This window comes from Myripristis murdjan, chromosome 10 (genome assembly GCF_902150065.1).
Source record: "Myripristis murdjan chromosome 10, fMyrMur1.1, whole genome shotgun sequence".
Classification (NCBI taxonomy): Eukaryota; Metazoa; Chordata; class Actinopteri; order Holocentriformes; family Holocentridae; genus Myripristis; species Myripristis murdjan.
The window spans coordinates 18,593,185-18,737,363 of record NC_043989.1 but is presented as its reverse complement, the minus strand read 5'-3'; the positions used below and the strand labels follow the sequence as shown (position 1 = coordinate 18,737,363).

At 40.6% G+C, this 144,179-nt stretch overlaps 1 protein-coding gene across 2 annotated transcripts; it reads left to right on the top strand.

The window, feature by feature from the left end:
• Positions 1 to 64,558: 64,558 nt before the first annotated feature.
• On the top strand, positions 64,559 to 143,876 carry gria3b (glutamate receptor, ionotropic, AMPA 3b). 2 transcript variants are annotated; one of them, XM_030061684.1, is made up of 16 exons: positions 64,559 to 64,771; positions 65,285 to 65,443; positions 86,606 to 86,845; positions 107,310 to 107,497; positions 118,562 to 118,615; positions 119,639 to 119,800; positions 120,662 to 120,829; positions 121,199 to 121,303; positions 123,750 to 123,857; positions 125,713 to 125,919; positions 128,360 to 128,733; positions 129,322 to 129,520; positions 136,644 to 136,891; positions 140,972 to 141,086; positions 142,555 to 142,802; positions 143,566 to 143,876. In XM_030061684.1, exons 1-15 carry the CDS (start codon positions 64,693 to 64,695, stop codon positions 142,798 to 142,800), a joined length of 2,652 nt encoding a protein of 883 aa, XP_029917544.1. In that variant the 5' UTR covers positions 64,559 to 64,692; the 3' UTR covers positions 142,801 to 142,802; positions 143,566 to 143,876. The 2 variants fall into 2 exon arrangements, with proteins under 2 accessions (XP_029917544.1, XP_029917543.1); XM_030061683.1 differs by lacking the exon at positions 140,972 to 141,086 and adding an exon at positions 137,678 to 137,792.
• The last annotated feature ends 303 nt before the right edge of the window (positions 143,877 to 144,179 follow it).

Genomic DNA, 144,179 nt, shown 5'->3' with positions numbered 1-144,179 from the left:
CATTTATAAAGAAATGCATAGCAATAGATCTTTAGTGAGGGGTGCCCTGGTGTTTTAGTGGACTAATGTACTTGAACACTGGTGAGTAGGCTGTCGAACTACTCTTAAATCTCAGGACAGATTACCTAACTGGATGTGAGTGAGTCAAGGACACTTTCATCAGCATTCAGATCCCCCATCATCAAGGTACGACATGTTGATGAGTTTGACCCGGGGCTGATAGATGGCAATGATTTCCTTCATTTTTCAAGGAAAGCAGTCTCTACTCCCCAGAGTCAGGGAAGAGAGTTTCTGCATAGTTTTTCCATTATTAATACATCTGAGAGGAAAGTTCTGTTTTCAAGCTTGTATGTCGAGGTGAAGTTCGCCAAATTATACCCACTTGAAATTCAGTGAATAAATTATGTCTCCATCAATATCCTCACTATTGAGAGCATTCTAGTTTTTGTTGTTGTTGTTGTTTTTGTCTAAAACAAGTCTAAAGAGAGGGAGGGGGAGGCAACAGAACAGATACTAGCTTGGTTGGATATTTAATGAGTGGGACAGACTCATTTCTGTAGACAGGAAATACAGTTATTAGATGGAAATGGTCTTGTTCCATTGTAAAGTCAAAAGAAGAAACAACCTTTAACTGGACATTAATGAAGTGGTTATGGCTTGAATTCTGTCATGTCGTGATTCCTGTGTAATGCTTTCATAAATTTCATTGGACAGCCATCTTCCTCAATCACGACCTATTAGGAGTTTACAACAGCAGACTCGGTACAGGCCGGGATAGCTGACAGGAATAAAAACTATATTATCTTGTATTTAAATGTATCTAATAACTTATTGATGTACTCAGGCCCATATTAATGGGCTGATAAATCTGTCTAGATAAAACACTGGTTTGACAAGACTATTAATATCTGTGGAGATAATGCTAATGATGTCAAGGAGACTACATTTTGCAACACTGCTCATGTGTTTTGAAGCGATTAGACATTAATTTGATGCGATATGAGCAGCTCTCAATACATCATCCATTTTATTATCATTATTTATTAGCTCTTAGAGTGGCCTTGTAAACTCTAAGCCCTGAGTCGGAGCCCCGGCCATCTGGCCCGTGTGTCTTGCCTGTCGGCTCAGCAGAAACTCAGGACTAACTGGGAGCAATCAGAGGGCACAGAGCCATAGGCCGCCGCTGTGGCTTAGACCATGGATGTGATTTTAGCTGGACAGATGTACACCCTAGCAGGCAGCAGCTGGTGATGATGAAAATTGTTCTTTGAATTGGTAGAGGTGTGCTAATTACCCATCCTGTGCTTCTGTTGCTTGCACCAGTCATGATATGTCACTATGCATGATGTCTGTGAGTTTCTCATGGCTATCAACATGATTTTGTTCTAACACCGACACTGCCGAGAGAAGAGAAGTGTTACACAGCATGTCCGCAAAGGAAGCATGCGCACTTATTGAGGAAGCACTGATTTGAAATGTCATAGTGAAGCCATTGTGGCTTTAACGTGGGACAGCCTGAGCAACATCTTGAGCATGTCGTATAGCATAGCACTGCAATCAGCTGATACAGCCGCACTACACTGCAGTTATCTTAGGATAAAATACTACTGATCTCAAACAGTTGCTCATTCATCCAAATACAAAGTAAAAAAAAAAAAAAAAAAAAAAAAAAAAAAAAAGTATATATATCTATATATATATATATATATCTATATATCTATCTATATATATATATATATATATATATATATTATTGTTGAAGTTAACTGAGAACATTTGCTTATAAAATGCTAGAAATTTACAGGATGCACAGTGATGATCCGTACTTTTGAAATATTGGAGAATGGATGTCAGGTTTTACCCATTTGTTGCCCAAAATGGATTTATGGTGTCTTGGATTCAAACTCTTGACATCAGAACAGTGATTATAATCAGCTTTCTGTAACTCTGCCAAGATGTTCTGCAGATTCCTGTAGAGAGGTCACTTGCATTGAAAAATATAATATCAGTGCAATAGCAGAGGTCAGTGCTATCCAACTAAAGTAGGAATCCTTAGACAGACAGTGATTCTCTTTCTGTGGGATAAAGATGCTGTCTCAGTGCTTTGCTTTGGCTGATGATAGCTTGTATGTAATTTTTCCCTGTGAGCTTATGATGACAGACATTGACATCATGTGAACCCACCTTCCTGGCTCTGCATCCTTTCATGGTGCAATCAGATTATGTTTAAGAAACAAAATCCATGACTTGAGTGGCTGACTTGCAACATCTCATTGTAAAGTCAGAGAATTATAATTAATTATTAATTATTATTAATAGCGTCTATCTGTGATGAACCAAAATAAATGCAAACTTCCAATTTGGTTTAGTAAAAGTGCTTTTTTTTTGGCATATCTTTGCTTTGCTTACTAGAAAATAACATAGCTAGGGGTCCAGAATGACAGTCTTTATGACTAATGACAAATTGTACTCATCAGCTCTGTAACATCAGAAGTAAATATTTCAAAAATTACTCAAGTAGAAGCAACAATACATGCCTTTAGAGATGAGATCCTGCCAAAAAATGCAGCATAATTGTTTAAAAACAGGGACAAGGGATTTACATTTTGTGTCAGGTGCTGTTTCTTTGTTTTGAGGTGTATTTTTTTTTTTTTTCACATCGGTAAACTAACTAAATATAATGCACACAGAGAGGAACAATAGAGCTTAATGGGAGAAAGAAGTGTTTTCTCCCTCTTCTATGCTGGATTTTTTGTATTTTAGCTGTACTGAGAATATCATTTACTGATGTAAATGTATTCACTTTTGATGTTTTACATAACAAAATTGAATCCTTACGCAACAAAACAGCACTAGAAATGCAATTTAAATGCGGTATTTTTCCTTTTTAGCTGTCATTTACTCATCATTTACCTTTGATGTCTGAAACATCAGAATCTTGTTCCTGTAATGAAAACACAGAGCTGGAGGTTAGCTTCATTGATGAAAAATGATTGCATTTTGTCCCTCTGCTGCAGTCGCTGAAGCATCAGCTCCTGTACACGCTGTGGTTGAGTATACATACAATCTGTACTCAATCAATCACCCCCTGGAGCCCCAACCAACAGTGCTCAGGTGGTGCTGAGCATCTCTGGGCAGACAGCCAGAGCACTCTAGACACAACACGGACAGAAAGTTTCCAACAAAGCCATCCTGCCCGGCAGCTGCCATACGCTTGTACAAAATCCCAATGTAATGCAGCCAAAACTCATTAGATTTCCTCTCTTCCAAAACAAGACACGATCTTTGAGCAAAAATATACACCAACGTGATGTTTTATCTTCCTGATGTGTGATGCGCAACAAAATCGTAGCCTAGAATTTTGTTGTGATTTGATTTATTGATAAAAAAATACTGACTTACTGACTTATAACAGGTTTCTGTTCATGTACAATCTTTCTTATGTAAATGGGGCTCATGCAAGGGTATCTCACCATTATAGAACTACAAGTCTGCCCGGCACTCTGAATCATCATCATGGTAATAAAGCAATTAAAATGTAAAATAGTGGAATTTAATCACAGATGTGTGAGGAAATGTAGACTGCAACGTCAGAAGTAATACATCTCTAGATTAAGTACATGACAACCCTCAGGTCATGACTCAAAATCAGACACTCTCACATTCCTTTCGCTCCATCTCTCTATTCCTCTTTTATCTGTCTGTCTTTTCAATAATGTGTTGAAGAGTCGTGAATTGATGAAGATCTCCAAGCCTGGCGGCTTGAGCAGCACTCATAAATTATTCTTCCTTACTGCTGGTCAATATAGTTAATCCAGCATGAAATTATATTTTGTTCAAGATGAAAAAAAAGAGAGCTTGTCATCATTTTGGAATGTTTCAGAATGTGAGGTTTTATAGATGTGAGGATTTATAGATAAATACTTGCTCACAGCAGGGCTGCATTTACTTTATTTCATAGCTGTCACAAGACATTATACACTCCTCCATCACAGAGGCGGGTATGTAAACGCTAATGGATCAGACCTATCTAAGATTTTGAGCACTACACCATCTGAAACATCCACCTATTCACTGAATGCATGATTTTTTTTTCCTTCTTTTTTTCCAGGGAATCATACCAGGTTGCATGTCGAGCAAGTACGCAGACAAGTATCAGTACCCAACAGCAAAGCTCCAGCGAAACTACAAGCACAAACAAGTACAAAAAAGAAAAAAAGAATCAAGCGTGTATCTTCGTTTGCACTCAAGTTGCAACCTGCAAGCTTAATTGTCCTCAATTAGGAAATGTGATGGTGCAAACAGGCAAGCTTGATAAGATCAATTCATTGGATCTTATATAACCAGCTGATGGGTGTTTCTGTGTCCTTTTCTAGTCTGAGATGAGCCCTGAGGATATGAGCAGAGCTGGTGCCCGAAAACACTCCAGGTGATTAAAGCTGGGCCATTATCCTTTTTACCCAGTATGTTGCATAACACTGTTGATTTTAGCATAGATGTAGCCTCTGCAAGAATATTCACTTTTGGTTGAATAGGAATTATCACCTGGATCTAAGTGAAACTGACTTCATTTCTATCTGCTCAGGGAACTCAAAGACAATTTCTTACCAAGGTTTTACAATCTGTATGAGTCATCAGATACAAGATGCAACAAACAACCCAGAGAAGCTACATCTAGCCCCTTGTGCCATTCTTTTGTATTATCATTCTGTTCAGCACATCAGACACACAAAACAAACTGTCCAGCAACAGGAAAACAAGAAAGGTTTTTTAGTGTTTGTTGTAACCCCGTGCCTTTTAATAACTGGGAACCAAACTCTGCACATCCATTCCAAAGTCCTGTAGCAATCCGGCTGGTGACACAGCACAATAGTGAGGTGCCAAGTGATAAATTGCTGAGCTTTTCTGGATGCTATAGTATTATCATCCCTCCAGTGCATCAGGTAAAGCTTGTATAGGCCAGAATTAGGGGGATATACAGAGTTGAAGTGGATGTTAATAAACAGGTTCACCTGAACACAGTCACCAATCCTGTTTAACATGTAGTGATTAGACGAGCTTAGCTGGTTAAGCCTAATCCCCGGTGTTGTAATCCTTACAGTATTTCAACATATCAAATATTTAATTTCCAGCATAGGGGAAGCTTTTATGGCAAAGCATGAGATGTGCATTGGAAATTGTATTTAACAGAAGGAATTCACAGTGTAACCTGTTATTGTCTGCACAATAGGCATGTGTTTAGCAGATTCTGCATGTTCTGTAGCAATTTTTTGTGTATGGAGTCGCTCTTCTGCCTTTACAATGTATGAATATGAGTCTTGAAAAGATAAGAAAACCAAAATACTAAAAGAAAATCCCATCAATTTCTCTGTACAAACTTAACCCTCCTGTTATGTTCAAATTTTACTAACATCCCTTATGTTTGGGGTCAATTTGACCCCAGCAGTTTAAACCTCAACAAAATTATTATAATTAAAATTGTTAACAAAGTTTATGTGTCAGGTACTTTATGTTTCTTTGTTGACTACCTAAATAGTGCTTTAAATAAAACATAACTCCCCCTCACCCCCACTTATACATCCAGTATTCCTGTTGCGCGACTATGGAAAAATATGCAAATCACCATAAAATCTCACTGATTGACCTAAAATTGGAAAGAAATATATTTTTGGTGTTTTAATGGCTATATATTATTTCTAAGAACAGATTTTTGCTATTTATAACATTTGGAAAGAAAATCAATTTCTATTATCAAGGATAGTAACATGTCTTATGTTCGGGGTCAATTTGACCCCAGGAAAAAGAAACACAACTTCTGAGTGAGTAACCCAATGTAGACCTGCAAATGGGTCACATCCAAGTCTTTCCAGCTGTCCCCATACACAAACCTCCCCTCTAAGGTTGTCATCACAAGTATATCCCCACCTGATGGTGTTACAAAGGGCTCAAATGCTGATTTTATGTCTTGGACATGGCTGACAGTGTATCTGCTGGGGCCTGGAACCATTTTGATGACATTAGCAGTCTACCCTGTTGTTCATGTGGGGAGAGGGACCATGATACCTCTCCATTTTTGGAAGGTAACGTGTCTGCTGGTGGTTGAGAGACAAGAGGAGGGTCAGAACTGAGGGTTTCATTCTCATCAGAGGATGCCTCATAACCAGGGTCCTCCTCAACATGATCCTCTGTCTCAGACACATTCTGCTCTGTGTCACTTTCACTGTCAAAGAGCTGTGACAAAACCTCACTGGCAGAAAACCTTTGCTTCGCGTTCATATTCAACTGAGAGAGAGCAACATGTGATAGTACACAGCGCAACAAGAGAAATGATTTAGAAGGCTGCTGTGCAAGCTTCTATATGTTTGCTCCCCCCCCATGTGGTGGGAACTATCAGTGTCCTCGTGGGAACCATATTTCCCCACCCTCACAGCGCGGGAAATATCGAAGTTCTGGTAGGTATTATGTTTTCCCCTCCCCAATATCTCCCCCCATATCCACCCATGTCAGTGGTTCCCGTACTACTTCAGGTATGGTTATGTTAGGTTAGGGCCCTAAAGCAGAGGGAAGTTTTTTGAAAATTATCAAATTGCATGTTACAGTGACCTCATTTTCATCCAAAACAACCAAAAAAAAAATGTGTAAAACAGTGTTTTATACAGCTAAAACAGCCTGGGGTCAAATTGACCCCAAACACCACCGATGCGTACAAAATGCGTACAGGACACTGAAAACATATCATCATGTGAATTTCATGTTTACCCGGTAGTATCCACTAAATTAGGAAAAGTCATAAAATATGAAGCAAAAAAAATGATGTTAAGTATGTATTTAGAGACGTTAAAAACTGGATGGGGTCAAATTGACCCCAAACATAATAGGAGGGTTAATTCACTCAACTTCATCAATGCCGTATCTCCCATTAAGGACAAATGTAGAAACAAATGCTGCGACATCAATAAGTAATTACAGTTTTCTAGGCCTACACTAGCACAAGTCCCTCAAGAACAATGGACACAAAGAAACATTTAAGTTAATGGCTGTGAATAATATTCGAGAAAGGCCTTTGAACATTTGTCAAAACACAGAAAGCCTGATGGAGCACATGACCATATGGAAGCCTATTGCATTCACTTGAGGAAAAAAAAATCTTGCCTGTTTTTTTTTTTTTTTTCTGAATTAATGAGACCATTATCTCAGAATTCTGAGATAATTATCGCATTCAGTCAAAAAACAGCAGACTTTTCCCCCATGAAAACCTCTCTCATAATTCTGTTATAATAATCTCATTATCTCATTTATTCAGAAAAAACAAAGCAGATTTTATGAAAACATGTCTAAGAATTCTGAGATATGATATCACTAATTCAGATAAACAGCTTTTTTTTTTTACGTGACTGCATTATACTTCTGTTCTTTATGGTTTGAACTGGTTAAATTAGTGGTTTAGAATGTCATTATACACAAAAAAACTGATTTAGCTGTACTGTAGAGCAACAATTACATCAGAACTGGTGGTGAGTGTTTCACTTGGTGATGCCACCATGAGCATTGGTGTTTGGAAAAACTAACTTTCTATACTGACAGGCTGGGCATAACTCTGCGTGAACACAAATAACATTTAGGATTTTCACTAGTGGCAGTTTTGGGGTGATGGCAGCATTTCATAGGTTGCTTCAATAATGAATTTAATCCTCAGTGTTTCCATATTCCACTTTTTTTTTTTCTCCAAACAGACATCTTTCTGTGTACACTTTCCCAGTTCACCCATTGTTGCTGCTTAGCCTGAGAAGCTGTTTTGGCACATTCTACTGTTTCCTCCATTGTGTTTGCACCACTGCCAGTTTCCTCCTTTCTAAGGTTGTTTCTTTGTTCCATTCTGGTTTACTTATGCCAAAACCAAGACCTTCATGACCCAGTTGCACGTGCCTACAATATCCCAGGGTCTTAGTGCCAAATGCGCTTGCTGAGTTGTTTTGTATGGGTTAACTGAGTTGCTAAAATAGGTGCTTCTCTTAGTGTTGTGTCCTTAGTGTTGATTCCATTATTGTGAACTCTGGCCTCACTTCACAGGAAAATATTTTATTCAAGTGCATACAATGCAGAGAGCAAAAACAAAGCATTTATGCAGTTGGACGTCCATTTATAAAAGCCATGGTATCACCTTTTGTTGGGGGAGCTCAGAGTGATCCAAACAAATTAAATGACAAGGGCATAGCTCTGATTAATCTGACTCGAATCTATGAAGTAGTTCAAATGCGCATGCCAGCATACATGTCAGAAGATATTAGCAATCTTTTTTGTCATAGTGGATTAGTTCAACTCACGTCCCATGCTATCAAGGGAGCCTATCTCTCATTGTCTTTGATTGTGGAATCAGAGCTTTGAAGATGGATATCAGTAATGGACCAGCAGACAAGCTTTTTACTCCACATTCTTGAACCCTTATCAGAGGAAGAGAAGTGTCATAATAAATCTGAAATTTATTTCAAAGAAATTACATCCCTGAGTCTTACCTGTTAACAAATTATGTCTTGCTAAGTTAGGATTAGTATTCCCACAGTGTACCCAAGCATGGTTTAAATTTATGCCGCATTTAATGGGATGAATAAAAAATTCGAACTGAGTAGTGTGTCTAGAGACCGAAGGTTGCACAGAGTCAGCAACAGGGAAATAGCTGATGGAGATGTTGTGATAGATCCGAGTTCACTGAAGTAAACTCTCAGGGACTGTGCTATTCAGGTAATGTCAGAAAACAGAGAGTTCAGACAGCATCACTGTCGCATCAAATACTTCTCGACTCTACAAAGAATGGGACACCGTCATTCAGTTGGAGGTAGTGTTGCTCTAAAGTTGTTATAGGCTGAGGGGCATGGTGCTGGAGGACTCTTACATTGGTATTACCCAGTGCCTACCAAGGGCATTTCAGCCTGGCCATCCACACACACCTGGTCAGAAGATGCCCCTTCCAACCTACTGGGGCCATTCACCAACCCATCCTAGGTTGATCCATTTCCAGTGAAATGACTGTTAAGGCCCACCCTTTGGCTTCTGAATGCTTTGGCACAGACTGGACAGACAACATGCATCCCCGAAAAAAAAAAAAAAAAAAAAAAGAGATCCATACTAGAGTCTAATTATGCCTACTAGAGCCTTGATATGTGACCTTGCCCAGTTGGCCAAGACCGGACTGACCAGTGCCCAGATGGGGTAAGTCTAGTTATGGACAGTCTTACCCTGTAATGCCAGGAGGGTGTGCCAGAGTGATCCATCAAGAAGTGATGATCTGGTAAGTCTCCCTGAACGTAAACAAGTCATGCTATAAATTTTGATGTCCATCAGAGACAGGAAAACTATGACGAAGGCCAGCCAAGAGAAGAGGGGAAGAGCTGAGAGAAAGAGGAGTGCCAGTGTGACAAGGAGGTAGTAGGAGAGTAACTTTCAGCTGGTCACTGACCCCCACTATACAGAGCTGTCAATCACAAAAACTCACAACAAAGCTGACTGGAGTCTTTGAGCATTATTTGAATGAAAACTGTTGTGGTACCTGGTACCCAAACCAGACTTCATAGAAAAGATTAGTGATGAATTCCAAAAACCAAGTAATATTTCAGTGTTTAATGCCCATTTCATGCCCACTGATGAACAGTAATTGTCTTGGAGAAGTCTTCATCAACACATTGGCAGGTCTTCCATGGAGATGATAGCACCTACAACACCAAGTTTTTTTTTTTTTTTTTTTCCCAAAAGTGAATTTGCATCTCCTCCTTCCATGCTTTGGATTATTGTATTGCCCTAGTCTCTCACCACCTGCCCATTTCCATAACATAGTCTTTCAGTGCTACACTGAAGCCTGTTGATTTACAAAAGATATGATGCAATTTCCTGCATTGTGCTCCAACACATTGCGAAGGAACAGGAAGAAAACCTGTCTGGCCAGTTTTGCAGCTTCCTGAGCTGTGCCAAAATCTTCAACATCACTTTTCACACACCACACACCACACACACACACACACACACACACACACACCAAAAAGTACCAATCCTGAGTGTCAAATGATGCTCACACTATTGTCACTTCAGTTAATAATGTATCAACATGTTGCACATCACATCATATATTGTAAAATTTCTAACATATAACTTGCAGATCAAATCTGTTTGAGCTTATGCAATGAAGGACAAACCTGCTCATGCAAGAGTAATTGATTCAATTTTATTCATTTTATGTAAGTGGGCATTTCCTGCTAATTCACACTAAGTGATATCACCTTAACTTGGCTCATTTTTTGCAAGAGGAGGCTGATACCACTGGGCGGCATACAAGGGCTTGCAGCAGCACACTCCCCTGCCACCAATCCTCCACCCCCCCTCCATGGCTTAATACTCACTTACAGGAACACTGCGGCTCTTAGTGCCCAACCAGTCAGGCCGGGGTGGGGGTGCACTGCAGCACAGAAGGCTTGCCTCCGCAACAGTGGAAGCAAGCCTGACTCAGATTTCCCTATATTATCTTTGAGGAAAGTGAGACTTTCTTTTTCAGCCTTTGCTTTGACATTGTATATGACACTCTATAGCGGTGATGAAACATTAATTGAGGAAAAATTTGTGAATCCCTCTGGTGAATGTTATCTCTATTTTATAATAACACATTTCACATTGTGGCGGATAGACTATTTGTGGTTAAATCCATCTTGATAAACTCCCCCAGCCTTCCCAACACTGAAATCATCCACAGCTCTACATTTTGCTCTATGCTTGCCACTCTGTATCCCTGTGTGACTGTGCATGTCAGTGCAGGTACGTGCGTCTGGGTTTGCCCATGTCTGTGTGTCTCTGTTATCAAAACAACAATCATATTACCTCTCCTTCGAGACATAAAGTTACCCATGCAGTTTGCTGCTAAAAGAGGTCTTCCAGCTTGGAGGTTAATCTGGGATTTGTGCCTGCTGTATGAATCAGCATTAAGCTCCTGACATTGACATAATAGTGAGGGTGCGTTTACAGACACAGTTTAACAGAGTAATGGAGATCTCATTGCTGATGTCCATGGAGCCTGTCTGGAGGAGGCCCGATTGCTGCAGCACTCCGTCTGCTGTCCTCATCTGTGCGGCTATCAGGCAATGCAGCAGAGCTGACCCCCACATCTGATATCAGCCTGAGACTTACTCCTCTGTCCCCCTGACCCCTCGCCATGTGCTCAATAAGAGGAGAGGAGAGGAGACGAGAGGAGACGAGACGAGACGAGAGTAACTAATTTGTCCTGAAAAGTTAAAATGGAAATGCACAAGCCATTTTAAGTTACCCAATTTCCAATTTCCCCTCGGGGATCAATAAAGTACTTCTGATTCAGAAGTTTTGATGCTCATGTTAAGGTTTTTTTTTTTTTTTTTTTTTTTTTTTTCTCAGAGCAATACTTGTTCTTAGATTGAACAGCCAAGACATTTTGAGTAGATGTACTGTACTTTTTCAGCAAAACGTTGATGGAATATGGGAAATAGCCCAGAAAAGTATTTGGGGAGCAGAAGAAGACAAAGAAGAAAAAGTAAACAAGTAAAAAAAAAATAATAATGCAACCTTGCCTTCTGATAAATATTGATATTAGATTCCACAAAAGTCAGAAAACATCTTTAAGTATTGATGCACTACATCTTTACTACTCATGAAATGCTTTAGTGTCTACATGTGGCAAAATGCAAATCAAATTTATTTAAAGTGATGCACAGAATAAGAGTGCAAAGATTACAAAAAAAAAAAAAAAAAAAAAAAAAAAAAAAAAAAACACTGTATATTTAGCTCCTTCTGATTGGGAAAACTCAAATTTCAAAGCAGAGTTTTTTTTTTTTTTCTTCCAATATGATGCTGCTATGTGGAAGGTGCTGCCATTTCCATTTCCATTTTCATTTCTAGTGTCAATTCAGTCACAACTACAAAGAACATGAAGTTGTGGACAATTACACTGTTGATGACAAGACGAACCAAATCAAAAGGCTGGGTAATGGTGTTTCATTCTCATTTCCTATGAATAGCTTCAAAATAAACGTGACAATCATTCTCACACGAGTACAGCCCTGCATCACTTTTTGCTGAATTCTCTTTTAAAATTTACCATTGAGGTTAAACTGGACCTCTCTCTTTGTGTTGTTACTTTTCATGACGATTGCAACTGGCCGTGAAAGGAAGGTGGAACAATGTTTGGTTTCATTTTTTTAAAGCGTGTGACAGGCTTAAGTCAGACTCCAGAGGTGCAGCCGGTTACACAACACAGATCAAATCAAAGATATTTCCCAGAAAACCTGTTGAAAGTGCAAATATTGATGCACTGTTTCACAAATTTGTTGTCCTTACCTGGAATCTAAACACATTATTGCTGGCTATTGCTGAAAATTTGGCATCATCATGATCACTGAGGGAATACCTGCCATGGGCAATGTGATATTGTATTTATTATTATTATAATATATGTACCTGTACATAATTCACTCTCAGATAAACTATGCTTATTATCTATTAATAATAATATATAGTGATATAATTTGATATAATTCAGTCCACATTATCTCTCTGATGTCTACTGTATCAATTATAATTTTGTATGTGGTCTCCACTCATCCTTGACATACATCAAGAGATGAACAGTGAGAGCCCATCATGTGTGTAAATGCTTAAATGTATTTAAAAAAAAAAAAAAAAAAAAGTCAAAGTCATTAAAAAATAAATAAATTTTTTTTTTTTTTTTTCAAGCACAAACATTTTGCAGGCCAATAGACATTTGCTATGAAGTTTGTGAGATCTGATAGCTAGAGCCCCTAGCTTTAATTAGCTCACAACACTGGGCATGAACATTACACCAATTATCTTTCTGCAGGCATCCACAGGGAGGAAACGTTACCCATGGCAGATTCTCTATAGGGGCTGCTCTGGCAGCTGCATGTCTAATTACACCTATGGGGAGAATCTCTTGGATACCAGAATGGTCCGATTTATACTCATACTGGGCAATTAACAGCCCGTATATGCCCATGGCAATGATGTCTGAGCATTTAGCCCCGCTATCTATCCAAAAGTGCATATGTCATGGTTAGAAATGTACTCTCCAGAGAGTTACACCTACAGGAAAATTTCCCTGGCCCAGTGTGTCCGAGCACATGAGGCTTAACCTTCTCTCGGCCCTTCACTCCACATGTAGTGCTTAATTGCATGAATATTTCAACAGCTACTCTAAATCCTAGCACATGTTGTATCAGCAAGATCCCAAGTTTTCAGATACTTTGTTTAATAATTGATCTTAAACACTATTTTTTATATTCCTCTCCAATTCATGAGGAGCTCTGATATTACAATGCATTGCTGTGCTCTTTACTGAGCTAACATTTCACCAAAATTACATCAATAAAGTCAATCTCTTTCCTTCTCCTTCACTATTTCAAATATGAAAACAACAACAACAACAACAACAACAACACACACACACACACACTTTGGAGTATTGAATAGGTAACTCATAAATATTCTCTTTCAAAGGTCAGTAGAAGATCTATCTGTTCGACTTCTTCTCCGAACCACATATTTGGCCAGAACAACATGGAAAATGAGAAACTCAGTATTACATCTTTTCATACACAGCATGTAAAGCTGCAGATTGCAGTGTGAGCTGCAGATGAGATGTCTACACCCGTTTTCAATATTTTCCCATTTAAAGTAATCAGAGATTAAATTTTCAAAAGGTCAGCTGGCATAACACAGCCCAAGGCAAACTTGAGGCCTACCGTTTCAGGAGGGGCTATGTTCAATAATGTATGACTCCATGCTGTTTCATTACAAAAAAATCCCACTTCAGCAATGTCTTTGATGAGTATCCCATTATTCAGATAACCATTTTATGCAAATAAAATGTCAGTGTTTTGACTGTTTTTTGGCTAGAATTCAGGATTAAATGATTCAGTGACCATTTTTTCAGCTGGCTGGCTTTGAGACCGACTGCACCCCACAGTCAGCCCACTCATAGTAAAATGGGATGGCACTCTAAAGCTATTTCAGAATTACTAATGATTATTCAGTGGTTTGTCATGCATTTGCATGCAAGGAGATTCAAACAGACAGTAACTGATGATGAAGCATCTAGACAATATACTGTATGTTTTTATTAGACTGGGTGGATTATTATATTCCTGCAACTCCTGCAAGGCATCATGACCTGGTGAAGATGACGTCTTTGTTATGGACTGTTTTCATTAAACAGTGTATAAAGAAAATGTTTAATCGTTGTGGGCTATGAAATGTGCCTCTGAGGCTGCTGATATGTTTACAGTTTCTTCAAGGAAAAAAAAAAAATCTAAGTGTACTTTACTTTAGTTCCAATAGTATGTCAATTTACCCTTATGGATAAGCCTCATATTTATTTATCCATTCAGCTGCCATGCTTGGATGAATGGAAAGAAAAGCCGCTGGGAACTCAGAATACAAATGAGACTGAAAATACTTCGACACATGCCGTGTCAGAAATGATAAGTTATAATATTTTCTCTGCCAGTTTCCTAGCGCCCTCCTAAACCTTAGATTACTGACAGGCCACTCCATATTTCCAGATTTTGAGTGAAAGCAAGGTTACTGTCCTCACCCATAGCAGATGACCACAGGTGACATCCTTTTGATAGAGGAGGTCATGGTCTCAACACTTTCCCCCTGCCACTTGGCAGTTTGCCTTCTTCTGACGAGGTCTGCACAGGCACAGCTTTCACACTCCTGTCTGGTGCGCATGATGGCTGACACCGAGGGTAGTGCCCTCTTACTTGTTTGTTTTTGAAGCAGTTGCCTGAGTTGAACATTGTAAACTCACACTGAATAAAAACAAAAGTGAATTGAGGTACAGTAAATGTTTGCAGCCAATACCAACTAAAAGACTGGGCGTTACTACAGATGGCTATTTGTGACATATTGTCGTGTGAAGTGGAACAGAGCACTGATACAAAAAAATAAAATAAAAAAAAAATAGTTTAAAGAAAAAAAAACACAACAACAACAACAACAACAACAACAACAAACTAAAGGATGCACACCACTGGCAAATTTGAGTGGACCTCAAGTTGTTTGTAGTAACTTTTTTCACTGGTTAAGAAGAATTCAAAATGCAAACTCTATAATACCTGACCTGATTGCCTCATGGTCAATTAGGGCTTAGGGAGCAACAGATGAGATCAATGTTGTTCCTCCAGAGACCTTAATAGAGAATTAAGAAACATAAGGAAATGTCTAATATCTCCCACCATTAAAAACTTCTGGGTTTGTGTGGGTGTCTGTGTGTAAATAAAAGAGGGCAATAATAAGCTCCCTAGCCCTGATAATTGCAGTCAATTTAGCTATGAGTAGATGTGAGGGTGAATGGAGCTGGTGTTATCTACATGGGAACAGCCTGTGATAGTAACGCAGAGTCCCAGGGTCCTAGGAGACTAATAACACAGTAGGATTACTGAGCGTTCACTCTGCTTGCACCAAGGACATTTGCCAATAACAACTTTATCTGCCTCCTCCATGCGCCTTGGGTTCTGGCATTTGTAACCGCTGGAAATTAAGAATCGCTTTGTTTCGTCTCCAAGCTGGGGATTGCTGACTGTGGTTGTAATCAAGAAAAAAAAAAAAAAAGACAGATTCTTTTGAGAATGTTTTTGATAAAACCTTGAGCAATTTCATTATGTCACTGCCATTTTGCCATGCCCCTATCAGTTGATTAATCAGGGGGTCGCGTTACATGGACATAGCCATTTGAGCCTTCAAATGATTTTGTGTATTTTCACCACAAGTGATTGCAATCCTCATTGTGCACAGGGATGTGTTGTAATTTTAATACATAATAACTACATAACGGGTGACAAAGGCTTAAAGATTTTGATTTTCACAGATATGACAAAGCCATTTAACCTCCATCATTTTTGTGCTCATGTCTCAAAATTACTTCACATCTCTCCAAAATCTTATAATCTATATGCTAATGTGCAGCCATTTCAGCAAGCATAAACATATCGCCCATCTCTCAGGAAAGCATTAATTATCTCTATCAGGCCATTTTAACTTCTCCATCTGTGTAACTGTAAATAAATAAATAAATGATCTCTCATAATTTAAATCTAACTGTAAGTGTTTTCTTACTAGTTTCACATCATTGTTTGAACTGTGGAACAGACAGGGGATCTATCATGAAACAAGGTAGAGAAACCGGCTCATATTTCTTGTAAAACACATAAACATGACAATTCTTGCCTCTTATCACAGAGTTCGAGTGTCTCCCTCTTTTTTCTGCAAGTGATCTGGATGTACGTTGCATATTGATGCCCCAGAAACCAATCACATTCTCTCCCTCTCTCTCTCTCTCTGTCACTCCCTCTCCCTTATACCTAAGGTGAAAATGCAGATGTTCTCCCTATAATATGTGCGATTGCGCCACACTGCATGTTCAGAAAAATGTTGCCGTCCTCCTTTGAAATGAGCCAGATGCTGCTGACATTGTTGTGCCGTGGGGAACACCTGACATTAACACAGCGTTCTTCAGGGCTGTGTTTAATATGTATAGGAGCCCTTTTCTCTTTTCGCGGATAGACCCTTCATCGGCATGAAGAGATGAATTCAAAGAGTGACCCCATCCAGCAGCTCGCATGCACACCGCTGAGGTGATATTAACTGAGGCACGAACCAAAACACTGTTAAATGCTGGCAGTAAATTTAAAATTTGTTTAAACACACTCATTTCTCACATGCCAGTTGGTGCTTGTAGAGTGCAAACCTTGCACTCAGTCTTATGCACAGGCTAAACTAACTTTTCAATCTAATTGCTTCCTAGGGCTCATCCACTCTAGCTTAGGGATATCAAAGGGGATCTCAGTGGATGGGTCTAAAAAATTCCCCCCAACTACAGTTTCCATAGAAACCATAGGAAATGCCAGTTACTTCAGTTGCTTCATCTTTTCCAAAAAAAAGAAAAAAAAAAAAAAAAAAAAGGCTGAACTTGCCATCAAAAAAGGGAAACATTTATTCTATTATATGATTACACATGCCAACCCTTTCATCGAAGAATACAGAAAATGACCCCACAGCAGTGACACATACACACACAAAAAGATGACAGACAAACTTGGTGCTTATAGGTGCTGTCACTTGGTGTTCAACACTGAATTCCAGCAAATTAAATGTGCAAAGATGTGCTCTTGCACTTAGGATGCCACAACTGAATGTGTGTGAGGGGAAGCAGTAATCCATTATTTCTAGATTGCCTTTGATATCGGTGTAGATGTGCTGGTTAGAAGTGAGAGAAGAATTCAATTAAATGACAATACTGCACAGTTTTCCCAAAAGGCAGTATGCTAATTTCCGGTTAAGTCTGTTTGACATACACAACGGCCATAAATGATTGGAAGGTTACGCTATGTAGATGTGAGCTTAGTCTATGTTTTGAGCTTGCTTGTCGCTGACAGAATAAGTTCCTTTCAATTATAGTGACATAAACTGTCTCGAAGATGATAACAGGCTCAGCATATGCCTCTGAATAAAGTGCTGGGGGTTCATTCAGTAAGTAAGTATGAGCCACTCTCTGTCTCACTCAGGCAGCACAATATGAATTTGGAGCTTTGTGTTATGCTGGATCTGAAACTGGTGGCAAAGATTTCATAGTGGGGACATTTATTGCACTGTGGTCCATTTCAGCAGCATACTAATTCCAGTGCAAAAAAAAAAAAAAAAAAAAAAAAAAAATGGCAACAGTGTAGTGCACATTCCTATGCAGTATTAGAGCACCTGCTGATTCTCAAGCCAAGACTGGAACTAAACATGTCACCTCATGTCTTGGGTTGGTACAGTCTAATGGTCCAGAGTCTCCTCTTCACCACAGCCTGCCAGCCCACTTAGTCACCAGCAATTAAAAAGAGAGAGCATGTTGATTTAGAGTACCGAAAGACAGCAATAGCATAGGGGGAGGAAAAAAAAAATACATGCATGAATGAGGGGAGCTACCGTGAGACAAAGTGAGAAGCCCAGTACAGCTATATTACATGAAATACATAAATAAAAGTGTATGAAGGAGAAATGGTGAAATGGTGTAAGCTGAAGAAACAAGGAGATGTGACATCCTGACTCGGCCAGTCCTGGAGCTGATGGGAGCCTGAATACTGGAGCTCGGTGGCTATTTCAGTGCTTGTTCCCATCGGGGATGGGTCTTAGCAGCATGCCACAGGACATTATTTCATGCATCACTGAGCTGCCTTGAAACTAATGCAGCCAGTTCTTGATTTTTTTTGGCTTCTGCAGAGCTGAGTTTTTATAGAATATTTTGATACTTTGTCTCTCAAACCATGAATCCCTGATGTGCCTTATCCCAATATGAGCCTGTAGGCAAATTGGAAATACAAACTTAACATACAAATGTGTTCGTTTCTTCATTGAACGGTGCTCCTTGTCACTGACATAATATCAAAACAGGCATACCAGATAAAAGCATAGCATTGTACTGCAATTACAGACTGTGAAGAATACAAAGCAAACACAGGTGTGCATTTGCATTTTACATGCCCTTTCTTCAAACTGTGGACACGATTATAATTCCTCAAGACAATGGACCTCTCAGAACAATGGCCTCAGTGCAGTTTTGCTTCAGATAAAACTGCGCTGAGATCTGTAATTTGTGCTTGTAATTACACGCTGTCTTGTCCAGTCCCCTTTGCTCTGTATAAGATTCCTTAAAAACTGACGTTAATCATTCACCTCTGCCAGACACACTACAGTGGCATGTCTGTATTCTTATTGTACAGGATAAGGAACAGTCTTGCAAATTGCACATATACAGGAATTTGTCCTGTGAGTTCTTGTCATGATTCTGCTGTCATGTTTATCTTCATAGTACTCATTTGTTACAACCTGATCCATAAAGACTTGTTGTTGTTGTTGTTGTTTAATGACTTCCTTATTTATTTATTTTTGTCCACCACAATATTATTGCAGCTGCCAATATTAAATAAATCAATCAATAAATAAAAATGCTGTATTTTATTGTGGTGGTGCATCTTTTCAAATAACAAATACAGCCTCTCATGCACAAAAATCAGATGTTCTGGTGAACTTGTAACCAATGCAACATGAAATATCTTTTCCTTACAAAGCACTTGCGAGCACTGCTGCTCCAAGAAAAATAATGCATGACTTAAAGCTGCAAGCAGAAGAATCTGAAGGCTGATGACACTGGCGACCCCTGGAGTCTCTCGGTGGCACTGTTTTGTATGTCTGACACAGGCACAGAGAAACTAATGAATAGAGTGAACTGAATAGTGGAACAGGAAAAAAAAAAAAAAAAAAAACATAAGTAAAAGAGGCCACCTATTTTCCCTGTGGTGTAAGTTGTGTTCATTAGGAGCAGTGCAGTAAAGTCAGTTTATTCTACTTAGCATCATCTGGGTTAATTATGTGTTTATTCTGATTATTTCAGAAGTGCAGTTACGTACAAGAGAAACAATTGATACTGCCCTACAAATGCAATTACAAATACAAAATCCCATACTCTCCATTGCATTATTTATGATTCGCAGACAACAGCACTGGTATATTTTTATTTATAAAGTGATACTGGGTGAATTTCCAGCTTACCTCTGTACCTCTGTTACCTTACCCTCACTGTCTCAGCTCTGCTACCTGGGGAAAACTGTATTTTCCTACTCTGCATCTTGGTCATGGAATAATTTGCAAAAATATCCAAATTTAGAAACATTTACATCTACTGGTGATGGAGGCATGCAGTTGTTTCTTATGAGAGGCCATTGTTGGCATTGTTGTCTGTTTTATTGAGAACTTTTGTACATCATGTGGTATTATAATTTGTTGTGATTTTGTATGGCTGCTTCCTTGGCCATGTCGCTCAAAAAAAAAAAAAAAAAAAGAATGAAAAGAGAAAAAAAGAAAAGTACAGCCCAAGCAGGCACTGTGAGACTGCCAAACATTCAGACTTGTCTGTGTATTTGTTCAGCTACAAACGAGTGAATTCAGTCCTCTTTTTTGTTTTGTTCTGAGCTTTGTGCTGCTTTGGCCTGTGACTCAGTCCTGCATCAGTGGGAAATCACACCTGAACACAAAGGGTCTCATTTGTAAAACTCAGTGCAAATTCTACACCAAAAAGCTTAGGTAGGAACTTTGTATGGCAAGAAAAAAAAAGGTGAATAAAACAAAGTTTCGCTTTATGAATCCCACCGGATATGTAATCTTGCATACTGGGGGGCCTCATGTCCCACCCTGTTAATTCACAACAACTAGCTATAAATGGTTAATGAAAAGCCCACCATGTATAGTGACGTGCATGTAAATGTGCTTGATGTGATTCATTCTCTTTGTGTGAGAAAATGACAAAGTAGGAGCAACAGACTGAAACAGACAAATTTCACAGTGTGAAACTCAAATGCTTTTTGGTGAAACGAGAGGTAGTCTGTTGTTTAGGGGCTTATTTCAGGTGTGACCATAAACAACTGTTGAATGGCAGCATGTTGTAGCAGGTCCAGATACACTGTGTGACAAAATAGAAATGAATAAAATAAGATCAAATCAAAAATGAAATGAAATACAAAGACTGATGTAATGATTAATGCCAAGATGTGCATTGACAGTACATGAACAGAGTATCAGTGGCTCTGTGAAGGCCAGAGGGACATCAGATCTCTCCCCTTGACAGACGTTTTGCCTTAAGCACAAGAAAACCTACAGTAATTAGTAATATTGTGCCAGAAAAACTGGGTGACACACATCATAAATATACATTTTGTGTTTGGAATGTAGCCATTTCCTACTGATTTGACTAAACACACACACACACACACACACACACACACACACACACACACACAGCTTTTTAAAAACTCTCTTTGTAGGCCAGCAGATAATGGGTGAATCTGGTGGCACTGAGGAGGATATGCACAGGGTGCATGGGGTATATCATCATTTTATAACCTTGTAACATTCCAGCCCTTTGAATTTATAACAATCAGGACACGCAACTATGAGCCCAAACTTCAGTGAAACCAGGGAGATGTTTTTTGGGTTATTTAGATGGCATTTAGAATAATGATAATGATTGAAGCCCGCATGTTCACGTGGGATATTACTATAAAAAATACATATAATTTATTGTGCAGCAGAGAGAGTTGACTGAAAGCGTCATTAGATCACATTATGCCATCGTTTTGCTACAGTATAGGAGTTGCCGATTTTCAGTGTGCCTAAAATCTGCAAGCACACAAGGGGCAAAGTCTCCTTACATTCTTTCACCAAGTTTGGTTTCCATAAACTCCAATTTTTGTCCGGAGAGTGATATACTATACACCTTTCAGCATCTGATTTGCACATACCCAGTTTTTTTTTTTTTTTTTTTTTTTTTTTTTTTATAAATGAGGCCCATAGAATAAACAGAATTAAGGAGAATTAAGCAGTTCAGCATAGCAAGGGGCTTGTTTTTCCAGACATTATGCTTGTGATCAAAATTAATTTGAGAAATTGGAAAATATTCTGCACATGGGGGCTTTAAGCATTTGTTTCTGTTTCCCAGAGTTCCATATGGTGAAGTGGCTATACAGATAAGCCTATATAGATAAATCTATTGCTATTACCAAGGGTAGCTTTGCTCCAGGGTAACTAATATTACTGGCCTCTGCCTGCATTTCAAAGCCTTGATACACACGCCCACACATTTTACATACAGAGAAAAGCCTCACCATAAAACAGAAAATGTTGGGAACTACTGTACACAAGCTCTATTGTGATGCAACTATTGCCCTGACTGTAGAAGATAGTGTTTCCTTCAAATGTTAATCAGTGGGCTAACGTAATTAGCCACTGGTCCAGTGTAACTCCCCGTGTCGTATGAAGAGCAGGACTTTTAGCGGAGAGTGATTGCACTTGAAAGTCTGGGAGATTACCACACATAAGCATAGCCTCAGACAAAATTTCCCGGTTGGAAAAGTTGATATTTGCTATGCAATTGGCTCGAAGGTTTTGAAGTTTCTACACAGAAACTTGTGGTTGTTGGACAAAACATCTTCAGAGGGGTTTATCTGGAACTCCCCTCATATAGGATTATTTGAATTTATAGTGGACATTTACAGCCATGCCATGTGCACAACCAGTGCACCGGGAGAGAGAAGCTGGGTAGTTTTCAGTCTTGATGGTCTCACTTGTAATGCCATAGAAGAGATTTAAGATTGACCGCATCTGGCAGATTTGACACTGGAATACAATAACGCTTTCCATGTCTACCTCTGGCCTTTCACCGCAGGGATGTGTCAAACCGTTGAGATTTCAGTATTTCCCACAAGGCCTCATTTGTTGAATTAATTGTCAAAATTCAAGCCTGCATCTCCACATGATAAAGAGGATTAGATTGTCAAACAGCATGAGGCATTCCATTGGCTTTGTCTCTGCTGTATTGATTTTTGAATTTTGTTTTGAGGCACCACACCAAACTGTCTCTCACTGTGAAAACCAAATCGTCTCCAAGTCCTCTGAGATACATTTACCAACTTTTGAGTGCCTCAGATATGATTTTCTTCTCACAAGACCTACATTTCTGTCAGAGGGAATCAAAGGTGAGTTGAGAGTGGTTGCATTCATATTTATTAACTCACATTTACTTTGGCTGACCAAAGAAAATGCTGTTTTCATGTGAGAAAAAGATCTGAGGACACATCACAGGTGATCTGTGTCAGTATGGCTCGTGGATTTGTGATGTGATCCATGAGCTGCAGTCACAATTAGCTCACTGTAAGTGGCACAGACTCTCGTGAGCTGGGTCCAGATGAGAACATTTTCCATAAATATTGATAAAGGACAGGAATTTATACAGGCTGACAGACCTTAAAGGCAGGACAGGCCAGACAAGGGAGGTGGACAGATATGCAGGCAAATACACAAGAAGCATCACATAATTGACTCCCTAACCCCTCCACTACCACCCAACACACACACACACACACACACACACACACACACACACACACACAGATGGCTTGCGTGCGCGCGCACCCACACACACACACACACACACACACGTCTACACGCATTTCATCTTGCACTGTCCACCGAGATAAAAAGCACTTCAATTAGTGTAAGAAATATTGATTGCTATGCTTTTGTTCATGTGCTCATTGTAACACTACACACGTAGAGCACTGAGCAGATACAGAGCGATGGGCTGGGGATCTGCTGTGGCATCTAAATTTCCTCATAAGAATTTGTTATTGATACACAGCATGCATCTCATTACTTTTTACCAGCTTCATTAAGTACATGTAATCAAGGGAATTTACCAAAGTCACAATTGTTGTCTTATTAGTCCAAAATTGCTTTGGAGATTGATTTCATATGCCCCAATCTGTTGGAGCAATCAATATGAAATAATATGAGTGAACTATGATCTATAGTTATGAAAGCATTCGGTGTTCTTTGCAGCTGACATTTTGCTCTGTATGCTGTTTTCGTGACTATTTTAGCAATACAATTATTAATGTGACGGCAGCGTTTACACATGTCAGCATAAATCATTGACATTTACACACGCTCAGCTATAAATAGTGTTGCGGGAGAGGGTTTGTTCCTTTATCCCTTGACAGCCTTTCCATCGCTGTCACTGGCTACTCTGGGTTTCATACAATAGTAAATGGGCTTGCAGACAAGAAAAGTGCTTTTCTCTCACTATTCCTAAGCGAGGCTGGTTAACTGTGGTCGAGCTGTGTTACACACTGTATTATTTTACCAACCAGAGGTGAGAAAAAAAAATCCAAGTTGCACGTATTTTTTTTTCCATAAATGTCAAAATAACCTAAGATTTTCTATCGGATGAAAGTATTTAAAAAAACATGGATTTTGTTTTTTGAAATATTGAGAATAGATTGTTCAAAAAAAGTGATTTTGAAATGTCTAAAAAAAAAAAAAAAAAACACATAAATCCACCCATAATGCTATGTAAAGAGAAATGTCAGAGGAATGGTATAAACTTGGACGTCATTTACATTTTGAAATTTATTTTTGCCCTATTATACAGTATGTCTCTGTTTCTATGGGATACACAGCTTTGAATTGGTGCAATGATTATAAATTCTGTCAATTCAACTGCATTGATCTACTAAAAGAAATAATTAGAACAAAGCTGCTGTGAGTTTGGGTTGAATTGATATGAAATGCTTTAAACTGAACTGACTTGAACTTTGGACCAAAGGCACTGAATTGAATCACTGACTCTTGGTACACAACCCTCTGTCCAACTGAATAATTCTAAAAAAATAAAAAAAAAAAAAAAAAAAATGCATATGGTTCTTAAACTGAACCACCAACTAGTGAATTGTGAATCGAAACTGAACTGCTCTTAAGCCAAAAATTCACACCTCTGTCATGTGATACAATAACTGACTAAATGCTTCCAAATAACTAGAATTTGAACGGGCATATCTCTCGTCTCCTTTCAGGTGCTGAAAGGAAAAACGATCTGCACATTGAAAATTATCCTCCCAATAATTTATTCAAGCAACGTTTCGGTCATAGACCTTCATCATTTCAGATGAAGTCAAGAAAATGGGCACATGTCCCGCTGTGAGACAAGTTAATAATAGGTAATGGAATAAATTAACTTAAAGGTGAAATTTTTACATCGAACTGGCATATCTTGATAGTTGCATAGCGTTGGCGGAGGACTGTGTTCCACTGAGTGCCATCTACTTTTCAAGCTTTGATACTGTGATTTAAATTGCTGTAGGCCTGAGCAGCCTATGATGTGTGCTGGGAATGGTTTTGTAGTAGAGAGTAGCTGGTATCCCTTCATCACAGAACATCCTGTAGTATCTGTCTGCCATCTGAATGGTGTATGACTGAACATTTTCCCCAGGTCAAAGCAGAAAAGCAGATGTACAGCAGTCCTCGGCTGTTGAAGCCTCAGCGGCCAATTAAATGCTTCTGATTGCTGCTGCTTTTCTTATCAAAAACATGAGGAAATTCTACAAAAATAGCATCCTTAAAATGAGTGTTGATTTTCACCATCAGTATAAGTAACTGAAAGAGAATTTCAAATACATGTACTTGCAATTCTTTTTCATCCGTGAAGCCAACATTTGATTTGACTGGTTTCAGCCTAAGGAATGGGTGTTGTAATCATGCATCTATCCCAAATATATGGACTAGTATGGGTCAACCAACCTATTAGTAGTTTCAGGAGGCTGCTACATTTGTTAGCTTTAGACACTTTCATTAACTTTAGCCACCAAAAACACTGAGTTAAGGTTAGGGATAGGTCATGGTTAAGGTTAGGAAAGGTAACATAACGTTGAATATCACTAGCAAACAACATTTTCACTTAACATATCACTCAAACTCAGGTCTCCCATCATAAAGTCCATGTGACTGACTCATCCACCAACCCAACCACCTTGTGTGACTGCCTTCAGTCTTTTTACTACATCACAGTACCTGGGTCTGGCTTCCTGTTTGACTGATTAAGACCAAGTGCTGACAGGAATAGATGATAACAGCCTTCTCACCCACTGCCCGTGGGGTTATTAAAACCAATAACGCCTATTCAGTGGTGTGATAATAGTCAAATCGACTAGAAGCCAAACCATAACGATTACTTGTTGACATTGGTGGATCAAAATGCAGGTCTAAAGAAGGCTTTATTGAGGATGGGTAAAGGAGAATGGAAGTGTGGAGATGGCTAGGCGAGACAGAGGGAGGATGTAAGGTGGCTGTAGCCGGGCTTGGCGTGGCATGGAGGACAGGTGAGAGAGAGGAATTGCTGATGATGAAGTGGTGGAAGGCGGGCGGGCAAGGTGGGCAAGGTGATCCTGAGACACAGGGAGAAGCGGTGAAGACACTGGGGAACAGAAGAGGATCCGCACCACGGTGGCAAGATCATTAGGCTTCCGCTGCAGTTCAAACAATGATCTGGCGAAGGCTGAAGGTGAAGACTGGGTTCTTTTAGTGGAGGCTTGATGGGTTGATGGATGGCAGGTGCACTGATGGCAAGGAGGAGCAGGTGTGTTGGTGAAGCAAGAAGCCTGAAGAGAGAGAGGGAGAGAGACAGACACGCCCACACCACAGACACACACACACACACACACACACACACACACACACACACAGACAGGGGAGCACAAGGGAGGCAGAGAACACAGGGAAAATACAAGAGAAACATTGGCCGTGACCATGACACATAACACCTGCCCACTGCCTCCTACACATTTTGCTCAAATTCATAGACCATAGAAAATTCTGTTGAGTAGCATCCACATGAGGGAAAAAAAGAAAATCAACTCTCTCGCTGTCTTTTTTCATCGCTTTTCCTCTGTGCTCTCCAACTAACTGTAATAATGATCTCCCCTTTTCATCCATCATCCAAAACATAATTGTCCCTTCCATTCTCGCTCTGCTCTACCCGTCTCTCTCTGATGGTACTTCCTTCCCACTTCAGTGGCCTTCCTGAATCAAGCCAAGTCAAAGCCTGGGGATCTCTGGATATCCAAACAGATTAGAGGGTAAGGAGGCCTCAGAGCTCCCAGACTTTTTCACTCTCCCTGGGGTGATAAATGTCAGCCTTGGTTTTAGCCTGTGACAATGATATACATTACAAAGGAGCATTCCATCAGGCTTGTCCATGTACTGACATTCATTTATTACGGTGACCGTATTTGAGATATTTATCACAAATGCTATTGGTTTTTAAAACAAATTACACCTAACATTGGCTTACATCCCAAAAAAAAAAAAAAAAAAAAAAAAGTAAGCAAGCCCTATCATTTTCTCTTGACTGTAATTACGGATCTACTGGTGAGGATGGATGTTGTAACAGTGGCTGCAGTGACAGGCTACGCTGTGGAGCTGCATGTTGTAATGGTTTACTATTGCTCAGTGTCTGCATGGATGAGGGAGGCTGCCATTTGTACTGCAGGCTGCTCCATGCTGGTCCCACCAGTAATGGGCCAATCAGTGGGAACATTGGGCTTGCAGGACTCCAGAGCACAAAAACAAGGGATTATAAGCATTACTGATCTCCATCCAAGACTCTGTGACAAGTGATAGGATGTACGTTTCCACTCTGCAAGTATGCAGCAGTCACTTGAGCACGCAGAATAGCGCACCAAGGATAATCTCAGTGATGTTATTTATTTAAGATGCATAATCTGTAGCCATGACGAGACAGAAGATTTAGGTTTGTGGTAGCAATACTGTGTTGGGGCTTTAATACCTTTGAGCAACAGTACTGTCTTCTGCAGAGTGCCAAACAGAGCTGAAATCTAAAAGGATGTGTCCACGTGCGCCTTTCCCATTAGCTGAGAGGAGAAGGAAAGGTTTTAGGGCGAGAGATGTTTGAAACTCTTCACATCCAAGAACAGATTCCAATTATAGATCAGTGTAGTGCCCGTCTCAATCTACTTTCCCTCAGATCATAGTCTGGAGTGCGTGCATTTTCTCCCTCAGCAAAACAAACACAAAAACACATTCAGATTCTAAACTGCTCTCAGTGAGGATAGCAGCAGCCAGACAGATCAAGAGAGAAGGACTATTTGAAATCATGTCAGTGTGTTCTAGTTGCGAGAGAGTTTTACCCAGAGCTCCCCGGCAGAGGACGGACAGGCCCGCTGCGGAAATGCAGAGCTTCAAAGTGAATAACTGTGTGAACCTACCATCTGTCTACTCATATGTATGAATTCTGCGCTTAAAAAAATACTACTTATTTTATTTAAAGCGCAGGATGTTGTAGTCTTTGATATCAAAAAGCATATTGTCTATAATCCTTTTAAATCATGACCAAATATAGAATTTTGGAATGCAGTTATCAGGAAAAATCTACTATACCACTTTTTAATTTGATATTGATTTACTTTATTTATTTATTTATTTGACTCAGCTCCTTAGTAATATCTCTTCTTTGCAAAATCTGCAGGCCATTTCTTTTGTTTGGCTTTATTATATTGCTTCAGTGTGGGTCATTTTATTTTCAAAAATTGTGTATTCTCATGCAATCTCTTTGGAGGAATGAACACTTTTTTTTTTTTAACTATCACCTCTCCTTTTTTTTTTTTTTTTTCAAACCACCTTGAACACCTCAAACATAGTCTGATTTCTAATTGCTTACCAATAATTTAAAGGAATACCAAATGTTTTTGAGACACTGGCCTGTCAGTCAGCTTGCCTGTTAAGTCACAAAAACACAGACCCCAAAATCATCCATGTGGCCCGGTAGCTTGCTTGCTTCGGTGCACCGTGCTAACACAATAGCATTACACTGTGTTGACTGATCGCTGTGCACTTGCATAAGTGCGGGGATAAGAATATGTAGCAGCCTGCAGCTTTAAAGCTAAATTGTAAGAAAATTGAAATGATATGCTGCTTAGTCTTGCAGTTTTGTGTGGGAGGCTGGGAAAGTGTTCATGAAATATGCTACCAAAACAACATAGTGTTTCAGAGCACCTCTGCTGAATGCCCCTCTTCCCACGAGACTTGGACTGTGACTTGTTTCCACAGTAAGTGAACTTGGTGGGCAACGGGAGACTGTCCAGCTAAAAATCACAGCGTGCTGGATAAATATGTGCTTGCTCATCTAAAATAAGTACAAACACAAACAGTGGCTACATCAGCTTTATTAAATTAAACACATTAACAAAATCCAATCACATTTTGTTACTAAAAGGTCAGTCCTCTCACATAATGTTATTGAGGTAGCATAGAGGGTGGGGAATGCACCAGTGTTGGGAACTGCAGCTCCTTGACTGCTTTAAATAATATTTCTGATTTGCAAATGTTGCATCTGCTTGGTCATTGCCTTTATTGCTAAAGTGCATCCAGATGCTGCTGCATTTTCGAGTTTGGCTCATTTTCCTTTTTTTTTTTTTTCCTTCAAACACCTCTGAGTCTGACTGCGCAATCCTTACCAGTTTCTGGTAATACCTGCCCCTACTCTGCCTCTGATTGGCTAGTACTCACTGGCACGTGTCGCCTCAGTTGGTTTAGGCTGGTTAAGTTGATGACTGGGTTCGTCCTGGAATCCAGGTGGGCCTGGTGACTGTTGTCAGTTGCTTCACGTAAAGGGGAATTCATTAGGACAGGCACTGAAATTTGGGGACAGAAATAAAAAGAACGGCTCTCATCTACGATTCATTCCCCCATCATAACAAAAAGCTGTTCGAAAGAATCGGTCGCAAACATATAATCACTAGAATGCACCAGATACACACAGATGATTCTGGTGTCTACAGTAGATTCTCATCGCTTGTTGGATAAAATGATAAATGGTTTGGCCTTCCCTCAAACTTGGTGTACTACTTTAATAGACCACCCTCCAACTTGGAGCAAATGTGACTCGGCTAAACAGATTAGCTTACTGCTCAAGTCATGGTCCATAAAACAGGAAGTGCTCACACAGTCTGCAGTGTCCCTTTGATAAACAATGTGTGCAGATATTGTTCCTGCACAGGGCAATGACTCAGACGCTGCTTACCCAGCAACTCAGTGTCAGTTATCAAAGTGATTACCTGGAAAGAACAAAGGGGCTATTTCTCACCGAGGAAGTCCTAATAAGGGCTTATGCTGCCCATTCATAATGATGAGGATTTTTGTCAGTGGAATATATCTGACGCAGCGTCAAACAATATTATCAAGAAATGGAGTACTTTATTTCATGAGTCACAGAAAGAGGATCAAGATCAACTGCAAAGATTTGTCTGTTTGTATTAATAGGCATTTCACTGTGCATCTCCCCTGTGTTGTCAGCAGCCTTGGGCTACTGCACTACCTTTACAATGACTAATCATTATTTTTTTATTGGCAAAAGCATCAAGGCTACACATGCATATTGGCAACTCAAGGCTACAAATGGGCAATGTGAAGATTATATGATGCATACATGGATGAAAGCGCAGACAGCCGAAATATATCTTCATAGTCAGTCACAAATAAAGCAAAAAAATTGCTTCACACAACACAAAACTTTTCTTGCTGCAGAGTGAAACTTCTCTTTTGTCTGTGATTGATTCAAGAGATGTATCTCCGTTAGATTATGAGGGAAAGCCGACACAAAGACACATTTTCACTTTAATTTCCAGCCCTTATATTGACTTTGTATCTTCAGAGGCAGCAGCAGTGCAATATACTGCAAGACTTACAAGTGACCTTACTGCTACAACACTCCTATCTGCTAAATCTGCCAATAGGGCAGATGGCGTTAAATTTTTGCATTAGTGAACAAACCTGAAAATAGGGAATAGGAGTTGACAGTGATCAATACCCCAGCAATTCATCATTCAAATTTGGCATAAGGGCATATTATATTTCATTGAGACCTTTCTCTAGCTTTTTGTGTTTCTGCTGCAAATGTGTTTTCAATGTCAGCTATCCCTTTATGAAAACTAGTTTAAAGGTCATGGCTGACAACTATGAGAGAACATGCTGTGTAGGCTTGTGGGTCCTTGACTTGATGACTCACGCTCATTCAGTAGGAGGAGCACAACAAGGAGCTATCAAGGTCTTGGGCACTGGACACAAAGCAGCTCCTTTCACATCAGTCAGATGTACTGACACATTTTAAAGCGCTGAAAGTGATCATATAAATGGAACGATCCATCATTCACTTTTGCAAAGTTGTGTTGTTATTGTCTGAGTCGGAGACCTCACGGTGCATCTCACCACTGATATTGTACTTACAGTAGGAGACAATGATGTGTGTCAGTTGAAATGCATTGTTTGCTGCCCCTGCCCCTCATCTCTAATTATAAAATGCCAAACTTCATTCTATCTGGTTCGCTTTCTAGGTAGGTCGACAGCCAGGCTGTTCATGCTTCATAGCCCTTTCTCCTCACAAGCTATTTCCCCTGTAGCCTAACCTAATATTGACTGGAATGGGAAATTCAAAGCTGCTGTAAACATTCAAACGTCTGACAAGCCCACTTCCAATTTCACAGCTATAGACCTAGAGTTATTATGGCAAAACAAAACACAGCCTTGGTGTGCATGAAATAGAAAAAGACAACACTGTTTTCCTTTCTATGCAGTGTCTTCCAATCTTGTTTAGGGTGAGGGGAGATTTTAAGGGTGAACGCTGAATCAAAATATCAATTTGAATAGGGTTTTGTCAATAACACATTGGTTTTTAGGTTAATGCATTGCCTATGCAGGGGCATTGGAGAAAATGATGGTAATAATTGGCATTTTAAGGGCCAATGTTTACCTTTAAGGCTTATCTCAGGTAAGGTTAACCCCATGCCTCACTCCAACTTGAGTGATTCTGCCCCTTCTGTACTTGCAAGCCTTCCAGGGGTCAGAAAACCATGTCAATGTGTCTCTCAGTTTAATTCTATTAAGCACAGGTTCAAGCTCCGAATTAAAATGCAAATTACTTTGGTAATAAAGGCAAGAGAGAGTACAGGCAGAGAGATAAGGTACATCCTTCCCTTTTATTGCAGCCGCTTATGAAGTACAAACCTCTTTTAATGTAAAACTTAATTTAATTCTGAAGAACAAAGTGTCTCAAAACACATTGTTTCACAACAGGTCCTATCTGACGTCTGTCATGTTTGAAACAAAAAAGAGAGATAGCTTCAAAGCATGTATTGTGCCTTCTTTCATTTTCTGGCTCGAGATAGTTGAGGAATTATGCAGAGAGTTTCTGTGCAGTGTAATGTTGTTGTTTTTTTATGATCATGTCTCCAGTCTCCAGCTTAATTCAAATTAACATAAAACGTGTGTTTTGTTGTCATATCTATAAGAAATAAAAAATAAATAAATAAAGTAAAAATGGTCATATATTACTCAATCCATGTAGTGTGTGCAGTGTTATGTTTTTTATGATTATATTCCCAGATGAATTTAAATAAAATCAAGTGTGTTTTGTTTCATATCTATAAAAAATAAAAATGATCATACATTACTCAATCAATAAAATAAAAAGATAAACAAACAAACAAACAAACAGGTCTCATGTCTTTGACCTGTTACTGCCTGCGGTAAACCTGTGGCAAATGAATTAGGCTCAGCTCTCCTCTGAACATATAACACACATTTGCCTCCTGGGCGGGCATTGCAGCTCCCTGGCATGACAGCAAACAATCACAATCATGAGTGTTTGCTGTCATGCCAGGAGGCTGCAACGCCAGTTGATTGTTTGATTGGTTTTGGATTGCTACAGCACTCCCATCCTGGAAACTCTTCTATAAAAATATTAATTAAGCATCTCTGTGCAGACCACAATAATTGTTCCATCTGAGTATCTGTAGCTCAGAGTATGTTCACATTTTGTTCTTTATTTATATGGAAATATAATCCAGGTTATTATAACAAAGACAACACTACTACTATGAGTAATAATCACCATAAAAATAAGTGGCGGGACCCAAACACATTATCATTCTGCACTTCAAATACTGTACCTGCATATATTCTGTTTTTGTGGCTGTACTTTACACTCAACTGTCAAAATGTAAACAGTCTTCCTTCACTAGCTTTGCTTCCTTGGTGCCCTGCAGCTTTTTCAGTGAGTGCATTGTGCCTTTTGGGCACATGTTACCTAGTATATGAGGTGAATGTCAGCATCAAGGAGATAACAGCTTGACGTCTCGCTGGTCTGTTATCACCGCGCGACGCTCCAGAGCTGCACAGCTGCAGGAGCACGAGTCTTATCAATCCCAGAGTTAAGGTGGGAGAGGAGCAGAAGGATGAGACTCAGAGTCCGACGAGGATGAGCCCTTCAGGCTCCCCCCAGTGACACCCTCTGACTCTCCTCACACAGATAGCACGATTAACATTCTGAAGGGCTGACCTTTTCATTCCTATCAAAAAAGGAGAAAGCGTCATAATCTGGGCTCTTTAGTCAGTCCAAGGACGATTAGTTTGGCACCCGACGACACAGCAGGTGATGCAGAATCTTTCATAACTCAGCACATAAGAATTAGGGCTTTAAATAGAAGCGTACTGTACATCAGTAACACAGGTCACTTCCAGTCTCTGAGCTGACAAATTAACAAAGTACTGAGACAAAGTCGTATTCACAAAGTCAAGAGAAACACATCCACAGAAACAGAAATCTGTGTATATGATTGCCAATAAGCAGAGAGACCTACACAAACAAGCAGCGCTGGACAATATATTGATAGTATATCACTATGGTGATATCACACTAGACATTATCTGAGATTTTGGATCTCATGCTGCAGCATAAGTGTTGTCTTTTCCTGGTTTCAAAGGCTGCATTACAGAGAAGGAATGGATAGTAAATTCTGGATTTGCTATCTCCACCAGGCAGCAGCCTGGAGGGGATCATGCATCTGGTTGTGTATTTGTCCATGTGTGCCTGTATCTGTCCATGTGTGTATCTGTCTGCAGCTAATCTCAGATACTACAACTAATCTCGGACACTACAACCTGAATTTTTTGTGCGCAGTTGTGACTGTGATCAAGGACCTTGCGTCACTGTTTGTTCAAAACCACTGGAAACTTGACTGATACCGGAATTGAGTGTTAACTGTGTTAGCTGTTTTTTCCTGAGCAGCAGAGAGAGAGGGAAAGGTGGAAAAAAGGTTTTTTCTTGACCTTTGCACATCAAGATAAAGCAACATGCCTGATATGTGCGCTCAACTGAGTCACCTCTATGTTACTGATGATGTTTTTGAAAAATCTCCTTTTTTGTAAATATCCTATAAAATCAGTCATCCAAACAATGCTGTCACAATATCACTATCAAGCTATTCCATCAAGGAAATCATGATATTTGAAATTGTTTCACTCAGCTGAACACACATGCATGCACACACACACACACACACACACACACACACACACACACACACACACACACCTACACACACCTACACACACACACACACACACACACACACACACACATACACACACACACACCTACACATGCATCCATGCTGGGCTTGTTTTGGTAATCTCAAAGATAGAGTCATACATTTGGTTGTCTCTAAGACCAAAAACACAAGGCAAAAAAAAAAAAAAAAAAAAAAAGCACACACACACAAAACACAACAACATCAACAACAACAACAACAAAAAAAACAGTAAAACTGCACAGACGAAAATGAGGCATTTCAAATGAATTCATTTTGTTTTATAAATGAACATCTGGCCAGATGCCTCCAGGCTACTCTCCATCTTACAGTGCTGGGCATATCATTCTCGTGGATACATGACTGCAGCTGAGGGGTAAACAACACATGATTGCTTAGACCAAAGTGTTTTACTCTATATGCCAAAGCCATTGTGTGTTTGGGATTGTTGCATGTCACGGGCCATGTGGGATGAGAGTGATTTGCTGGGAACCAGGGCATGCAGCTATTTCTGGATTTATGGGCAATGCAATACCACTTTTTCTTTGGTTAACTCGATGCATTGGTCTTCAGCGAGCGCCATTTATAACTTTCAGCGTTCTTGCGATCTCCTTTAGATTACTCAAAGATTGCTGTGTGTTTTAGTGTTCAGAGGCATTGGTTTTATCAATGGGCTAAATTATCTCCGAGTTTCTCCTGAATGAAATCAATCTCTCTGCTGCAGCGTTAGCAGCACAACTACATGACCTTCTATTCTGACACTAGTATTCAGCACGAGAAAGCAAGGGAGAGGGCTTGTTCACAGGGTTCTGGTATTACATAAGTGCCTGCACAGACGTTGAGGGCGAGCCAAAAATTAATCGGCGCGATTAATTACAAGAGCCATATGGTCAGCAGCGTCTCAGTGCCATTTCCAGTTAGACTCCTTGGGAGGTGCTGGGAGGCCTGCTGACATTTGCACAGTCTCCCAATCCAGCATTTGTGTTCCGCTACAGTCTCTCGCACTCTCACTCTCACGCTTATACAAGTGGATGTGGACACATGCACGCACACACACACAGACTTGTGCACAAATATACTTTCATGATCAAACATAATCATAATCATAATCATAATCATATTGTGCTTATGATCAACATAAGCACAATCAAGCATTTCCACACACACACACATACACACACACGCACATGTACATATATAAATATAATAGCGGTCAGAGGGCATTCTTATCTGTATCATTCTAACTATTACATTCCTCTATTTTTCATATTGAGTAAATATTTTCCCCCAGCACTAATTTATCATGCTATTCCAGCCATAAAAGTCTATGAAGTTGAAGCAATATTTAAAAAAAAAAAATCTTCAGAGCACCCGAGACAAAGAATGAGAGAGCAGACTTTTAAAAAGGGCACTGTCCTTGTCTCTCCTCCATCTAGCGAGAATATTGGATTGAGTATATATGGGAAAAATGGAAATTTAATTTAATAACAGCAGGGAAGATTCAAAGCATATTTAATCTGAATGACAGGTGATCCTACACTGTTGAGAACGACAAAGGAGCGGAGGACAGAGCCAGCACCTCCTTAGAAATGAGATGGATATTTTTCCACATGCCAAGGGCTATATTTCATCATGACACTGGTTATATAGTGAGTATATATGCATAAGTTGAATTAATCATTTAATATGTTCCCATAGGGCTTTTCTGTACTGCTCTAAGATTATCTTTCTGTTTATAAATATTTTGCTTGGCCAAAGGGAAAACATGTAGGGAAAACAGAGCAATCATATGCTGCATGCTGTGGTAGAGGTTGCATCAGAATGCATCTGCAGGAATGTTCCTGCATATTATGTTGTACTGTTGCATAATTGCATAAAGGCTGTCTGTGGTGATTAAAGAAGAAAAGTCACACCATTTAAACATATAAATTGAGAGGGAAAAAAGATTAGCATACTTGTGTCCAGAAGACTCAAATCCTTGTCCAGAATAAAATGGATACCAGCTCTGATCAAAATAAAAAGTGATATACTGATGGTATAATTCAAAACATGCCTGTCTGTATTTATTGAGCCACTGAGCAGTTTTTATGTTCAGTGTGTGTAAATTTATTTATTTACTTATTTACCTGCCTGCTCATTTTTCATAACTGTCCCTGTTTTTGGTCTCAAAATAGCATACATGTATTTTTTCTCTGACTGAGAGTGATATCCTTCGATAAAATTTTGCATTTGTCTTTTTTTTCCATTTTTGTTTCATACCCCCAGCTACTACAGCAAGCAGAGCCTCTTTATAATTCTATTTTCTTTTTGACATAATAAATGAAAAACATATCAGTGTGCCTCATCGCATTGCCCCCATCAGACTGGGTGCTCTGCCAAAAAATTCACAATCAGAATCACAATCAGAAATATTTCATTGATCCTTGAGGGGAAATTGGGCACACTCAGTTGGCTTAAATTCAAGCTATAGCCTCCAATGAATCTAAATAAATAAATATATATTTAAAAAAAAAAAAAAAAAAAAAAAAAAAAGCCGTGGTAATGGGGGCATTCCAAATAACTTATTAAAAAAAAGAAAAAGAAGAAAGTCTCCAATGTGCCATGTTTTTTGTTGTAGATAAGGCCTCAACAGAGCACATAAACTTTCATCATCACAGACAGACTGATTTTTTTTTCAGTCTGTGTCCTTGTCGGGCAAGAATTGAGCAGTCTTGTAGTTTGACATAAGCTTTAGCCCGATGTCAAAGGGCCATTGCTTAAAAAAAGTAGTATGTATAATTGAGGTCTTGTCCTTTGTCTTTGATTAAGTTTTGCCATTCCCATTTTTTTATGAATTCACTGAAAATGCATCTGTTTGTGTCTGAGCAGCCGATTGAAGGGGTTAATGAAGTGTCCATGTCTTGCCTCTGTGTTGCTTATAATCAGTACAAGACAGTTTTGTAAAGAATTTGGTGATGTGACTTGACACATTAATTAAATAATGTAGTAACACACAATTAATGCTCAATTTTGGCCCATTTTCTAGGGAGACCCAACCTACTGTGTTCCCATGTTACAGCGAGGCTATGCAGGAGCAGAAACATCTGAGCTAAATGAGTTCTCAGAGGAACAAATTGCTTAATACCAAATCAGTTAACAAATGTCACACATCAAATGTCAATTTTGAAAAAATCCTTCTCGGCAAACGACCCCGTGCGCCAACTCTGACTGCAGCACTGCTGTAATTACAGTAATGCACTCCACTTTCAGAGTTACTGCCATTCCGTCTATTTTCCATCTTACCTCAGCTATGGAAATAGTCAAACTAGATGATGACTTGTCAGACCAGATCCGAATATGCTTGATTTTCCGTGCAGTGATTGACAACAGCTCCTAATGCTCTAGGATATTCTGTCCTCCCACCATTCCAGTAAGATAGGATTGAATGACTGCTTTTCTCTCTCTTCAACAGCATTTTACTTATTAATCACATTGAGAGTATGAACCGTGAAATGAAAGCCATCCCCCCAAACTGCTCCGGCCTTGACTAAATAAATGGTCCTCCAAGGGAAATAACTTTTTCATGGGATTGGTTTGGTGGCAATATTCCGAGCCTATGCAAAATACCCCAAATATCCTGTAAATCAAATGCCAACATGAACCTTGAGTAGAATTAAACAAGCTGCTTCATTTCTGCCACTTCCAAATAACTTTTTTTTGTTGCTGTTGTTACCAAAGACTATTGTCAAAATAAACAAAATAATAACCAAAACAAGCAACAGCTCTCAGTTATATGAACATATTCCTTGGCAAGGAAAGACTTAGCTGTATTGCAATATTTAAGATTGATCTTTGTCCTCTAAGAACCAGAAGACAAAATGCAGGCATTTAGTTTGAAGCAAAATTTAGTCTAATCACCATTTTGTTAAATTCAGAGAAGCACTCAGCAGCCTACATGCTCTACATTTTGGCTAAAACCATCTGCATTTGGCAAAATTCAAGATTAACTTAAGTTCTAGCTGTTTGATTTGCATTTGGAAAACCTTGCAGATTAACAGGAATATATGATACTTTGATGTTTTTAATACAGCATCCTAATATCATTTTTAATAGTATTTCGCATACTTAAGATTTATGTTGTGTTGCAGTCAGACAGAAGCTGGCTTAAATTCAGAAGATTTATGAAAGTCTCAAATCGATATTTGTTTAATTAGAGTAAGAGTTTACTGTAACTTCCTTGCAGGGGCGTTTAATTCAGATTTTGCTTTCTGTTCAGGTGTTGAAGCTACAAGGGATGCTCTGGCACTCTCAGTCTCTTGAAAGACAATACATATGATAGCAGTCACTGCACTGGTACTGTAAAAGATACAAGATACATGCAGAGTGGGGCTTTATACCATGTGTTCCCACAGCAGTTTTGGCCCGCTGCCTGCAGAGTCAACAGACCAAAGCTCCATTTGAAGCCAGACTCTACACTAATAAATACATCTCTCTCTTGCTAACTGTCTTTGCAGCTACATTTTCATAATAGTGTAAATAGAGCCTGGTGCTTGGCATCACTTTAGTCATACTGTATGAAGATGAGTCAGTTGCATTTTTTTGATTAATTTAAATGAGCTCAATGAACTGTGAAAAATGTTAATTTTCTTCATGAGGGCCTTTTGTGTTCCACGTCCCCATGGGAATGGCAAGAATACATTTCAAAAGTTGGGCCAGCTCAAACTTGGTTCAACTTGAGGAGTGATGTCACTCTCGGGGCGTGATAACTACCGTCTTTATTTTAGATGAGCTTTGCTTCACTGATCATAGCTTACATGGTGTGTGGGTCCAACACAAAGACGTCTAACTACTGTGGCACAGCAGCTGGGGTTGATGTATACAGGCTTTGCTCACAGAGAAATGGTAAAGCACGGGAACTTATTTTTATCTTGTGAGCTGATCTGGTGGTGTGTGTGTGTGTGTGCCAGCAGAAAATACCATAATATACATACACACAGGGTTAGCACTGAACTTTTTCAATTTAAAAACAGAGGTGACCAGTCAGAGGACCTGTTTTTCACTGCCCAATTTAGCTTTGCTGACATTTGAAACCCCCGCCTAATTAAGTGCAATGACAGTGTGTTAGTTCAACTACTAAAGCACAGACACAAGTGGCTGTAAGATAAAAGAAGGTGACCTGATATGTTTGTTGCTTTTGCACTAATACACTTTTTTTCAGCATATACTGGCATTTCTTACAGTCAGTCGCCACGGAGAGTACATCAAACTTATTACAAAATACCCATCGTTCCTGAGCAATGCACTGTATTTGCACAGCACCAAGGCACAAGATTTTGAGTTAAATTAATTAACCAACTCAACTTTAAAGCAATTGACCCACAGTATATTATTAGAAATTTCTATTAATTCATCCACCCACCCGTATATGCTGCAGCGTCCGTAATTTTACCGAGGATCAAAGACTTGATTTCTGACACAGTAATATAAAGCACCAAATGTGCTGTCTGTTATCATTGTACATTCTAATGCTCAAAGGGTTTAAGCAGTCATTATAAACTATGGATGTTCATTATCAACTCTGATGTGTATAATTATCATTATATAATCCATCAAAGAAAATGCAACTCTGCAAAGACCTTTCATCATTTAGTTCAAAGAAACCATGACAACCCCATTTGATACAGTACGTCTTCCACAATATCAGATGGCTCCCACTGAAAGAGACTAAAGCTATGAAAAAGTCACTTGAGTGATAACAACGCTGACACTCACTTAAGGATCTGTTCTCGTCACAGTTTCTTGTCAAAACTACTGTTGTTTTACATTAAAAATAACACAGTACCCAGCACTGCACTCTAGTAAAAACTGTTTTACAAATACAGCGATGCTTCAGGGTGACAGTATAATTATATGAAAATAGCTAGTCCCAAACTGTGCAATTATACCAAATAGTCTTCTGAAACTTAAACGGCACTTTACTTGAGTTTTGCATCATACCAAAACAGCAGGAAATAATTCCAAGTCATTCATTCTTTGAGGACAATTTCCTTTTAATGGAAAAAGAGACAAATGACCTCAACTGTCTATGAGAATATTACTAGAGATTTATTTATACCTGCAGGTTAATTTGAATCCAACTGTCTTGATGAATGTATTTTCAGAAAGCAATACAGGAAATTACTCTAAAGCTCTGAGGTTTACTCTCTCTCTCAGAGGCTTGTTGCAGAAGATGAGAGTGGACTCATGCAGGGCGGTCTGGGACAAGGCAAGGCATTGATGAAGGAAACAGCAGGGGCCACACACTCTGCGTCCCATCTCCATGGTGCAACATATTAAACTCTCATTTACTGACAAAAGACATTCAGCCCTGCTGTTAGTCGCACTCGTGGTACAACAAGTGGTGGCAGAATGAGAGATGGCTACTTTTGTCTTTATTACTATTCCTCGTATCTGGCACTGCTGTCATCCCTTACTTTGATGCATTTGTTCTCCTACAATCCTAAAATATCAAATGATGGCAGTGCAGGGTATAAAATTTTACCTGGAACAGGTGCAATAACAAGTAACACAATGCAGGGCTCTGCTGAATACTCTGATTATTTTCTTAGCATTTTTATCAGCTACAGCACACAGTGCATGAGGAAATTTGAATTTGCGCCACACATTTTGGTCTCTACACTGACAGAGCCGCTGTTTTCCACTTCAGAACAAGAATTAAGAGACAGAATCCTTTTAAAGGCACAGTCTAAATTGGTTTAAAGTCTAAAGTGGTTTAAAAGCTGCGGACAAGGATAAAAAATGACTGTCTGTTTAATGGGTGGATTTTGACATTGAAACACCCTAATCTGCTGTTAGTAGGACTGCAAATTGAAGTGTTTGGCAGCTTTGTGACAGGAGGCACCATCTTTTTATGCTGTTACCTCCACAGCTGATCAAAATGCCATCTGTTATTTTCCTTAATGTTTTTTTCTCAGTGTGCAATATTCTCAAACTACAGAGTTTTCTTCACAGACGTTGTTTGTATGGATTTGTTTATTATGAGAATTATCCAAGCATATTCAAAACTTGATGTTGCAGTAAACATTGTTAGGCCTAAATATTTACTTAATTGCGAAAGGGTATGTATAAATGCTGTGTCAAAAGCAGTTATGCAATAATGAGTTTTACTGCAATATCCCACAGCCTTTATAAACCATGTAAACTGCTAATTGTTATGCAATGGAAATGAAACAACCTAATAATACTACTACTAATAACTAATTTGTTGGATCGATCTGAGCAACTGTAGACCATGCAAATATTTGACATTTTGGTATGAATGTAACATGGTCCAATACTTGGTCTTCTTGACCACCCTCTGCAGTTCATCTGAAAACTTCTCAGTGGGACTAGGGTCTGTGTAGCCGTAAAGCAGGGAAAAGAGGCAACCTGGGACACTGATAATAAAGAGTATGAACATCAAGATTGCCAAAATTATCACAACAATAACTAGAAAATACAAATAGTTTTTGGAAGAAAATACTAGTGAGCTTATCAGTATTAAAATACATATCACTTGGAAAACAAAACAGTGACAATATGTTTTTTCATCAGCAATTTGAAATTGTGGTGGTAGAAATTACACTGGCAGACTGCCAAAGTTAAAAAAAAAAAAAAAAAAAAAAAAAAAAAAAAGTTAATGGCAAACCCTGCAAGGATATGCCCTGAAGCTAATCTTTCTTCTTTACTCTCAGCAAATACCATGTCCTCTTTTCCTGGGACACTGAGGGAGAGGGGAGGCGTCAAAAGACGTCAGGAGTAGGTGGGGTCTTTACTGGCCACTGTGTTGGCCCCTGTAACCACTGAGCGGTGATGGAGACTCCAAACAAGCCGTGTAGGGACAGTGGACAGGCTGCACCAGTGGACAGAGTTGTGACATGCCCTTGAAGAAATAATGCATCATTTGATCTGAAGATTTAAATATTTATGTTGGACAAGTTGGTCTGTTGTTTTCATGTGTGGCTGGCTATTTGTACTTAAGCCTGTCCAAATCTTTGTAAGCACTCAGAAGTCACTGCAGCTGTGCAGAGGACAGCAAACTTTTGTCTGGCCCTTGGTGAGGTTGTTTAGCTGTCCCCCCACACAGGATGCTACTGTACATCAATCATGTCAACTGAAAAATAAGTTCTGCCTGTCAACAGCAGTGACAGAAACACGTCTAATAGCCCCAGGCTGTTGGCTGCCATTGCCGACTGTGATGCCTGCTGGAAAATAGCGTTGAAATATTCCTCAATCTTTATGTCTGTGGTCCACAGTGGAATGGATCTCCTAGTTCCTGACCAAACAGCAAACCAAAAGAAAAATGGGCAGCCTGTGCACTGTTGAGTGGGAAATACACTGACAAAAAGTGTCAAACTTCATTTCTACCCTGGTGAATTCAGTGAAACTGCAACATTGATCCTGAGGGCCTCCAATCAGAATTCTTCCGCACACTCGTAACTGTCTTCTAAAACAATGAGGACGAAGACAGATGTCGTCGGTGCCACCTCTCTGTAGGCCTCCATGGTAGCCAAGTGTCGAGGCAGGACACGAGATAGAAGCTGCAGGATGACCATGTCTGCAGTTGATATTATGATGGTAGGGAAATATAAACAAGATGATGTGCACTGAGAGAACAAAATGTTGCCGGGGCAGAGGCAGACAACACAATGTTGTCGTTAGCGTTACCTGTGGACAGCATGTAGTCAAAATTGAATAAAAATATAATAAGTATCTTTTCTGGCAGGGGAGGACCAGCGGGGCAGCTGGGGCTGTGGCAGAAGGGCTGGACATGGGAGGTCAGTGGTCACCTTCTGTGGTGGTCTCATCATATTCTAGTTACTGCAACTTGAGTCATGTACTTGGCACCAAGTCACTTGAAGAAGCACTCATGGGATCAGCGAGAACAATGAGACTGGGGCATGTTGGGACATATTTAGCCAGCAGTTTCAGATGAAGCCCTGCTCTGCAGTGCTGTTGTCTCAGGCATGAAGAAAGGTGAATGCAGAGTACAGGGAAGCTCACCCTATATAGGGCAAGGATGTATAGGGTGAGTAGACTGATTCTGATTGGCTGATTATGTGAATGCAAACTGCAGTGTGCTGCGGCTAAATGAGCTGTTAAACAGCAGCATTAAAAGGCAAAGCCTGTGTGAACATGGTACATATTTGAGTCTAGATGATGCTCAGTTTGAACATACAGTTACTACAACACATTATTGGTGACCAAATCACAAAAGTACATAACATGGATCACATTCACTAAAGAGACATGGTATAGACCAACCTGCTGGTCTATATGCTAAGAAATGGCATGAAAAAAATGAACGGAGCTGCAGCTTCCTGTATAAACATATGGGAGGTGGTGCAATATAAACAACTGTGTAGTGCCTGCATGTTCCTGTGAGGAAACAGCCGGCATCCCAACAACGGAATAGGCATCTTTCTGTATGAAACTTGTTAACATTAGCTTACAACACACACAGGAGCAAAGCTTTGTGAAGTGCTTTAATTTGGAACAGGTATGGTGATGAGGTCGTGCTTGACAACAGTCTTGACAATGGTTTTCCATGCAGAAATAAATGATGAACAATGCCTTAATTGACCAATAAAAACCTAGCAGTCAACATAGCCTTGTAATAAATTAAAAATAACAATTGGACACATGTTAGTGTGGAAATGACAAGCATGTGACCTAAATGAGCCAATTTGTTATCATAAATCAATAATAATAAATCAAAATAGATTGTTAATTGTCATTATTACCACCCCATATTTTGCAGTTTGAAAGGCAGAGTCCCATGAAGGCATAGTGAGAAAAAAGTGCAAAAATGCCAGCCTTTACTTTGGTCTAATAGAGGCACTTAAGGTCTGTTTGCACTGGCCTGCACTGGTGTAGTGGAGGGAACTGCAACACACACTTTTTCATGCCACATGCAAACTACTGAGTCTATCAGCCTAAAATGTGTACAGTTATGACTGTATGATGAAGAACCTGTGGTGATAGCCATAGTTTTCTGACTTTAACGTCTACTTAATTATTGTTATTTTTACTTCATAAAATAAAACAATAAAAATCAAAAGTTTGTTTTTGTCTGAAAAAAAAAAAAAAATCATACCATTGTTTTGCTTTAACCATAACAAGCAATTAAATGTTAAAAAGTGTTTACATCCAAACAACATCAACACATTTAATGCAAACCAACATTTCATTAGTGCCCCAAACACTTCCATATGTGGAAAGTAACTCTGCAAATTCTTACTTGTTTGGTTATTGGAGGAGGACTTTTCTTGAGTCTCTGTGTCAAGGAATTGGTGCTCCACTTAAAACTTTACAGTTTTACTTAAGTCATTATCGAAAGGAGTGAATTATCTGGACTTGCAGATTACTGTTGCACTGCATGCTAATTTAAATGAGGGACCACAAAAGAAAAGGAGGCCAGTAAACCACATAGGGTACTCTGATCATTTAGTAGTTCATTTTATCTCCTCATACAGATTCAAGCTGAAAACCACAAATTCCTATCATTACTACAGCAGTGATGTGAAACAGTGGTACTGTAAGAATGCCTTGACTCTACTCAGTGGAGTGTTTTCTAAAACACGACCAGAAACTTCAACAGAGGCACATTTGTTTCTGCAAGATAAACAAGCACAATAGTTAAGTTCAACAATGCCAAGTGCTGGTTTACTGCTGACGCCTTGCCAGCCAACTATTTTTGGCTAATCGGGAAGCTGTAAAGAGTGCTAATGAAAAAAAGGCAGAATACCAGATGAAGGACAAAGCTGCCAGTGACAAGACAATATTAAGAGATACTTCGGAGCTAATGACAATGCAAAAGTTTGCCCTTATGTCCTCAGAACATCACAAATTACGAAAACATATCACCCAAATGATCTGTATTAAAATTCATTGCAAACAACACATGCCCACCTCTTCAATGACCTCATTACACTGTTTAAGGAACATAAACTACTGTAATGGAAGAGTAGTGCTAATAGCAACTGGAACTGTCTTTACTGCAAATAATTGTAATTTCAACAATTTCTTGACACAAAGCTCAGTGTAATCTGTATTCCAGGCTGTAATGGGTGCACCACATTGTCTTATCTTTAGTCATTCACTTTGTTCGTAACAGCTTTGGGTGACAAACCTAAACAGAGCATAACACTGAGAGGAGTATTGCAGAAAGACGGATCAGTGCCCAGGGAATGGATGCTGTATTCCTCAGACATGCTCATGTCATGAGACACTAGAGCAAGACAAAGACCCACTCGACAGCATTTCAATAGTGTTTTAGATGCAAACTCTTCGCAAAGCCACTCCTGTGTTCCTCTCTCTCTGTCTCTCCACCCCTCTAGAACTATACATTATGGCAGTACAGAGGCAAGCCTTGGCCTGTGTCCACACTAAGGCAAATATGAAAACACATCTGTTTTGTTTGTTTGTTTTTTTCTCTCCATTTTGGTGTTCTGTTCCACATTCAGCTGGCATTTACCATCTTCACAAAAACACTCACTGAGACTAAATTTGATAATAATAATCATAATCTTAATAATCATTGTGTGTCATCAGCAAAAAGAGAAGGTGATCATCATAATCATCATAGTTACATATGTAAGCATGGATTTTCCTAACAAGCTGGCAATATGCTTATCAAATATGCATAATTTCACCATCACAGTTGCTGCTGTCTGTTCAGTTTCGACACCCTCATACAATGCCATATGGTTCAATGGCCTGATAGATAGATAGATAGATAGATAGATAGATAGATAGATAGATAGATAGATAGATAGATAGATATGTACATTTTGTTTTTAATCATTGCCAATACATTTATCCCCCTTGCAAAACTCTCGCAAAGATGTCCCTCTATTAGGCAGGCAGTGCAGCCGCTTTGACTGACAGGAAACCCAACATCAAAATTTGAACTTTCAGGACCTCTGACTCTTGCTGAGTGACGCTGACAAGATGGAACTGGTCTGAAAACCAAAGGCAACATTTCTGAATTGGGCCCATTTTGGATTAACTCTAAATGAAATCTGAGAAACACCTAATCCAGAAAAGCCAGTCAAAGCCAACAATGGGTGCCGCTGCTAACACCCATTACATAGAAGTACATTAAAAATACATAGTAGGTGATATAATTTAAACGTCTTTCTGAGTCCATTTGAACCTTAGGACCCGAGACCTGATCCAGGACTGTATGAGTTCGCATCCACATTTATACTTTCAGTTGGGTGCGGGTCAGGTCCCAGTCTGTTTCCATAGGTCTCAAGTCTGTTTAACTCAATGTGTATGATCAGACAGTGCTGATCAAGATGGAAGTGCTGCATGTGTGTTTGTGGATTGTAATTTGCAATACTGCAGAGCAGAGGTCAGATTCATCTCAGAGGGCACAGATGAGAGCAAATTAGCAATGCTAATGTTAGGAGCTGTGGCAACAATGGAGCAATCGCTGTTATAGTTATGACAAAGAGTCAGAGTTACCTTTATCATGCTAGCTGCATCAAAACTGCAAAGCTGATTCTAAATGAGTTGTGTTTGTCACCGTGACAGTGAATGGACTTTAAAGATGAAGTAAGGAGTGGATCAGCCATGCTGTCTCCATCAGCAAGACAGGAATAACAGAAAACCTGCTGGATGTATTTACTGACTTTCTTGGCAAGGAGGTTGGATTATGTGTCACAGCCAGACACAGGGGAGAGGCTGCTAACTTTACATTAGGTAAGACACAAAGTTTTGCTTTGACAACTTAATGTTCACTTGTTCATAGCAATCAGCTGTGAAAATGGGGGGGCAATCGGGTCTGTGTTTCCTGGCCGTGTTCGGTCCGACATTGCTTGGTCTTGCGTAGCACACATTTTTGGGTTCAGGCAGAAATTTGTAGATCTTTGAAGACCTCTAATAGGATCAATTAACCACTTGTCTACCATTAGTTAGCTCATCCAATCAGACCAATGAACTATATGGCATATGGCATGATATACTTGCGAGATCAGCAGGCTGGGCCAGGCAGTGCTGTGAATTCCTTATCATGTTGTGGTTTTGACTATGAATGTGTACTTTTCTGCCATTGTCAATTATCAGGAATGGAAGGGGAGCAACTTGAGTTTGACAACAAAAATCGTAGAGGAGACAAGGGATCAAAACAAGAACACGTCGGGTCTACACACGCTGTTATTGGTTTTTATTATTATGTCTCAAAAAGTGTCCACAAAGCACACTTTAGTTTCAAAATTGTTATGACATTACATAGTGTAGGACAGGGGGTACATTTAGGCAAGTAAAATTCCTTTAGTTATTGTTAGAAGCAACAATAACAGCCGGGGTTATGTTTCAGCCTCAAAGAAGAAAAGTAGAAAATTTCTTGGCATGAGTTGGGAATTGAACCAAAGCTGAAAGCAAATATACACTCATATACACTCATCTAGCAGCCCAACTTCTACAGATTCACTTTCCACTCGACTGTTTCAATATCAAACTACTCTATGTTTGTATCTGCCTCCTTCCCATAAGCCTTTCATGGTGGGGAAACCTACAGTATTTCTCTCACTCACAAATCACATCTTTGGAATTGAAGACATCATTCATTTCACAAAAAAAGAAAGAAATACAATAATGCAAATTCTTCATAAGCCACACTTTAAGACCAATGCCCCTGTTGTGTGCATATTATAGTATTTTGATGGATATATATATACATATACAGTCATGAGAAAAAAGAAAGCACACCTTCTCTCAGATTTATAGTTTTATGTATCAGGACATAATAAAAAATCATCTGGTCCTTACCAGGCCCTAAAATTAGGTAAATCTAATGTCTGGTGTAAAACAACACACAGTAGATTCCACAGAGACATTTATTTAGCAAAAATGAAGAAGCAATGTCTTAAAAACTAAGTACACTCTTACTGCTTCCATTGGGATTAAGAAGGTAAAGAGCAGCCAGGTGTTGCTGATAAAATGCACTTGATGAATTGATCATCAGCAAGTGTGACCACACAGATAAAAGCAGAAGTTCTGGCAGTTTGCTGGTCCTGGGCATTCAGGTGTGTGTTAACATAATGCCAAGGAGGAAAGACATCAGCAGTGATCATAGAGAGGCAATTGTTGCTGCCCATCAATCTGGCAAGGGTTATAAAGCCATTTCCAAACAATTTGAAGTCCTTCATTCTACAATGAGAAAGAGTATTCACAAGACTGGAAACATTCAAGATAGTTGCCAATCTTCCCAGGAGTGGACGTCCCAGCAAATACACCCCAAGTTCAAACCTTGCAATGTTCAGAGGAAATTGCTAAAAAACCCAAGAGCTGCATCAGGGACTCTACCAGCCTCAGTTAGCAAGTTAAATGTTAAAGTTCATGACAGGATAATAAGAAAAGGACTGAACAACTGTGACTTGGGAAGGGTTGCCAGGAGAAAGCCTCTTCTCTCTAAAAAGAATATAGCTGCCATGGTTCTGATGTTTTGGACTTTTGTTTCTCTGTGTTTTCCTTGTGTTTTGGTTTGGTTTCCATTGCCCTGTTGTGTCACTCTCATTAGTGGTTTCACCTGTGTCTGGTTACTCAGTCTTGTTTGCCCCTCCCTGAATCTGTGTGATTTTCCTTGGCTGTCCTGAGGCCTGTACCAAAAAAAAAAAGGATTTCGGCTTAGCGAGGTAACTTCAGGGTTAAACCTGGGTTTTCTGTACCACGAAGGTGGTTTACTTTTTATTGGTGTATGTTGCCATGGTAACATACTATGAACACCTAACCAGCTCCGGAGCAGGTTAAGTTCAGGATAAGAGCTCAGCAGGTATAAAAGCCCCACCTACTGACCAATCAATTCTCTTGGAAAATGGCCCACCCATTTGATGAGACAGTGTGAAGAAGTAAAGCCTTGTACACGTTGGAGACTATACAGCCCACAACATGTACATATACATATGCTACATATAGAAGATATAGTAAGCATACTGACCACTTTGAAGTATGTTTTTATACTTATTTTTTATTTGCTCCACTTGGGTTGCATCTGAAAGAAGAAGGCTGAAATCACATGCCATAACAACAAATTTCATAAACACATAAATTTATGGAACACACAAATGTTACTATAGTCAGATCTACTTGTGCCGTCATGGTGGGGAAGTAATACTATGATCCCACTAATTTACGCATTGACACAGTCGGCGATTTTTTTTTTTTTTTTGTCAGCGATTTTTTGCCAGCATTCCTTGCGGCTTCAACTGTGTTGCTTTTTGCCTGGATGATGGATTTATATTCCTCGTATTTATATTCCCCGTATTTATTTAATATTATTGCCTGCTCCTCCGTTGTAAAGTATGTCTGTCTTCCATGTCTGCGATTGGTGCAGCAAACACCACCCTTTTTATGTGAGCGCGCACAGATCTAGATTGGAAAACCCTGGGTTCAGTTAGCGAGCTGATAACCGGCTTCGTGGTACCAAAAATCAGGATGGAGGATGTCTGGTTAAATGAAGCCAGATAACTAAGAGAAACCCCAGGTATGTTAATCCAACTTAATGGTACAGGCCTCTGATCCCTCCCAGTGTTCTCCAGTCCAGCCCCTTCTCCAGGTGTGTCTTGTTGTCTTATTAGGTCCTGGTGTATTTAAGTCCTCATTTCAGTTCAGTTCAGTTTGGCCGATCATTGTCTTTACTGCCACGTGTGCCTCTAGTGTTCCCTAGTGCTCCTCGAGTTCTTTGTGTTATTTAGTAATTTCTCCACTACAACCTGCCACTGTATTTGAGTCCTACCAACCTCCTCCACGCATGTGACAATAGCAGCTCGGCTTCTGTTTACATTTGAACAAACCACAAGCCTTGTGAAACAATGTCCTTTGGACAGACAAGACCAGAGTTGAGATGTTTGGCCATAATCCACAGCGCCACACTGGGTAAAAACCAAACACAGCATATCAACACAAACACCTCATACAAGTGTTCTAGAGTCAAATGTGAGGCCAGCTGTCCGACAGCTAAAGCTTGGCTGCAAATGGGTAATGCAACAGGATAATGATCCCAAGCACACAGCAAATCTACAACTAAAGGGCTGAAAAAGAAAACAGTCAGGTGTGGCAATGGCCAAGTCAACCTGATTGACATGCTGTGGCAGGACCTTAACAGAGATGTGTATAAACAAATGCCCTCAAACATCAATGAACTGATGCAATTTTGTAAAGAATAGGCCAAAATTCCTCCACCACGATGTGAGAGACTGATGAAATCATACAGAAAATAATTACTTGAAGTTATTGCTGCTAAAGCTGGCTCTACAAGCTGTTGAATCACTGGGTGTACTTAGTTTTTCCACACATGCGGCTCCTGCATTTTGGCTTTTTGTTACATTAATAATGACAGTGGAATTGGTGTGTTGTTTTACACCTGAGGTTAGATTTACCTCATTTTAGGACCTGGTATGGACCAGATTTTTTGTCCTGATAGGTAAAACCATACATCTGAGAGAAGATGTGCTTTGCTTTTCTTATGACTGTGTATATACCGATTGGTTTGACCACTTTAGAAATTTTGCATTTCCAGGCCTCATTTCTCACTTGTTGGAAATGAGCCAATGTACTTATCATTTATAGATGAACAGGGAGCATATTTCAATGCAGAAGCACTGGTGCCTTGTGTCATGTGTGTTCGTTTATTTCCGTGGACTAGCAAATTCGTTGCAGCAGGCCAATGTAGAAAAAAAAAATCACCTTACAGTACATTGGTGTTTTGACTGTGCCTTTGGAGCTCAATGAAAATCCCATTACCAATTATCTCAGCTGCCTGACAAGTTACCACAGGAGAAGGAGGGGAAGGCCTTTACTTTAATGCAGGTTCATTTTTTCAGACAAAGCATTCTTCAGCAACATCCAGAGGTGGGGGGGCTGGCCATTTATTCCCAAGAGAGCAAATTAAATTGCTTATTTGCTTTGTGGAAGCAAGAGCCACCTAAACAACAGCAACATTGGAAGAACAAACGGCTCCTTTCAAACATATTTGTGATTATTGCCAACTGTGTGTCATATGTTGATATGGGGTGTAGGGATAGTGACAGTGGCAGTGATGGCAATTATGGCAGGTACTCAACATTTTGATGTCACTTCTCAAACAGTGACAATATTAAAAGAGAACATATGATCTTGCATATATATTGCAAATTAAGCAAAGGGCTGCAAGACTCAGCTGTCATCATTAGGCTCTGTGACTTGGCCATTCTGGTTTAGAGGGGCAAATAAAAATGCACTCCATTGTCCTCTCATCTTTTGCTTTAGGAAATCTCATTATATCAGTTTAAAATTTCAGTGCAAACTAATTATCTCCCCAATTAAAAGCTGTGTGACCTCAGATGTGTGTGACTGTCTCACAGGGGATCCAGTGTTTTGGCTGAGAGGACCTGAACACCACATTGCATATTTATGATGGTGTTAGCTTAGTGGCCATTGTTGGGTGTGTCAAGACAGTTATGTTGTGTATATTAAGCAGTGGTATATCTCTATCTGTAACAAAACAAAATATAATTCTCTAATTACAGAGAATCATCCCCCCTTCAAACTTCTCTTCACATTTGTTTACTTAGGTGAGGTTAAAGGTGAGATTATCGTTTTATGTATTTTATGACTGTCAGAAGTGTTTAATATCTCTGACAATGCTGACTGGAAATAGTCGGTTCTACTCTGAGACCATATCAGATTTCATCTACAGAGATATATTTACTCTGTCAAAAGTTGTGCATCTGCAGCAAGAAACCAGCATGGTCAGGACTAAAGCAAGAAGAAAGAAAGTACATATTTGTCATATTTATTTGCCCCACTCTCTCAAATGAACAAAAGAGCTAATTTGGCTTTTCTTTATCAAATACCTGCTAAGGTGCCCTTGAGTTTCTGGGGCCTGTAAGATAACCCTAAAACAGCTAGGGGACCTGAACAGTCATTTTAAATAGCAATGTAAATACAACTTTGTGCAAAAAAACAAACAAACGTGAACATTTCACTTAATAGTAAAACATAATGTAAGTGATAAGTGCTGTATTTTTAGCTAGTCACTTATTTTTGTAGTACCAAGGGTTATACCAAAATTAAAATTTGACAAAATGTTTTTGAAAACAGATATTTGAAAATGAAAAGATAAAAATAGAAATGTAAAAGATTAAATGAGAATTGAAACAGAATCCTTAAAAGGAAACACGAAACACATAAATAGAAAATGGTGCAGTGTGTCATTCATCCCCTTGGAAACAACTTTTCAACGTTGGGGTATAATTGCTGCTTTTCAATTTTGCTGCAATATTTATCTGTAACCAAACAGTTTTTGTGTGTGTGTGTGTGTGTGTGTGTGTGTGTGTGTGTGTGTGTGTTTAATTAATGAAAACTTCTGAGCAGTGCAGGGAAAAAAATTGAATGCATTGTAAGTTTGGCACTTGGTGTGATTAAGTGATCCACCACATTTCTTGCATCTAAACCTAAGGCAGACCTTTAGCCTTAGTTCCAACTCCCCTGTTACGCACAACTGAAGGTGAATGGTGTTTTAATTAAAACCATGTTTGCCTTAAGCTTGAGACAGTTTGAATGTGTCTATATTTGCTATATTTATGATTTGGGCCAGTGAACCTGGCCCCTGTTGCCATAATGTCAACTCTCTGATTTGCATTATAATCGGATATTCTCATTCTCATACAAAAAGAGCCAAAGATGCAGACGTGCTGGCATGTTGGCATGACTCGTGAATTAGCATAGCTGACACCCCAAAAATACCATAACTGGCAGACATCAAGACAGAAATTTCATTCACAAAAATGGCATCCAAGAGAGGCAAATACTAAAACTAAAATACTAAACCAGAGACAATATTGTATAGTTTGGATCCATATTGTTTAAGAGGGACAAGCTATGGACACAGCCTTCAAGCAGGCCTAATGTTACCTCTTCACATTTGACAGAGTGGACATATTTAGATCATTCAAACTGAGTGGCACTGATGCACAGTAATGAGGCTGAAAGCCAGCGTCATTGCTCAGGACACACAGAATAATCTTATTTCAAGTGAAATGCATCAGTCCAGTATACATTTATTTTATGCAGTCATATTGCATGTTGCATAACACTGCCTGAAAGGCACCTTTTTTAGGCAGGCACCCATATTTTTCAGTCCAGCTGTGACTCAGTGACATCATGTTTCTTGTAGCTGGACACATGCACAGAAACCCAGAAACCTATCTACTGATTAGCTGTTCATCACCACATGATCATTGTCACATTGGTGATATTAATTATCGTAATACTTAAATAGTAATGATACTACTACTACTACTACTATTACTACTACTACTGATGATGAACAAAAATATGAATGTTTCCACTGAGTACTGCTAACATTCACTGATGTCTTAAAGGATAACTCTATTGTGTTTTTGTTTTGTTTTTGTTTTTGTTTTTTCAACTTGGACCCTGTTTTTGACCTTTTGGGGTCCAAATGACTGGTTTGGACATTTTTTTGAATTGGTTCAGCATTGAGCTAGATTGCTACAGTTGGCAGCCAGGAAACAGGCTGCAACTCTCGTGTTTCCACTGTTGTCCCCCTCACTCAACTCACCTCACTCAAGGTTTTAGAGTGAGACTACTCATTGAGACTCCTGTTAAGTCTCTTTCATTTCCTTTCCATGATGTTGTCACACTTATAATAACAACCTGCATCTGGTCAGTAGCAAAAACAAGCACTTTTAGTGGGGTGAACTTGCCCCACGTAATTACATTGCAGCCCATTTTGTGCCTGCCAATTGAAGCGATCCAGCTCAATACTGGACCAGTTCCAAAAATGTTTGACCCCATCACACATTTGGATCTCAGGAGGTGGAAAAACAGGGGAGGAAAACAGCTGAAAAATACTGGATTTCCCCTTTAAAGCAGCGCACAACCTCCCCATTGTCTGACAGCATCAGAAGGTTATGGTGAGCAGAAAGTGTCTGCCTTCAGTTTCAGGACGTTCTCTTCAGGCAGGCGCCCACTCTGAAGCTGCAGCGGCAGCCTCCATGGTACTCAGGGCCACTGCATGGGCAGATTATATAATGTCTTTATACAGTAAGGCAGATTAAGTCTCTCTCAGCGATGGTGTGTGTTTATTCCTTGACATAGATACAGCACGATAACTAGTAGCTAGTGTCCATAAGCCACCATTTTAAACAAATTGTGTTGTGCACAAGATACTTACTGCCTACATGTATTATTTGTGAGCAGCAGTTCAATGTTTAAACATGCAAATGATGTCTTATACAAATATGTAAATTGAGTCATTTAGTGATGTTTGATTTTGTAATGAAATGTAAATTAGAATAACATGTATTTATTTAATTCTGTATGGGCTTGGGTCAGGGCCACTTGTGAAGGCATCAAATTCTGTTCCTCTCTATATTCACTGAGGTGTTTTGCATGTAGTCCACAGATAGTTGTTTTCTGCATCACTGCCACAACCCACCCCACCCTTCTCTCTGAACACATAGGCACACACACGCAAACACAGACTCTCATAACCTCCACCCCTGTGCTCTAAATAGTCAACCACTGGCAGTCTGCAAGGTGACAAATGAATACTGTCACTCGGCTAAACGCCTACTTGTGCTTTTATTACAGTTATATGGTCCGGTGTAGAGGTGGCGATGTGATGGATTCCTCAGCTGAGTTTACTGTTTACTCTTTCTGAAATCCATTTTTTAAGTAAAGCGATGAAAGCCAACAGTTAACCTTACATATTGCTTTTTATTGTTTCTTCTCGTTTTTCTAAAAGAATACAAAACCCTCTATAAACACAGAGGTGTCATTGTCATGGAAAAAAGAGGATGGTTCACAAGTGCTTTTTTTTCTTTTTTGACATTGGAAAACATGCTCAAAATACCACGCTGAGATTCTGCTGCCTTACAAGAAATCCTCCAAATACTCAGACAAACAAGAAAATCAGAAGTTACAACTCTGCCCCTTACCACACAATAAGCACTTATGTTAAAAAAACAAACGAGTCAGATCATGTATCCGTGTCACAATAATCTACAAGAAGAGAATACCGAGCTGAATAGAAAACTGGTTGAATAACAGCAGTCTAAACATGTATCCCTGTGCCCTTCACACCACCTCAGCTTTCTATGTCTATCTGAGGGCCATTAAGTGAGTCGCTGAGAGGAGTGTCACTCTACATTAGTCCACTGGTCTCCTTCATCCATTCCATCCTGTCTGATAGGATGCAGTCTTATCACATAACCCCCTGTGTCAAATCAGAAATCACATAGGCCTATATTGCACTAAACATTATCACTCATGTGTTGATCTTAATCATGTTAATGCATTCGGTTACGCAAAGGCTAGAACACCATGTCTCCGTGAAAATATCAAGATGATGTGTGAGACACGCAGATCCTGATAACCCACCGTGTCTGCAGAGCCAAAGTGCTTTTGTCCAGACAAAAGCCTGATGCAAGTGCTGGGAATCAAGATGAACACAGATAGCCCAGGTACAAAAAGCTCTTGGTCACTTTGTGATTGACCAGGAAAAATGCGGCAATAAATATACGTGACAATATGCGGTAATACATATATCAACCTGCATTTAGGGATCAAATCTCAAAAATAGCCTGTTTAGTGGGATTTGTGTGTGTGTGTGTGTGTGTGTGTGTGTGGTTGGGAGATGTGGGAATAGGGTAGAATACAGTGGGGATTTCTCCACTTTCATTTTGCCCAGCTAGTTTATTTTCTGAGCTTTTAGGTGAAGACACCCTTTGAACCTCACACATCATCACATTGTGGGGGTGTTTTATCAGTGATGCGAAAATTATATAAGATCTTACATTTCCAGCTGATGTGTTGTTTTTTTTTTTTTTTTTTTTTTTTTTTTTTCTGTAGCTGTAGGAGCCATACATCTAACAGCCAAGCACCTCTCTTTGGTGTCCATATTCAGCACTTATAATTATCACCATTGTAATTATCAAACCACAGCCTTGACAAATTCAACCCATGAAGGCTTCTTGAGAAATAATTGTACACAGCGAAGCTGACCTTTAGAAAAAAACACTTTGTTTGCTGTGAATTTCTGACATGCAAACAGTTAAACAGACTGACAGTAGCCATGGCTGAACAGGCAGAATGTAATGAAAATACAGACATGTTTAGCAGAAGCTGCACAGTGACCATAATTGCAGTATTTTCTCACTGTGTCTTCAGTCCAAATTGCCACCGCTGCCTCTCCCCAAGTGCCTAGAAATGATGATATAATATTTGTAAGATACATCTCCACAGTGATTAGCTGATTTTGTTCTCTGTGAGAGGAAAATATTAAATTAGCTTGCCCTTTCTAGAGAGCTTAACCTTTCAAAATGTCAGGTGAAGAGGTTTTAGTATAAGTGTGCCACATTCTCTGAAAATTCCTCTGTTTTAGGGAGTCATGATGACCTATAGCAGTGCTGCAAAGTAGAAGGTCTGACAGTGATGAATCCCATGGCCCAGAGCTATTTGTTATCGTTCAGATTTGCTCCTGGAAATCCCCTTTAAAGTGGAGCACAACTCCCACAGAGCTGGAATGACCTGACTTCGGACCTAGAACTGGGAAAGTACATGTAACCATTAGCTCTTCATACTTTATTTTCAGACCTCACCAAATCCCTTATGCTGGGTTTGTGCTTAATTACTGTGTCTTATTTGTGTGTAGTGTTGAACAAAATCCTGGAGTTACTAGATGGGGAATCGCTTAACTGTTCCCCTTGGTGACAGGGTCAGTTGTTTGGTTTGAGGCTGATCAGTCCAAACCCAGCTATGGATTTCCTCTGCCATTGTTGTCGCCTCTCAGGCTGTCTTCCACAATCATCAGCACTCGCGTCAATGAAATGAGCTGCTTTATTGCTGGTGTTGCAGCAGCTCCAGCACTGGTCAAAATAAATGGAAATGAATGGGGGTTCTTTTGCAAGGACATACATATAGAGTAAATGTGCTGGAGCAATAAAAGCTTCTGTCAGAGAGAATGGGATCAAAGCGGTGACACATGTAGAGCACTTTACCTTCGGAAGACAAAGTGAAAATGTCTGAAAATTTAATGACTCTAAGAGGAAGACGGTGTTCAGTAAGTGCGATGGTAGAAATTTCAAAGTATTAAAAGAAATGTCACATTCATGGGCTGTTTTTTAGTGTAAAATAAAAGTTGTGCTAAGAAAATTCATTGATTTGCATGGCCTGTATTGATATTATAATTGTTTTATTTTAATAACTTCCAATACCATAGCACAGTACAGCAAACAAATGAACTTCATAAAAGCACAAGCTACAGCACGGGGGCATGCATGCTTGCCGTATGACAGCTCTGTTATTACAAGACAAACAGAAGGCAGTAATCTTAATCTTAATGAACACTTGACTTGAATAAAGCACTTGTGGAATAAACCCTCCAGCTGTCAGGTGTATATGGTCCAGACATAGAGCATCTGCATTTCCAGTTCCAGCAACAGTAAATAATTCACTCCCGTGCATCAGCAGCATGAGTAAATATGTAATTCACACAATATATGCACAGAGGCAAGCCTCATGCCATTCACACTGAAAATAAAAACCACTGCATTAAACATACTGCAACATACTGCTAGTGTATTAATGTGTGTATACATAATGCACACAGCATAAACAGTTAATAATACATTACAAATGATTATTTCCTTCTCAAACCAAAACAATAAGCATGAAAATCATGTTTTATCTTGTGTTTCATTGATTTTTTTTTTTTGTGCACTCTTTTTTGTTAAACCACTTTGTCACCAACTTGTTTATGATGCACTTTCTAATTACATGTATTTCATCTAAATACAAATGAAGATGGTATCTTAAAACTTAATTCTCATCTGTCATTTTAATGATGATATTTCTTCTGCACTGAAGCTTGAGAGCATGAAAGGATTGAAATGCTCAACAGTACCATTACCATCACTTGTCACCCACAGCTGTAAATAAGATCTCTCTAAATCCAGAGGATGAGTCATTACGCTACCAAATAACAATAACAGAATTAAAATTGTACACATGATGGACATTTAATTAAAACTCTTTATCTTAAACATTAAACATTTAAGCTTTTAAACCTGCCAATTTTGAGTTTTGTGCATATGTTCTCGGTATCCAGTGGAGTCATTTTCGGTCATTGCTGTCTTCTCTCTCTTTTTTCTTTTACATAATTGCATTTCCACATTCTTGCATGAGCCACCATTGATGTACCCTTCTTTGCCAGATCAGTCCAGCTCAGAGAGTCACACAAGCGTCCAGAGCTGATTTCTGAAAGCCCGGTATCCCGCAGGTGGTGTTTACAGGCCCATGGTGGCCTTGCAGATGTCCTAATGTAATAACAATAGCTGTCTACTGAACTGAGCAAATGCTGAAACCTCTCTGCAATCCACTACCACCCACCGCTGCCAGTGACAGCACTCTACATGGGAATATGCAAATATACAATCAAAATGGAGAGAATTTATATTACACTTCACATTCCAAGATGATGTTTCTATGGTGATTTATATTTGTTTCATTTTCCCGCTCTCATTCAGACAAGTTGCCTGATCTTGGCCTCGTCAAGGAGTTGTCAGTAACTGTACGTGAAAAATGTGGAAGTTAGTGTGGAAATGCGTGGAAATGTGCAAGTCTGATTTTGTTCGGTCAGGGAAAACAGTTCGGAAAAGCATCATTATTTCCTTGCACTTGCACTGCTAAACTATTATGTTGAGAACATTGCATTAGCTTGATTATAGTTTTATCAGTCAAATGAATGCACAGAAATAGCTGACATAACATAATGGTGCAAATCCAATTTTGTATTGATTGGCAGTGCAAGATTCACCAAGCCCGTTTTATAACTTGCTGCCCTATTACGGCATATTGCCATGTTATTTGCATTGGACAGAGGGGACATTTGCTGGTAGTAATTAGTTAAGCTCCTCTGACTTTGGAAATTTAATTGCAGGTACAGTAAAGCTCCCGAACAATGGGATAACTGAAGCATTACAGTGTGTGAGGGACTAACAAACAGCAGGAGCCTCCCTCTTGACTAACAACAATGGGGCACACAGAAACAGAGACAGACACATAGACACTGACACGCACGTGCACACTCACATGCACAAAATGCACATAGGCTGCTGACCTCTTGATTGTTTGAGCCATTAATGCTGTGCAGTATTCATACTTGAGGGTATTGAATGTTTCATTATAGCTGTGTAGATGTGGGGTACATTATTTAGAAGTATGGCACAGACTATCCGCAGAATGTTTATCATTTATCATGTACTGCCGGCTTAGTGCGCTGCTCATGTGAAATGCTTGACCTTGAATGTTACTTTCTGCCGCTGCTGAAAATCATGTATAGGCTATGCACGGTGGAAAGTAAATCACAGGGGAGTTAGGTTAATCGTTATTTTTTGTCTTTGTGTCAATATGCCCAGGGAACTCGACATATCTCACAATTAGCCAAGCTACTTTCAGCTCTTGCGTTATGTTTTTTTTTTTTTTTTTTTTTTTTTATAAATACATGTGAACATCATCATTTAGTGCAATTTGCGAACATGTATATTTAGAGTGTTATTCATCTTCTGTGGTGTTCTGCCTACACAAGTTGCATTATATAACTGCTTTGTTAAATCGTCTTACACTGAAAAATTTACTCATGGAGAATATCTATCCTACAGTATAATATGTAAGATTGATATCTCTCTTTACATTTGCCGGTTTGTCATGAGACCCATAATGGCTCCAGCATTGATCATGAGAACTGTGCTAATAACATGACACAATGGACACTGGTAATTATTTAAAAGGATCACTGACTATTAATGGTATTTTGCCTCACCTCTCCCATTATCCATAGAAACCTGTTTGTTTTCCCCTCAATTAGACACGCGGGCAGTGAACAACACCCATCTCCTATTACTGTGATAGAGCAACAGAGGCCATGGGGGAAGGGAAAATAACAGGCTGCTCTTGTTGTTAGCACTGCTGCTGCTGCTGCTTGCTGGGGGATTGTTTTGAGCATTTTCCTTGGCTGCATTTCATTTCCTCATTCTCTCTCCCATAGCTTACTCCCCTCTTAAACTCTTGTCACTCCCTTTTGGTGGTCTAAAATGATTGGGTCAGTGGAAGCAGGAGTGCCACCTGACTCAGAGTCGTGATGTGCTCTCTCCTGTCCTTGTTGCTGTGCAGAAGACGTGGAACAGAGGAAAAGAAGGCTGGTATATGTTCCTAATGAAGGGATCTGAAAATAAGACAATAATGGAGTGGGGATAGCCTTGACTGTGTTGCTATAGCTCTAAAAGCAAAGCAATTATTGTTGTTTGTAGCACTGATGGCGGCCTTCAGTTGTTTACAATCATCAGAAACAGGTCAATAACCACATGCAGCATTGGGTCTGACTTTAGGTGTTTTCTGTAGACAACTGGAACTCCTGATAGTTCCTCACTAATGGCTTAACGCCTCTCCTGGTCACTTTGATGACTACATATAACTGTCTTACCACCCTAAAGCATGCACTAATAGCCTGATTAATTTCCTTTGCAAGTTTCTGTATATCCTTGCAACTTCCTGTGCATCTGGGCATATGTGTGTGAGTGTGTTAGAAAGTTCATATGTTCACACGTGCATAACCTGAGATCCTTTGTGAGCTACCTTGTGAACATGTGAAGCCTGTGTATGTGTTTTCGTACATGTGTACAGTGCACATTTGTGTGTAAACTGGAGGTGCCCCTCTGTGCGCAGGCGACCTACTCCATGTAGCTCAAACCTCATGTGGTGAAGATGTCTTACTGCCATGCCGTGCTGACTGCTGTGGTCACATGGTTCTGACTGTGCAAAGCCTCGAGGAAGAGAGCGAAGTGTGTCAGCCTGTGCAGCTGATAACACCGCCTCTGTCACACTCAGGCCAAAGAGTGTTTGCTCGGGAGCCAAAGCGCATGATGGGGTTGTGACGTGGCACACAGCGGTATTCAAGTAGTGAAATTGGGATAGATGCTTTTTCTCATCGCTTGAATCCTGTCACATCATTTATCTTATCCATTTTCATTTCCCTGTGAGCTCACACAGATCCACCCTGAACATCACATCTTTTCATTCAGCTTGTCCAGCCACTTGATCTGAATTCAATTTTATCCAGTTGCAGAGTTATGTCTGCTTTATAGACCATCTTTGGTTTACAAAGAGGATGTTCATGTGTGTACAGAACATTTGCTTCAGATAGATTTGTTGTTTCTTTAAATCGGTGTGACACTCTAACCTCAATGGAAACTGCATCTCTATCTCCTTAGGCTGTTGCCTTTCCTCAGTCTCTTCCATGGAAGGAGGCACTCTGACAGAATAAAGAAGAGCTCCTTGAGAGCGGTGTCTCTTATCACCCTCCAACATCTGGCCAGGACTGATGGGCTCTTGAAATAGCTCTCCAAATATCATTGAGTTTGAGCTATATAATGCTTGTTTAACTGAAAGAGGAGCAGGGACTGAGAAATGAGTCGATGAGTCGTCATATGTGAGCAAAGGAAATGAAGGGGACAATAATTGATGAGACCAGTCCTCATCATCTCCTGTGATTATTGAAAAATAAAATATTGACTTTCCAAGATACCAGTAAGTAAAGAGATTTCTGACATGAAAAGTAATTTGCTTTCAATTTGCACATAATTTACGGAATTGTTTAGCAGATAATGATTCTTGCTAAATTTAATTGAAGTCATCATTGTTGATTTACATCTTACAGCCTGGATGTATTGCAACCCATTAGATTAAAGCTCTGAGGTAATCTGCACCAGATTTAAGAATTTATCCAAACACCTGGCTCTGTATCAGACAAGCCACTGAATCCAACTGCTGTGCTCAGGCACATAGTTTGTTTGAATATTTGTAGATTGAACCCTTTTTTTGTGTGGGTTTGCGCTCACAATAGATCTGACATGAGCAAGTTGGACCAAGTCACTGCCACTTGGTCACATATTTTCCATTAATATTTACATTCAAATATAGGATCTGTGTTAATAACTACTGCAGTTTCTAACCTTTTCACTCATGCATCCTCAAAGAAGACAAGATGAAGATCTCACCCTGTTGTGTTAGAAAGAGAAAGCAGGGGAGCAAATGAATAATTCTGGCTGGTATGGCTTGCACTGCTCAGAGCCACAGTCATCACTACAAGATAAAAGGCAGCATCTTTTCATCTATTTTTCTGTCTTTTCATTTAGGCTGCCACAGTAACACTCCTGTGAGTGTTTTCAAAGCAAAATTGCATACTAAGAATTATCTATTGTATCTGTTTTCTTATAGATCATATCTGTGATTTATTACACTCATAACAAAATTGAATTCCTGCAGAGGTTGAGTTTAGAAGATAGCACAGCATGTCTGAAATTTCCTAATTGGAAATAATGCAGCAAGTTCATCACCATTTAGTATCAATGATAACAAGGCCTTATCTCAACTACTTGGGCTCCCCTTGTAGCTGATAATGATTTTTCTTTATGGGTTCTGTTTGAAATGCTGCATGATTAGCTCACACTGAGAAACAGCATGCACTGTAAATGACTAATTAAATTGCCCCCTCTATAGTTCAAGGGATCCTTTCAATGACTGAAATTATTTTATACAGTGTTTTAGAAAATCCCCTTCACCAATGCAGGTGGGCTCCTATTCCTTCTTTCTTCTGTAACAACTATCTCACATCTCACAGTCATGCACACAGTATGGGACCAGTGTTTGTGAAACCAGCAGACCAGAGAGGCCATAAGGTCATGGTTTGACATTGGTCATTAAGACTTCAGTCATTAAGGTCTCACAACCCTCGTCCTGCCTCAGCCTGTGACTCTGACAACCAGGCTGTGGAGACCAGCGGATCAATGTGATGTCATTCCAGATTCATCCCCAGAGACCAAGTGAATTGTGGGTATTGGCATCAACTCTGACCCATCTGGAAAGGAAATCTCCTCTCCTGATGACTAGGTCATACCACATCATGATTTGATTGACACAATTGATTAACACAGCTCCAAGATATCACACTGGACACACACAGTCCCAATAACGATCATTTTTGCACTGTAGAAATGTAAATGTATAAATTATCAGGCCCATGTTTGTAAAACTTCTCATAACAGGTGACTGGTCAGATGACATGGTTGTCTCTTTGATTTTTGATCAACCAAGCAGACCGATTGTGATATGAGGTTAGAAGGTGTGTGTTCAAGTTCCATCAGGATAAACTTGACCTGCTCTCACTCTGAGGAAGGGGCTCACATGTCCCTCAGTTCAGTCGTTCTCTTAGATTCTCCTGATTGTGCCATCTATTTAAAAACCATGAGACCTGATGATGCTGAAATTTACTGTGAACAAACCTACAACTTAAAGCAACACAGAGATGATAGAGTAATGAAATGTTAAGTAGTCTGACAAAAAGATAGGCACTGTGCCTATTATTATAGATAATATGGTCAGTCCAATTGTTTGTACTGGTATGTTTTAGTGCTAAATACTTTCAACAGGGCACCCAGCCTGTCCTAAGTCATAGGGAGCCCAGTCCATTACAGTATCAATAGCTGAAGCCTTGCCCATTTGCAATGCAATTAAAAACTCAATTTTCAAAGAGCTTTGCTGAGGGCGATAAATGGGCCAGTAATCCCTTAATTGTTCTCTGTTAGGCAGAATCACAGGAATGATAGATGTTTCATTAGTGACAGAGTAAAACTGTGCAACTTATAGTAAATAAACTGAGACTGAGTGGGTAGAAGCAAAATTTACAGCACTGTAGCAGGAAAGGTGGTATCACTTAGTTTATGGTTATCATAAAACTTCAAAAGAATGCTTAATCACTTTGAGGAGATTTGTCAAATGTTGTTTGATATTTTTCAGTAAGCTAAACCCAAATGTGCAGACCACAAGTATATATATTTTTGCTCTCTGCTGCTCATTTCAGTACCATGGACAGTTCGTTGGCTTGTCTTAAATTCCCTCTTTGTGTAGTGTGTAGTGTGTAGTGTGTGTGTGTGTGTGTGTGTGTGTGTGTGTGTGTGTGTGTGTGTCTAATAAGTTAATGTCTCCTAATTTGAAATATAGCTCAAATTTCCAGCTCACGCCCAATTGTCCCTCAGCGCATCTCTCTAATATTAATAAAGTTGTCACTTCTTTCTCTGCCTCTAGCTGGTGATTTTTGGATAATTGCAGAATTACTTGAAAACATATCACATTAACAATAATGAATAAAAAGTTTTGAGACAGCAAGGCATATTCCCACCGTTGAAAAATCACCGCAGTTTTCTAAAAAAAAAAAAAAAAAAAAAAAAGGGGGGGGGGGGGGGGGGATGAAAGGATCTGGCTGTTCACTGTGCTGCCGTGCCTCTATGCGTGCAAAGGCAGCCTCTCCGTGGATCCTTGAGATATACAGCAGCTGCAGCAGCTGGAAGTGGCCGGGCTATTCAGAATCATTGGCCGCCTGAGATTGCAGTGTTTCTATTGATTCGTCTAACAGTAGGCTAATATTGACAAGCGCAGCGCTTATTCCTAGCTGTCGTAGTCTAGCAGGCTGAGTCTTTTTAATTTAACGTCAGATCAAGTTTGACCAACATTGGCCCGCCGCGGCGGGTCCAATCGGAGTTCAGATCAGCTCCTCTCTCTCCCCCCCAGTCCTCCCCCACCCCGTCTCTCTTGCTCGCTCTCTCTCAGTTGCAAAAAATGCTCTGCAGCCGGGCTGCACCTCAATGAACCTAATTGGTGCACTGTGAGCGACCATCATCAATCCACTGGATTTCCATCGTTCACGGCTTGCATACATATGAATTTGCTTAGACAGACCCTTTTAAGGAGTTGAATAGATAGGTCGGAGAAAATGGCACAAAGCGTGGTTTTGTTTCTACTGTGGCTGTTTGGCAGATCATTCGCAGGATTTCCTAATCAGATTAATATAGGTAAGTGTTTTGCTATGAAAAACGACTGCAGACTGTGATTTGTACAAGCTTATCAAATGCTAGATTTTAGAGGACTGAATTTCCCGGACAGAAAGCTATGATTACGCTGAGCGGTGCTATGCGTAATGGTAGAGAATAACTTGATGGTACCATTATTGCAAACAGCACAGCCGCTGATCCTGTAAACTATCTATATACGGGTCTACAACTAGACACAATGTCTTGACCGTGTCTTTTAAATAATTGTCTAAGAACAACTGGAGTGCAGTAAGTCCGGAGGATCACAGGAAATGGTCAGTTCGCCCGCTCGATCTCAAAGAGTTGGCCGGGCGAACTGAATACAAACTAAATGATGATGGTTATTTTTCCAAATAATAATTACCATGCTGATTCAAGTTTAGCCGAGTCTGAGCTTTACTTACAGTTCTTCGACACTGAATACAATGTAGGACTGGTGCATGCACAATGACGACTGTGAATGTGGTGACTGATCGTGGTTTCCATCTCTTGAAGGGGGACTCTTTATGCGTTCCACGGTGCAGGAGCACAGCGCTTTCAGGTTCGCTGTCCAACTCTACAACACCAACCAAAACACCACTGAAAAGCCTTTCCACCTCAACTACAATGTTGACAACCTCGAGTCGTCCAACAGCTTTTCAGTCACCCATGCGTGTAAGTGTGTTTCTATTTCAGTCATATCCAGATCTCCACGCGTTCTCCCTGTGCAGAATGGGCAGAATTATTTATGTCAAACTCATATAGACCTTATAGGACCATAAAGGTACCAGGGAGTCAATAGAGTTCGACCTAGTTATGAAAATAAATGTTTAAATAAAAAATAGGCCTCCTTACTCCACACCATTCACGAGTTGTCAGAGAAACGAGATTTTAGAGAAAATATTTATAAACACAAATGTTTTCTAATGTACACAATGTTCTTCCTGCAGTTCACCCCACACTATATCCTGGTTGGCCTCAGCTTTTAGTGCACACGTATAAAAATACTCCTCTTTTTGACAGACTATCAAATATGAGTGTGGAAACCATAATGATGCTCTTGCTATGCGTGGTTGTGCTGGTATAGAGGATTTTTATCCTAACGCTCCACCACCAAGTGCCTGTCTGTGCAGTTTTACTATGACACAGACGATATTTTCAGAGACAAGAAATCCACATTGTAAAATAAGTTCCCTTGGCAACATGCTGAATACCATGACACGGTCTTTATTGAAATGCTGGCCTTGAAAAGAAAATGTAACCAATTATACAGTGTCAAGGACTCAGTGTTGGAGGAGGCGTTCATGTGTTCATAGGAGAAAAATGGATAGAAGCAGGGGATTTTAAAACTGAGTGTTTTATCTTTATTAACTTCAATTACATACATGATTTACTGTTCACGATTTGGCCCTAAATCACCATAACACAGGATACAAAATCAATATAGCACCTGCTATAAACAACACTTGATTCTTTCCATGCTTCTTTGTGAGTCCTGCTGCTGCCAGTGTTTCCATCCCAGTGGTGAAAGTGACCCACAGAGCCATTGTTTGATTTGTAGTTGATGCCACACATATTTTTTTATTGTGCTCCCTTTGGCTAACTTGTCTTGAGCTCAGCAAAAAAGAGAATTGGCAAAAGGGAAAGGAGTGGAGCTGAGAATACCATGTGGTGATGTCATCATAAATGATGTGTCCCGACTGGCTGAGTGGCCAAGTTTGGAGATACATGCGTCCTTGTGTGCCTGGTGTGGTTCAGACCATCCACTCCTTGTGTGGCACGGTCATAATGTCCCCTCTGACTCTCCATGTGCCAGAGCGTCTCCGCCTGCTCTGTCCTCTGACTCCCCCTGTGTTACAGAGCATCTCCCCCAGCATTGCAGAGTCAGCTCATTAGCACCCAGCCCTCATAGCACCTCACTGTGCTGTCATTGGGTGAAAGGGGAAAAAAATCCATAGCTCCCTAACCAACGCCAGCAAATGAGTTGGGCTCAGACCTGCAGAGGAGGTGGGTCTGAGTGGTGAGAGAGCTGAAGCACAGCCTCTATCACAGGCAGCAGAGCTGCAAGTGCCCTAACGAAGGCAGCTATAAGAAACAATAAGCAAATGAGTAAATAAATAATAGATAACGCTGTGTAATTTCACGCATGTTGAAGAGGAAGGGAAGCATAGGAGAAAAAGGCTCGATATCAAAATCTAATTAAATTCAGGGGCAGACAGAGCTTTAGCTAGAGAAAGGGGTTCCTTTGGGAGCCATGGCCCCATTTCTGGCTTCTTGCTGCCACGTCTTAGCATCTCCATCAAGAGCACTGTCTCAGGACTGCCTTGAACATAGAATATGAGAGCACCATGAAGCCTTAATGATGCTGAGAAACCAATACTCAAAAAATTAATGGTTCAGTGATGCAAAAACAGTAGGATATTGTCAAATATCATTAGGGTGTTTGGTATACATGCCACATAATCTGCTGTGTTTGAATTTCTTATTCTGTGCTGAATGTGCAGCTTACTGCATTGTACACAAATAAGGTACATACCACATTTCCAGTCACTTTTTTAATTAAGTAATTGACAAACTTGACTGGATTTTACTTGGACCTTTAGCTGAAGTTGAAAAAGAAAATATTCTGGAAAATAGTAAATGACACAATTTTCCTTTTGAACATGATGTGTGCAGTGCATGATCTGAGGTTTTTGTTTCAAGGTAGTGCCCTGGGAATCTTGTCAAGCTGAGCTCGCAAACAGAAGACAGCTCATGCTGAGCTCACATCAGTCCACAAACACCTCATATTGTCTTCACCAATGTAGTGAGCAACATAGAGATGAGGGTTATTAAATAACACTCATGTGCTGACTTCTTGGCCTTTGAGGCTTTGCCTGTAGTCAGTGATGACTTCTCATCTTATGGAGATTTGGATTTGTCAGCCATGTTGTTTGTTCTGTAAGCTGTCACAATTATTTAGTGGACATTCAAACTTCCTTTGTCATCAATAGCCCAGTGTGGATGACTCAGACCTTTGTCAGCAATGGCACTCGCATGTATTTTATGACTGAACAATTTGAACCAAGATTTTACAAAACTGGCATTTATGCCAGTTTGTTGAGTAAATCTATTTTGAGGCAAGCTTTCAGTGCTTTGATCAAGATGAGATCTGGCTGCCTCTAAGGCACTGCAGAGTCGCTGAAATGACAGCATTATTTTTTTGTCCAGACTCCTCCTCTCCCGAAGCTGAACATTATTTTGCTTTAGTGTGCATTCTGTATTCTTTATTTATTCTGGGGTAGATTCTGCCAAAGACCTCTTCTCTGACTCATATTGTAGATCACTCCCCCTCATTTGCTGCACACCCTTTAAAGATAATGTGATCGAGGCAGAGGAACAAGAGGACACACAGAATTCAGAGTAAACTGTCTGAAATGTACTTTGCATTCTAGAAACAAATATTAAAATCCTCAGGCATAACGAAGACAAAGTTTTGTGTCAGAATTATTTCTTTCAAGTCAGTTTAAAGCCTCATGCTATTAATTGAATTAGTGACCGGCAGCAAAACAATGTGTGGCTTCAGTAATCCTTAAGGCTTGGCTTTGTACTTCAGCAGCATAGTATGTGCTTTGGAGGCATGACTGTTGTCGTTGCTTTGAAGTGACAACAGAAATGGTGAAATGTGTAATTACCACTGCTGGGTCCATAATAGCTGTGGAAGCTGGGAGTCAGGTATGCTCACTTAGGAGACAGGAGTAGTTCAAAGCTAAGGGTGCGAGCTGAAAGAAAGCAGAGCAGACAGCATTAATGTTCTTGATGGTCACGGCTAGCCAACTTAATGACACTAGCATCCTTTTTTTTCTCCTGTTTTCCCTTCTTCTTCTTCCCTTACCTGAGGCAAGAAAACATCAAGCCCCCCTCCGCCTTTGCTTGCCACGCTATTTATTAGATTAGTCGCCTTGATTCCTGTTAAAGGCAAATTTTGCAATGCTTGGCTTTTGAATCTCCCCTCCTTATCCACCATTTCTCATTCTGTCATTAAGCTAATGGCGTGTGTCCCCTCTGCCAGCCTTTTTACATGTGCCTACCCCTCTTTTATTGAATCCTCCAGGTCCTTAAACAGTGGCAGCAGCAGATGCTTCTTTGGCTGCGCCATTCAAACACCATCTCCCACTGCTGTTAGCTACCACAGCTGAATATGCCTCGCTCCAAGAATATGGAGCAAAACAAAGGATAAAACAACAGTCACTGTAATTGCATTTGCCATTTCCAAAACCAACAAACAGGAGGGACAAGAGAGTAGAGCAGGTTGATTGTGTGGTACAACACATCTCATTGTAGGTGGAGGGCAGATGAGGTTAACACAGCACTAAGTGAATAAGACTGCAAGCTGCCATACATGATGAAAGAAGTGTAACCTGCTGTATTAGTGTTGTCTGTCTGAAGTGATACGCAACAAAACTAATTATGTACAGTCGATCTTGTGCTGAAGATAATGCGGGATGATCTACAGTGATATCTGAAGAAATACGCACATTGAAAAACTAAGATGAGAGATAGCATCCTGGGTATATTGGTGGCCTGATGTGATTGATTGCAAATCAGAAAGTGTGAAGATGAAGCCAATAAAAAAAAATGCATGGCATTTCATCTAACCGTCAGAAAGAGCATTGCAGCATACGCTTGAATTTACATTGATGTGGGATATCATTATCATAGACTGAAAGGAAACATTCCCGTAACGCTGTGCACACGTGAGACATCCTTTGATGCATCTTTTCCGGTGACCTTTAGGCCTACTCAAGGATTAACAGCTACCTTCATGTTTCCCACAAAAACCAACAGCATCTTCACAGCAGCGACCTACATTATACTTGAGCACATGCAGCAAACAGCATGTGTTATGAAGTACCGATGAAAACGGCCCTCACTAGTTCTTTGCGTGTATTTTTGTAGCTTTTTGAGGCCTTTTCTGTGTGTGTGTGTGTGTGTGTGTGTGTGAACGAATGGCAAACAGACTGCCAAAGTAGACGTGCTTTCTTGATGGACGGCTTGACAGCAGCAGGCTATGAGTCCAGAGAAGCTCCTTAGGTGATGGTTGTAGTGGCACACCTTTCTGTCCTCACATTTTGCGAGCAAGCTTGAGAGGTGTGACCTGAGCTGAGGAGGACAAACGTGGTGGCGGGTGGTGGAGGCTTGGAACGGCTCAGAAAGACGGAGAGATGATGGGAGTGAGGTGAGATAGGAGAGCAGTCGAAGATAGTTAAGAGAAGAAAGAATTTGATTTAAGGATGTGATAGAAAATGTTTATCACCGAGAGTGTGTATGAGCGAAAGAGAGACAGAGCTCTCCAGGCTATGGGGGGTTGTGCCGGGACATGCCATCGCAGCCCAGCTGTGTTGGAGACACAGATGGAGAGAGCACATATGCCCACAGACTTACACACGCAGGCACACACACATACAGACATATACAGACACATGCAGAGGTACAAATGAACAAATATTCTCCCTCCCCCCGTCATATTTGTAACCCAGGAAAGGTTCCTGTCCTGTACATTAGCTCCCTTGATGCACTTCATCATGCAAATATTGTAAAGGTCATGGTGAACGTATGACTGATACTCCATATCGCTGTCTCTTGGTGCACCTTTTGAGGAATAAGTTTTCCTAAAAATTACTCAGAGGGTATCATCAGAGGGTAACATCAGTGTGTGTGACAGAATGATAGGGGTGAAATAAACTATGCAGAGTAAGGGAGCACTGGATGTATCTGAGAAGCACCATGACTGTGCAGTAAAGCCTCTGAGAGCAACATGAGCCACTGTACAGGAATATGATAGTCCATTTTTGAGGCTGACAGGCCAGGCGGTCTCAAAGGCCTGTTTGAGGTGGCTCGACATGGGCCTTGGTCAGAAGGGTGGTAAAGGCCCAGGATGAGGTTGCACATCCTGGGAACCCTAAAGCCTCTGCAAAAAGCGGCAAGGAATCTACCAGAAGAGGGTGATTGACATCATAGATAAGATAGAAAGGGATGAAGGGGACAAAAGGTGGAGTCTGTGTCAGATTCAGTTCTATTAGTTTTGTTAACTGCATGGCATGATGCAGTTTAAAAGTGATATAAATCTAATGACTAATGAATGAAAATGCACTGTTTTTTTTTCAGGGTCTTGTATTCTTTGCACAATAATGGGCATGTACTTTGTTTGTTATGGTCATAGGGAGTTAAGGTTTTTCATACAGCAAATATATAAAAGGCTGGAGAGATTCCAAAGGCCAAACCTCCAAAGGGAACATTATTTTGACCTAATTTTCTGGCCATGAGATGCCCTCCAACTTGACTTTTTTTCCCTCTTTTTTTTTCTTTTCTTTTTTTTTTTTGCCAGGCACACAGTTGAGGCTGTAATGAGATTCAGGGGAGGAAACATAGAACACACTCCCAGGCAGATTCAACACAATGAATTTTTAATCAGAATATCAAAAGATCCTCTTAAACCCAACCTGAGGAGAAGTGTTGCTGTCGAACTGTTATTTGTCTTGGAATCACTGACGCTCGCAGATGTTGTTTGATAAAACAACAGCTTTCCTCCCTCACTGCTGTGGTGGCTTCAACTCATCTATCACAAACACTGGGCATTTGGCCATTTCGGCATGTATTGGAACATAAGTAGCATATGGTTCAGAAACAGGTTTTAATATGAAGAACATTAAATCAACACTTGCATGGATGCGTTTAAACATTTTACCTGGTGCTGACTGATGTCAGTGTTAAATGTTCTTTTTAGTCCCGGTGATGTTGACGTCTTTCAATTTCCTATTGATTTCCTTTGTCTATCTGCTCAATTTCTGTGGTGCAAATCTGATGAATTGCAGCGGAGTATAGGGCAGGAGATGGAATGATTATGGATGGACTGCCATGGCAGCATGAACACACTATCACCACAGAAACCACGATTACTTCAAGTAGACACCAGTACAACCAGCCTGACCTCACTGCATAGTGAATTAACACTTCACAGCTGAACAAGAAATATTTAGCATGTAGACTTGAATCAATGATATTGATACATCATGGGTTGCAATAATTCAGGGACTGTAAGAAGCAGAACTGCTCAAAAAACAATTCATATTGGCGGAAGTATGGGGTTACTCATAAAGCTTTACAGCATTCATAGATTTTGTTGACAGAATTTTTTTACAGGTATAAAAAACAGTTTACCCCACAGGTGCACAATAAATACCTTGATGTTACAGGTAACCAACCACCCGAGGATAGGTTTGGGAATATTTTGTAGGACATCCACCCCAAAGTTTTATAGCTCTTCCATGAATGCAAGGCATAGATCAAGCCCTTTTTGTCAGTAGACACAATGCACTGTGACAGCCCATCTATGCTCCACACATCTGTTCACCACTGTTCAAATTATAGGATGGCCACTGAACCATAAGTCAACAAAGACAGGGTAAGTCTGCACTCCCTTATTGAAGATCATATCAGCACTGCGTTGTGACGAAGAAGAGTAGCTGGCTGACCATAAAAAAGCAATGATAAACACTATGAGGCGAACCAAACATACTGGTAGATTCATGAAATCTTAGTGGAACATTAAACACGTTCACTGCAGTGCACCGTGCACAGGCAATAAACTGTTTATGATAAGAAAAAGCCTGTACATTTGGTGCATTTTGAATAAAATGAATGGGGAGGGCTGTTATTGTGAACCGCTCATCTCAGGTGCATCAGGGATATGTCTGCCAGCAGGCTACCTAGTTGCTTGTGATGGCTGCTTTCCATTTTGTCTTCTCAATGAGGAAAACCTCTCAAGGAGAGTGGGGTATGTCGTTTGTGGCAGAGATTATTTTTCATTTCAGAAAGTCATTTACCCTTATGTGCCAATTGTGAAAAGGCAGGAAGGCGGTAGGTGAAGAATAGCAAGGAAGAGGTGAACAATTCTCCAAACTTGTCACATATAAAGATCTCCGACATTGCAGTCAGCATTTTTTTTTTTTTTTTACTCTTATTCTCTTTCTTATATACTTGAACTCTCTCAAAAAGCCCATCACAGCTATGTTCCTGCAGCCGTCGCAAAATTCACAATCAGCTATTGGCCATTCACTAGACTCTCCGACAATACCCGTAATCACTAAATCAGTAATCCCTTATTTGAGCCGGAATAGCATATCCACGTCCTGCCTCACTGCGGTTGCCTAGCTTCACTGGATGCAAAAGAAAGAGCAGGCAAACTGTGGTCTCCCTTGACAGGAGCCTTGAACTGCATTGTCCTGAGCAAGGTCAGGAAGTTTCTGAAGGAAACTACGCATTTATTATTCCTGCGGAAACTAGTGGGAAAACATTAATTGGCATCTTTGTTCTGTATAAACTTCCCCAGTCCACTTGGACTGCGTTATCGGCTGTTTACTGTTTTGGTTTTGCTCTGTATGCGTGTGGTGGAGCATGATTTCTGGGCTGAACGCAGTCAAAAATGAAAAGGACAGGGGGTGGTGCTGTGATGAATACAAAACATCAACAGTGAGTGTCATAATGTACTCTACAAACTAGTAAATATTGGATCACAGTGCAATGGGGCCCGGCTTCCAGCCCTTCGTCTGCCGAGTGAGCAGATTGATCCGCACGTTCTGGCCCGTTCAGAAGAGGCAGTTGCTAGCACAGCCCTGCCAAGGCTGCATGTCTGTGCAGAAACAGGGGCTCCATCATAACTGATTGCTTGTGACAGTTCACAGTCGCCGGGCCACTGAAGCATCATAACCTTGTGAAACTAGTGTATGGCCACTCTAGCATGCAGGCTGAAGGAGAGGAGAATGAAAAAAATAATATTAGCATATTCCTTGCAGTGATGCAGAGATGCAAATAAGACATGCCATTCCGTGAATAGCCTCTGTAGTTAATATTAAACACATCTTATGTAATGGAAGCCATAATGCGGACCTACACCTCTAGAGACCAGGGTGAATTTATGGATGATTTCGACAACTGTGATTGTAATTGAAGGACCCCAGCGATGTCAGAGGAAGGCCCCTCGATGTGTTGACATTTGGAATAAATGGTTCTTGGCTGATGACTTTGAAATAGAAATATCATTTGACAGGCCTGCAGAACAAATACAAAGCCACTCAATCCACTTCGTTTGTGCTGTCACCATAACAAATGCCAATAAATTTTTGATTCTTCACTGATTCACATTGAATGCATCAGTGTAATCAAATCTGCATGAATGCTATAAAGGGTAAACAGAGTCTGAATAATAAAATGCCCATGAATAATATGCATAGAATTATAATGGTTGTAGGCGATTCTGTAGCTTTAAGGTGCTTTGACTCATCTCATACTAAATAGCTAGGCAGGAGGCTACTGTCCATCAGCTTGCCGCCTCATTTTCAAGGAAATTCGTAATAGGTGAGCAAGACAAAAGAGTTATAAAGATTGTAATGTTGTGATATGGTTTTACTTTATCATAGTTCTTGTGTTCTTAATGCTCACGATCCCCATTAGTGAGAATTAAGTGAACATGATGTGTGCTCTCTCAACCATGACCCTGCTCTGTTTCTCCCTCCAATGGTTAATTCGAAGAGTGCTGTAGTGTGGCTCTTGCCATTTCACACATGGCTACGTAAAACCTGTGGGCGGTTGCTCCCAGGCCACTGTCCGTGTTTGCGTGTCCATGCATGACTGTGTGATGAAATATTGAAGTGTTTTATCATTGAACACTGGGTGGCTCCAGGCACGAGTCTTGTCCTTTAATTTTATTTTCCTCCCTTCTTTATCTCAGTGGTGTGGCTTTATTTTCTGCAGCATGGCGTGCAGATCAGGAAGTCAACCTCATCTGGACCCATGACAGAGCTAATCCATCGCAGCTGCAGAATGAAAAGGCCGTTTGGAGTGAATCCATTCCAGAAGCCTCAATGGAAAGCTTCTCTCAGATGCTGATGCCCTTTGCAGCACCGACAGTGCTACAATATGATGAAAAAGGGCTTGAGAGAGTTCAGTGGCTTAGCTATCTTTATGAAGAGAATAGTGGAGGGGAGGCAGTGCACAGAAGATGGAGAGATGAAGCAGCTAACCGTTGTGTGTGTTTGTTTGTGTGTGCGTTGTTGTGCTTGTGTGTGAATGTGTGTGATTTTAAGCAAGGGATATAAACTGGACTGTCGTTAGATAGCACAGGACCACCTCCTTCATCTGTGCACATACCTGTCTCCTGTACTGAGCTCCCAAATCTGTCTCCCTGGGCTGAATGTGCAGGGCATGCTGTCAGTTGATGTGTCAGGCACAGCTGTAACAAGCCTTTTGAGATTGCCCATACAACTTCAATAACAGACCTACATTGATTGTAAATTGGACATGAATTAGACATTGTGAATGAGCATGGTGTCCACTTTGAAAAAGTGACAGCAGTGATGTTCACTTTGATAAATTATCTTGGCTTTGCAGCTATGTTGGTCTTTCTAGTGTAAACAGTAAATGAGAGCAAATACCTTTCTGAAATATGTCAAGGGCACCAAGTAGTCTCCCCAGGCCTGCTTTCTGTTCTCTTTGCTTTCTTCTCAAGACTTTCTGCAATGTATTTCCATCGTATCCATTGTAGTGCTGTGGCTGCTACTGTACAAGTCCCATCTCTAAGCTGTAAGGGGATAGACTTTAGGTCCTTTATGCATAAAGAAGCTTAAGTTTGAGAATCGCTCTCAAGTGGCCGAAGTTTCAGAAAAGTCAGTGCACATTTCACTCCTAATTTCAGGAGTTTGTCTCAGAGAGTAAAGCTTTTTAGCCCTAGGACTCCCTCTAAGAGGATAAAATATTTAGGGGTAATGGAGAAGACTTGTTGCATGAGACGTTCCTATTCTAGAAATTGTTGTAGCAGCAATGTTATTCTCACAATCCTCCGGTCTTTGTGATTAGGACACAAAGCATGCGTGGTTACAAAAGCGCTGTAATACAATTTAGATGCTAAATTGGCTACATTGCTCTGCGGCGCCTGGTGGTTAGGTGACATGTCATGAGATATCGCACCATCACAGAACCAGACTGATCTATTGAGGGCGCTTATTCAAACGTGATAAGGTCTGCAGAGAAATTCATTCGGAGCACATCATCTAATCTGAGAAAACTTCCCCTTCTGCCTGCAAGTAACTTTATAAAGTGATTCTGAAATGAAACGCCTCAGCTGAGAATTTTTAACTGCTCTTGACAGAAAAATTTCTCAGACATTCTTTAAGAAGTCCTGTATCCTAAAATGCAAAGTATGCTCACATTTGTCGAAGAAGGCAAATGAAGGGCTTGTACGCCTGAGCCCTGGAATACGGCATTACAGCTCACTCACTGTCACAGCCCTCTGTTTTCCATCTCTCTCTCTCTCTCCCCCTCTCTCTCTCTCTCCCTGCTACCTCCAGCATTATCATTCATGGACGGAGCACCGTCTCAGCAAGGGCACTAATAAGATGAAAAGTGGCGCTGGACTCTACATACTTAACCAGGGTGCATGGAGCCTGAGAAGGAGAGGGAATTCTTTAAGTGATGCCTCCAAGGTTAAACAACCGGCCTCCTCTTCCGTCCTCATTGACTTATTCTATTATTCTTTGCAGAAAGGCAAAGAATGAAATTAAAATTCAAGGCTCACAATGCAAACCCCCGCAATGACTTGCTTCATTGCCATAGGATATGAATAGTGATATGTAATTTGATTAGTGAGACCTGGTGCAAATGCTTAGTTTACATGCGTAGGAAGTGGACCTTGTGAGGGTGGCGGACAGTCATCTCCTCTTAGCGGCCATATGCTGGAAACTGTAAGCTTTGCATGCGCATTAGGACATGCATGGAAGCAGGGATCTGAATTCCCCCTAAAGAACAGAAACCACCAGCAAGGAAGCATGATCCTCAGATGGGTTTATACTGTAACTGGGATGTAGAAATTGCTCTCCTGTCTCGGAGATGCAAGCGGAGACGAGGAGATGCGCAGAAACTAGTTCAGCATCCTCAAGACTAAATAACACAGAGAATTGATGTATACAGGAGAGCAGGGAAATAATCCAGCATTTTGACATTGATGGAAAAATATATGTGGGTGCCAGCCATCTACAATGTTTACTCTGCTTATTTTTTCAATCACCTGAATGAAAATAGGAACAAGAGAGGTTTTCAACTGCCACTGTTATTTTCCCTGCTGTGCAGAATTGGATTCAAAACAAGTCAGCTTGGTGTGCTGTTCTATATTCCCATACCTGAAATATAGCCTGAAATGTTCAGCCAGGCAACTCTCTTGTAGTCAAAGTCAAATAATTTAGAGGCATCCTCTTAAAGTATTCCTTTAATCTGTTTGATGGGGCTGGGAGTTTTCTCCTTGTCTTTTCTTTCTTAAAAGCATCTGTCTTGGAGTCCTAGAGTGAACTGTTTCCAGTGATTCGGCAGGGCTAATCTGTTATAGCTGGGCTGTTTGTTGTGTAGCCAGAGCCCCAGACCACTTCTGACAGCAACAGTTTGAGCGTTTGCTGTTGTGGTCTGACATGTTGAACTCTGTCTCTCTCGTTCCTTTCCCAGCTGTCCCTCAGTGCTCTGCCTCCCCTATCTCCCCTCGCTCCCAGCACAGAGATGGTGATTAGGTCATGTGTTAGAACACGTTGGCATGCCTTCAATGACTGTTCCTCCTAATGCAGTGGCGCAATCCACACCCCTCTTCATCTGTGATCCCCGCGTTCTTCCTTCCTTCATGCTCCATTCTCTTTCCTTCCTCCATATTCATCTGCAAAGAGCATGCTTAAGGCCTGCAGTGCTGATTGGGAGGATTAGTGGTGTGTGAGGGACTTTGTCACCAGCTTTCTGGGAAATCCAATTACAGAATATCATAAGCCTTACATGTTTCATACCCTTTTGAATCCTCCTTAAAAATACATACAGCTATACTCAAAGGGTCCATGTGGAGCGACTGTCCTCACTGTATAGTATGGCGATAGCGTCACCATGTGCCATCTTTCAGAAGGTGAGAGGAATGATCATCTTGTAAAGGCTAAGACAGTCCTGTGGCTCTCCTCTCGCCTCTGCATTGCAGCAAATGGTGGACTGCATGATCCTGTCGAAGAAGGGATTGTTGTTTGCTCAGTGTGATGGACCGAGATCTCACAGCACTGCTCTAGAGGTGAAGCAATTGCCTCGGATTTTGGTCATCTAACACAGATAGTGCTTAATAGTTTGCAAGGATTTCCCTTTTACTGTCAAAAAATAACATGCTGAGGATGTAGACGTGGATCCAGATTGCTGCTGAGTGTGCTCACAGTCTCACGTATGAGTTAAGTACTATCAAATTGAATTTCTTTAGAGTTATTAAGCAAACCGTCCTATCGAGGAAACCGCTATTAAACCGCTGTTATCTGTGGACTTCTGGAATAGCCAATGTGTTGAATATTCGAACAATCTTCTTTTTCAAATCGCCACATAAATGGTTCTGGTCTTCTGACACATGCTGGTCTGTTTGAACTGTGCAGTGTTTTCAACCCTTTGTTTGCTCTTAGTTCAGGTGAAGTGTAACGGCAGGACCTTGAAGGTGAAAATCTCTCTCAGGAGGAGATGGAGTTGAGAGCCATTGAGTCCCTCAGGGATTGTTTACTGGCCACTCTCACAAGTAAAGAACTATGTCATCAGAGTGGCATGTCGTGCCTGGTGGAGGGGAGGAGGAGGAGGAGGTGGCTGAGGGCTTGTACAGAAAAACAGGGGGGGTGGAGAATACTTGAGGAATAACGGCATTGGGGGACAAGAAATCCCTGGGCCAAATCCGACCCCTGTGTCCCTTTTTAATCTGACCACCAGATCAGTGTCCTACTGTATACACACAGGAATACGCACTGGTTTCCAAGGTGATTTGAGCTTCAATCTCAAGGCCTTTATAAACCCACAGTGTGCAGTTTAATGGTTTAATAAATTTATGGTTTAATTTCAGTTTGAAATGTAGCTACATGCTGGATAAGTTTATTTATCCAGTGTGTTTTAACTTTTTAAAGTGTTGGCCCACAAATTGGAGTAGTAAATGGACATTCTTTTACCTAAAGGTATGAAAAAAAAACCTACCAACTAACAGTTGGTACAACTGAGCTTAAATATTTAATGTTTAATAATTTAATAATTAATATTTTTAATTTTGATTTAATTTTAACATGCAATAGCAAACCTTGTAGGATTTCTGCTCAAGGTCAATGTATTCTTCTTCTTCTCCTTCTTCCTCTTCTTCTAATTTATTATTATTATTATTTTTAAAGTCACATTCTTTTTATTTTAGTTTTAACATCCCAAAATTTAGATATACAGTCATAACCATCTTTGAGTTCAGTGTTACTGGTTAGACTTAGGCTTAGGCTTCATTTCAGGGAGTCAGTGTCAATGTAAATGTCCATAGTTTCAATACAGTCTTGTAATGCAGTCCATGCATTTGTGTTAACTGCCTTGATTAAAACTACTTGAGTTGATGATAATGACCATGGTTGCCGAGTGTATTTTATTCACTCACATCTCAGCATTGTTACAGAACATTACCAAGCCAATTCAAATGAAGAGAGAATGATATTTTGCATAAGAGTTCATCCATTTTCGAAAACCTGCAAAACATTGTTCAACATTTCATATCAAGTGTGACTCAGATGTCATCTTTGGATTGTATTCAGGAGTTTTGAATATGTTTTGTTTTTTGTTTTAATTCCTTCTGTCTTGCTAACAAATGAGTGTTCAGGTTGCATACATACATCTTAATGAGACTTAATGGGGTTTTAAATTGTATGGATGTGCACAGTGGGCTATTTTGCCATAAGTGGATAACTGGTTTTCGTACGGACAGTTTCTGGGTTCAGTCCTTGAAGTTTCAAAGAGAATATAAATCATGCAAACTAGAATTTGAATTTGAGACTTTCACACACATTTCCATAATTTCCTTCTCACTCAGATAAAGTACTTTGCATAGATCTCAGACACAAAATCCCAAATAAAGGCATTTTGAAAGAACTGTAACACAGTACCTGTGGTGTTTCCATTATTTTACTGGTTACTTGGTAGTTGCACCTGCAATATGCGCTATCAATACAGGAGTCCTGCCAGCTAAAAACAGATTTACTGTAGCCAAACCAAAGTAAGTCACAAAAACCACCACCTCCCAGTCTGCAGGTAGATGTTAGTCTTCTGAATAATGAACAGTACTGCCTGCCAGTATGGAGACAAGCCAGCTGTCAAATCTAACTCTAACACTGCCTCAGTTGCAACGTCAAATGACTGTCTATTGTATCCAACATTTTGCTTAAAAAACAAATGAGGCTGCCAAGATGAAATGTGGGACCTATTATTAAGGTACAATAACGAAAGCTTAATTGCTGCATGATGTAAAATGTTCTACCTATCCCTTGTAATCTTGCTGCTCAAAGCCAGATATTTCAGATGCTTTCATCTTTGTTCTGCAGATTGACTCCTGTCATATTTCAAAGTACCATGCTCGGCAGGGTGAGAGTGCAAAGATCATACCATTTAATATGAGCAGTGAGGACGTCAGTTAAACTAACTCAATAAAACACTAACAAACATTTCCAATGCCTTTTTTGTAATAATTAGATTAGATTAGATTGTAACAGTCAGTGACAAAAATGTGTGGGGGCTAAAAGACCGTCTTTCTCTCATGGTATTAGACGTGTGGGGGCAAAAGTCCCATTTGCTTTATGGAAACGGTGCCTTTGGCTGGAAGCTAATGCGCCCCGACTCAGCTCCGCTGTATGACATTTGGACATTCGGTGTACTGTCTGATTCTGCTTATTCATTGAAATATGTCACCCTAGCCCAGATACAGGTTCTGTGTGGGTAGATGCAAAAATTAATTTAAAACTTGCTCACTCATTTATGCGATGGATGTATTTTTTTTTTTTTTTTTGTCCTGGGCTTAATTTTTTCCCTTATAGTGAACTCATATCTGCTTTGTGTCACCACATGTGGATAATGGTAATTTTTGAATAACATATTCAGCTAGTTAAAGTCCCCCTCCAGCCATTTTTAAGCCCCTAAAAAAAATCACCTCTGTTCATCAATATTGCATATTTAGAGGTCTTTCCATGCAAAAACATTCCTTATTGCCTTAAAACAGCTTAAATGTAACTCTAAACCTTGCCCTCATTAAAAATACACAGATCTATAAATATGCCTCCCAATCTAACCAAAAAAAAAAAAAAAAAAAAAATTAAGGGCAATACGGTGCAACGGAACTGGAGGAGCTGGTGCTAATGATACGCAAAGCACCACTGTGTCAGTCAATGGGAATGGGAACTAGATCTAACTCACCCAGGTTACATCTGAATCTCACATTTTAGCAAATTGCACCTCTCTAGTGACAAGCTTTGCACAGACACAAGTCAGTATTGTCAAAATCAGACATTTTAGGGGACATAAACATAAGAAAAACACATTTTTCAAATGAAGGGCGTCTTTAACAAGCCAGATTGTGGATAAACAGTTTCAGTGCAACCGTTCTCTGCAGAGCATAACAGGCAGCCAATTACCAGTTTGTTTGCATGCCTTTGTTTTGCGTTGATTGGATGTTCAGCGGGCTACAAAATCTGAAAACAGGGAAAGACCAAAAACCATACTGAGCCTTCCATTTAAAAAGTTACCGGCCAGTGCGGCAGGTGAACTTTACTAATTTATCCGACAAACACAAATTTTACTGGCATTTAGCTCTTGGCAGGTGGTAATTTCAGACATCCATATGGTGGTACCAAATTTATGCTTCCTGTGTTGTGCAGATGTTAGCAAGCTTGGTATTGCTTCCACAGGCTTACTACACTGTATATGATTTTTCTTCACATGAAGATTTCAGAATAGTGCGTATTTAGGTATCTCTTGATGTGACTGCATATTTTATCCAGCTTCCAGCATGATCAAAGTTACCAGTCCCTAATCTATGGTTTGTAAAAAGTTGCTGGAAACAGCAGATACAAAGTATGAAAAATGGAGAGCTGGGAAGTGGAGGCGAAAAAAGGAGAGGGAAAAAATAAGTCTGTCCCCAGCTCTGAGGGAGGCCATGGAGGGCCTGGATCTGCAGGGCTGGTGGGTGAGCTCTACATTAACCAGGCTTGGTGGGGGAGGGTCCCCAGGCCAGGCTCATTGCGCCCCAGTCATCCATCACACACTTCAGCAGTCAAACATACTGACTTGATGCAAGTACATGCATATAGACGCACTCACACACACAACTGTACTATCAGTTGATCCACATATACACACAAGCACACATATGCTCCTGCACTCACCTCTAGATTGCTTGTGTTTTTTTTTTTTTTTGTTGTTGTTTTTTCTTTCTGCACACCATGCCTTGAACTGAGGTATTCTATGGCAGTGGTTCCCAAGCCAGCAGGGGGGACTGCAGGGCGTGCATTAACATTTTTGAGGGAAAGAAATCAAAGTTTAATCAAAAACAAGCAATCAAAAAGCAGCTGCTTGTTTTGATTTTTAGAATTTATCTTGCAACTAAAGCAAAACTCGTTTCAAATGCTGCTTTCCCTTTTAACTGACTTCGCTGGCGAGTAGCGCATGTTTGAAAGATGACAACATCAAGGATACGGGGCAGATTTTATGAGGGATGTGTGAGGTTGTTGAGGAAAAAATGGTTGGGAGCCATGGTTTGATGATAAAATAGAAAACGTCATGTTATACTATGAAATCTATTAGATTCATTTACTCTGTTTAGCGTCAGTGTCCACGGCATCTTGGTGGCATTTAGCTCAGCAGATGAAGGGCACATTGTGTGATGGTAGAAACTAGATGTTAATGCAGCGGGACCAGAAAGAGTTTCCTTTTTTTACGTTTCGTGGGCACCATTGCGGTTGAGGCATCGTTGAATCTGGGTCTGCCATTTGAGTTAACAGTTTGAAGCGCTTCACATCTCCAAATGACAAGAGCTGATGCAATCCCCTGGGGCATTTACGAGCTATCTCCCTGTGACAGCATCCCTTCTTCAGAGCAGGACAGGGCTGATATAGGGGGAGAGGGGTGAGAAATGGGGGAGGGGGGCACAAGCAAGCAAGCAAGCAAGAGGAGCTATGAGGACCAGAGGGAGAAAGAGACCGAGGCAGCGGCAAGAAATGCAGGACAAGTGGCTGAGAGGGGGAAGAACAGAGCCAAAGAGAAAGAGAGAATGTGGGCTGCGCGAGGAAGGAGAGAAAAACAGCTAAAGAGATACAATCATCGCTGACATTTACTGTGCCCAGCCCCCTTCCCAAGGCTGTGCAAGACTCTGGCTCATGGGCCGCAAAAGAGCATGGAAGTCCAAATACTTTGAGTGCATGAAAAGGTTTTCAGGAATTAGCCTAGCGTGCCTGCAGGATACCACCACATATCCCTCTGAACTAGCATTCCAGGCCAGCCATCTCAAGTGATGCATCAGAAATGTAACGTCCCCATAGCACTGCCGAGTGTCCTGATTATAGAGAAGGGAATGAGGGCGGTACACTGTGTGTGTTTGACCAGTGAACTGGAGATGGGATGCATGGTTCCCTGCAGCAGGGAGGGGGTGGGGGGGTTATACAAGCGGCAGAGGAGAAAAAAAAAAGCAGTGGAAGTGAAAAAGAGATAGGAAGAGAAGGAAAGGAGGAGAGAGATCGAGGGAGAATTCTCATGATGTTTACCACCCAGTCCTCATGCAAGCCTCTTGTAATGTGCATGCATGTTTGTGTGTAAACGTGTGCTCTGCGGTTGTCTGAACATTTATGAGTAAACATGCATTATAGAAATCCGGGGTGAAATGCAGTAAATGACAGAATTATCCTAACAGATGCGGCATGTGTTTAGAGTTGGAGACAAAGTGGCCTGACTTATTTCCACCTATGACATTTATTTCAATTTTATTTAATTACTAAGAAGGATGAAGCAAATGTAGGGGCACCCATCACTCCAATAAGTAGTTACCCCCTCCTCCAACCCCAGCTCTCTCTCCTGACTGACTGAGCCATGAACTTGTCCAGAATTTCAACACCAATCTCTGTTCTGAGCGGGGCAGGATGATATTATGGGGAAACAGTCCGAGTGGGGAAAAGGAAAGGCACTCAGGTGGAGCGAGATACTGCCATGCTTGAAGAGAATGTATGCTTTAGGGAATGACCAGATGGTTGTGGGAGAAGACAGGTCACAAAAGGAGAGGTCGAATAGAGCGGTGAGCTCTAGGAGAGTGGGCAGAGATGAGGAGAGAAGGGATAAGGAGAAGGAGGGCGATCAGTACTGCAGGGAGAAACTGAGGAAAGGGAAGGAATATGCAGTGAATACAGAAAGAAGGGAAAGAAGAGTGCAGCATAAAGACACTATCACAAGTGGAGGGGGGGTGAAACAGGAGGACATATCTTCTATTGAAGCTTGGGCTTGTTCAAAGCTCAACCTAATAAGCAGAGGACAGCTGAGCAGAGAGAAAGAGGCCGCCAGATCTGGTCCCTTAGGACAGGTTCTGTGTCAGTCCTGGCCCAAATTAAGAGGGAGTGCAGAGAAACTGGGCCTTGCACAGGGCTGGAGCTCTACTGGCACCCATTCAGTATGGGAGATTGCACCACTCACCCAGCAGCACTTACCGACAATACTGCTGTCCATCTGTTGATTCACTTATCAAGAAGCTGTGCGTGTGTGTGTGTGAGCGCACATGCCTGTAAGTGTGTGCTGAGATTGGATGTCTATAGCTTGGGAGTAAGGTGCCTGTGGTAGGACAGATAGAGAGGGAACAGAATTAAAGAGGGATGAGGCGAGACCCACCAGTATCCTGATCTCTCGTTGCAATTGTGTGTAAGAGCCAAAAATACGAGTAGAATATGAAAAATACGAACACAGTCATATTGTCGTCTGAGTATGAGAAAGGTTAGTACATATTTTTAACTCGCTGCAGGAGCATCCCTCAAAAAAAAAAAAAAAAACGTACTGGCGGACAAAAAAAAAAATCAGAGAAGTGATATTATTGTGTGTGTGTGCATGTGTGTGATTGCATCTTGCGCCTCATTAGGATGAAAGCACAGTAGAAGAATGCATGTTGGTAATGAATTGTTTCCAGTTCAGCGTTAATGACCACAGAGAATCCTGTGGCATTAAGCGCTGACGGGCTCTCGCGGCGCTGTGTGCTTGCATCTATGTGAAAATACGACGTCGACGTTAAGATGGCATGACAGGATATGATTTGGATGGATTTTTCTGTCCCCCGGTCATCGTATGTCTTGAATGTTCAAAGTGTTTGCAGATGTTAAGAATGCTTGATTACCCAGCGGGACTACTTGAGAGTCAATCAGAACAAGTGAACAGCCATTCATGACAGGGTAAGGAACCAAGGCACACCTGTAGCTCTTAATGTTAGCGTGCAAGTTAATGGTTTCTGACTGTGTAGGAATCGCCCTGCATTACAATTTATGCTGCCGCAGTCTCACTGGAGTGTGAGACGGATGTACATGCGGATATACAAATAAACGGAAATGTTATGTTTTGTTTTCTTTTTTTTTTCCTGCTTCTGAATAAATGTCATCGGATGCAAATGAGTATTTTGATAAAGACTAACGCATGTATTACTGACTTTCTTGTTTCCCACATTCACTGTTATAGATCTTCTGCAGTGAACTGAGCTGCTTTTCTGTTTTTTCAAAAGTGTCTAACTGTTTATTGCCTCACATTTGTACCTCCGACCACTTCAGCTGGAGATAGAAAGCCTCTAAACGGAGCCTAGCCTTGGTAAAATGTATGCATGACTACTGCTGGGACTCAGTCACTTTCTGATTGCAGTGCATGCTGTGTGTGTTTACACCTTGCATTAACATGCTTTTTGTGCTTATCTAGATAAATTATTGAGATACAGATTGCATTTTAAATAGGTGTAAGTAGGGTCTCATGTTGTGCCTTATATCTCTGACTTATTATATCAAAACACAGGTAAAGCCATGGGAAACAGATACTTGGTTTTGAAAGACTTAAAGAATCAAAGTGGAATCCTAAAATCTATATTCTCTTTAACAAAATACTTAATTTTGGAAGCCTCTTTAATGAGTGCATGTGAGTATTTTATTTTTCTTCCAGAATTACATTAATGTATCTCATGCACTCAACAAGAAGTTGAGTAGTAGGTCGCCCTAAATACACAAAAAAATACACAAAATCAATTGTTTTTTTGACCGGGCACTAGCAATCAGCATATCGACATTTAGAACAGAGCACTAACATAGCAAATTCGGAGATTGTGTGAGTTATATTTGATTTGTTTTGGATGACAATGGAATCTTAGGGGTAAAAAAAAAATAAAATAACTGGCCTGTCAGAACTTGCCTGTCAACTAAAAATAAGCCAACTCTACGTCGCTCTTCATCTACATCCTCTCCATCAGTGCTCACAAGCAGGTGAAAGCAAACTCCAGATTCACTCTCGTTGTGGAACCAGTTTTGTCCGTTTGGCATTTCCCCTCACTATATTCCCTTTTTTCCGCAATCCACAGAATCCGCAGATGCCCAGAAAAGTCCTGGGCATGGCAAAACAAGAAGTAGAGGGCAGGGTCTCTGTAGATACATGCACTGCCACACACTTATAGTGGATCAGAAGTGATGATTAAGAGGAATTATTTTTGTATGAGTATATACATTGTTTTTTTTGTTTGTTTGTTTGTTTGTTTGTTTGTTTTTAGGAAAATCCTCCTCATTCTGCCTTTAACAGCCTTCTGACCTTTACCAAACCTTTACTATTGGGAATGGGTCAAACAACTCAAGTAATCTGTTATTTCCCACAGTGATGTTGCAAGCATGTGTAAATGTGTACATGTGTATGTGTGCTTTCTGACAAAACAGTGTGTTAACACTCATGTCCTCTCGCTCGCTGCTTTCCTTTCAGTTTGCTCCCAGTTCTCCCGTGGAGTGTACGCCATCTTCGGATTCTACGACAAGAAGTCCATGAACACCCTGACCTCCTTCTGCGGTGCTCTGCACACCTCCTTTGTCACACCCAGTTACCCCACCGATAATGAGGTGCAGTTTGTCATCCAGATGCGCCCCGCCCTTCGGGGTGCTGTCCTCAGCTTGCTCTCTCACTACAAGTGGCAGAAGTTTGTCTACCTCTATGACACCGATCGAGGTAGGTGACACTGCAGGCCTTGAGTCAGGACTTGGTTTATGGCTTAAATTATAGCACAGACCCGCAGGAGTGCAAGCTCAAAATAGCAGCTAGCAGAAAATGGGTTCACCACGTAATACTTGAAGAAAGGCATGTAAACGTTTGAACCATTAATATCACACTATTTCTTACATTAGTCTGAAGTAAATGTGGAATATACTCACTGTATACTTAGCTAGTAAAACTTGCAATAACGTGTAGAGTCATAACACTTTAAGAAATTGCACATCTTATGAGGCATAGCCTTTAGAGTCTTGTGACAGTAGGCTGGTTTGTGCCGGTTAATCTTCTGTTTAATCATGTTGTTGATATTGGCTCGTCTTTCATCTGAAATGAGGTATGTCACAGCTGCTACTCTCTAAAATGATTTCTTCAGAAATCAGAGGCTCTGCCTGTGGGGGTTGCTCATTGTGTTGCGTCAATGAAGGTTTTGTGTAGTTCCCAGATTGCATTGCTTTGTTGACAATAGACACTGGTTTAATGCAGCAGCGCCGTGTGTTTGACACCCTTTCAACATGACCAAGTGTTCATTCCTGGGATTTCTAATGTTAGACAACAAAATGAGTTCATTATCTCTCAGCAGAATAATACTATAGTAATTCCAATTTGTTCGAAGAGTACCTGTGCAAATGGCAAGGACAGATGTGTTTTGTGACAACAAAGCAACACTGTGCCTTTCTGTTTGGAAAAACACAAGGTATGAAGGTTCCAAAAAGAGTGGCTACGCATTCTTCCTACACTGTACATAGGAGCTGCTGTGTTTATTGCTCATTATAGAAAGGTCCTGACCTGCAGATATGCTTCAGGCAACTTGTCTTCTCTGCAGTGTGCTCTCCGTTTGGGTCTTCTTTTCTGGTCCATCCTCCCTCCCCCTTCTCTCTCTCTCTGTCTTGCTCTGAGGCAGAATATGAAGTGTGCTGTAGTGCAGAGTCCTCTGTCTTTGGGTCTCTAGGCCTGCAGGGTCCAGAGCTGAGGGCCTTAATCCTCCACGCAGCCTGGAGATAATACGTGGTTAATTAGGGTCACTCTTACTGGAGCGCTCATTGGAGCTTCCCTGCGGAAGCTTGCAACCCACATGTCCTTCAGCACCGCCGCCGCTGCCCGGCTACACCGGTCCCCATCTCTCTGCCATCCTGTCTTTGTCTGGCAGGTGAGACTGTCTGGAGCAGAGTTGGACACACAGTGGGGGTGGAGGAAGAAATTGAAATATAAAACAGAAGAAGAGTGGGAGAGAATAATGTCAAACAGACACTTTCAAAACAGATGAAGAAGGAGGGACGTGGGAAACGAGAAAGAGACAAAACAATATATCAGTCCAGCAATTAAGGCAGCAGCCGCATATGATTTACCACCTTCTACCTGTGTTCAGACAACTCCCTGTGTACCGTACATCCCCACGCAGAGGCCCATGCCAAGCCACTTTTGCTCTCTCCTTACTGCCAGTAGTGTAACACGATCCCTTATTAGTGGGAGGACATTGGCCCCAGGAGGGGATTAAAGTCGTTTATTGATGCACTCCATCCAGCACTTTGGGGGGGCTTTGACACTTGGCTCATCAAGCAGACAGATGTGTCAGAGAGCCTCTACCTCTGCTTATCAGGTAGTGCAGCTCCCCAGGCAATATGGACACTGACTGCTGGCTTGGCCAGGAGGATTGACAGGGGAAAATAGTCTGCAGTGTTTTTTTTTCCCATCTTTGAAGAGCAAGTGAAATTGACAGATGGTGTCTTTCATCTGTTTTCATGCACTTATTTAAATTCAATGTATTGATTTAGATGACGCAGCGACAGTGCTTTGGGTCACCTTGAGAGTTAAAGGAACTCGATTCCTTGCATTCCACTGTATTATTGTTGTTCAGATTAGGTTTATTAGCATTGTCTGAAAAAACAAAACTGACATCTTGAGAGAAGTGCTCGATAATAGAAAACCACTAATACTTGGTGCCAGGTCATGCTCAGACTAATAGCACTAAATTGGTGATGTTGTCAGCTAAGCTTGTTTTCTGACCTAAAGGTAAAGATTCCTTTCAAACATAAGTGGCAAGAGAGAAAAGCATAAATCTGTTTTGTCATAGTGTGGCTCTGCAAGCAGTTTTTTTTTTTTTCTGACAGAATTTTGACTCTGCTTTCTCTGCTTGTCATGGCAGCAAATGAATAAACAATGACCTGTCTGGTCATGCTGTGTTACACAAGGACCCCGTTGCAATTTATTACTTTCTTGAGTGCTTTTTGCCTTTTAATTTGCGTGTTTGATAAAAGCATTGATTCAACACAATACAGGGACCAAATTTGCAATTATTCTCCAAAGTCCTCTGCTAGGTAGGAAAAAACATTGTGCTACAAAAAAAAAAAAAAAAAAAAACATTCACCAGTTGAGTTCCACCAAGGGGTTTTATCCAGTCAATAGAATAGATTAATTACAACCACACCACGCACTTGGCTCTGTTATTGGACCGACAAAAAATGCTTTTAGGCCTTAGTGCAGTGCTTTCAGTCTGAGAGCGATTGCTCATATGCTTCAGACTCTGATGTATTGGAAGGAAATGGAGGGAAATTTTTACCCTAAATGCCAATGTCAGACAGCTGTTTGAAAGCAGACATAATGATGAAGGAGCTGGATTGGAGGCAAATGGAGCCTCCATTGAAAGTGGTTAGACCAGCTTAATGAGTGGCTACTCTTCTTTTATCAAAGGTAATATCTAGAGAGGCTGCCTGTGTGTATGTGTCTGTGGTGTATGTGTATGAAAGATGTACGAGAGGTGAAAGGTCCAGGCAGTGGAAATACAACGCTGAAGCAAGGCACTGCGTCCTCCTCTAGTGACTGATATCACCACTTGTCTTTTTGAATTACCCCGAAAAGTGACCCATCGCCGGCCGAAAAAATGGACAATCCACGTTAACAGTTTCAAGTTACCTCAGCCAAACCCTCTATTTTTCCATTTTCTTTGCGATTCTTAGTTCTTGAGCATATATATATATAATTTTTTTTTTTTTTTTTTTTTTTTTTTTTTTGCCATTTCTCCAGTTTGTATCAGCAGATGAATCCTCCACTTTAAAAGCTTTGGCTGCATGGGGTGAAGGGAGATGGATCTTGCCCTTTCTGTTCTGGCGGTCAGGTATGGGCAGATAATTGCCAGGTCTGTGCAGTAGAGACAGATGATTACAGGCTTTATTGTCTCTCCCAGGCACAATCAACCCTGATTCAGCAATCTCACCTCCACTTGATTTATGACTCTCTCTCTCTCTCTCTCTCTCTCTCTCTCTCTCATCTGTCACCTCCTCTTGCCCATCTACATTTGTGTTCTCTGCGACTGTTATGTTATCTCAAACCCCGCTGTTGTTGCCGTCTCAGAAGTTCCCCATCCTGCAACTGTTCTTTATCTATTCTGCAGTGGTACTACAGTACAGTGGTCACAACCTGTTCTTCCTTAAATACAGTCAAGTAGATTTGAAAAGATGTACCGTGAAACAAAGCCTCTCAAACCACCGATGTTGAGCCATTTGACAGCTGAAAACAAACTCGAATTTTCTAAGCTATTTGTTCTGGGTTGGAGCAACAGCCCAGCACTAGTACAGTGTTCAATGCAGGGTATGCAGAAAAAAATCAGGACCCATGCTTTACTTCCTTTCCATTACAGAAATAAAACAATGTGAATTAAGAGGCTCTTGTCTCCTCTGACAGTGTGAAAGCGCTTTTATTTTCCATTGACATTTTGTGAATGGCAATTTGGAGAGAGCAATGCCAGTGATATTTTTTTTGGTAAGACCTGGAGCTGTCATCTCATTAGGTGCATGATGGTGTTGTGGGATGCAGAGTTTCACCCTGTCTCGAAATATCGATGTGTTCTCTGTTCATTGCTACACGAAGGAGGTGGTGACAAATTAAGAACAATGCCCGGCGTCCCTTCATCTCTTTCCATCATTTCCGTTACCAATCAATATTCTGAATGTGATACAGTTAGCGGGAAAATGATCCTGCGCGTAGCTGCTGCACAAAAAGCACAGCTATTTACTCTTATCATTTAACTGCTGGCAGTTTTAAGTACCACTGAAAGTGTTTGATGCCATACCCTCATTATAGCACCAGGAAGTCGTATGCTCTTTAAATAAAATCATGTGGAAGCTGTATCCCAGCATTCAGCCAAAAATATCTCTTGGGTGCTTCTTTCATTCCTTCTGTCAATATTTTCAATGACCCTTACTGCAGCGGAGTCAATTTAACAAACTTATCTGGAACAATAAAGTGCATGTATTGATCATAAAAGATTGCTGCAGCATTTGAGATTGTCGTGGGAACTGCTTAGCACAAAGAAAAAGTGTTTTACAAAGCTACACAAAGTCTAATCTGTCCGCTCCAAATTCACACTTGCACACATTTTTATCTTTTGTCCTTTTTTTGTAAACTGTATTGACAGGGGTTTTAAGGAAAAACAGGAGTATTGATGTCAGAAACCGGTGCTGGGGAGGCTGCTTTGATCAAATAGTTTCACAAGCTATACTTCCTGCTGGAGGAAGTTGAAGCACAGGAAAGTTACTCTCAAGAGAAAGTTTTGTTAAGTTAAAGTTAAGTTACTTTACATTTTACCTGTCTGACTGCAGTCTAGACCTAATCAAAATCGAACAACCTGATATGGGTTCTTCACAGAATAAAGTGGATTGCATAGTAACTTTTTGTAGTTAAAAAAAACTTAAAGTTGCAGTAACTGATTTCTGACCTCTAGAGGGCGTTTAGAGCTCAAACTCAGCCCTGCTTCGGGGTTTACGACAGCTTGGTTGTAATAAAATCAATACTTAAGGCAAAAAAAAGTGTTTTTGGGATGGAAATGAGAACTGCATTTCACTCCCTTAAATGTCCTGTTGGATTACTTGGATTACTTTGTCTCCCGTTTGAAAATATGGTGAAGCTGCAGACTTTCAGCAAAAAGGTAAACAACTGCTTTGAATGAGCAGTGCTGATGGCAGGGACAGAGGCACTTTTGCAACGTTTATCTGCAGAATTGCGGTTTCAGAGACACTTTGAATGAAACTGAAGAGGCGAGGGGGAGGAGTGGGCGGAGTGGGCGGAGCCACATTCCAGGCCAGAATTTGATAACAAAGAGAACAAAATGGTGAAAAAGCAGCAAAATGGCCTGGCCTAGTGACTCGGTGCAGGTTTAAATAAATGAAAAGGGTATTGACTTGCATAGCCCTGACAAATATTAAAAACAAATAAAATAATTCAAATATGCACCGTCAAATTACCCCTGATGATAACCCTCCCTTCCCACCTCCTGCCTAGCTATGTCTTATTAATAAGTTTATTTATTTAATTTATCTATCCACTTAACTCGCCCATTTGTTCGCCACCCATCTCCCCATTCAGCTGCTCACTCCCCCACCACCTCATTATTATTATAGCAACAAAATGCATTTTTTATTTATTTTGTTTTCCATATTGTATGCTGTTTAAATATTAGCTTATTATTCATTTATTGTGTTCATATATTGTTGGTTTAATCACTCATTAATTACTAAAATGTTTTATTTGTATTTCTTTAAATGTAACTTCCCTTGTCGTGCTGTGTTGTTTTCTTTGGGATGTTTTGCTTGTCAGACTTTGTTTTGTTTTGTTTGTTTTGTCATGTCTTGCTTTGTCTTGTCTTTTTTTTTTTTTTTTTTTTTTTGCTCTGCCCCTGTCTTCCCTTATTGATACACATATTGCTTCCACTCTGGACCCAGTGAGGTGGTCTGGATAAAACCTGTCTATGTTTTCAGTAGTTATCAATTGCTCAAATTGACCAAAGCGTAATTAAAAACGGTGTCCAGATTTGAAATGAGTTGCAAAATGTAGTTAAAATATCAGTTTATATGTAGTGACACTACTGATTATTACATTGTGAGCAATGACGCTGTACCTGCAAGTGCCAGATGGACGCTGTTTATCTTAAATGCAAAAAAGTTTGTTTTGCCTAAATGACCAAATTTGGATGTGCTTTAAAAACTATGCTGCATATACATAAAGCTTGTATTAACTTTTTTATATATATAAATATATTGCAAATTAAAGTGTCTTTGAGTCTCAGCGTGGGCTTAGATGAGAGATGAGATGAGAGAAAAAGGCATCCACCCATTGTTGTCTCATTTTGCTCCCCGGATGTGTCAAGAAGATAAAATCACAAATTCAGCATTCTGTCTTTGTTCTTTATCAACTAAAAGCAGCCTATTAGAGTAAATAAAAGAATAAAAGCCAAAAAAGAAAAGAGGAAAAATCATCTGACTGTGAGAGAAACTCCGACCTTCTGTGGCACTATTACTCTCTATTCCAGCGGAGTTGGCTTGTCATCAGGCAGAGGACTTGAATCATTTGTGTGCATTACTTTTCTTCTCGCTGTCTATTTTAGTGCCGAAACTTATTTCGCACGCATTTACATTGTTTACAAACTCTCTCCTGGATTTGTGGATTGTATTGGAAAAACTAGATCAGAACCCTAAGTAAAGTGATGCCTCCCTCTTTTTTTTTTTTTTTTTTTTTGACAATACAATACTGTACTTTTCAGTTCGAAGTTGGTTCAAATACTTGTCTCACTCAGAAGGCGTGTGTGTCACTTTCACCTCACACTGAAGCTGAGGCCTGATAGCTCAGCCTGACTTCACTGAGGTTTTTGAAAAGATTTTGAAGCAGTTCTGTGTTGAGTCATTTCCTTCATAAAAAGTAGTCATTCACAGGGGTGTTGTATTGCTTTTTGTGTAATCTAAACACTCATAATGCTCTGTCCATTGTGAATACCCTGGCCCGGAAGGCATGGACTATTATGATCCAGCTCAGGGAGTCAGGGGCCACCCAGGGCCTGGAGGGAGTCATTTTCATTGTGTACTTATGATCCCAGCATTCACAAGCCAAATTTACCACTGTACTACACAAGAAATTATGTGACAGCACACTCCACCGGTACCACACCAGTTTTTTAGTTTCCAACCACCAAAACAAATGACAAAGCATTATGAATGTTACAGCATTTTACATTGTAATTACCTCTTCACTATAGTTTTTAATAGATCTCTGCTCTAATTAGCCAAGGTTCTTGTCTGTATTGGTATTTTAGACAAAGGGCCATTACATAATATGATTTTTCAGTCAAAATTGGCGACCAAAGACGTGCAACATCAACAGGTCTTGGCACAGCTACAGTGGCCTGTGAGTGACATAAATAAAGTCACATTTTCAAAGGGCTGACTTGAACTGATGTTCATTTTGTTATATTGAGATTCAAACCTAAACAAAATGTTGAACACCAGGCTGTAGGCTAAGCCAGGATGTGAATGAGTTCCATGGCAACACATTCAGTCTTGCCTTTTCTCTGACACATGCATCGATACATCAGTGCATTATCAATGAGTCTGTATTGTAGTTTGAGCTGCAATAATTAACCTGTTGCTCAGGGAATACCTGAGAATACAGCTGCAATGCCTGATAAGATAGATGTTTTTATTGAGAAATTATAAAAAAAAAAGTACTTAAAGCCAGCCCAACCTTTTCAGATATAGCTAGTATAGCCAGTAAGCTAGTCAGAGCAGAGATCCAATAATATCACATAATATGTAATAATGCAAAATAATACTGCTTTGTTTTTTTTTTGGTTTGTTTTTTTTGTTTGTTTGTTTTTTGTTTTTGTTTTTTTTGTTTTTGTTTTTTTGGCTTGAGAACAAAATTGCAGGGTTGTTCCAAAACAGAGAGTACAGACTGGAAAGTGAGTTTTTGAAAGCCATAAATCTCAGTGTCCGCCAGAGCAATTGCCAGATCCATTGGTATTGATGAAAAACCCTATTAAACCCCAAGGGAAATATTATAGTCATCCTGAGCTAAGCGAATAGTAACCTTTTCTTTTTTTCTTAAAGAATCTTTTAAATTGCCACTAAAAAAAAAAAATACATTTTTATTGTGTTTATACCAAAAGAAGGTGATAACACCTTGTCAGCCCTTCCTCTTCATTTCTAGTCTTTACTCTCGTCACCCTACCTCTGTCTATCTTTCCTCTTATTCTTTCACCCGCTAGATACACAGTATTGTGTTGCAGCATTTGGCAGTTTGACTGTGCTCATGAGCCCCAGATCATTTTCAGTTTAATGTTAATATTAAACAAAACCAAACAAAAAGCTAGATGTCAGTCAGCAGAGTGCAGTGCTATGTAGTTGCAAAGGCGTGCCAACTCAATGTGTCGTGTTTCCACCAAAACTTATTAATTTCTTCTGCATCACATTGCCAATTTGTTTCACATCAGGAGGTGCATATATTTTCATGTCTACACCAGAAATGTGGGCTATCAGATATGCCTGTTCAAATTCTAGTGACTTTCAAGCAGTTTGGCCAACTATTGCAGCACCATGTGGCCAATCAGCACCATGTTTGAGTGGTTGTTAGGTGTGTCCCTCACCCACTGTACGAGTTTTGAAAAAATTGGCATATGGTTATGTCTAAGCTACAAATGATCTCTCCAGTGCCCCCATGTATTTTGATTATTCCAATAATGGTGGGCTTGTCTCTTGTTATATGATGTCTGCTGATAAGCATCCAAAGTTTTGTGGTGCTGCTTGTATCTATTTGCCGATTATTTCCCCTCTTGTGAGCAGCCACCCCCACCGCCACAATCATCTTTGCCCGGTTGGTATGAAGAGTTATTCAGCTCTTCCTTGCCCTGTGACCATACTTTCTGCCCAGCTTTGGGCAAATCCATTCATAACATTTTGAGAAATCCTGCAAACAGACAAAACAGATGGAATGGGACAAAAACATAACCCCCAGTCCAATTCCTTTGGTGGAGGTAAAAATAACTGAAACAACAATTTCCCTGGGCAGCTGAGAACGGCCCCACTTGAGGGAGGCGGGGACCTTTTCACAGTGTGCACTCTGTTTACAAGGAGAGGTGGGGCCGCTCTCCCATGCTCAGTAATTAGGGGGGATTAGGCTCCCATCTCACGACCTTTCAACTACCCAGCCCACCTGCTGATGTTTCTGACACTGTGAAATTAATTTGAGCCTTTCATCATGTTCAGAGCGGTAGATGTCTGACTGACTTACAGCCAAGAGCTTGTGCCTAATGTGTTTATATATGTATATCACATAATGCAGTCCCAACACATTTGTTCAAGTAAATTAAACTTGTCTTTTATTAATAACTTGTGGAAGAAGAAGCCTGATATTAATTCTTTCATTTTGACTCTGTCATTGAAATATGCCTGCAGGGTGTGCAGTCCTTAGCTGGTTGGTGAATTCTCACCATTTTTTTAAAGTGATGACAACGCAGACCCTGAATAACCTTTTTACTGGCCATTTTTATGGTAATTAGTGCCAAACTTGCAGATACCTATTATTATTATTATTATTATAGGAGTCATTTTTGAAAAATAGACACAAATCAGAATAAATTCTCTATTGAATATAAGCATATTAAAGGCTATAGTTCATGTGTATATGTATATGTGTGCTGTATAAGAAAGTTCATTAAAATACATGCAAGTGGGCGGAGACACCAGTGGTTGTTTTAAGTCCCTCCGGGCTGCTGGTGTCAGGTATTTGGATGATAAAATTGTAGGTAAGTATAGTGAAAAGTGAAAATGATCTGCCAAAATGAATTATCACTTGGGCTGCATCAATCAAAGACCAATTGGCCTTGTGTTAAATCCTCATAACTCACAATCAAGACCCTGTTGATCAGTCTTTAACAGACAAGATAATTCCAGGCTGGCACAATTGGCAGCGCAAGGTGCCAGCAGGGCCAAGAGGCTTGTGAATGGGATGATTAGATGACCGGACATAGTTAGCCCCATCTTTTCAAGCCTCTGCCAAGCTAGATAGAAAGATGGAGATGGGAAGGGGGGAAGAGACAGCTACAGTGTAGCTAAAGTGGACCTTGCTCCTATTCTTCAGCAATCCCTCTAATTGGCCATCCAGAGACGGCTGCCTTTGTGCCTGAAAGATTCAAACAATAAAATGCCTCCCACTGCTCTCCTGGATGCCTTTGATGAGAAACCAAATCAAAAGTGTCCTTTAATTTGACTGTAGTGTTTCTAGGTTGTCTTTACTGTTGTAAACAACATAACAGATCAAGTAATGGGATGCATTACCAAATGTGGAAAGCGTAGAGTAAAGCTTACTCTAATCAAGGACAGAAGAAAGCAAGCGTTATTGCTGTTTTCTTCGACATAGCCAGTTGGGAAGGTGTGGTAAGAATGAGATCTGTCATTCTATGTGTTTTCCCCTCCAGTGTCTCCTGCAGTGAAGACGAGTTTGTATTTTCTCTTTCTCCCTGAACTAAATAACCCTCGTATGAACCCCCATTGGTTCGCAGATCTTCCGCAAACTAAAGCAATGTCATTTTACCATGTAAAAATGCAGTACATTCAGGTTTTTTTTTTTTTTTTTGTTCAATTTGTTACACAAGTATTGCTTCTATGTTTTTTTATGTCACCGTGACACACTTCACATGGATAATGTCTAGTGAAGTGCAATATTATTGCCCACAATGGATTGTTTTATACTATCTGCATACAGTATGAGATAATAAGGGTGACTGCCAGCTCCCTACTGCAACCATGTCTATATCACAGACCACAGCTTGTTGCCTTGGCTTTGTGGTGTCATCACAGACACTATAATGGCACATCAGCTGCACCCAGCTGAGACTTTGCACACACACACACACATGCCTCTTGTGCTTTAGTGTCCCTCTCCTTCACGCTGCCTTCATAACAACTAAATTATGCATGCATCAGGAGAATAAATCAGCTTGGACACGCTGACAAGAAAGGGCACAACAGAGAACCCATAAAATGCACAAGAAAAATAATATTAAAGAAATATGGATGAAGCTATGCACCACTGGTATTTCTCCCCCTTTTTCATTTTGTGTATATAAACCAGTATCGCTGTCCAAGTGACAGCCAATTATACAGATAGCCCCTAACCTGTGGTTGCAAACTCTACAACTCAGTAACCCCTTAGAACAACTGCAAGTCAAACATTTATGCCTTAAAAAAATATCAAAACAACAGTGATATGAGAGCCATCATCTGTCACAATAAGCACACAATAAACCCCTGTGCTCTCTCAGTGTCCTTTTTTAACTGAACCTGGAATAAAGCCATTTTACCACCTACCCACTGCTAGCTTCAGCAGCCATGAAATTGCTGCTGGGAGCATTTTTTTTTTTTTTTTTTTCATTATAACGAAATGTCCTGGCCTTTGCTTCAAGCAGCCACTGTAGAGGTTGATTGCTTTGATGTTACACTATGTCACAGGGCCAATTTGTTTGTTGAAACAACAAATGAAATATATATTTCATTCTTAGAGTAACCACACACAGAGGTTAGAGTAATATTGGAACTTGGATCTAGTTTTTGCCTAAAGATAATTCAAAACATTTCAAAAGAAGAGGGAATTTCGAACAAGGCAGGTAGGCTTGTCCATACAAATATATTTTATATTTTATTGGAGGATGATAGTAGTGCAGGCAGTTTGTCACTGTACATTACAATAACATGAGGACTTACCAGAATGACTTACTAGCAATTGCATTACAGGACACTGCAGGACATTGAATAGAAAACACATTTGCCACTGATTAATACTACAGCATGAAGAGCACTTCAGATCCTCTTTAAAATGTCGTATGGATGATAAGCTCAAACTTTTCAGAGAGTTTTATGGAGCCCTTGAACAACCTCTCATCGCCTTTTTAGACCTTGTTGTATCTGCCTATTATCCCTCATGTTTGTTTTTCTTGTCCTTTTTTATAGTGTCACATGCAAAAAATGTGTAGTTCCAAACAGAAACAGGTGCATTCAATGATTTTAGTATACATTTAAAAATACTACAAGGGTCATTCCTCTTCACGAAGCTGATACAACTCCATATTTTGTGTGTGTTTATGTTTGTGTACGTGTTTAGGTCGGACTCTACATGCATTTATACACAGTTCATCCGGTCACAACAAATGCGGATTGTGAGTGACAGAAACAGGGAAAGAGAGCGAGGCTGTAAAAAGTCTGTGGGTGGATTTTCACCCTGTTAAGGCGCTACTCTCCATCCTCCCGCATGTATGCACTTCTGAAGATACAGGCGGCATGCTGCTTCTGTTTGATTTGACATGCGCTGTCTTTGTGATTAGGACAACGCTTGGCAGTGAAACTGTTTTGGTTATAGGCCTACTGTAAACACCACATCAAAGCCTTGGCTACACATTTGGGCTACTTTGGCGTTTGCCTCACTGGGAATGCTCCTTTTTCTACCTTAAGGATGAAGCCTGTGAACACCTAGCTGTAGTGGCTTTTACATGCAGTGCACTGCAGCCACATTGTGTCTTTTGTTGGTGTTCTCTCAATCAGTCAGGAGAATGGACCGCCCGTTTTTTTGAGGCTTTATTTCCATCAAACCAGGGAAGCTTGGGGTTAAGCGCCTCTTTCAAGGGCACCTCAACAGTCGCTGTGGAGGGAGGGGAGAGTGTTTTTTCACTTTTCTCCACAGCTGGTCAGGGATTTGAACCGGCAAGACTGCCTCATCTTCAGACTGTCACTGACACTGATTGCACTCCTATGTCGCTGTGCACGATGGTTTGCTGTAGAAGTCAATTTGGTAATAATTAATTTGGTAATCAAATAATATGGTGATTATTTTTTTCCAATTGTTTGATTAACTATTGTTGTCTTAGCTCCATTAATCAGTACAAAATGAAGAAAAAAATCTACTCAAGCAGCTCATCAACAGTGTATGAATTCTTGTGTGAGGAGACAGTGTAAGATGCTGTTAACCAGGGGGAAAGAGGGAAAAACTGCAAATGTCATTAAAGCATCAGAACTGTATGTTATGGCAGAATCATATTCGTCCTATGTGTCAATAATATGGAAATTCACTAATGAATGTATATTCAGCAGTTTCATGGTTGAAAATGCCATGGATCCTGACTGTGCATGGGAAGGGATGAGATAGTACATGAATTAAAAAATGGCTTAAATTTTGGTCATCCTCCTTTACATTTGCTTGAGTGATTCTCTGCCATTCAGAATTATGAAACACTCTTAACATAAATTTCATGGCAAGGAACATTACACATTATTGCTGTAGTTATGCATATAGGGCTGTGTGTGTGTGTGTGTGTGTGTGTGTGTGTCTGTCGCTGATAAAAACGCACCAACTGCTGTCTGGTGCAGATGTTGCTCCAGAATAATATGATTTTATTTTAAATGTTGGTGTTTTGGTTTTAAGGCCATTCTGAATGCTTTGCTGTTTTGGATTGTGATTTGAAATATCCCCAAAACTAATTTTAAAACCTCTGTTCTTAAGTGTTTTTTGGTTGTTGTTTTTTTTATTTATTTATTTATTTATTTATTTTTTGTGTTTTGCATGCTGCTTTGTACTTTCAGCCATTTTCAGCGAATGAGGGAAGGGAGAGAAATGTCCTCTTTGTATCTCTACCGGTAGTGGGAGACCTAGACATTTCAAGCATTTGAGCCACCAGTGCAGTACTTAAGTCTCAAAATGCTTCACTGGCCATCAATAAGGGAGTGTATCTTTCATGCATATAGTGATAATTTTAAATTATAACAACAGCAATAATAATAAATTTTATTTATATAGCAGCTTTCATGTCATGAAATGCAACTCAAAGCACTTTACAAGAGAAACAGTAGAAAACAATGATACAAGTATTAAAAGCTTTGGGCACATCAATGATTAAAAAAAATCAGATTGAAAAATTTGCATAATTGATTATTTGGATTATGCTGGCTAATCACTGCTCTATACCATTCAGCCTAGCCTAGCCTTTTTTGTACGAAGCTGTAGGCCAGTGCTAAATGAGTAATGAGAGGAAATGCACATGTAGAGCCGTATCCTCTCCCTGCCCAAGATTTTGATCTCCGCTGCGCACACACTGGAGGATCTGCAGAGCCCTGTGAGCATGCTTAGCCCAGAGGTAAACACTCATCAGACCCTAAATAGGTATTTATTTTGGCTTCGTCAGAAGACAATGGAGACAAAGCATCCTTGGGAATACATACTCATTAGTACATACTCACGGATGCATTTAATAGAGAGTGAGATTTTGATGGTCCCAGGGTTTTAACTAGAAGAGAAACTATTGTGGTGTCCTTGTGGCTCTGGGGACTGATGGCAGCTCACAGCGTTTGTTGCAAGCCTCTAGTCTTATTGCTGCTGTCGCCCTTTTCTGCATCTATTATACTAATAGATGTAATGTTAAAATCATCTGCTTCAGCTTTAATTAGACTAAATTTGTATATTTGTTTTGTTGTTGCTGTGCGTAATGAATCACTGCACAAGGACAATATTAAATTACATTATACTGGCACAGAAATATGGCACTTCAAGAATATATGTTAACAAGAAAAATGTTGTTTTTGTGAAAAATGTGTTACAGTTCCACTTGTTGTCTGTCTCTGCAGATGGTCAGCCCTATAAACTTGATATGAAGCCAACCTCGCAACTATAAGTCAAAGCCATTATCTTTGCAGTTTCAATCCAGTTGTTTCTGTTGCCCACTCAGGACCCTGGACAGTGCTCAGCAGGGCGTTTCAGCCTGCCAGAGACCCTTATTTACCAGAGGATTGGCAAGTAAGAGGGAAGAGCTTCCACATTTACAGCTGGCTCAATGACCACTACCTCTTTTCATGTCTGTGCTTTAGTTTTTGATCTTCACAAAAGATTTTGTTCTCTGTGCTTTGTGGCATTCCTTTCATGCACCATTGTTGATTGGTCTTAAAGCAAGAGCAGTAGTTTCAGTTGAATCCTTGAGGGTTTTTTTTTTTTTAGGTCCCTTTCATTATTGTCAGCCAGAGTGTCTTCAAGTGGATAGAGAATCAGATTGTCTGCAATGGGATGGTACCTAAATTACTTACATTTCACTCTTTGATTAGATTAGTAGATTAAATATTGGAGTGGAGTGGGTTGTAACAATACAAATAACGCAGTGTAACAGTGAGAAAGTACAACAGCTGTATTATGAAAGCTGACAGTCAGTTGTGGCAAAAGCTGAAGTGCATGCCTAGAGAAATGTGCAATTTGTGTTTCTCTGATTTGCCTAGTTAGCCTGGACCAGCTGCGAGATATGAGAGAGAGGGGGAGGAAGAGAGAGAGAGATGGAAGCCTGTGACACTCTGCACCGAACCCTAATGAGAGGCAGGGAACCAAAGGAGCTGGGCAATGAGATTAGATGCAACTCAATTCAATTACTGTTGAGCCGCCACGGGTGACGCTTCAAAACTCATCCTGTTAAGATCCGGTTCACAGACGAAGAAGAGGGCTGCAGCTCTCACTTAGCGGCTGTACGCCACACCACCATGCCATCTCATCCGCTGCAGCCCTGATGCATAAACACACAGGGCGTCATCACACCACTGCAGGATTTGATAGGTGACTCAGGGAAGTCAGGTAACGCTACACTCTCCGCAGTGTGCTGATGTAGATGTTAAAAATATGCAGGTGTTATTATTCCCCCCTCATTTCTCATTCACTGCTCCACCAACTATAAAGTTGTTTAAAATGTGTGTTTTGAGATATGTAATTCAAAGTTACAGTACCCTAAACATAGACGCCCATTCTGTGAGAAACTCATTAGTAGACACTGTCACTTCAAAGGATTGCTCCATCACTAAAATTTTAGAGGCCTTGTCAGGGAAATAGCATTTTGTTTTTCCAGATTAAAACTTGACTGGAGATGGCTGCCAACAAACTGTTTGGTAAGCAGAGTCTCAATCAGCTGAAGCAATATATTTTACCCTGGCACTGACAACTATAAACCTTTATTTTGTGCAAATTGTTTCCTTTACTGATCATGGAATCACAGCCACGGCCACAACCAAAGTGTCATCCTTAACCCTTACTTCCTGTTCACATTATTTGTAAAGAAAATGGTATTTGACCTAAAGTAACACTGAAAGGTTTGCTTAAGGGAAGTTTATTCAGCTGTTTATTTTCAGGAAGGTATTTGCTGTCATGGAATTTGTGCTAGTTGGCTCCTCCATTATTCATACATGTACTGAATTGAATTGTAATAGGCCAGAGTAGGATAGGAAAGATAACTGGTCTTGTTTTTGATATGGCATTAGATTGAACCATTATTTCTCCAACACTAGTTTGAAGGCAAAATATACCTTTGTTTGTTGCATATTTGTAGGTAGCATTTAGTCATGATGTCGACATTAAGTGACTTTTTATGCTGCTCAAATTTACAGCAGCAAAGCCATGTAAAGGAGGATTGGCTCTATCTCTAAATGGGTTTCAGTAAAAAAACAGGGATCCTCAAGGGGATTCCAGGGGATCCCAAATAAACTAAAAAACAGCAAAGAAAGAAAAACACAGTCAGTGCTTTTCCATACTCCATATGTTTCACTCTCCCCTCTCTTTGGCAAATGTTCAGCGCTGGGCTGAAGGCAATTCTGAACTAAATAATTTTCACCAACAAACGTTTCCTTCTTTCCTTTGGATAAAAACACATCAAATGGCTCTCTGTGGCTTGGTACATATCTGCACTAGTTAGGAGTCCGTGACATGAAAATGAGGGAGCAGCTGGAGTAGGAAATGTTACATCCATAAATTCAAAATTGAGGTGCGAAGAAGGAAATGATCCAAGTGCAAAACACTAGTAGTTTGTCCTGTTTGCCTCAGATAACATATGTGTGTAAATAAGCAACTCAAAAAATGATTTTCACCTTGGGAGCAAAGCAACAAAAAAGTGATCTATGAATACTTGTGCACAACTATAATAAATGTCCAATACTGTATATCTTCAATCAGCACTCTGTGTCTATGTATCTACCTCAATGCATATGCTTATATAACATACGTGTCAGTATACACATAATATACAATGTTGTGCTGAAGTGTGTGTGTGACTGTGTGCAGGTTTACACGCTGACACTGCACACTGACACCAGCGGTAGCAAGCATTACAACATATTAAAACTCCGCCTGTCTCGATGGCATGATGAGTACTGAGGAGCATGATCAGCAGAAGCCGCCGCATGCCACTGCATTTGTACTGCGGGGATTTATGGGTGGTGATAAGGAAATCTTGTTGTCGTCGTCCAGAATTTATGTAGTTGACTGTATTACATTTTGAGATTCAACACAGCTGCAGGGTTCCTCCTGGTAAAGAGGTGAATCGGATTTATAGCTTTTCTCCATGTTCAAAATAAAAATGACTTGCACAAGCATTTATGAGGGCTCCCCAGCACAGGTTGGGCAGCTGAATTCATTGATCAGCTAATGCTGAAAGTGGCCACTGGCCCAAGAAAAGAGAGTGGCTGACATAAATCTGTGCTGGCAAGGACTTTTTTTTTTTTTTTTTTTTTTTTTTTTTTTTTTTTTTGACAATTGTTTACCTTGAATTGTTACTGTTGAATTGTTGAATTGTTCTGTTACTAAAGCCTTGAGTATTAAACTCTGTCAATTAGCCCAAACTTGGTAATGTGATACTTGAGGACTTGGTTGTAGGAGTAGCAATGCTTTTAATAAAGCATGACATTGTCTGAACCAGATTTTTTTCATTTATTTATTTTTTTTATTTTTTGTGCATGCTGTGTAGATGAAAAAGGAGCTTTCAGCTGTGGTGCTGCTGTCAGGCTTGGCTGTTCACTAAGGATTTCCTTCATCTTTGGTTTCAAAATCTAAATAGTAAGAAATAAACTTTTCTGCTGACTTCAAAAAAAAAAAAAAAAAAAAAAAGTGGGTGGAAAAGTAATCCATTTATGGAAAGACTATTTACCACTACCAGATTCCATCTCTTAATTTCCATACAAATGTAAAACTAGGCAGGCATGGAATCTTCTGTGAATCTTAAATGAATCCAATTGTTCCCACACAGATCGGGGTGTGCCGGAGGCAGGCGAAGATAGAGTGCTGCACAAATCAGCAATTTCAAAATAAAAGTCCTTTGTGATTCTAATCAGATGGACAGGATATTGTTTTCCCTCTTTCACATTGGGGTTACCTTAATTTGTATCCATCCTTTCAGCTCAGACTTTGAAAGAAAAGAGCACAAAATACGTGAAATAATGTTTCCATACAGAGGTCACACACTACAGACTCTTTTGCAGCTGTCCTCCATTAAAATTTGTGTTTTTAAATGGCGTTTGAAAAGGTCTGAGACCAGTTGTACACTTAGCAGAAAATAAAGGGACACTTGTGACCCTGAAACAAAAATCCAGCCCATCATTTTAGCCCATATGCATGGCATACTGTACACCCAATGTGATTAGTGTGTTAAATGGTTCATTGGTTTGTTACCCTTACCAGCCTTGTTCTCAACATTTTCCAAACCAACAGAGACCATTTTGACCCAGTTAATCTGCATGACATCTCTTAATGTGAGACCCTTTTATAGCTGGGAAGACTGCCATGCTATCCAGCTGGCTAGTGGTTGGTGCGCTTCTGAACATATGCCTCAGGAAAATGAATAATGCATTCATGTTATTCAAAAGCTCCATTCTGGAAAATTTTGCTGTAGGTATAAAGGATGTGCCTTGAGAGGTTATAGTGCATTGAGTATACTACATGTGAGATTGGTGCTGCACTCATGTAAAAATGATTATGAAAGCAACTTCAGATGTTTTCCCTTTGTTCATTTTTTTTTTTTTTTTCCCAGAGGAAATTATTGCTCTGGTCCACATAGAAATTCTAACAACATTCAGCATGGATGTGACTTCAGAATGCCAATGTCTCTGTTGTTTAATGTATGTATTCACTGTAAACTTCTAGTATCACTCTTGACAAACAGCGGCGTGACCCCGAGGCTGTTCATACAATGGGACTATGTATGTACCTGTGCCGACAATACATGCCCTCAACGCTCCATGTTGTGCTACAAGTTCCATTCAGCAAAATATAAGCTTAACTTCCTTGGAGATGTGACCTGATAACAGGGTTGCCAGATAACCTTGAGGTCTGGCAGGCTGATGTCTCCAGGCAGTGTGCCATTGCTCCTCTGGACAGATGACACACTGTGCGTTGGGCTCCGCGACGCGCTGTGCCTCTCACCAAAAGGTCATCCGGTTGAGATGGCAGTGCTGCAGTGGCGGGGGCACACTGCGAGTGAGGGCACACATGGCGCTGCGGTCTCAGAGCATTTATGCTTCTCAAGGAAAAGGCTACTTGACCATTTGGATGGAATGTAAATGCTAAGGCGGTGAAAAGAAGGGAGTCAGGAAGTGGTTTTCTTGTTATTGCCGTTGTTGATGCTGCTCTGTGCTCGCTTTGTTGGCTGTCTGCAGCCGGTTCACAGAGATAACGTTGTACAGAGAAATGGCTCACAGCAAACAATGTATGACAAGCTTTTCTCTGCCCATCACTGTTCAGACTGTGTTACACTGTTTATTTAAATATTTATTTATTTATTTAAACGTTTCAAAAGCAGTAAGATTAATCATCGCATGAAATCAGAATGTTTGCCCTGTGTGCCGGTGAGGATTTTTTTTTTTTTTTTTCAATTCTACTGCATGTTCTTCTTCGTACCAGCTGGAGTAAAATATAAATGACAAATTGTAAAACCTGAATGGAGATATGGAAAAGACATGTATTGTGCATAAATTTTGAAAACAATTACATTATCCGTGGCTTAATGAAATACCAGTGTTACGCTTGATTTTCGTTAATAGCCCTCATGTTGGCTGTCTCTCATACATTGGAGAAGAGTTAAGCCTTTTTATTTCAGCTTGTGCTATGTGCAATCTATCCCTCCAGAAATAGGACTACATTATTCATTCTGTGGTATGTCATTTGACCGTAGTGTTTCTGAGAGCTCTGTTAAATGAAAATATTTCACGTGTGAATTAATCATTAGAAGGGCTTTTTCTCCATTCTTCTGCTAGCATAATGATCTCTCGCTACCACTGGTCTGGATGAATCTTTCATTGTCTTTATCTTTAACTGAGTTGGCACAGCCCTCCAAGGAGAAATGGGACCCTGAATCTGTTTCAACGCACTGTCAAAGTTAACATGTGGCTGAGCTAAATGCCATAATTTAATTGATGCCAAGCATAATAACATCACCCACTGCTCTTTTAATAATATGGAGATATGATTCCTGCCTTTTCACTTCATTATGATATTGCCTCCTGAATATGCAAGTGTAAATTCACACACACGCACACGCAAACCCCCACACTAAGTCTAGACTCTAGACAATAGATTAGTGGGCTTTTGTACTTTGTGATGTTTTTTCAGATTGTAATGAGATGGCCTTTAACCTTTGAATTCAAGCAAAAACCTATCAAGAATAAATTATTGGCCACTGGGTTCTTGCATAATTTTTGTATTACTGTGTGCCTGTATCTTTTGTGTCTAATGCTTTTTGGCTTTTGCTCTCTCTCTCTCTCTCTCTCTCTCTCTCTCTCTCTCTCTCTCTCTCTCTCTCTCTCTCTCTCTCTCTCTCTCTTCCCAGGTTTCTCTATACTGCAGGCCATAATGGAGGCAGCGGTAGCTAACAACTGGCAGGTGACTGCTCGGTCTGTTAGCAGCACAACAGATGCAGCAGAGTTCAAGCGCATCATTGAGGAGATGGACAGGAGGCAGGAGAAGCGTTATGTGATTGACTGTGAGGTGGACAGGATCAATACCATATTGGAACAGGTGAGCCTCAGACTCACTGAATTCATAGCAATGCCCATGGACCATCACTGACCAGATATACAGTAACCAAAGACTTATTTGTCGTGATGTTTTGCCTCGACCACATAAAAATAAAGCAGGACATTTAATTTCCAAAATGTCATTCATATTTGAAAAAAAAAAAAAAAAAACAGCATTCAGTTCATTATTCAGTAATCTCAGTATACGCAGACCTTGGTTTAAAACAAAACCAGGGTCTGGCTCTGGTTGCTCATTGTGTAGAGCTTGTCCCATGAAATTTAGTAATTTATTTTTTTGGATCCCCATTAGTCACTACCAAGGTAGCAGCTACTCTTCCTGGGAAGACAGGAAGAGTAAAACAGACAACCTAGACTTCCAATAACAATAACTACACCAGTGACCAAATACCCACACCCTATCAGGAAGTATTTAATCAAATATATAATCAGTAAAACAGTAATACCAAGACTAAGCCGTAGCAGCCTGGGTTTGAATCTGCCCCAGACCCTTTGCTGCATGTCATTCCCTCTGTCTGCCCTGTCTTTTCTGTGTCGCTCCACTGTGACTCTCTGATAAAGCAGAAATGGCCAAAATTTTTTTTTTTACAAATCTTTTAAAAAGAGCATTCCAGCAGAGCATTTCGTTAGAACTGGGCGGAGACTCTGTGGACAGTTGTCATTGCATCAAACTAATGAAATTGCACAAGGGCATGAGTGTACGGTAGCACTGATGTTCACCTGTGTGCTGTCCTGCTACTTACGAAGACTTTGCATCACAGGCAGTTGGCTACAGCTGATAAATCAAGCTCCTACCATGGTCTGTTTCCAGGGCGTGTCTTCAGACTTAGAACCCATCAAAAGGCTACCTCTGGATCCACTGTTGTCTTATTGTCCAGTGTTTTTTGACAGGACATTCTCCAAATGCCACTGTTTTTACAGAGGTCTGGCTATGAGATATTAATCTTTTTGGAGTTTCAGAAGTGATTCAGATTTTTTTTTTTTTAAGTTGATCTGTATCTAATTTCACAATGAAATAATTTATTCTTCCTAATAAAAGTTTATGGGGGTGGATGTTTTGCAAACCCAAGGGGGTCAGCAGTAGGGCTGGGCAATATATCAATATCATGATGTAAGACAAGATATCACCTGGCATTTTGGATATTGTAATATATGTGTTATCTTTTCCTTGTTTTAAATTCTGCCTTACAGCAAAGGGGTGCAATTTTCTGAACTTTTTCTAGCTGTTTTATTATTGCCTCTATCTGCTTGATCATCATACCCACATTACAAAAAATCTCTTGTGTGTAAATGTCTTGTGAAACCACCAGTAGTCATCCCTACAGTATCACCTCAATGTCGATGTCAAGGCATTTGGTCAAGGACATCATGAGATTTGTCTTTGTCCAAATCCCAGCTCTCATTAACAGTACCTTAAATTGAATGAGGGGCTGATGTGTAATCTCACATTTTTGAGGAGCTCTTATGAGCCATTCAGTTTTATATTGTTTGATTACTAAATTTGAGGCTGGCACTCTGGCAGAATAACCAGGGAGAGTGTTGAGGCTGTCTCGGAGCCTGGGGTTGAGAGGTCTGGGCGTGAGCAGCCATTTGGAGAGACCACTGATGATGTAGCCTTTTTAATCCTGTTCTAACAACCCCAAAGCCCTCCATCCCCCTATCACATCCACTGCCTGAGGAGGAAATGAAAGGTCCACCAGTCCCCGTAGTAGGGGAAACACAATTACCATGAATAGATGAGTGGCAATTATGCCATGCATCTCGTCTGTTCCCATGGCCCACACCAGCATGCACCCCTCAGCTTGCTGCTGCCTGCTTATAAAGAAATCAGCCCATGAATTGGATTCTACTCGTTAACATTCATTTAGATATTGGCTTCTTTCTGCCTCACAATATCCTCTCAATGACTGTGAGTTTTACTTGTTTTTATGAATCTAATTTAATCCCAGAGTCATAGTTTAAAGCAGAATTGCTTTTAGTATTAATTTGCTGTGTCTAATTTAATTCTTGTGCTGCAAATTTCCTCTCTGTACAATTCAGGGACGACACTTGAATCTATTTCCTTTTCTGTTAAGAATATGCATCAGCTTTTAAGAGAAGATTAGAAATACTCATTACAAATCACATGTAAGACATATTAATGGTTGTATGTTTAATTGCCTTCTTCCGCAAACAGTAATAAGAATGCAGGGCAATAATCTGTTTGATGTTCTCCTCTCTCTGTCTTTATTCTCATTCATGCATCATTTCTTTTTCTTCTGGAGGAGCTTTTCCCGTCCATGTACCCCCATCAGCATCATCCATTTCTCCCTCTGAGCTTTGCTTTAGCTCTGAATGGGAAACTAAAGTTTTCACAATTGCTAACCTTCAAAGCACGTTTTCAATTACGATTTTGGTTTCCGCCGATTCTAAAAGCAAAATAATTGAAATAAAAAGAGGATTGTGCCAATAATCGTAGTTCAGTGATTCTCTTGTTTTGTCTTATGTTGTAAATCCAGCGCACCCCTTTCCTTTGAAACAATGCAATTCTGCCACTCCCTAAAAGTCGAAACCCAGACAGGCTATGGCATATTTAGTTCAGCTCAAGCCAAGATGATGGACACTTTGGTTTCAAGGAGTCCGACAAGCAACACCAACAAATACAGTTACCAGCATGCTATCAGCGTGGCTATAATTTTCAGTAGCTCTACAGTAACTTCACTTCTTTTAAAATATGCAGCTGTCCCTGCAGGGAGGCACTTTTTCCACCCAGTAGCAGCATCGCGTGACCGAATGCCACATGTGTCAGAGCTATAGAAATTGAATGAGAGTAGAACAGACCATTTCCACCCATGTAGCAGGACAGAGTGGAGGCTATTTTTATTTGAACCGCTGCCGTTACATAGACCAGCAGGCTAATTTCCGTATAAACGTCTGTATAAACTAACTGTTGCAAGTCGGTGTTTTTTGCAGTGCTTTGTTGCTTTCCGCAGCCTTCCTGGTCAGTGCTCTCCAACCGTAGCTAGGATAGCCCAGGGAGTATTCCACAAAGCTAAGATTTTCTTTGTGCGTAAGTGAGATAGGAGATAACTTCTTTGTGGCTGCTCTGTTCATTGCAGTGAACAAACACACTTAAAAACTTCTTGCTGTTACCCATTACACCGTTCACTCTGCTGCTGTCATCCAAATCCCCAGGTACCCATAAATGATCCACCCACCACCCACCCAAATGAATTATTCTCTCAAATTTCCCCGCACACAAATGGACGTTTGATAAAAAGTGAAGCTTAAAATATGTTCACGTTTAAGAGAACGCAAAGCTCCTGTCTCCAGTGCTACTTGGTAGGATGCATCAAGATTTTTGTGTTGTTGTAGCTTTTTTTTAAAATATACTTTTATGTTTATTTACTTTTATTTACTACAGGTAATGCCAGCTAATGCCAGCTCCCCTAGTGGCCAAAATGAAAGCAGCGACTCACAAAGTAAATGACAGTCAATGTAAATAATTTCTGTTCGCACTTTTAAAATCACCTGAGGGCCACAAAATGAAGGTCGATGGGCTGCATGTGGCCCACAGACTGCCAATAGTCCATGTCTGAAGTAACATATTTAACAAACCCAGCCTGCTTAAGTTAAAAAGCACACTGCACCATTAGACACTAGTCTAAGTTCCAAATTAATATACTCAAATATCAATAAAAATTATCTTTGACCAAACAATAATGAAATAAAACACACAAAAGTAAAGTCCCCTTAACTTCCTCTGCTGCAGTTATATTCAATTATATTCATTTTTTTTATACATATTTATTAAAAGGAAATCTACTGTTAAAAAGAAGTTTGGTTGTATTTGAAGTTCAATAAATGCATGATGTTCCCAAAGTCATGGAGTGATCATATTAAGTAACTGTGATCTCAACACTGACCAAAATAATGGTGATTATGATTTCTGCCATGACTGAGCAGGACTTCAGTGAGCTCCATTCTACTCCTTGTTTCAGTGTCAGCCTCAGTGTGGGATTTTCTTTATTGAAGCTAATTAAAACAATTTGGCCAGCTCTGCCAACTCTGATGAGTCATAGGCATTGAGAGAAGCTGCTGGACCTCACTCTGCAGCCACCCCCTATCGGCGCATACCATTATATGGTGAAACGGGGATAGACTGTCTCCTACGAGGGCCATCAGAACAAAAACGGCACCCACTGGCAGCCATATGTGTTCCCGCTGCTATAGAAACACAGCTTTGAGTCGATAGATGCTAATTTCTTTGTGCTTCCTGCTGTTGTATTTCTATTGACCGTGGATTGCAAGCAGACATCTGAGGGAGCACTTTGTCTAAATATGCACCTTCAGTGGGCTATTGGAGCAGGGGCCAGTGTCGATGTATCGCAGGGCCGATGTGTCTCTTCAATCCGTCAAGGTCACTGCCTATTGAGCGAGGATCATGAGGCAGGACAGATCCAGCCAGCTGATTGCTGGGGGAAATGGGAATCAGCTCAGTGGCTTAGTTTTATGATTTCAGTCTGAGTAATCCCACTGCAGAAAAGAATTTCTTTACACCAGGCAATGAAGTCCATGGAGTGTAGAGTTATCTTGAATAGGCAAGTGCTGAGCGTTTCATTCAGTTTTGTACCATTGTGTCACACCAAGAAAATCCTACACTCTGCTCCTCATTAGCACCACTTTTGATTTATTCAACACTTTGGTCCAACCGGGCATTTTTTTTTCTTTTCTTTTTTTTTAATAGTAGTTTGCTGCCCTGTTGCAGTAGTTGAGCAATGCAATAATCTTTTAAAATGAGTAAAAGCCCAAACCATCCTGTGTAAAGGTCTTGGCAAATTCTTTTTAAATGGGTATAGTGTTTTCAATTATTAAGATAACACATACAGTACATTAAAAATATTATATATGTTATATGTTAAATATTATATGTTCTTCGTTCAGCAAGTGCACTTACTCGAATATCATTTTTATTAGGTTCATTTATCATGTTACATGCTCCGGGAATACAGTAGAAGGGAGCATTTGCATACTGCTGCATCAGGCGCTGTTGTGTTTGCCTGTATGAGAGCAGAGTGCGATTCCCAACAAATTTGTTTTGATATGCTGGGGAGAATGCTACACCCGGGCCATTATCATTTTGTGCTGTAACAACCACTCAGGATTTATCACCCATAGGACTTTTCCATCAATACACTGCACTGCAGATAAATTAACCCAATGGCAATCCTTCCCTTACAAAAAAAATAGGGGAGCTTCAGCCAGCTCTGCTCTGCGAATCATATCCAATGAATCTGTTTCACTGAACCATCCATTTTTATGGTATTATATATATAAAAGGAAAAAAAAATGTTGAAGAAATGTGGTGAAATAAGAACTATGATTGACTGTAAGTCAGTTGTGTTTGTATTGGTACCATTTTGTGTATATTGCAGTTTTAATTTTTCAGCAGGAATACTGTGTGTGTGTGTGTGTGTGTGTGTGTGTGTGTGTGTGTGTGTGTTTGTTTGTGAGTGTGTGCCCCAAGACCATATGTGTGTGTATGTCTAATCTGATTCATCTATGCGATTGTGCATATAGTCACATATCTGCGTGCGGCACTCGTCTTTATGCTCCTTCCTGGCCCACTTCCCTCCTGGGATTTCTGTGCTGGAGTCTGCTCAGAGGCAACAACCTGCTCATCTCCAGTGTAAAGAGAGGCAGGCAAAAAATGAATGGCGTCTGGGACAGGCCCAGGGCACACAAGCTGTTCAAAGACAGGCAGGCAGTGAGTGCTCTGCCAGCCGCAAAGCTGCGTTTTCACACAGGGAAAAAAAAAAAAGAAGTAAAAAGGAATCACTGAAAAGGAAAAAAACTGAGAGGTGCATCTGGGGATTTGTTAGAACAACATTCTGCTGCCTGTAGAGGCATGGAGGGTGGCCATATTGCCTTCCCATGGAGAGCTGGAGATAGTCCATATCCCTCTTTCAGCTCTCGAAAGTGGAACTCATAGAGAATTCATATTTCAATGTATTAGAGAATTTGAAATCTTTTGTCAGAGAAAAAATATCCGACCATGAGAGATAAGAGTAATGGGAGAGGGCGAGAATGGAAGATCGAGTGCAGATAGACAAATGTCAGTAATTAAAGAAAATCCTCATTCAGTGTTAATAAGGATGATACAGTGAGAAAGAGAGTGATATCAGGAGCTGACATCGCATCCTGATGTTCATATAACATGCTTGCAAATGCTTATAGGTCTGATATTATAAAGTGAAAAAAAAAGAAAAATCTAAATGAAAATTTGCTCAGCCGCTCTCTTAGAATAAACAGTTTCCAAAAGTTACATCACTTATAATAAAGTTCATAGTCTGCCAAATAAAAATCCTCTCAAGCAATTCAAAGCCCCCTGATTACTTTGATTCCATCTTCTAATAACACTGCCTGCCCCCCCATCCCCCCGCCTCGGTGTCTCTCAATTTGTTCTACCTAAAAGATAGAAGGGGAGAGGAAAAGAAAGTGAGCCACTGTAATGTCACTGATGATATGAAAGGTGCTCCTGATCCCGGCGTCAGCTTATTGTCCTCAGGCTGAGGAGCGGGGCTGAGAGGAGGGGCAGATGGAAATACAGCTGAACCTTGCAGTTGGATGTAAAGCCTCGGATACATAGTGACTTCAAATCCCTGGCTCCAACCCTGGCTGTTAAGGGCCATTTACTAACTGCGATTACAGAATTAAATGGGATTAAAGCGTTATCATTAAAGAGAATGTGACCTGTGCTGACTCCAGTACCGGATGAGAAGCAGGGAACGGTGTGCTACGGCTGCGATGGGTTCCCTATGAAGCTACGCAGCTGATACACAGTCCTACAATAATACAGTTTGTTCTCATTATAGACACTTTATAAGGCATCAACAGCAGATCATCACACTTTTTAAGTGAAAGCACCCTGGTCTTCTTCGGTATGAGTGAAGTACTTTTAACAAGCTGATTTTTAGCACCCAAACATAAAAAAGGAATTCCTGGCTGTGTCGACAAATCTAAGAATGCCGTTCCTTCCTCTGTAGATAGTGAGTCGGAAATTGCTCTTAATACTTCGGATTGATGATAGACATAATCATCTCAATATGAATCAGGTGTTTCTAAAATGTCCTCCAGTTGGGGGGAGGCCAGAACTTGCGTTATCTCCAGGGGCATAAATTTAGGCAGCCAAGACAAGAGCCTTAACTGCAGCCACTACTGCCTGTTAATTAGAGAGTATTCCACTAAGAGTACTTGTACCAAGAGCCTCAGAGCAGAATTGGGGACTGAAGAAGAGGATAGCCCTTTTGTATCAAAGCACAGGAAACTCAAATTTACCCTTCTGTCCCATCATGCCTTAAGTGTAATATTGTGATTACTCTGCAGCCACCGAATTCAGTTCACTAGCAGCTGATGCAGCTGATGCAGATAATAGGACTATTATTTCTTATTATTGTATACCATTAGACTGCATGCTAAAGTCATACCTTGGTAATCGCATTATGCACATAACTGGTTGCTTAGCTGGACTGTGTGTTAAGCGTTCTGCATTTTCGCGGTGCGGTATGAGACTAAAAATAATTGCATCATTATTTACTTGTCCTTTATATCCCTCGGTGAATGTATGATATTTACAAACTCCAGGGAACCTATCATTTCTAGTCTTCCTCTCCCTGTACTGTGGCAAACTCTGCAGTGGAAAGGTCAAACTTGGAGGAAAATGGTCTAGCGTTTATTGAAAATGTGCAGCTGTAGTTTTACATTTGGGGCTCTCTGTCTGGCGGATTGTGCAAGCCGAGTCTGGACGAGGGTGAAGTCAAGGTCACCCTGGTTGTCTATCCCCATCAGGCTTTAGAGAAAACTCCAGGCGCGAATAAAAGCTCTCCTTCAGCGGCAGAACAAAAGGTGGAGGAGCTAGTTAGAGGATCGATGTGTAAGAGGGTACAGTGTATGAAAAAGGGGAATCAGATTATTGAGGGGAAAGACATCCCAGACACATTTCTTCTCTTCAATGTCACTGGGAAGTGGTATCATCTGTCAGTGTGTTTGTGTATGTGGCCACATTTATGTCAGTATGTGTTTATCTGTTCAAGTGTATATGTTCTAAAAGAGATTAACACTGCAAGAGAAACGAACTGAAGGACAGCAGGAGCCTGGAAATGAAGGGGATGGAAATCCAAGGCTGTATGAATAATAGCTGAAAGTTAATTCAAAATCACCTGAGACTGTATTTTTGCTGTCAATTTTCTGTATCCATTTCAAGGCAAAGCTGATTAGCATTGTCAGGGGTCTCTTAACTGCACTTCGGACCGCTGGTCGTTCGTGTACACAACAAAGCTTTGAAGCAAAGCTCCCGACTCGGTCTGAATGATGCACGGTGACTGATTTTCAGTCAGGACAACTCACATATAGAAATTGTGTTTATGAAATGTGGAGGCATGACAACGGTTTTACCTTTTGCAAACCAGATCTGCTTTTATCTTGGCTGCTGCACACATTTGGCTTCAGAAATCACTGCTGCACATGCATATATTTATTAGGGATAAACACAGTGCCCCCTAGAACATAAAAACCGATCTAAGCTGGTGGAGCTGAGGAGGTGGTTGGTTAAAGCGATGCTGTAACGCATGAAAAGCAGCAGCGGGGCAGCTAGTCAAGCAACCTGTCAAGGTAAACTGATGTGGCATTTAAAAGGCTTTGAATTTAGGAGTGAGATGGTGATTGGTTTACTATGACAAGCGCCGGTCTGGAACCAGTCAGCTGATGGCACCTGGAGAGTTTCCTGACTGAACTGGCTTTGTTCATTGAATTTAAGTGCCAATAGTCCAAAGTTTGTGGCAGAGTAGAGAAATCTACAATAATTCCCACTGTGGCAGGAATGGATTTGTTTTCCTATCTCTACTCTGAGTAAATATCCTTTCAGATATAGCCATGTTATTGCTCAAATATTGAATTTCAGAAGGAAATTAGAATATCTTATCACCACTATGAAAGGTAGTTATCACGACCTGCAGTGGCCAAGGGCATTTTGGAGTGAAAAGTCCAAGGTGCATCACTCCAGTAACAATGAAATCTGTCCATCTTAATTGAAGCTGGGTCTTGCACTCCTGCCTAATTAAATAGATGCACGGGAAGTGGTGTTTTCTGGCCTAAGGTTCTGTGTATCTCTGTGTCATTACGGTCTGGCTGTGCCTCCGTCCAAGGTTGCTGTGTGTCAGTGTTGCCAGGCTGGCTGTGAACTGTGGGCTGCAGGCAGGGGGTGAGGTCTGTCTCTGCCTAGCTCCAGGGCAGGTGTGAGCAGGCTTTTGGCCAGATCCAAGGTTAGCACACAGTGAAGGTGTGTAGAGCTGTGGGGTTTTGTCCAAGGTAATACAGCAGGCCCAAAAGTCTGAGAATGTCTCGTGAATGGCCCCAGTAGTCATAGCCATGATCTGTGGCTCTTTTATCAAATCCTACTGAAGTCAAAGTCTGGTAAAGATTTCTTTTCATGGAGCCTTCTGTCACTTACTCATTAGACACAGATGGAGGGATCCATGAAATCAGCTCCTGCCATTTCTGCATTATAATCAACTCATTTTCCCTTTGTTTCTATTTCACTGCCTCAGCTTCTTTCTGCTGTCTGACTTCCTGGGGCGCTGGAAGTTTAAAGTCTTTATGATGGGGATGCTGTCAGACTGTGCTGACCCACCGATTCAGCCCGATAGCATGAGTGAGAGGCTTGGTGCATTTGTGCTCAGTCATGTGCCATCCTTTGTGCAAAAAAAACACTATAGTGCCCTTTCAGCTGTCAACAAAGAGGAAAGAAATTGCTTCATTTGATTTGTGTGGGTGCTGCGTGCAAGCGTGGGCAAATGTTTGAATTGTTTGGAACAAGAGTGAGTGGCTGTGTGGCCTCAAAGTAGGTCGAGGTCAGCTGAACTTCAGAATCCAAAACTTAAGAACTGTAGTTGAAAAGGTTGATCTGTTGCTTTCTTTTCTTCTTTCTTCTTTCTTCTTTCTTTTTTTTCTTTTTCTTTTCTTTTTTTTTTTTTTTTGGTGTCTCCTCAGGATAGTTTATTCCTTGTGGCTCGCCAAAATCTTCCTTCAAAAGATTTTTACACTGGGAGATGTGAAGATAAAAGTTTGCTTTGCATCACTCTCTTACTCAGCAGGAATGTCGTGGATGATCTACAGTAACAAATACATAACTTCCAACCGCAATGAAGCCCTCGGGCGAACATGCAGACACAAACAGTTGATAAACTGACTGTTTGCTATTGTGACAGAGTCAGAGCCAGAACATGTGCAAACATGCTGATTTTGCTGTACACTTGTGTTGCTGTGTTTGTAGAACACAGTTGAAAACTGAGACATGGTTGTCGATTTCTGCATGGCAACCACCCAGAGGTCCGTCCATAACAGACTGGGAACTCATAAATAACAGACCTCACGAGGCCAGAGTTGAAAACCATGTCCATATAAGTGTGACCAGTTCGTAATGTGCGGAAGCCAGGTCAATTTAAACTCTCACTATTGGATTCATCTCTAGTCCAGAATATAAGAAAGAAAAAGCAGGATAAAAAGACAGCATATGGTTGAACTACAGTGATGGAATGGCTTAGAATACCGTTTTCTATTTTCAGACAGGCTGCGTGGGTTGAAACACGCTGTTATGCTCAGAAGGTGTGATATTTTCAAAGCAGAGGGAGATCTACATCTTACCATCCTACTGTAAATTCTTTTGAATTATTCTTTTTTTTCTCTGTCTGCCTTCTATCCACCAGGTATCGGGGACACACATCCCTGCACCGCGGATTACCTCAAAGTGAGGAGAATATTCAAGGATGTTCCAAGTTGTTCAGACCGTTTCTCTCTCATTATCAGCTCCTCCTTAATTAACACTTCCTCTAATTGTTCTTTCCCTATTGTTATTCCATAGGCGACTTCACTCTGTTGCAACTTCAATAGCAGCCTCCCTGTTAGCAGGGTGTTAGCACATTTACAGAGCTTACTGCAGCCGCTCATATGAGCCTTACCTCTTAGCTCTCATCTCATGGATGGCTTACTGTATCGATGTTCTCTCCCATAGGTTGTGACCCTGGGGAAGAACAGCCGTGGCTACCACTACATTCTGGCCAATCTTGTGAGTAATAACCAAGCCTTTCCCCAAGGAGGGAGTGGAACCTGCTTTTTTTTCCTTGCATGCAAAGGGACTAAGCCATGTACCTATCCTTCTCAGCAGTGAACAAATATGTGCATTCACAATAAGAGGATTATAGTCTGTAATGGAGAAAAAAAAAACATGGCTGATATTTTGTTTATTTGGAAATATATGTGTTTGCTCTCTCAACCCCACTCTGCAGTTAGGATTCATCATTCATAAGTTTAAACTAATGTCTTCAGTGATTAAAAATAGACATTTAACCTTTACAGACATCTTTGGAGGACATCTTTTCTCCTGGTTTGGGGGAGGAAAAGGTGTTCGTTTGGCCTTGATATTAGCATGAGAGTTTTAAGGTGGAGGTCAGCCCTGCGCTCACCTGCTGTTCCCCCTCCGCTGTTTCGCTGGCTTCAGAAGATGTGATTATGCAGAAGTCAGACCCATGTCCTTTTGCTCCATAACACAATGAGAGCCAGCAATTTGACCATAAAAAGAAAGCACCCTATGTCGTGGCTCTAGGGTGCAGCGTGAAATTTGATGACAATTGGAGTTGCAGAGTCTTCAAAATGCATTACAATATGCGTGTGTGTGTGTGTGTGTGTGTGTGTGCACGCGCATGTCTGTGTGTATGTGTGTGTGTATGTTCTCTGTGGCCATTCAATTGAAAGTAGGCCATCTGATTCATATAAAATATTTTGTTTTTTACATGAGCTGACACAAACTTCAAAGTGCCTACACATAGTGACATGTTGTTTATCTGTAAATGAATTCAAGTTCCACCACAAAGTGTGAAGAAAAAACATCTCCCTCAACATAATAGCAAACATATGGCGCATTCTTAGAGCGCTTACAGTCTTATACGGCTTTTATCCGGTTCGGTCTGAAATGTACATATCCATATATTACAAACTTCATACAAAGTTGCCAATCATTGCAATGCATAGGTGTCTTAAAAAAGAAAAAGTCAGCTGAGTTTTTGCCTTCCTCACTTGTGTCTCATCTCAGGGATTTTCCAATGTGAGCTTGGACAAAGTCTTTGCTGGTGGAGCCAACATCTCTGGGTTTCAGATAATCAACCCTGAGAACCCGATTGTGCAGCAGTTTATACAACGCTGGGAGCGGCTAGATGAAAGAGAATTCCCAGAAGCCCGAAACACTCCTCTGAAGGTAGTTTGCTAGCGAGGCCTGGTGTATGTAGAATGCAACAGTGATTCCTTCTGAAGTGCTCTCTATCCATTCATCTCCTCCTCTCTTTCTTTCTGCCTTTGTCATTCTCTCTTTCTCCCTCCCTCTTGTTTCCCTCTCTTTGCATTCTCTCCCTCGCAGCAATCAATATATTGATAGGCAGTGTGAGGCAAGGTTATATCTCAGCTTCAATTTACATCTAATTAACAATGATCAAGAAAGAAATGGATTTTGAATGACATTTAATTAGATTTTGTCATGGTGTGGTGGTTAACAAACAAGTGGCTCAACCCTTGCTGGTGGAAAGGTCAAGGTAAGTTTGAGGGGAAGTGTGTGGGAGATAAAACCTTGCATTAATGTGCCATTCTCTGTGTAACTCTGCTAACTCTGCAGTAAAAGTTTTGGCAGGGGTTGTGACTGTCAGAGATATCCCGGCCATTTCCAGTTTTGCATTTTTTGATTGAACCTTTCCATCATATGTGTGTTTTCAGGGCTTGCATAGCATTTAAATGGGAAAAGATGCCGTGCATGAACAATAGCAGCACAGATATTGGTAAACACATGGCTCTCTAGCTCAAATTTACACGAACATTTTTGGCATTTACATTTTTTGCACGCAGCTGATGCTCTTTTTTTCCGGAGCAGCTTACAATGAAAGGAACAGCAATCATTTCACAGCCATAAAAAATGGAACATAGCCACTGACCACTTCAAGATGAAAATGTTTTGACTTATCTGACAGAGGCAATAATGTCCATCCACAGTGATTCCTCTTTATCTTGTGTTTCTCAAAAGTGTGTCCCTACCTCATTAGGATTTCGGTCTGCTATAATTTTTGAACAGTACACTTCGGCTCTGACCCACGATGCCATCCTGGTGATAGCAGAAGCCTTCAGATACCTGCGGCGCCAGCGGGTGGACGTATCTCGCCGAGGCAGCGCTGGAGACTGCCTCGCCAATCCTGCGGTACCTTGGAGCCAAGGAATCGACATCGAGAGAGCTCTCAAAACGGTAGGGGGAGAGAGGGAGAGGAGGGAGAGAGACTGGCAAGCTGATAACTAAAGAAAGGGGCTGAGTGTGAGAATGTGATAGAGATGGAAAGTGACAGAGAAAAGAGAAGAGAGAGCAGAGCTATTCTCCTTCCTCTCCCTCCAGATATCTTTGCACAGAGCTCACTCAAATCCAGAGCCTTATTACCATAAAACTACATCTTTTATTAAAGCGTATCCAGTCCATCATTTGATTAACAGACTGTGCACTCTCCAGTAGCTCCATGGACATGAACACCTGCCCTCCCTTAATACCAGCTATATATGCAAAGTGATGGCTTCGAAGCTATTACACGTTTCCTTGTGTCTGTCTCACTGTCCCATGTGGCAGGTCCAAGTGCAGGGCATGACTGGGAACATCCAGTTTGACAACTACGGCCGAAGGACCAACTATACCATAGATGTTTATGAGATGAAAACAGGTGGGCCGAGGAAGGTAAGAGAGCCGTCCATCAGTCTGATCAAAAAATCCTGTAGAAAAACATCAGGGTTAAGTTCATTACATAACAGTGTCAATGCCATGAAATATGGCAAACGTATGAGAAAGATACACAACTATTCTGCAAAATATCTCCCATCTTGACAAGTCATTTGCTGTCGTCTCATTTTCAGCGTGAAAGTCTTTCTTAAAACAAGTGAAAAAATATGACCGTTGGATCAGATAATCCCACTTGTTTCCAATGTGTATACCCCGTTTCAAAAATTTTCTTCAATCAAGTGTCATTTTCTTGATACTGTTCTCATCTGCCTTGTTTGAATAGTACTTGTTCCCAGAGAATTCCTGAAGCATGTGAAACTGCTTTGGAAACAAGTGGGATTATCTCTTCCCACTGGCAGATTTTGTGCTTGTTTGAAGGAAAACAAGATTTTAACACTGAATATGAGACTAAATTATTTCTTAAGATGGAGACGTTTTTGCACCGGTATGTGAAGAAAGGCAGAATTTTCAAACAAAATAGCTGTTTCCACTGATGAAAATAGTGAGCACTTCTAAGGTCAAGTACTTATTTTGGCGCGGGAATGCCAGGGCTGATAGAACAGAGCAGAGTGATGTCGATTGCCTTACTCTCCATTAGGTAGCAGCACTCAGTGTGATGAGCTGTGCCAAGCATTACAAGCCCCACCGCTCATACAGAGAACCTGCAATCTGATAGCTGAAAACCCTTTGATCGAAAGAATGACATCAGAGTATTTCTCCTCTGCAGGATGGCGCAGATATGATTTTCTGTCCTCTCTTAGCCATTACCATTACCATTCAAATAGGCAATTACTGTAAAGGCGATCCAAGAATTCCCCTGGTAACTCCTCACAGAGGTGATTCCCACCGGTAAAATCACATTTTAACTGGTACCATATGTTGACCTCTGGTTTTATTCTGTAACCTTTGAGTTTCAAGAGACCGCATTGCCCAACTCTTCTTGTTAGCTGGATAAGTTTGGGCTCAGTGTGATATGACATGTGATTATGCTGCCTGCCTCCCAGGCCTCTAAAGCCCATTCTTCAATTAGCATCACACAGCCCTCACAGCCAAACAGACAGGACGAAGAGAGGGATGGAGAGATGGAGAAACGAGGTCAGGAGAGAGAGGGAGACAGAGTGAGAAGGGAAAAAAAAGTGAGCGAGGAGAGACGAGACAAGCCGGGCAGTAGTTTGTCAGGACCTGGAGCCCCAGTCACCCTAGTGACAGTTAGAGGATGAAGGTTCTTAGCAGTGACTGTCACAAGTGATGTATGGGCTGATATCTGTCCCAGCTGCTCTGGGTGAGATCAGGACTTTTCCTCCAGAGCAGCACTCCATGACACAACTCCCCGCAGCCCAGCCCTACAGCAGCGCCTCTCAAACATGGCCGGGCAAGACCGATACACCGGAAAATAAATAGTCAGGAGCTTTCTTCCGTCCGGCAAGTGTAGCAGCTACACCCACTTTTTTTCTATCTGGATCCAGTTTGGAGCTGCGATCCCAAAGTTTGAGCTGCTTTCTAGCGCCTCCACTTGGTGTTTGAGAACTCCACACTGTCATGTACCTGTCTGTCCCCAAACATTTAGATCTGATTTAGATCTGAAGCACTGAGGCGAAAAAAAAAAATAAAATAATAAAAATGTGTACCAGATGTGAAGGGGAAAATCCTCGCCAGCAACAGTTAGAATATTGGCAGCAACATATGCAATACGTTTCATCGCGAGCCAGACCAGTCATTATTTCAGATGGGCAAACAAACACTTGACATTGGTGTGACTTAAGCATCTGTACAGCAGAATAGAGAGTAACTGCAGTGGCAGGACTCTGGAATAGAGGCTGTGGAGGCACTGGCACATTATGATAAATTATTAAGTGTGTATGCAGTTCACAGGCCAGAATATCAATTATTTACCATAAAACCTGGGAAGCTGAAGGTGGGAGGGTTTGATGTAGTCTACCGTATGCTCAGCCACTGCACAGGAGCAACTCAGTGTGTAATCCTTCCTCCGGTACTTTTGGCTACCTGAACCAATACATACCTTGTTGCGAATCACAATAACCAAGACTATATATATATGTATGCTGTTTGTTTTATGGCACTGACTGCATGCTGAATTTAGAAACTTTTTGTTTAGTTGAGCATACTAAGATGACTGGGCCAGTTCTCCCATTTAGTATTCTGCTCATCTGCTGCTATTTTGGTCCAACTTTAGGGCAGAGGCAGCAAGCCTCTGGGAAATCCAGTGTTGTTTTAATGAGCCCGGCATCATGTCAGTCCCAGTAATACTTAGATCCTTGTTATATGCTCCCTTACATACGGTGGAGAGCGTAAAGGATGAGTAAGGCACAGGGGTGGAGGGCTGGGTGGATAAAACGCAGGTGTCACTCAGGGAATGTTGATAACCACTGTTTTCTCTTCGCAGATTGGGTACTGGAACGAGTACGAGCGATTTGTAAATATTATGGACCTGCAGGTTACCAACGAATCCTCCTCAGTGGAAAACCGAACGATTGTGGTCACTACTATTATGGTACACTTTCCATGCAGTTTTAAATGTTTCACGTATTCTGCCACTCAAGGTCATGGTGTTGATTCCAGTGATTGATACATTCTGTCCTGGGCGGGTAGAACCACATCTTTTTTGTGTTGCTTTCCATCCACTCACTACACGTTGAAACAGTCGAGCCTAAATGGGAGTGTTTCAACTGTATCCGTGTGGGTGTCAAAGCATTTTGATTTTCCATACTTCAGTGGCCTGTCGTAGCAGTGACATCACAATAATGGTATAAATGATTATGGTTGACTCCATCAGTTACCAAAACATACAAACGCATACGTAAGTAGACCTGTCTGTCCTCATCAAGTAAATGTTCAATGACACTTGGGATAGACCGGCCAAAGAATGACTAGATGATGATACAGCAATGGTTTCTCAAGCTGGGCAAAGCAAAATAACTAGTACTGGAGGAGGGATAAAAAGGAGGGTATTTTCTTCTTGTTATCGCCTCTCCAATCTATTTTGTAATGCTCCTCAGAGTGTTCTGTGTTGAAGTATAACCTGAAGTCGATGCTTTAGGAAGGGCAGTTTTCCTAGTATTTTTCCCAGACAAAGTAAGCTGTCACAAACAAACTAAGTGTTTCAATATTTATTTTCCTGTTTTCACTCAACCAAAGCTTTTTAAATGATTTTCCCCTAACGAGTGTATAATGATATTGTAATTAATTGATGCAGCACATTTTCCTGTGTAAACAAACGCTTGAAAAGGTAAAGGGAAAATGCCTGGAAAGTGTGAAGGATCCTAGGTATTCCTGCACATTTACACCGTTACGTTTCATTTGTATTCCAAAGGCTACGCAAGCGTCACTCAATAGCAGGAGGAAACATTTAACATCTCTAGATGAGAAATACAGGCAGGAGGTAAACGTGTGTTAACTCAAGGGAAACACTCAGTGGAGCCAAGGTGAGGGGATACATTCAGCACAGAACAAACAAACCATTGCTCTCCCACTTGCACCCTAATTGTGTGTGGCTCTAATGACAATGCCTGCTCTCCTGAGCAGTCCCTTTGTTTGATAATGATGGTGTGCTTAGTAAGAGAAAAGAAAAGCTGCAAAACTGTTTTGAAAAGGAGAGGATGATGTAATTATTTTATTTATGGAGCATTTGCATTTTTCTGGATAGCGAATAATGGCTCATTTTGAGTTTGTGTTTTGTTTTATTTTATTTTATTTATTTATTTTTTGGAATGAAACAGCCTTTTTCCCTGCGCGTTGGTGCAATGTGCTTGAATACGTTGAGATACTACGGGCACTCTCTGATCCCTCTCCTGTCACTGGCATTTACTTATGAACCCCATCCCCATTCCCATCCCCACCCCACTCTGAGCTAACCCACACCCTGCCTACCAATGACTCCCAGCCCCATAAAAAAAAAAAAAAAAAAATCTTTCAGGCCTTCTGTTCTCTCCCACAGAAATGAAAAAAGTTCATCCCTCCCCTCAACCCTCCCATATTACGCCTCAGAGTTGCCCATGTGGGCTGAAAAGGGGTTGGGTGCGTTAGGCTTGGTGTCTGCTGGCTGCCACAGCTAGATGAAAGCAGTGTGACCACTTGATCGTACTGCTGTAATCAGTGTATATTTGTGCATTTGTGGTGCATCATCTGTGCATGCATGACTGCATGGATGTATGTGGTTGTAGCAGCTTATAATTACTTTCCATGTGGGTGCGTGTGTGTGTGGATGCGGATGTGTGCGGATGTTGGAGGGGCACAAGTGCACGTGCACATGTGAGAGCATGTATGCATATTTTATGTACTGATGAATGTGTGTTAGCGTATATCTGAAGCATGAGAGTGAATAAACCAGCGTGTGTTTGAATCTACAGGAAGCTCCTTATGTGATGTACAAGAAAAATTATATGCATCTGGAGGGGAATGACAGATATGAAGGCTACTGCGTCGATTTAGCATCTGAGATTGCCAAACATGTTGGAATTAAGTACAAACTGTCTATAGTAATGGATGGGAAGTACGGAGCCCGAGACCCCGAGACCAAGACGTGGAACGGGATGGTGGGTGAACTGGTCTATGGGGTGAGTACTGGGAGCCTCGTTTTCAATGATTACATGACAGTTTGCAAGGAACTTCAACATGAGAGGAGATCTCATTTTTCTGTCTTAAGGTTATCACCAATTCATTTTGAACTCATCAGCTCTTGCCCAGTTCAATGTCTAATGCCGTCTCAGGTAGTTCAGCTGTGAGTGAATTTATCAAATGCGCCCTCAAGCATTGAGGAGTTGGTGATCATCTTGAGACGGAGAAAATGAAATCATTTCTCAGTGCTGTTCATTGCAATTAAACCTTTTTGCTTAAGCTAGAGCGCTGTGCTTCTCGCACAGTCAAAACAGAGGTAGGTACACAAACACAATGAGGCCATATGGCAAACATACTGTAATCACTTTGATGAATGAAAAATTATATGCCTTTGAAGTGATTGTGTAATTATGTTCATTGTTTGATGTGTATGACGGATGTGCCGCATTGTAAATTCACAGCTGAGAAAATCTGCTTTAAAATCAACAGCTAAATGGTGGTTGTGGTTTGAAACAACAAGATCCATATGTGTTGCGCTCCATAAAGGTTGAACCTCTCACATTAGCAAAGGGCCGTGCCGTGTTTTACATCTGACAGAGCGCGCAGGCTCTCGCAGCACCTAAAGCATTCCAAAATTATTCCCCACTCTCCAAGGCCACAATAGTTGAACGGGGGCCAAATACAAAATGCATGAGGGTTAGGCTTCTTCATCTGTTCAATTTCCTAACTATCAGCCAGAGAGATTGCCTGGTTTGATGTGCTATCACCACCAAATTATCTTTCAAATGGGAAAAGTCCACTCCCCGCAGATGGAGAGGGAAAAAAATATTCCCATCAAGTCCCTGTCACGCCTTTCCAGGCCTGTAGTTTTACGACAGGTGGGCTGGGACTAATAGTTGTGTACATTTTGACCTTTTGACCAGTAAATTAATTTGATTTTAGTCATCTTTTAAAGGTTAGGCCTCAGGCTGGTCTTTATTGCTTTGTTTCCCTCAACATTGATTGAGTGCTGCCTAAGCCTGCACAAGGATTAAATGGTTATAGCCCTTCACAATCCTGTGTTGACAGGGTAAAGAAAACAGTCATGTTTATTGGGTCTTTTTGTGTTGCTCCCAGTTTGACCTTGTAAGGAACATTTTCTGCCTGCGTTATTTCAATCCACTTTTATTTTCTCAGTTTTGATATGGAAGGCAGTACAATGCATCGCAGTGCAAAAAAAAAAAAAGAAAGTGTCCTTCACGAGTCACTGCTTTGAAGACGAACAGTGATTAAATTAATCACATATACACTAGCGGCAGCCACAGTCACAAGTGATTAATTATGTTCTTCAGCTTTTATTTTTTTTTAAAAATTTTTTTAAAAAACGCAAATAAAAACCCATTGTGATTTCTAAGAAAGTGGCACCACCTCTACGGATGTTTTGATAACATTTCATGATCGTGGGCAAAAGAGCAAAGTAGGGAGACAAAGAGAAGCTGCTTGGAAATTAAAATATTAACAGTTTTAATACTAAACAAGGCTAATGCTCTAATAAGCTCTTTCTGGGGACTCCAGTCCAATGACTGGCACGTGAATGTTGGAATGTTGTGGAGTTTACACAGCCTTTGATTGCTGTTTTCTTCATGGCACTGTTCAAGTTAAATCACAGCCATTTCATTATTGCAGTGAGTACTATAAACATTTTAGCTTGCAGGATTTGTTATAGGCACATTTTATTTCTATTTGAGACAAATCACTCATTTCATTTAATTACCTTTTTCATGCAAAGTATTTCATAAGTTATTTAAACAGCTAAAGTTTTTTAAATAAATATGAGAGGAAATTACACAAGCAATTTCCCCCAAACTTGAAATGTTTTTTGTTTTTTTTCTTCAGTGTCTCCTTAGGTCATGCCACTCATCCCCCTTGACAGAACAAAGTTTAGAATCACTGTGGATGGAGCAAATTTCAAACATGACTCAAACAGCCATCTGCCTTGGTGGATTATTTCCAAGCTTCTTCTCTGAATGTCTTTTCGTCCCTCTTGAGCTGTTCCTCCCTCCCTACCATCGCCCAGCATGGATGCATTCCAGTCAAGAAATAGATTAGTTTTACTGTATGAATCTCTTATGTATTTGTTGTTTTTTATGTGACTCCTACCATCACAGATCACAGTAATGTACAAGATGTTGCTACCCTGATTTTCCTGTTGTTTTTTTTCCCTTTTTTTCTCCAGCCTGTCTTCAAAGAGACTCACGACGCGCCATAGGCAGTTGCTCACTACATGTAAACATATATATAAAAGAGCCGTGTGTGTGTGATAACAACACTGTATTTATTCCCTTTCTCTCCCCTTTCTAGCTGCTGGAGTGTTTGACAATCAGCAGCAGTCATTCACGTATCTCGAGCGGCTTTATGCAGGTCACAACTAATGCTTGCTGTGCATGTCCCTGTTTCCAGAGAGCAGATATAGCTGTTGCACCTCTCACCATAACTCTGGTTCGAGAGGAGGTGATTGACTTTTCCAAGCCCTTTATGAGCTTGGGGATCTCCATTATGATAAAGAAGCCCCAAAAGTCCAAGCCCGGTGTTTTCTCCTTCCTGGACCCGCTGGCCTATGAGATCTGGATGTGTATAGTGTTTGCCTATATCGGGGTGAGCGTGGTTCTGTTCCTGGTCAGTCGGTTCAGTCCTTATGAGTGGAACCTGGAGGAGCAGGATGAGACCAAAGATCCTCAGACTCCCCCAGATCCTCCCAATGACTTTGGTATCTTCAATTCCCTCTGGTTCTCACTGGGCGCCTTCATGCAGCAGGGCTGTGACATCTCCCCCAGGTGGGTCAGCTCCAGTAGACACCAGGAGTGGATAGATAGAACAGAATCAGCAGCACTGTATTAGTCTCTCTTTCTACTCTTCTCCCTTTCTCTCTACAAAGCGATAAGATGTAAACATCCTTAATAGGCTGCACAGAGTTAAGTCAAGCATCTTAATTTGCGCTTTCCTGTCTCTTTCCTTTAGGCATCCCTTATTTGAAGCTAACCTCATTTCACATTTATTGCGTCTGTTCTGTTTAATTGAGTTTGACAATTTGTGTACTGAGTTTATTCCAGCCAAAATGGTTTTATCAATATTTTCTTCAGGCTATGGCCAAAATACTCTTGATTATGAACTTTGACCCTTGTTGTTTCACAGCCAGCGATGGGTCTTTTTAGATTAGAGCACATATTAGTTCCCTTAGCCATATGTTGCCTTGTAGTGCGCTGACTCAGTATCAGGCTCTCAGGGGTTTACCAGGAATTTCTGATGACCAGTGCAAATCGGGTACATTAAAGACAATTGGAAGATCTTAGCAATTGATAGGCAGCACATGTCGCTGTGCAACTCAGTTTTCTTTCTCTCTGTTATTAACTTCCCTCTCTCAGGTCTCTGTCAGGCCGTATCGTCGGTGGTGTATGGTGGTTCTTCACCCTCATCATTATCTCCTCCTATACAGCCAACCTGGCTGCCTTCTTGACAGTGGAGAGGATGGTCTCTCCTATAGAAAGTGCCGAGGATCTGGCCAAGCAGACAGAGATAGCATATGGAACTCTGGACTCAGGCTCCACAAAAGAGTTTTTTAGGGTAAGCATTTCCAACACATTTTTTGGTTTTATATAGTACTTGTCCTATTAGCTCTTGTGCTTTCAGTTCAGTGGGCAGATTGGTGATGCTAAGGCTCAGACATTTGCTCCCAGTCTTGCTTGAATGATAAAAGGAGCACCACCTGGTGTAGCTTTCCTGGAATACTCCTCATTGCAGCTTTCCAAGCTCTACCCTTAACTTCAACCACAAATTTTCTGACCTGTGTAAGATTACACCAAATGAGGCATGTTGCCAGTGAACTCTTAAACACAAACGGGAAATTTATGCACCACTACTGCAGCGTGCAACCTTGAGGCAGTGGAGCTGTCAGCAAAAAGTGTGATAACAACATGGAAGTCTCAGAGGTGATAAAAACAGGAGCTTAATCAAAGTACCCACATAAGGCTAAAAATTCAGAGGGGTCAGCTTATAAAATATAATTAGCTGGCTGGCCATCGCTGGCAAATTGGACCTGGTGAGGAGAAGCCCTGTAGGTCAAAGAGAGCCGTCTGAAAGACATTTGAGATGGAATAAGCAATATGTCCGTCGGCATGAGGGACTAGTCATGCAATTAAGTCATAAATTAACCAAAAGCTGAAGTGAAAGTTTATTAGCCCCTCAAATCCACCCACATCCTCACTACGCAGGAGTTAAAAACATTTCATGTCTTCAGGGTTGCCAAGCTTTTGCTGTGAAGTTTGGAGACGTCTTCGTTTTTGGCAGGGGTACATCGGGGGTCCAATCCTTCGCATTCGCACTGCAATAAGTTGAGAAGGAATTAATGAAACAGCACTCTGACTGTGATGATGAAGAAGGCAATATGACAGTCTTTTATCTTACTCTCCCTCATTACTCATCAGCAGGAGAGAAACAATTCATATGTTTCACAGCTGCAGCCTGTTGGCAGAATGTGCTATTCATTTGTATTACCCCTGGGTTGAATTGTTCAGAACAACAAAACAATGCAAAATCAAACCCACATTTTCAGACAGAGAAGGACAAGTTACTGTCTGTGGAGTTGCTATTCACAAATACAGCTGCATGGTATTTAAAAGACCTTTGGATTATAAGCCCTGAAGTTTGAACTCAAAGGCAAGGCAAGGCAAACTTTATTTATATAGCACATTTCCTACAAAAAAAAAAAGCACCACAAAGTGCTTTAGAGGAAATAAACAAAAAAGAGCACCGATTTGGAAAAATACCAAATAGGCCCATTGTACAATGCAAACAAGACAAAACACGTGAGAGCAAACTCTGTAAAGCCGGTGTTGTAAAGGGGGCCGCATGTGATGAGATAATATATCTCGGCACATGACATATATGACAAGATTACATTGTTCTCTGGAGAATATTTTCTGAAAGCGTCATCACTTTCACTTTTAATCAGCAATGCTACACAGGTGTATGTCTGCCTGTGTCACCGAGCTGAGGGATGCCAATTACAGATTATGTTCCCAGTCTGACAATGGAGACACTTCAGGTCTGCTGGTAGAACAATCTGAGGGGTGGTCGGGGAGTTGCAGTTTTCCTGTATTCTGTATAATGAGTGTCCTAGTTACAGCCTAAGTCTTCAAATAGGAAATGACATGTGTGAACCGCTATTCCAAGGGACTTTTAATTAAAACTGTAGAGGGCTGACAAGGAAAAAAACACACTGATTAATGGGAGTTCAAGTTCTATTTCAGATCTGTTTTTCAGGAAATACATTCAGGCTTAATTAGACCCATACGGCATCAGCCAGCTGGAAATTTTAAATCAGGTCCAATGTTTCAAACAAGACATATGTCATCATCCCTGACACTCCTGGCTTTAATCTTTGATGATTTCACCTGGTTTATTTTATACAAAGGTGTCTGGCAAATGGAGCGCGGTGCAATAAGGTCATACATTTGCAAAGTTTTTTTTTTTTTTTTTTTTTTCCAAGGATTTCTACTCAGTAAGGACAGAGAACGAGACACAGTAGAACAAATAATTCATATAATGAGATTAAACAAAAATAAACATATTAAGGTGCTGAGGCGCATCCATATTTTCAATACCTCAAAATAGACAACACTGAATATAAACGTCTTCATTTGAGCAATATAATATAGTACGACGTGTATTCCTGTAACATTTTCATATGGATTGGGGAATGAACAGGAAACAGGAATAATAATATATATCTCAGGTGTTACAGTAGATCCCCAGAAAGCCCTGATTCTGCTGCTCCAACCAAGTAGGACAGCTGGCCTGGGAGACTGGCGCTTGTGTGCCCAGTGGAAGGCTGGAAGGCTCTAGGCGCTTGGCACAACAAATCTACCCGCTCTTGGCTCCTCTTCGCCAGACTACCCCGCTTGTTTGGGCACCCTCTCTCTTCTGTCTCCAGCCTGTCTGTTGCTTTACCTTGAGACAATGTAGAAGACAGCATCATGCTTTGTGTTGCTCTTCCTTAACATAGCAGCTGTCATGCGCTGCTGCACGAGTGTGGTTTGTTTCATCATTTTAATTCCTGTCATGGATCTTTTTCATGCAGTCAGCTGAATGTTTGTGTTTTGGATGATTGGAAAATGATGAGTTGTACCAGTGAGGCCATGTTTATCCTCTTGATGAGGTTTAACTCCATCTAAAGGTTTGGCTCTGTTACATTTTGAGGTGTACATCGAAGCAGAAGCTGGATGGTAATAATGGCTGAGATGATAAAGTGGGCTGATGCGGCTGTTTAATTACATGTAAAGACTGGGGTGAGACCATCAAAGACGACCACACCGCTGTCCCCTCATGCACCTCATTAACCAACGTAACAATAAAGGAATGATAATTGTGCAGAGAAATGGGTACACTTTGTTGTTTTTTGTTCTCAAAAGATTATACATTATCTGATGCCTCAGCAGCAAATATCATACATCTTACTGAACTGCAGGTGTGGCGAAGATGGCAACAACAGCTTGGGCGCAGTCACCAATGCATTTTACTAAGCGTGAAAATCAATTTCACGTCTCAGCTATTGTGGTGTAGACACTATAGCCTCTACATGATACAGTACATTGTTTAATAAGTAGAATTTTTTTATGCACAGCAGATATGTGTAGAGCCAAGGTTGCATGAAGAAGATGCAGAGCCCGCCAGGAGACTTTTATATTGGCAAACTAATCCTTAAAGTTCGGCTGCTCTGCAATCATATGCGGCAGATCGTAACACCCGTCCCAGAGCTCTTGTCACTTTGTGTTTCAATACGGTGTTGAGCTGAGGGGAGGCTCCTACAACAAAGATTAGAGACTGTTTGCATAAAAGAAGACGCTGACAAAAGTGATAGACTGGTTTTAGATAGGGGTAACCTCAAAGGAAAAGCAGTGTCCTCAGCAGGCCTTGTCGAACGTTAGACGAGCAGCGACAACAGGCACGTACAGAGCTATTGGAGTCCAGCAACAAGCCTCAAAGACATGCACTTGGTATTCCGGGCATACCGTGTGGCACTTCAATGACAAAGTACGTTCCCAGAGCCTCAACTTTCATTTCTGCATGCTTGAGATTCAGGTAGTCCTGGCATACGGGGTATTGGGGAAAGTGGTGATGTCCAGAAACAAAATGGAATGCAAGTAAAGTAAAGTAGGAGGAAATGTACTAGTGGATGTTTGAAGATGGCATTTAGATACACGAGCAGCAGTGTGTATGTGGGAGAGACCATAATGGAAGCAACCTGCAATGCCAAAGGAAGCATAAAAAAACAGGCTGCAATTCGGAGGGCAGTGGGCAGAGGTCTGAAAATGCTGCATAACTTGGAATCAATACAGATTAAGTAGCTATTTAGAATGGAGAGGGCAATTTCTTTGACTTTGCGCTTTAATCACAGGCCCTTTCAAAGACGTTTTAATGACCACAGTGGCGAATTTTGGAACAACAAAAGCTTAGCGACGGATTTGCCTCAGATGGCAGAGCTTCAAACGATATAGTTACCATTGATCTTCGGAGACACACATATGCACGCCCCTTCGCCCCTTTCTTTCTCCCTTTCTGTCTTTCTTTATTTCTTTCTTTCTTTCTGTCCACTTTCATACACTTTGCAAGACTGAAAAAGAGTTTACTTCTTCTGGGCAATAAGCATTTCATTTTAAGGCTGCAGAGATAAACAGGGCAGCTTGTATTACTGTAAGAGGATAATGTTCGTATCCTCTGTGTGTGTGTGTGTGTGTGTGTGTGTGTGTATGTGTGTGTGTGTGTGTGTGTGTGTAGATAGATAGATAAAGATATGTACACACATACAGTATATGGATGTTAGTGCGAGTTTTAGTATTATGTGCATGTGTGGTCCTAGATTCGCACTTTGTCGCAGCACAATAACAAAATAACAAATGCCAACCTATATTCTTCTGGCTCCCTGCTAACCCGTCTTGCTGAGGGCAGCGTTAACTGCTTTCGCGTCTTCGTCCCTCCATACCTCATCTGAGGTCATCAAGTCTGCAATAACAGACTCTGGGATGACTTTATGATTATTACAGGACAGCAAGGAGCTCAATGACAGATTTGCAAGACAGACACCTACTGAGATGATGTAACTGTCTCGCCTAGGTAGGAGGGTTAAGTGAGATTGCCACTGACTGTTTGGGTGTATCATTTTGAACAGAACAGCATTATGATTTCTACAGTTTCAGCTGAGTGTAATTTAAAAAAAGACACTTAGCGCAACAGGGGTTATGAAGGTTGCCGTAACATCTTGATACATGTTATGCAACATATCATCAAGCTTCTTTTCACTTTATATGATAACTACCAAATGTAGCCCCTCACTCTTAATTGGTTGGAAGTCCATTCAGTTCGCAATATGTCCCTAAAGGGCAATATATTGCATGGGGGAAAAAAGAGCCACATGTACAAAGCTGTATTTGTGGCAGTATATAATTGCTCAACAAATTTTCATTTCATTACCAATGATGGACTTCTCCAGTAATTATTCCCTAATTGAATTTTAAATGACCACTGTAGACCAGAATGTGAATGATTACATTTTAAAGGGGCCCGGAATTGACTTTCACTGTGTTCTCGTGTGTGTGTGTGTGTGTGTGTGTGTGTGTGTGTGTGTATGTGTGTGAGTATGTGCGTATGTATCTGTGTGTCTTAATCAAAGGATGTGTCTCTCCTCCCTGTATTTTTCTCACCACATCTGTTTTTTTTTTTTTTTTTTTTCTCCCTCTGAACCCGTCTGTTTTAAGCATTTCAGCGGTGACTTTAGTTGCTGCGGAATCAGCCTATTTAGGTTTTGGTCTCACTTCATCCTTGCTCTGATATTGATGAATTGACTTCATAAAGCACTGAGGCAGCACACTCTGTCGTCAGTAATCAATGCCCAAATCCATTCTTTTCTGCTCATTTGAGGAGACGTCTGCAGCTCTCCCATCTCTCCCCTGCCTGGCAGATGAGCCCTGAGTCTTTGGGGAAATTGTCTTACAAACTAGTGTCCTCTCAAAGATTTCTGACACATGGAAATTGAACACATATAACAAGATAGTCAACACAAACATCACATCTAAGGGGCTGTTTTCCCCCATCCATTGCATTTGCAATAAAATACAACGGTCATTACCCTAACTTCAAGGCTTTTTCATCAAAGCACAGAACATTCATCATTTTGACTTTTTAATTTGCGTTACGTTGCTGTCTCTTCTCATCCTAACCCCTGGCCTTATGTTTTATGACAGATGTGAATTGTATAGGAATACATAAAAAGCAAAGCACTCGAGTTTTAGTCAAGGTTAATGCTTGTGTTTATTAATTGTCATGCATTTGAGATTGATATATTCCTTACTTGTTGAAGATATTGATGCGTCTGTGTGCTGATTAGTGTGTTTGAACATGCAAAGCCATAGAGCTCAATATTTACGTCTGGTATGGCTTATCCAAGTGTACTTTGCGTTCCTCTGTCAATAGCAGAGCTTTACAGAGGGGAATCTCATATGCGTACTCCCTCTCTGAGTTTCCTAGCTCTCCTTCTAACTGTGTGAGGTTATGTCTTGTTACCCTATGAAGTAACAGACACTACAAGTGTCTGATTGATGCTGCTACACCAACCGTTCGTCCATACTCCATACACGAAACCTTTGGCACAAGACAGTAGATCCTTTGATTGAGCTGGCTGTTGGTAGCCATCCAACCCTTTAGTGTTTTTTCTCTGGCTGTGCTAAAGTGAACTTCTCTGCATTACGCACAGCACAACTCAAAAACTAGCTCATCACTGCTTGGACCAGGATCTGTTCAAAGTGTGAAATGCCTATGCCAAAATAAATCCAGCAGTGCTGAATAATTTAATTGATGCTTATTATAGATAGCGCTCAACTCCCCCAGATTCTACAGGCTTGCTAAGCCTGACCCCAGGCGCAGGGAAAATGCTCATCTGTGTCACTTTGTGATGTGCTGCCTTGTGTCTCTGCAGTCCCTTTTCTTGTTCCCTTCCCTCATGTAGATGTGTTACACCAAGGATGTGCACAATATTGCTGAAATGAAATCATGTCATTATTTCTACATGTTAAAGTAGGCGGTATAGCCACGCTCAAATTCACTAAAACTGCATTTCAAACTCATTAGTCCAAAGTCTTCATCATGTTTCCATGTAAATGATCTCTGAATCAATGAATTTGCAAACAATTAGTTGTCGCAAAGGGTTAATTACTGAAGATATCTGTTACAGAGCCAAGCCCACAAATTACTGATATGTATGCCAAATTTTCCTCTGAAACCCAATTTGCATAGGATTGCCTCTGCATGACCAATTACAGGCTCAACATTCTTACCGCACAGGTGATGTGTGATCTCCATCCACCCTCAGTGAATTTGAGCCTCAAGCTGGAACACAATGACGGATAAAAAGAGAGCATTTACACTGATTAAGGGAAATGGATTTTGCGTATTCTTGTGCTTCACAGTCTCGTAAAAGGCCCACAGGTTTCCACAAGCCCGTATTTTCCTGAGGTATTTGAAGATATCACACGGCAGCATTCCAAGATGTCTTTAAATACTTCCTGATGCCATGCGGTGTCGAAATTTAAAGCAGGGGATCATGAAGTACAAAAGATACAGCAAGATCCATTGAATGCATTCGATACTTGGATTTCTAAACCACTTCTCCCTCTCTTTTTTCTCCCCTGAACAGCGATCCAAAATAGCAGTGTATGAGAAAATGTGGTCATACATGAAATCTGCTGAACCCTCGGTCTTTGCTAAGACCACACCTGATGGTGTAGCCCGGGTACGAAAGTCAAAGGGCAAGTTCGCCTTTCTCCTCGAGTCCACCATGAATGAGTACATCGAGCAGCGGAAACCTTGTGACACCATGAAAGTGGGCGGGAACCTCGACTCTAAGGGCTACGGTGTGGCGACGCCCAAAGGCTCAGCATTAAGGTGGGTGGAATAATATAACAATATCCTCCATGTTGTTATAGTATTCCACCTACCCTGATGTCCCCTGTTGTCATTCTCTTCTCTTCCTCCTCTTGTTTTGTTGTGGACCCAGAGGTAACGGTAGTATGCCTTTCAATGCATTGGATACCAAGGTTGATTCATGATTATTAATGTTTTTTGATGTTTTTTATAGATGTTTGTAAGTTGTTGACTTAAACTAGTGGAAAAAATCCAGATATCAAGGCTAAAGCTAAGAATCATTTCATATTTATGTCTCTCTTACTGTTGCTTTTCTCTCTCCTTATATCTCTCCTTCTGTCCCGTGTGCTGTCCTACCTGACTGTTGTGTTGTCACTTTTAATTTAACAGTTCAACGGTTTTTCAATTTAGCCTTTAAAAGCTGCGCTGTCACTTGTGACGAATGTTAATTGCATGATGTTTGTTGTTGTTACTTTTCTTCTCAATGACAAGTGTCCCCATCCCGCACACTTCAGTTCTAAATAACGTAACCCTTCATGCCACCTTTCCAAGATTTAACACTGTCTTTACCTTATATAAGCCTTTCTTATCTCTCCATATTCCTTAAATTCTTAAACAATTTGTCCTTTTCTAGACCATTCTGATTAACAGATAGCATCCTTACTATAAGCCCCTTAATCGTGGTAGTCTCACTACCATTATCAAGTCTTGCTATCATTATGATGATCAGTACTAATATTATTACTTTGCATTAGATTTCTCACGGACCTGTGCATTTTCTTACAAGTTATGTTTTATCGTTTCAAGAAATGCTGTTAACCTGGCAGTTTTAAAACTGAATGAGCAAGGCCTCTTGGACAAATTGAAAAACAAATGGTGGTACGACAAGGGAGAGTGCGGCAGCGGGGGAGGTGACTCCAAGGTCAGCCTCGATGTCACCACAATCGGGTACCATAGTGCAGAGTAATCGGCAAGGCTGTTACAACAACCCAACCATAACCAAACCAACTGTCCACTCCAACCAACCTGCTGCTGCCCCAAGGCAGATTACCAAATTAAGTGATAGTCTGACCAGGCTACCTGACAACTCAGACCAAACTAAGGAACCCCTTGCTTGGTGAACAGAAAAATTACTGTAGTCATATATTGTGGTAGTGTAACATAGTAAGAGCATAAAAGTGCTGCAGCTAAGAATTAAGATTGCTTTCTGTTTGACAAGGTGTAGAAATCAGAGAGGAAGTTTTTCCAGAATATAATTTGAAAAGGCAAAATGATGAGGTCAGTGTGGCTGCCCTGCAGTTGTAAAAGGTTGAGCTGGTATTTATTCATCCTTATACATCTGTAGGGCAGACATCTATGCAACACATAAGTATGCTTTGTCTATGTAGTTTGAGGTTAACTATTTGATGAAGTCATATCATACAATATATTTTAACAAGGAGGAGACCTTTTTTGTTTGCCACTCTATTTCTGAATGCATGCCTTTTTAAATGGCCATAATCTCCAACCCTCCCTCATAAAGGGGAGGTTTGTTTTGCATAATCACTATATTAAATACACGGCTTTGCAATTTTTCATCACACAGCTGCTTCCCATGATAATTCCATGACACTGGCCAGGAGAACCCATGGGCTCTAAAGCCAAAATGATGGATTCTCCTTAATGGCAGAAACCTCAAAATGGCTGCTCAGCTGAGGCCGATATGAAAGCGAGGCGAACAGCGGAGTCTTGAGGGGACTAAGCATTGCAGGCAAACGTGAGAATTCTAATTGAACTCTGATTAGTTTGAGTTCACACAACAAAAAGACTATGATTTTGATTGCTGTATAGCCACCTATAGTAGTTCACCACTTAATGGTCTATAACAACCAACCATAGTGACCCAGCTGTGACCCTTATGACCATCAGATTTGTCTCTCTTCCACTGCACGTCTGAGGTCAAATTACAAATGACATTTTCATTACAGAAGCTAATGGTGCAAAGTGTTAATCCTCACTCAACCATGACAACTTAGTATAACATTACTTAGACTATGTGCCATGAAGCATCGTGCTATTTTTACCAAATGACATACATGGCAATGGCGTAACATTCTTTACAATTCAGGTCAATGTAATGACAAATGACACTGTCATGATGCATGCCATGATTTAGGTCATCTAATTGGCTAGATTACAGATGAGCTGCAAGGTACTGTGGACTTCATCTTGTGTCATGACACTCTTAATATCATTTGGCATGGATTGGCTTGAACTACAATGAATGGCTAAGCTGCAGTGAGTCATTTTTAAAATAGCATTGCCACTAGAGGCTCCATGACGCATAGATCAAATACTGTCTCACTAGTCGCCACAGCACTATGCCTGTGATTTATTTTTGAAAGGGAGTTTTTATTTATTTATTTATTTATTTTTTAAGGTGTTTGGAAGTCACATGTCTGTCAGTGTTTGCATTGCTAACATCACTGTGTGTGTGTTCTGTCGTCACTGAGCTCATTGCTCCTTGGAGAAAGCCTCCTTGAGCTACTGAGAGCATGTTGGGGGAAACCATTTGAAAACATCTCTGTCTTTTGTGCCGTCACCATTCTGTTGTCATGCACAGGTATGTACTGTCTGTCTGTTTCCTGGCTTGTTTTGACTCTCCAGGACTCAGTGGAAAGGCCAGATTACCTGGAATAAAGCGGCCTGGAGCGTTCTGTTCCAAACACTGTATTTACCTGGCCACTTCCTGCTTACAGCTCCATGTTCCAAAGGAGCATCAGGAGACACATGAGCATGCACACATACGTAGACACACACACACACACACACACACACACACACACACACACACACACACACACCTACACACACTTACACGGCTCTTTCTTGCCCACAGGCACAAACCAGTGCAGCCTAGATTGAGTTTCAGACACAGAGCATGTTACAGGGTAATTGCATTGTTAATCAATGTCTCTCTGAGCCAACACAATGGTCTGGTCTTCACAGTCCGTTTCTCAAGATTGGCTATGAGGGATATACAGTGGTGTAATCTTCTCTCAGTGCATAATGCATTGAATGGATCCCCTTGAGGAACATTGTTCTCTGGGCGCAGCCGGTCACGCATTTATTGATGCACCATTTTGCTTTGCTTTCCTGTTGCCTTTTCATTTTTACACTGAAATTCGAGGATTGACCCTAACAATGACCCACAAAGTGAGTTTATTAACACCAAACCTTCCCCTGTTACCTGTTTGTTTTTCCTATACATTTCCTACAGTCATTAACTAAAAGATTTTTTTTTTTTTTTTTTTTTTTTTAATTTGACACTGCATTTAACCTCATGATTTGACATGTAGTAAGTAATAGCTGCGTAAAAAAAGTTAGATTATGCAGCTACAGGCAAATATGAGAGGAATTATTCCACTGATATTTTCAAGCCTAGTCCTGAAGCACTGTGGAGTTTAGTTGGGACATGCTCATCTGACACTAATCTCTCGTGTAATTGGGAGCCAAGTTTTTCCTAGAGATATGTCTGGATATAACACTTAAGAATTAGTTCGACTTTTACTGTTTGGCATAGCTGCCTGAATATGAAATCTACCTTTATACAGCGGCACTGCTAGAGTTGATTCTCATGATGCTAGAGACAGTGGTTGGATTAAGCTAATATTACACGAGCAAAGGTAAAAGCACAGGTGGAAACAAAGATGTTTGCGCTGTAATCGTAATAGAGTATAAAATGATTTTTCTGTTTGTTAAGAAAAGGCTCCTGTTGGACTGAATTTGTTAAATGCTGCTCAGAAAACTACTGCAGTCTATTGCTTACCCCCCAAAACCAATGTTCCCTTTTGCTTTTTTATATTCATAGACTTGCAGATTGTACTGTCAGTACCTGCTTGTCGCCCTGTTAACAGCGCCTGCCGATTACTCAAAGCGATATGGGTAGGTCCTGGCTTTAGACTAGGGGTTATAAAGGTAATAGGTAGAATGCCTGCTCTATGTGATGTTGACATGGCCAGGAGCCCTGCTTTATCGCTTTGTAAAGTATGTAGTAGTTTAAAAGTTGAATAACATAAAATAACATAAGATAATGTTATTTATGTTATTTCCCACGTGAAGAACTCCTGTAAACCTTGCAGTATTGAAACTCAGTGAACAAGGCATCTTAGACAAGCTGAAAAACAAATGGTGGTACGATAAGGGTGAATGTGGAACCAAGGACTCTGGAAGTAAGGTCAGTCGCTGCAGGTCTTTTGTACTGATTCCAAATTGCATTTTGACGTACTGTTCATATGCAAAGACAAAACTTCTCTAACATCTACAGTGCACATTATGTTTATTTGCTACACATTTTTTTCTTTTTTAGTATCTTTAGTTTTTGCTGCCACAAACTGTAATACAAATTATATGTGGCTTTAATGCAGGGCACTGTTTCCCCAAATTCAATTATACAAATGAGTTTTTCTTTTGTGCCATGGAAATTAGACACTTTTTGATTGAATATAAACTGTAGAAAATCACTTTTTTCTCAGCAAACAGTAATGGTAATAGTGTGGGGAAATTGTAAAAGTGCCTTACAGTTATATCAACTAGTATTAAATGACAACAGTCACAGTTGTTGATATGCTATTTTTGCTCATTTTCACTCTTGACATTCATGATACTTTGACCGTTATGCTGCTGTTTCTATTTACCAAACTTTTTAATTAAAATTTGATTTATTCGTGTTGTTACTAGTTTGCATAGAGATGTGTCTATTAGATTCTTCGGTCTCCTGCGGTGTGATGAACAAACAAAGCCTCTTATTATGATGAGTTACTCAAATTCGGCATCCATAAGCGGCGAGAGTGCCGCCGGGTGTCCTCGAACTCTTGCGGCTGTGAGGAGCTGAGGCGGAGGCTTTCGTTTGCACATTGCAAGAAGTTGAGGAATGTAATAAACAAATTATTTAACCCTCTGAGATATAGCCAAGGCCGCTGAATTACAGGTCAGGATCGTTAGATGTGCCGTTGATACGCCCATGCTCATAGGGTTAAACTGCAAATAGTAAAACTCTAATGAACAAATTTTTAATGAATATGTTTGGTAGGTAAGCAGCAGCAAAATGGTTTGATATTTAGTGTTTTTTTTTAATATCTTTAACGGAGCTACCATTCATCTTCTATGAATTTGACTGTACTGTATGACAATGTTGCCATGGCAGTTATACGTACATGTCGCTAAGGGCCTTGTAAAAAAAAAAAAAAAAAAAAAAGACAGGGATTTTGAGAGCTGTCGACCTATGCGATACTGACCAGCTTCCTAACATGGTCAAGAACAGAAGCCATTACATAGGGCAGGGGAAGCTCTACATTCACCAACAGATCAAGCATAGAGTTGGCTCTTCTCTCCCAAGTGGAGAGTGGTTTGACTATGGCAGTCTGAAGTTCCTCATAACTTTGTGACAACCATAGGAAAATCAGTTCAGTCTAAATTATAGGAGTCAACCTTAGCATCTCATTATCAATCTTTTGTTGCCTGTAGCTCGTAGTATATCCATATGATCTGCCATTGGTAGCACCAGTAATTTATGATGACTTAGCTCTGCTACTGTAGATACTGTCAAGACTATGTAAGGATCAGTTTGAATGATATAGGATGCACTTGCTCTGCTGTCCTCTCTCCACTTCAAACCTCTAAATCTGCTATTCACTTTCCCCCAGGACAAGACAAGTGCTCTCAGCCTAAGCAATGTGGCTGGTGTCTTCTATATTCTGGTTGGAGGGCTGGGGCTGGCCATGATGGTGGCTCTGATAGAGTTCTGTTATAAGTCACGACAAGAAACCAAACGGCTGAAATTGGCCAAGAATGCGCAGAACTTTAAGCCGGCTCCCCCGACCAACTCCCAGAACTTTGCCACATACAGAGAAGGCTACAACGTATACGGAACTGAGAGTGTTAAGATCTAGGGGTAGGTTGTCTCTCCTTACTATCCTCTCTGCTCTCCGAGCGCAGCGAGAAATGAATCATTTAGTTTCCTGTCATATCAGTCACAATAAATTATTCATTCGTCTGTTTTTGTTGTTTCGCCGCTGCTTGTGAGTTTGCTTTAAGGTTGTCATGTTGGACACAACATAACACACATGCCAGATCAAATATAGGACTCAGAGATATGTATCATGTTGACCTTAGCAACTTGTATGTTGTAGCCTTATGGATTGTGCTGCAGGCTACATGGAGGCTGCTGTCTTGCAAAAAACCTTTGTATACTATCTCTTGTTTATTCAGTATTGTATAGTTACTATATAGGTTCATTTTGACTGTCTAAACCTTGTTAAAATGTGTTAACACTTACTCTGAATTCATGCCCATTTGCATAGTTGCACAATAATACAGACAATTTAATGTGCACCTAAGATGTTGCAGAAAACCATGTATCTCCAAAAAAAATTTCAAGAAAAACTATCTTTTTTGTTTGTTTGTTTCTAGCTTTTCAGGCTGGCATTTTAGAGTTTATCCTGAGGGCTCTGAAAGGTTTTCAAAAGCCCAAGAGACTGAAAAAGTTCTTCATCCCATGGAGGAGCATGTAATCCTTCAGTTTAAGTTGAAACATAAAAATCGCCAAAATCTGGAGGTACAAGGTTTTCACCCAACACCAGGTGTAAGCTCATGCTCGTAGCAGTCATATCAGCCTCAAGACTTCCCATGTGCTTTTCCTCTGTATCTTGAAACAGGTTTTAGGAACAATTTACACTGTCCCTTACAACTGTGACTAAACATCTATGAAAGGACAGGATCACGGGGATTGAGCTCCAAGCCAAATCCTCTCGGGTGGACATGGCATGATAATCTGCAATGACGACACGACTGGAATGGTCATAGGAATGACCGACGCGGTTCCTTCCTCTCAGTGCCTTATGGAACTCAGAGTCCAATCAATGCAACTCATTCACAATGATATTGCTTTTGCTTGAAGCTCATACAAAACAAAAGAATGGTGCAGTGAAAAAAAAAATATATATATATTTGACATGTTACAATGAATGAGAGAACTAAAGCCATCACTTGCAACCTAAGCACATTTCGAAGTGCCAGACAGAAGACGGATCTTATATTACAAGTGTCTAATTGGTTTTCTTGTAATCAATATGATCAGATTACTCTTCATCCTTCTGCCGCCAGATTTTCACTGGTTATATGTGTTACACAATAAGTTTATTAGACCTATTCAAGCACTGTAAGACACTGGTTATTAGACAATAGCTTTTTTATTGCTGTAAGTCACTTACAGTGACCTTGTAATTGTTTTAAAAGAAAGATTGATCTTATTGGAGTCAAGTGATATACC

Excerpts from the sequence above, each read along its gene's own strand:
- gria3b (XM_030061684.1), top strand. The coding sequence starts at position 64,693 with ATGGCACAAAGCGTGGTTTTGTTTCTACTGTGGCTGTTTGGCAGATCA. Across the intron at positions 128,734-129,321 it reads GGCTGTGACATCTCCCCCAG|GTCTCTGTCAGGCCGTATCG; the intron begins GTGGGTCAGCTC and ends TCCCTCTCTCAG. Across the intron at positions 129,521-136,643 it reads CCACAAAAGAGTTTTTTAGG|CGATCCAAAATAGCAGTGTA; the intron begins GTAAGCATTTCC and ends TCCCCTGAACAG.